The sequence below is a fragment of the Strongylocentrotus purpuratus genome, unplaced genomic scaffold (genome assembly GCF_000002235.5).
Source record: "Strongylocentrotus purpuratus isolate Spur 01 unplaced genomic scaffold, Spur_5.0 spur5_contig_846, whole genome shotgun sequence".
NCBI classification, from domain to species: Eukaryota; Metazoa; Echinodermata; class Echinoidea; order Camarodonta; family Strongylocentrotidae; genus Strongylocentrotus; species Strongylocentrotus purpuratus.
Window position 1 is genome coordinate 90,134 of NW_022145553.1, and position 112,664 is coordinate 202,797.

Here is a 112,664-nt window from a genome sequence, read left to right on the forward strand (position 1 = left end):
AAAGAAGCAGCGTAGGATTGTCTGAGGGACAACCAGAAGAAAAGCGGGAGTTGTTACTGAGACGACAAGGCCTGTTCTCCAAGGGATCCATGGACTTGGGACAGACAAGCATAGTCGCACACAAGGTAGAGACGGGTGATGCTGAACCTAGTTTACCCCTAGCTAAGAGGGAGGAGGCTGTCAGAGCTATTGATGAGATGAAGTCTGAAGGAGTGATAGAGCCAGCATCAGGAGAATGGGGTTCAATGATTGTACTCGTTAAGAAAGATGGCAGTATGCGTTTTTGCGTGGAATATCGATGTTTGAATCGGGTGACAAAGGAAGATTCTTACCCGCTTCCTCGTATTGACGACATCTTAGATGCATTGACGGGCTCCCAGTGGTTTTGCGCCCTTGACCTGTATTCCGGATATTGGCATCCTCGAAGGAAGAAAGGTGTATCACCTAAATTGATGTCAGACTTGTGAGACCCTTACTCTGTTCTAAAGAAGATGAACGATGTAGTCTACAGGATCCAGTTGACGAAAAGGAGTAAACCAAGAGTGGTTCACAGAGAACGTCTTTGCAAGTACAAGGGACAGAAGGAGCCCTGGCTCCATGTAAGTGATGATAATTGTTCTTTCATTACCGTAGCAACACAAATTAGTACTGAGGAGCATTCCAAGCTCAGCGAGAGACATCAAGTGTGACAACCTGATGATGCTCTGGATGAAGAACCCTCGAGAGAAAACAGTCACGACCATCAGCATCGTCAAAGGAAGTCTCCCAATAGATATGGTTGGGATTAGCTGGTAACTTTGACAGCTGTGTATCACGGTTATCACATTGTCTATAATTGTAGTGGATTACATTTACACATAGTTATGGATTATTATTTTAAATCAAGGATATTGTTATGGTTAAGGACTTGGTTTTCATTAAATTCCTTGTTTGTTAGGTTTTAATGGTTATGCTTACGACTAGCTGGTTCTTTTCACATTAGCAGAGCTAGAGTGCTTGAAAGTCAGTACCTGTTTCCAGCAGGGATACAGCACAGTTCTGTGTGGGAAGTTTTCAGTGAAGTTGCTGTGTAACTGCTTATAAAACAAATATGGCAGAATTCTGTTTTTTTGGTATATTGAGATTATAATAAGTTTTTATAATAATATTGCCACAACCTAGTTAGTTGCATTTTCTCTTATTACGGCTATTTATATGAAAGCCAATTTTCTGCATGTGTATACCTAATATACGCATATATGGTTGTACCACTCTGGTACACCTTTTTCTGCAAAAGATGTTATTTTGTTGCAGAAATATCTACTTGGAAGCCAGAATTGGATGGCAGATTTTCTCCATCACGTAGCTGAGGCCTGACGTGCAGATAGTGAGGTACCTTACCGAGGAAGCTTCAAGCCAGGACGCGAGATGCCAGTACCGCAAGACGCCGGGATGACGTCCCAAAGTATCTTCACGCGTGTTGGATGAGCGAATCTGGTCTCCATGGCAACGCGTGTCGGATGAGCGTATCTGGTCTCTATGGCAACACGTGTCGGATGAGCAAATCTGGTCTTCATAGCAACACGTGTCGGATGAGCGTATCTGGTCTCCATGGCAACGCGGTTCGTGTTTATAATGGTGAACAATTTTGATAATGCCATGCAATTTTATGCAGCCTTACGAAATCCATCAAACTTTGAAAACTTTTATAGTGAACACTTGCATGGACTATAAGTGGAATTTCATCTATTGCATTGATCAGAGGAACAAATAATTGGTGACAGGACTTCATTTAGCTGAAGCAACTTTGGAGACGCAAATGAACTTAAGAGTCAAACACTTATTCCATTGTGCTGCTGAACTTTACGAATGAACCAGTTGAATGTAGAACTGAGGGACCAACATTTTGGTGTTATTAGCATTCCTCGATATCGAACTTGTGAAGAGAAGCACAAATATTGTTAAGTGTTCTTATACAGGAGGATTTGTAGGAATCACATTACTATGATGTATCAAAGAGAGTAGAAAGAATGAGAAAACTGAAGTGGCTTTCTCGCATTAGGTGTAATCACAGATGAGCGATTAACTCATCTGAACTCGAAATGTGGAATTGATTTGTGCCGTTCTGTAATAACAGATAATAGCAAATGGACGCTTTGCCTTTTTTTCTTCTAATGACTTAAAGTCATTTTGAAATCTATGGACAATCATGCATGATCATGTTTTTACAAGATCAGGTTATTTTGTAAAAACAATTTTGTTTTGTATAAATTCTTCTATATTGGCAGTTGAAATGAGCGTTTCCGCTTTGGCATATAAATTCAGAGTATTGTTATGTTTTTTTCCAGGGTTGTACTTATGTGTTGTTGGCAACTCTAATTTTGCTAACCAAACCAGTTTAAAATGAACCGAGATATCCCATTTGTTGTTACCAAAGAGGACGAATACCAAACTTGATGGTTATACCAGAATAACCTTTAACTTTTGCCATATTTAAAGGTGATATTGAAAAGGGAAAAAAAAAAAAAATGTTTTTGTTTATATCCAGTTTTTTTGGTTCTATAGTGATTATTACTTAAGTGTGCAACAGGCTGAACATGTTGACCAGAGTCACCAGACTGATGTGGAACAACAATTATATTCATGTATGATGTATTTTGTTCTGGTATACTGAGAGTTGAAGTCCAGTTTATTGTATTGATATTTGAAATTTACGATCAATGATATCAGGTAAGATGCATATGCTGCATGCTTTGTCTCATTTTGCAAGTGCTTTTATGTATGCATTCGCCACAACCTAAGAATTGTTTTGTGAGGCTGAAACAAAGGTAATTTATGTATGTTTATAAATGACTGTGCCATGCTAATGTGCTACTTTAGAAATTATGATGATTTCTTTCAGGTTTTCCTATTCTGTGTTTTCCATGCTTCACATTTTTAATGATGTTGTTTTTTTTAGATTTAGTATTTTACATTTCTTGTTATCTTTATTGTTGTTTTACTGACAGGTTCCTGTTTTGAAGTTCCTAGTGTTGAACGAGACGTTCAAAGTTAAGGAGGGGGCAGTGTTACAGAAATTGGATGCTCGAACGATTAAAAAGGGAGGTCTGAATTGGAGACTAGCTTTAACTTGGGCGAGGTTTGGGAGTGTGTAAAAGTTTGGAGCTGAGGCCGAGGCAGTTGTGAGACAGACAGATTTTGGGAGAACTTAGAGTTAGGAGCTGGGAGGATGTTGCTCGGGAGCATCATCAATTAGCCAAAGGGCAAGAACTAGTATAAATGTGAGTTAAGTGTAACTGTTATTAGGTTGTGGCAAGTAAATATATTGGATATCACCACCATGTTTCTTGTGAATAAACATCAGTTACTTAAAAATCATTGTTCGATAACTCCTTTCTCTCAGAGACTGTAATTGTATGTGTGTATGACTTGGCCCTGGCCTTGCGTGGGCATTAATTTAGGCTAGACTAAACATCTAGAGAGTCTACCCCTGCAGTCTTTAAATTCCCCATTTTCTTATAAAAGAATTCCCAAAAGTTATTACAATATATATATATATTGCTAATTTATGATTCATTGTCAGTAAAATACTTAATGTACTTTATATTTTTGTTATCGAAAAACTATGAAACTTACACGAATGCAGAAAAAAATGAAATAAAATCAAATCAAAAACTTTATCTTCTTTGGCATCAATAACCAATTAAGAAAATGAAAGTTTGTGAAATTTTCTGTCCAGAGAGAAAAAAAGGAGTGGACCTCTTGAATACGTCACAATTTGATTGATCGCAACTTCAGAAAATTCATAGCTCTCATTTTTTTATCTTTAATGTGGATTTTGCTCAAACTTTCCCTGTTCCTCTCATTTTTTTGGTTCTATCAAAATAATCTTAAAATCAGGGTGGACTTCCTTTTTAAAAAGTCAGGAAAACCCCTCTCCTTCATAATATTAATAATAATAATGATAATAATAATTCTTGGAAAACCTGGGTGGAGAGTGTCAAATGTGGATTAATGTCTTTCCAAAGGTCGTTGGTGCGTGGTTGGGATTCGAACCGTCAACCCTTTGATTGAGAGTAAAGTGAGTTAACCACTATACCTGTCGTATAGTGTTTGTTGAACTGAACGAAGGCTTGACTTTCCTATAATGTTTTTTATTCAAGATGGCAGCAAACAGATTTTCTCTTAAATCATAGTTTATGATACGTTTCCAAATTTAACGAAGTTTTTCCAAAACTTCAGGTTAAAATAAGATTTGGACAAAATCAGAACAAGAAAGTGAGCAGATGAGGGGAAAGGAAGAAGTGGGGTGGGAGGAGGGAGAGATAAAAAGAAAGAAGAGAAATCCGGTAGGCGTTATTGAAAGACAAAATAATTTTATTTTTAGGAAGTTTTCAATTTCACGACAGGACGATTTTTTTTAAATCCTCAAATTTAAGAAAGTTTAAAACGATTAAAACAAGTTTTTATACTTTTCAAATGAAATACTATAAATTTAAGCCAAAAATAATGAAAATATATTTAATATATCAATACCTTCACCCACACACGTGATGATCCTTTGCTATGGCCACGCCCCTCCGTTAAAAACTCAGAGCTTGGAACTTTGGGATGACGGGGGATTCACTACTCATGCCGGAGGATGAATATATGAGAGAGAGAGAGAGAGAGAGACAGAGAGAGAGAGGGGGAAAAGGGGGGGGGGGGGGGAGGGGGCTTGGCTTCCACGAGGCAGATGGGTTCCCGAAAAGCTATCGGCCAGTTTAATCCCATCCGCCCCCAATTCAGAAAAAGGGATCATCCCAGAATTGTCTAGACTTTTATTGTACGGAAATAATTAAGTTCATGTACGTCATTTCTGAGTTGTCCCCCTTCAAGCATAAATTGTTTCGTGCCATGGGAAATTTAAGGTCTAAAAGTTATGTTCTCATTTTGTTGAAGCCCTTTTCACTAGGTGTTTTGATGAATCAAACCAAACATACCTCAAGTGCTCAACCCTGAAAAAAAAACAAAAAACGAAACAGTACAAAACAAAGCGAAATAACGGATAAAAGTGCACCATTTGTTGATTAAAGTATTGCTCTTGCATTGGTGTGTGTAGTGTCGATCTTAATATTGAAGGGCGCATGTCACAGTTAAGCTGAGGAACGGGCACCATCTTATTCAGTACTGGATTAAATGCATCAATTTGTGGATCGAGCCTAGGGTGTAAGAGTGTTTTTTTATTTTATTTTTTTATTTGTGTGTTTTATTAAAACAAACCATGAGAATCATATATTTACAAAATTCGATGAAGTGAAAACAACCTAAAATACAAATTCTAAATACAAAAATAAATGAAAGAATAAAAAAAAAAAGGTGTACGAGTGTTTATAGTTCACCTTCCCTTTTCCATTCTCACTTTTCTCTCCCTTTATCTCCTTCACCTTTTTTTGCCAACAGCGGATATGGAAACATGCAACATAATGTATAATGTATAATGTATACCTCAAGAGGTATTGTTCATTTTGTACTCTACTCTTATTTTATTTTATCATATATTAATTATGGTATGTTGGCATGGGGCAAATCATCCAAAACTCAAATCCACAGGCTTTTTGTTGTGCAGAAGCGGGTTATTAGAATAATTTGTAAAGCAAATTATCGTGCACATACAAATCTACTTTATTATGAAAACAGTATTCTAAAACTAGAAGATCTCTATTCAATGCAACTTGGAATGCTCATGTTTAGCATTCACTCTGGAGACCTCCCTCCTGCCCTTGCTCAAATCTTTAGAAGAAATAACCAAATTCACAGCTATAATACTAGACAGGCTTCTGCTCTCCATTTACCATATGCAAGGACAACCTTCACTTTGAATACACTAATGTCCACTGGCCCCAGGTTCTGGAATTCACTTGATACTACCATAACAAATGCTTCAAGTATCTCAGTTTTTGTTATCAAGCTTTATTGTTAGTGTACTGTAGCATATTTAACTCTACTCTTGATCTTTTTTTCGTTAATTCTTGACTTTGACATATAACCCCCTTTATCCCTTTTCTTTTTTCTTCTTCTTTCTCATCTGTACATACTACATATACCATATATTCCTACTTGACCTCTGCACTCAGAGAGCAATAACTCATTGATGTCTCGACTTGGTGTCGGCTTGGGTTTGTCCATATTAGATCATATTAGATGCAACGTTGGGTAGTTGTTCTCTGAGAGTATTTTGTAAATAGTTTTATATATTCCATATTTGTTGTTGTATTCATAAATAAGTTATCTTTGTCACATCATATGAGGGGGCCTTAACTTAACAAGCTGTGCTTCAACCAAGGTCTCCTCGTCTTCCTTTGTTCTACATTGTACTGTTATGATTATACTCTATTATATTTTGTCACATGTGTTTTCTGGAAGACAAATAAACGTGATACTTGATACTTGATACTTGATACTTTAATCCGGTTACGTCTGTTACGTCTCTACATTACGTAGAAATGAACACAGATGGTGTTCCATAGAATTGCGGAAGCTAAAATATTGTATGAACTTCTTTCAAAGTGCGATTGATTGTTCAGCCACGTAGTCGAAGGACAGTCATACACGTAAACCAAGTGATTTTCAGGTGAGTGTTCGTCTTAATTGGAAGTTCATGGGCATGGTTATTTATTTGAGAGTGATATGTGAACATGTGATAGGATGTGATAATCAATGGACGATCCAATTGTGGAATATATATGTCCAGGCTCGGCGCTGCTGCTACTAACGCACTGCTACAGTACGGTACCGTACCGGTACACTGATGCACTGCCATACTGAGCCGTGAGTATCCCGGGCGCGCGTTTCCGTTTTACACCCTGCCCTAGGCTTTTCTCCAATAAAATTTTACAAACCGACTGGTATTCGGAGTCTAGTCGTCCACATCTTGCCTCGGCGCTCTGCACACCACCAGAACTCTGAAAACGTCACGTAGCGCTAGCTAACTCTCTATACTAGTTGATCTTCCTAGTCGTATCATTTATTTTTATCCATTAATACGCAATACTCTAAGAGCGTGAGGATGCGTGATCAGCTCGCAAAATTTAGCCCAGCGATAACAAAACAATAATATATCGGGAAAACCGTCTTGAACAAGAAGACCCTCGCATCCCCAATTGAAATTGTATAAGCTTTGGCTTCGCTATTCTTGACGTCGATATAAACAAACTTAGACTTCGGATACAGCATGTTTCGTGTAATTTCTTGCCGAAAAGCCTAGGGCAGGGTGTAAAACGGAAACGCGCATCCCGGGCCGCGCACTCATTGCACTGAGCTGACTGTAGCTGTAGTCTATGGTGTGTGACCGCGTAGACTAGTTCGCGTTCACTAGATATATCTCAAAAAAATTGGTAAGATTTCGAAAATCTGTTATTACCAATGGAAAGAAGAACATGAAAATCCTCAGAGTCAGAATTTTCTCTGGAATTGGATTTGAAATTATGAAAATATTTACAAAAGATCAGCAAATTTTGCAGTCATTTGCATCCGTTCCGAAAAATAAAGGTCTCGCAATCTTCATTTTGAGAGCAGATATCCTCCAAATTGTAAGTAAAAAGTGATACCAACTGATCGTATGATATCTTGTCTTGCAAATTATGAAATTACCTTATTTTTGATGGATCTCATTTTTGTATAAAAATCAGCTGTAAACTCCTGTGCGCGGAGTAAGGTCTCGTTGTATTAATTTCATGACTTATTTAGTTGCAGCGATCGGACATCAAATTTTTGGATCGCGATCTCTTGCGTTTCTTGCGCAGAGACCAGACTTCATCAGGTACACCGTACGCTATTTGTCTGGAAAGTGTGCGTTGTGTGCGGAAATGCATGCCATGTGAATGAAAGGTGAACATTATAGGACAGAAACATTTGATTAGGGTGTCTGATCGCGCACCCGATGTTGTGTGCTAAAACCCTTCCCATAGAGATTGTATGCATCCCTATGTGGTCTACGTGCATTGCGCGACCATGCAAAATTGGTCAATGATTTTATGAAAAAATTTGAAATTCAAACCTTTATAACAAATGATCCTGAAGGTGAAACTCAACAAATGAGGTGTCATATGAAAGAGCAGGTTTTTCTCCATATTCCCCATAGGGGGCCACCCCCAGAATTCTAAAAATATCTTGGTCAAAACAGCGATTGAAATGTTGTTTGTATCCTAGCTCCAAAATTTGCCACTTTCCTGAGCTGCGCCCCCCGCGGCTTAAGTAGGGCTAGACGTGAGGATAATATCCAGGTGCTTTTTTTTTCGCTAGCCCCAAAGGATCATTTGGCCTAACAGTTTGAAAATACCCTTCCCACATTTTTGAAGCATGTACCTGAAAACCCCAGAAAATAAGGAAAATAGCAGTATTTTAAAGTCCTGTAAAAAGTCAGTAGATACTGATATTTTGTAATCAACTGAAAAGAAAATGGATGTTGGGAGAGTTGTGCAGTAAGACCACTATACTGGTGTGTTTCTACAGAAGCATGTTCCTGAAAACCCCAGAAAATAAGGAAAATAGCAATATTTTAAAGTCCTGTAAAAAGTCAGTAGATACTGATATTTTGTAATCAACTGAAAAGAAAATGGATGTTGGGAGAGTTGTGCAGTAAGACCACTATACTGTGCATGTTCTAGTTGATGGACATGAATATATTATGAACTCTGTAGAAAAATAAGAGGAGATATATCTAAAGTTCTGAAGAGAGGAAGGTGCAAGAGAGAGAGAGAGAGAGAAAGAGAGAGATACTTCAGATGGAGAGAGACAGACTGACAGAAAGAGAGAGAGAGAGTGAGAGAGAGTTGGAGATTGTAAATTGCAATTAGTATTTAATGTTAGATTTCTTTACTGTTTTGAAAAAGTTTTACTCCCTGCCTGTTACTTAGACCTAGGAATTTTGAGGTAAAATTTTCTGCAAAATTATATTTTCTGCATTCTATCCAGAAATATGAAAAAATACACTACTTAGGGAGTGCATATTATTTTTGACTGTCTGCCAGCTTAATGAGGACATGGATACCAGATACAAATCTCATATTACAATTGACATACATTACATGTAGAGCTCAATGAAAACGTGTTGCGCAGGTTTGCCATGAGTGCATGCCAAACGGGAGAGTTGTCCATGATTATGTCATAATCCACAGACTAAAATTGCCAATTTGAGATTCACATAGATTTAGTTATCCCATTATACAACCATTCGTAAAGTTTCTCTTATTACTTGTCTGATTTATGTCAAATGTTTGCTTTTCTGTTTCTCTTATTTTTCTGTCCATACAAATGAACTTATAATATACAAAAGTTTGATTGCCCTTTAAACACTGTATTAAGCGTAAATACTTGGTGATTTACATATTTTAAAGATGAAGTTGAGTTCTGGTCATGCGATTGCATTGTGAAAGAAACGGTGTGGAATCGACCAGAAAAGGTGATCATCTAGCATATAAGAATTTGTGTGTATTGCAAGGTTCTGGAATCATCAAAATGATAAGAAATTTGGCCAAGTCCTGGTAAAGTTACAAACACTGTACACAGAAAGATGTATATGGGACTACACGAACACGTGGCGTAAAAATCCTACCCCCGAGTTTTACGATGTTACATGACATATTTAGAATATAAAGGCATTTGAAGAGCCATACTTTTCAGGGAACATGTCTTATCTGATGTTCTTCCACACTTGCATAATAAGAATGATAACGCTCACAAATTATTTTTCACCTCTTCCCAGAACTCAACCTTCTCTTTAAGAAGGAAGTCGTCATTGGTTATCTTGAGGTCTCAATACCCTGTGAAATGTGAAAGCTCTCAGCTACAAGGAACTTAAATGAATGAAAGATGTTAGAATGTACAATGTACATGTAGTCAGGTGTCTGGTACATGAACTTGCATTTAGTCTGGGACTCTGGGTGACTGAAACTTTATGCACACGTTATAACCGTCCTTATAAATGAGAGAGGGGAAGAAAAATAAAGAGCTGCAACAAAATAAAAACGTTTAACACATTGTACATGCATAGCTGCCAACTGTTACGAAAATTTTTTTTGTAATTGTTACGAATTTCCCAACTCCCACCCTCATTACGAAATTAATAAATACCCCTTCTAAGTTCTATTATTACGATTTAAAAAAAAATTTATTATTTTATAATTAAATTTTGTGTGTGTGTGTGTATGTGCCATTTTCAATGACAAATGCCCATTCAGTCCTGTAAAGTATCCTACAAGCATCTCACATTGGCAATTTGGGGATGTTCATTGGTTCATCGAACATACCAGTAATGACCAAATCATGCATATTCAACCAATGATCCATACAAAAAAATTCTTCCTGTATACTTTAGGAACTGTAAGAGCCAACTGTTGAGAATAAAGAATATAGTTTTTGAACTCCAGAGATTGGCAGGTCTGACATATACATGTATACATGTACATGTATGTGCGCACATGATATTCAGTTTGACTTGAAGATAAATTTGAGTTCTGGTCATGCGATTGCATTGTGAAAGAAACAATGTGGATCATCATGATCATCTAGCATATACATGTAAGTATTGGTGTGTACTGCAAGGTTCTGGAATCATCAAAATGATAAGACATTTGGCCCAGTCTTGGTAAAGTTACAAGCATTGTACACAGAAAGATGTTTATGTGACTACACAAACATGTGGCGAAAAAAATCTGTCCCAATATTTATGCTGTTACCTGCCATATTTAGAATATTGAGGCATTTGAAGAGTCATACTTTTCAGGGAACATTGTTAATCTGATGTACTGTACTTCCACACTTGCATAATAACAATGATAACGCTCACAAATTATTTGTTCACCTCTTCCCAGAACTCAACCTTTTCTTTAAATGTTACTCATTGAAAATTTCAAAATGTTGGCAGCTACATGTATGCATATGTATAAGAGAGAAGTGAAAAGGTATTGGGGTGTACAAAAGGATGCCTTACGTTTTTATACAGCAATCCAACCTTTTTAATAATTCCATTTAATGAAAGCAGAAAATAAGAGAAACAAATTGGCAAAAGTTTGAAATAAATAGTACCAATAATGAGAAAGTTATGAGTGTTTGAAATATGAGATCCCTAAGACCTTGCCAATCTCAAAACAGCAAACTGGATTGTGACTTGGTGGTTGCAGGTACAGTAACTCTCCTGTTTGTTGTGTACTTACAATGTACATTGTAAATATTATAATATCTTCATTTCTCTACCAAGTCTCCCCAGGGGCACTTCTCAAATTATATTTTGGATGGCATTTTATTAAATTGCGAGTTTCCTGTCACCTTTTGTTCAGCTGATAATGAGAAAACTATTTCATTATTCATTATTTGCAAGATTTCTTTATGTTAACCTTTTTACAAACACTTAATTTACTTTTGTTGGTTCAACTTATTTCCAGTTTATTAACTTTATTGCATGTATGAACATCTCACTACTACACATTGTAGTATATCTTGGTAATTTTCATTAAAACATGTACAAACATCAAATATTGTAAAAATAAACTACACTTACACTACATGCTATAAATCCAAAAAGAACAGTACTTTTAATAGCTAGCGTAATTAACGGTGTTTAAACCGCCCTCGTGTATTACCGTAACCGCACCCCTCTTTTTCGCCCTAAAAAAAAGAAAATATATAAAAAATTCCTGACTTTGTCGGCAGCAAGCCAGTTTCGCGTTTAAAAACCCATGCGGGAAGGCCTTTCAATAAACTGCGAGGTGCAGCTGAATGTGTAAGATCATTAATGTAAATTAAAAAACAGTAGAGGACCTAGGATAGAACCTTTTGGTACGCCGTGTAATAGAAGAAAAATTGGAGGAATTATTATTTTATTATAAACTACATATTGAGATCAGAAAGATTACTTTTAAACCAAGATTACAGACAAATTTGAGTGTTGTTCTAGTTTCCGAGTGGTGAGTCAACACATCGATTACTGAGCTGGGAGGCATTGCCAGGCATAACACCAGGTGGAGGGGCATAAATCTAAACCTTAAAAAAAAAAAAAATTGTGTGTACCGAGTATAAGACGCACGCCCCGACTTTGATTTTTTTTCGGCGGCAAAAAAGTGTGGTTAATACACCGTTAATTACGGTACTTTTATTCTTGAATATAATCTGTATATATTATGGCTCACAGTTACTGCTTGCGTAAACACTGAACTGAAACCTCATGGGATCAAGGAAACACTTGAAGCGATACAATGTTTTCTTTATTGTTTTTGAAAAAACAAATCGACTGAAAGTGTGATAAAAACAATGTTTTATGGAATTTTTTCAAAATAATGAATTATTTTTAGATTTTCTAACGCAAATGCAGGTAAAAAATCATAACGGGCAACGGGGAACTTAATATTGAGTTACCGATATAAGGGCCTTATGGTCGCAGAAAAGGAGGATGTTTATCATGATAATGGATAGACTACTTGCCTTGTACCATGCATACAGTATACATGTACTGTACATTACCAGTACCTATTTAGTGTCCATCAGAGGCAAGTGCTCACTAACCAATTACAAATTGTAAGTGCATTTCTGGAAATGTTGGTCTCATTTTACTTAGTAAGGCAGGAAGCCGCCATATGATGTCCACCAGTTTAATGTAGAGTCCAATAATTGGCTTTCAAGCGATAGCATGACAACCTGAGCCCTGGATTCTTAATAACTGATGTCAATAACAAGTTACAATAACTGTTAATAAGCTACTGAAATCTTGGCATTTGATTGGCTGAGAGCAAATTTGTCATAGAACTTTAAATAATTTGCATAATTTGTTATGGATAAAAAGTTTCATGAAACAGGACCCTGATGAATATTAATTATTTTGACAGTGCTTGTTATGTTACTGGTGAAAATCATTTAAAAGAAGCAAGTCCAAGGTATTTGGTCATCCAATTTGTTTAAAGGTACTATGTCCCATTTGCAGGCCAAAAAAATGAAAAAGTTAAATTCCAACTGCATTTAAAAGATAATACTAATTTAGAACTTCCCTAAAAAAGGTGGGGCTTGAAAATGTCTTCAAGTGGGAAAATAACGACTATTAGTTGTCAAATCGACTTTAGGGCTATAGAGCCCAAAAGTAATAGTCTTGATTTTCAGACAATTGTACCGAATGGTCATACGTTTTATGCTGCACAAAGATTCAATCAGTTTAATCTTGGCCATCACAAGAAGTGGGTTATTGATGTAGACAAGTGCTCATGTACCCTTTACAACTCTTTTCATGTATGTTATTACCAAAGAAGAAAAAAAGCCAGCCAGTTACTCAATAGTGTCTGACAGTGAAGTCTAGCAAGTAAACAGGTTTCCTTGCATAATTTGAATATGAGGACACTGCTAACGTTTAAATTTCACAGATAGGACATACATGTACATGACATATTCATAATTCCTGCAAAGTTCTACAGAATTTGAAGTTGGCTGCAAAAATAGTACCTTTAAAGTATCCAACCTGTACATTTAGTATTCGTATTACGTCTATGGTTATACCATGCTGTGTACTAGTACTAGTAATATGAACATTGTGGTATTTTATACTTTGTAAATACATGTACAGTATAGATTGTATGTTTTAAGGTTTGTACTAGATGGTGCATCTGGTCCATCTCTAGAAGGGCCTGCAATTGTTATCGTATGCTCCTTTGTATACTGAATATTTAGATGTGCAATTACATGTTAGACAAACCCCCTGTCCACACAACATTTTCCGTGATTAGGCGTGATTAGCTATACCGTTTCGTCGTATAAGAGATCTGGTCTCCTTTCGCTCGAGGTCACGTTAAGCCCCGTCCAGTTAGTTACCCTAGTTACACTCCCCCTGTCCACACACAACATTTTCCGTGATTAGGCGTGATTAGTTATACCGTTTCGCGATAGTTTTACGATGAAATTGTGTGTGTGGACGCTCACTAACGATAGGTCGTATAACGAAACTAGTCTAACGAAACGCAGGTTTGGGTATCGTTTCGAACTGAAACTCTTATAAAGAATCACGCCTAATCACGCCTAATCACATAAAATGTTGTGTGTGGACAGGGGGAGTGTAACTAGTGTAACTAACTGGACGGGGCTTAACGTGACCTCGAGCGAAAGGAGACCAGACCTCTTATACGACGTATCGTTAGTGAGCGTCCACACACACAATTTCATCGTAAAACTATCGCGAAACGGTATCACTATCGCGAAACGGTATAACTAATCACGGAAAATGTTGTGTGTGGACAGGGGGTATGTAGCTTGGAGTTTGAAAGTACACCAATCACCAAAACATATGATGCTTATAATTTTAGAGGTGCTGTAATGGTATTCGAGTGGTTTAGCAATGACTAGAAACACAAAGGTCATGGGTTCAATTCCTGACACAGCACTTACATGTACATATAAATTATGTCCTATGGCAAGGGAATGGGGACCTGGTAGGATGATGAAAGCCTTGTGTTAGTAATTGCCAAATGCCCTCACGGTGACCATACTGTACATTGTACATGGTCATGATAACCACTTCCAATGAAATGGAAATGGTGCACATTGTGCGTGACCGAATTTCATGAACCGTGATAAAAATACTGGTAATAATATCTGTAACGCATTTAGAGACGGTATTTCGTATTAAGCGCGATATAAATCCAGATTAATATTTTTTGTTTCTTCGATGTTGCTAATCTTCAAATTAACTACTTCAAATATTACTTCTACTCAAGAATCATGAAAGCAACATTGGATTTAAAAAGTCAATGCACCTGTACAGAATGACTCAGTATACAGTAGAACCTACATGTAGCTGGCCTGCATGAAATCAGACTTGGGTTCTGTGAGCAGGGTTTTATGTTTGGCTGGTACCTCAATGTTATTACCAACAGTCCTTTTCAGGACTCCCCAATCCTCCCCCCTCTCTCCTCTCTCTCACATTGTGCAACCGTAAGCCTACTGTATATCAATGTTTTATGTAGCACATAATAATGCCAGGTGAGTTTGAGGTTGATATGTACACCACATGTACAGTCTACATGTACATGTACCTGCACACAAATTACTTTATTAAATGACTGGTAACCTTTAAAATTATTGTGATCAACTCTACTGACCACTGAAATTTGATTTTGGTTATGTTTGTACTTACACCTGTACATACACCAATAAAGATCATCATCATGGTAATGCAAAAGCTTCTGTATGGTGTGTCTTATGAACTTTGGTCCGTCTAGGCTGTTCTGTGTACATTGTACAAATTGTACAATGTCGTTATTTGAACAAACAACCACCAATTCTTTGAAAATTGTCTTCAAATTGTAATAAGTTTCAGTTTCACATTTGTGGTTGAGCCAAGAAGCATTTTCAAGTATGTTTGCTGTTTACATCACATTTGCTCATAAGGTAAAAATGAAAATTTAGCAATTCATGTGCATTATGTGCATTTTATGGGTACAGGCTTGGACTACCGGTAGTCAGATTTGAGGCAAACACATTCAAGAGAATTGAAATTAAATGCAATTTATATGATTTTTGACTCGCCTGCGTAGCAAAAAGCTAGACATACTGTACAGTAGGCGCCGATTTTCCAGTGATGGCGGCGGCGTCAACATCAATAAGTTTCTATTCAATGAAACTTGAACTAAAGGGTTATCTACATTTAGTATCCCCAATCAAGTGAGTAGAATCTCAGGTCACAAAGTCAAGGTCAAAGGTCATTTCAGGTCAACAAACTTAGACTATGTTGTGGCATCAGAAAACCAACTTTATCAGGGTGGACTTCCCCTTTAAAATGTTCAGTCTCCAGGCAGAACAGGATGTAGATGTGTACATAACTGTAGGTGATTACCAGTTTAACAAGATTGAGAATGTTAAAGGATACAAGTACAGTATATATTGCTATGTGTATACATGCACAGTGCAGTGACCCAGATGCCAGTTATGAATGGAAATAATATTCTTTTTATTCTGTGTGCTCTGAAGTTGAATGATTGAACTTTAAAGAACCTGTAGAATAGCTTCGTGGGGAGAAGTGAAAGAAATGGATCTCCATGTACACTGTAGGTCTACGTGGTCTACATGGTCTCCATGGTCTTCATGTAGCAACATGCAAATTGCAAAGCAAGAAAATTCTTCACATTAAACATGTACATGTATACTTGTTGAAGGTTTCGATTCTAATATTTTAGGAATCACATTTAAACAAAATCAAGATAACCAATGTACTGTCTCAAAGCATTTTTATCACAAAATATGAATTTGATATCATAAAGTTATACATTTGTCATACACTGTATTGCCTTACCAGCTGCAATGTATAAGGGAATGCGCTTATCGGTACAGTACATGTAGGTCTGCTACATGTACATGTATTCATGACATGCATTTCCCCTTCAAACCATCATGCTATCTGAACAAGTTTTAAATACATGTACTGTACATGTGGAGCAGAGCAATTTTGTATGAAGAGAAACAATTTAACATTTTATGTTAGATGTACTTTAGTGTACACATTATGTGATTGTTACAATTTCCTGGTATCGAATGTACAGTATGTGTACTTTTAAAAGGAAAAGGGAGGATATTGTTAGTTGTTGAAAGGAAGGGGGGGGTAGAGGTAGGAAAAGACGGGGAGAGCGAGGAATTGAGAGCACCAAAGAGAGAGAGAGAGAAAGAGAGAAAGGGGGGGGGGGGGTCAAAGGAAGGGAATGGGTGATGCAGTATGGAGAAAAAGAGAAAGAGACAGAGAAGGATAGAAAGATAGAGAAAGGTTGACAGACAAAGAAAGAGAAGAGCAAACGAAAGAGAGAGAGAGAGAGAGAGAGAGAGAGAGAGAAAGAGAGAAGGGGGGGGTCAAAGGAAGGGAATGAGAGATTCAGTACATGTATGGAGAAAAAGAGAAAGAGAGAGAGAAGGATAGAAAGATAGAGAAAGGTTGACATACAAAGATAGAGAAGAGCAAACGAAAGAGAGAGAGAAAGAGAGAGAGAGAGAGAAGGGGGGGGGGGGGTCAAAGGAAGGGAATGAGAGATTCAGTATGGAGAAAAAGAGGAAAAGAGAAAGATAGAAAGATACAGAAGAGCTTACAAAAGAGAGGAAGAGAGAGAGAGAGTATAACAAAAGAAGTGGGAGGACTAGAGAGAAAAAGAGAGGTAGGGAGAGATAGAGGAAGAGGGCCTCGCTCAACATCGAACAATCCATGTCATGTCATGTACATGCAAGAATGTGATGGGTGTGCGCAGACGAGGAATTAGTGCAAACCCCACCAAGTCTCCAGTATTTCACGACCAAGTTTGTTTCTCTTCTCGTCTTCCCTCTCAAACACAGGTGCAGCTGACGGACTCTGGACTCCGAAGACAAGAAAGAGAGAGAGGGGTATCCCGTCTAGGCATGATCTCAGAAACATGACTCTAATCTACGGAGGATTCCCTTGATCATGTGACCACCATCTGGCCAATGGGAGATGATGACCCCGTCCCACCTTGTGTAGAGGGAGCCCCACCAGTACTCTTAAGTATCCTCGTAACCTCAAGTTCATTGTCTCTGTCAATACTCCAGCCAAGTACTGTAACACCGTCTGCCTGCATGCAGTAGCTCCCAAACCAGAAGCAGTGCTAGCTAGCGGGATTAGGGCAGAGCGTGGCGCCGCAATTAGCGTGAGTCACATCAAGCACATTACCTCATTCATCAGCTACTGGGTGTACGAAACACTTCCTCACACTAATTACTGTGTTAAAGCTCTGTAGGATAAATAGAGTACTATCAAAATTCAAAAGTACTAGCTTTTAATGGATTTTCTACATCAAATTTGATTGATTATCCAAAAAGGTTGGGTCTTATGTAATTTTTTGTTTACAACACTCCAGTTTAAAGCCTTGTAGACAGTGATGAATTTTTCATGACGTTATTAGGCTGCTACTTGTAGATTGGATTAGTGATATGTCTAGGAATTAAGCTACAACCCATATCCTGCTGAATAAAAGATAGAGGTAGGAAAGGAAAAGAGCCTAGATACATCAAACTCCTGAGATCATTAAATAGTGATTGATGGTGCCAGCGGAAATCCCTGTTGGATATTAAGGAATACATCCCCGCAGATACAAAGCTCTGTAGATCCCACGATCGTCCTCCTCCCCCGCGAAGAACATCCTGGAATCTGCAATCTTAGTGACTTCTTAGCATATTCAGTGGAAGTGTCATATGAACAAAGCAGCAAATAAGAGTTGGAAATACTCCCCCGTCAAATAGAGCCAAGGGCTAAAGCTCGCTGGATCCCTCAATCGTTTCCTCATCCACAAAGAACATCCTGGAATATGCCATTCTAGTGACACTTTCGTGTCGTTGCTCAAAGTGTTGTTTAAACAAGGATATCAATTAAAGCAGGGAGCAAGCTGATACAAAGGAATAATTCTCAAAAAATACAGAAAGGACTCAAAGGAGCATACTTGATCACTGTCCTCCCCCCGTAAAGAACATCCTGGAATATGCAATCCTAGCGACGTCTTCGCGTCATCCTAGGAAGTGTCATCTGAAGCAGCTTGAACGACCTGACAGCGTGAGTGATCATCTGTTGAGGAACCATGGCTAGGAGGCTTGTGTATTGTAAGGTGGTGCTGGCCACCTCCATGGTCTGGTTTCTATTGGATGTCATGCTGATTATGTACTATAGTGAATGCAATGGTGATGCAAGGTGTAACAACCAGGCCTTAGACCACGGTGTGCCCAGAGAAATAGAGGGTGAGTAGAGACCTGCGGGTCCCATCTATTTCCAAGCTCATTGATGTACAGTTAGATATGTAACAACTGAATTATTCATACCCCTTTAATATTATTTGATACTTTTTAAAATATTTTTTGTTACTCAAGAATGAAAGGTGGACTGGTTAAACTAGGCCTTTGCTTCATTCTCAAGAATCATCAATCTGGAAAGAAAAAAAAAGAAAAAAAAAAGAAGAAAAAAAAAAAAAAAAAAAAAAAAATCAATTTTTTACATACTTTGAAGTTTTCAATACTTGGGAAGGGTATGAATGAATTACAGGTAGTAGTTATCAACTGTATTTGGGTAAGTTCAAGCTATAGTGTCTTATACATATATTGTTCAAGTAAATATCTTACTGATCATACATCTACATGTAGTTAAATTTTAGATATCAGTATCTGAGGATTGTAGTGATACAAAACATGTGTACTGTAAACCATACTACATGTAGAGTTTGGATTAGGCACAATAATGTTTTGGTGTCGATTTGTACTTTTTGAGATACCAAAATATACACTGAATGACCAAATACAGAGGACTTGCCTCTTTGCAATCAGTTTCTTTTATTTATAGTGATGAATGTGAAGATTATACTAAACTTGTTTTGAAATGGGATGAATTCCAGGCTTCCATTCTGAAAGGCTGTGATTGAAAGGTTGATTGTGGTTCTATCGATCCCTCTTTTCAAATGTGTTTTCAAAAACATGTGCAGGCCTTTACATGTCCATGAATACAATGCACACATCTGTGCAATTCATTTATTAACTGGCAAATAGCTTTCAGTCCAATTTACTAAGTGCTTTGTCATTTTCCCACGTGTATCACCACCAGCAAAGATCTATTCATGATTAATATACATGTAGGTGAAAATGAAAGTCAGACATTGTGGGTTACAGGGTTACAGAGTTATTTTTCTCAGAAATGTCCCCCACCGCAGGGACATGAAATAGAAAGCTACAAAGCCAAATAAATTACATTATGTTTGTGACAGAACTGTGTAGGCGATACAAAGTTTCCCAAGGAGGGCAATATTGATTAAGATCTCAATTCAAATTTGGGATACATTGTGGATGACGTGAATGAATAAATCCAGCATAAAATTGATAAATTAGAGAGCAATTTGCATTTGTACAAATGTACAGTGTACATATTTACTTGTAACTCTGGATTCTGGAAACTTTGTTTAAAATTAGCTCTAGAAAATTAAAGATATGCTCCATAATATGAGGAAATATCATTTGACAATGACACACCTCTCAAGATCTGATACAAGGTGAAAAAATATATGTATACCAATTCTAATTTGCACCCTTCTGCAAGGCATTGTTATGATTTTCTTACTTCATTGGCCAGTAATCACTGCCTCTGTTTTTCTTCTCATTTACTCCAGGAGGGCATGAACACGCCCCTCCCAAGCACCCACCTGCCAAGCCCCGGCACGACCCCAATGGGCCGGGAGAGATGGGTAAAGCTGTCATCATACCCCAGGACAAGGAATCGCTCAAAAACGAGATGTTTAGGATCAATCAGTTCAATTTGTTAGCCAGTGATATGATCTCAATCAACCGAACACTGCCTGATGTACGCATGGATGGGTGAGTAATGTTTGCAAACATTATCCTTGAGGCTGTTCACACCGCAATGAGCGCGGTCTATCGTAGAACCCCCTTTTATGTAGCGCGCTAGACCGTGCTATCTCTCGTGGACCACCCCCAAGAGGTGCTCCAGTGGCACGCCGTTTTGGCTTGCCGTGGCTCGCTGTTGGGCGGACTGAAACGACGTTGTACCTTCCAAACCGCAGAGATAGCGCAGTCTAGCGCGCGCTATCTCTGCCGGTGTGAACAGCCTCCTTGTCAGTTACAAATGTCACATACATACATGTATGTAATGCCTCAGTGGCATTACCATAGCGACTGCATATCAACTGAACCTTGGCCATAACGGGTAACTTGGTCTGTCTGGCGTCAGTGTGATGGCAGTCTCATCAATTTGACTGAAACATTAATGAATGAACATGTATTTTCATGTCCATCAGACATGTTTCCCAGTCATTGTGTTTAATTGTTTACTAGGCTCCCAGCATTAAATTGCTCAGAGGCTTGAGCATGAAGAGCTTGTAGTCTCCACAAATTTCTTATTTTAAGTGTGTTAGAAAAGGCTAGTTAATCTTGTTTTTTAATAGATTAGTGATACATAAAGATGGGAGTTGTTGCTACATTGTTTGGCGTTCAACAATAAGGGATAGAGCAACGTCGATCTGGCGCTGCTCAGTGGCTGCCGGGCTCACGATCAATTGGGCAAAAAGATTTTCCGTTTCGGTTTAATAAAATTTGGAGTGGACTATTAGGCTATTATTATTATTATTATTATTATTATTATAACATCATCTGAGCAGCAGCGAAAGCAATTTGATTGGATTTTTTGGGGCTCTCCTTGAAAGGACTGCTGGTCACATTGTTTGCAATGGCAAAATACTGTACATACAACAACAAAAAATCATTATCATCATCATATCATCTTCATCACCATAATCACACCCCAAGCCCCTGTGTATTTTCCCCCCTGTCAAGATTATCATCATCACCATCAGCAACATCATAATCATTATCATCATCATCATTATTTCATTTTTATTAACTAATACTTAATACAGGTATTTTATTATTGGTGTCAGTTTTTTAAATTTCTTGTAATAATAATCATGTTTAGTCTTTTGTTTTGGTCCAAAGAAGATATGATCATTTAATTGAATAGTCCTATTAAATTATTATGACTACTGTCAGTCTGTCATACAAAAATATAGATATTGAGCATTATACAATTGACGCATCCTCAATAGCTGGTGCAAACTTGAGCTTTAGATGTTAAAACTGATGAGCATTAAAAAAGAATGGACCAAGCCCTTCTTCTCCATGTGGGCAAATCCATCAACCCCTGCCCGCTTGGGCTACATGTACATGTACGTACAGTACATGTAGTTTGAGTATAGATCTGACTCGCAACCCAAGTGCATCTTTACTGGCAAATTAGTCTGCTAATTGGCCAAATAGCGGCTCTTTTAGGAATTAGCTGTAGTTTTAAACTTGGGATATTTGCTTGAGTTTAATACCCCATTAGCTTAATGGTAAATGTAGCCCACTGTTTGCTTAGGACTTCACAATGTAGTAGTTCTTGTGAAAGCTAATTGTGAGCACACTAATATCGCTGTATTACAATTAGAGAGATAGATTGAATAAAAACTTTAACCAACGGAAACATGCCTGATACATGTACAATGTTTGTTTGGAGCCAGAAGGGCATTTACATTGTACTTACAGTATGTCATTTTTTTACCTACCTGAGTTAACGCCCTTCTGTTTCTAACAGATGATTACTGAGGTGCAAACGAAATGAATGAAACAGGAACTGAGCCAGTCATCATCTGTTGCCATTCATCAACACTAATACTATTAAAGCTAATGCACATCATGGTGCTATTAGACACAGTAATGTATCTAAAAGACAGATGTGGATGCAGGATTTTTTAATTAAAAAAAAACGGGGGGGGGGGGGGGGGAATGCAATATTTCTAAAATTTTCAGACAAAAATTAATAAAAATAAAAGGGTCACAAAAGGTCATCATGAGGCGCATTTATACTGTCAAATACCTCATTTTGAAAAGTCGCGGTGTTTCGTGCACCCGGTTACACTTGTGCTGAAACATCACCGACGGAGCTGTTCAGCGATGTTTTGGCGTGTTTCGGTTGGTAATGCGCATGTGCAGTCTTCCCGACCTTTGACCCCGGCCTGCTATAAGATTTTTAGCGCGCGCAATTTCCAGCTAGCGCTATAGCTAGCTAAATAGCGATTCATCCCATGCGCATGCATGCGATATGTTTTGTTTATCTCGCGTGTAGTATTTGAGGCAAGAGTGGATAAGTTACGAAGTACGGCTTACGGCTGCTGATTCAGTTTTCCCAAATTCAATCGAAATCTAGTAGTAAAAACGATATGGGAAGGTTAAGAAAATCATCGTTGTTAATTGGAATTATGAGAATTCGCCGACGTCGATTAATTAATTAATCTAACAAAACACTCAAATACTACTACTAGACAGATATGGCCAGACGGGAATAACGAAGATTGAATAAAGGATGAGTTAACGGAATTGGAACAAACGGAGCTGAATGAACGGATAACACGCGCGACGATGGAAATGCTATAAATATCACACGGGAAGAACGTGGTTTAAAAGAGCGCGGGTAACAATCCGGAAGTGCCGGAAGACACGTGCCTAACATCGCGATGTTACAACTGCGAGCGGTTATACTTGCCAAACACGCCAAAACACGCCAAAACACGCCAAAAGATCACACTTCGTTTTGGAATGTTTGGGGCTTGGCATGTCTGCCGGTAAAGCGTAGTTGCCCTTGGTAACATCGCGGCCAGGCTCCGGTTTGGCATTTTTTGGCGTGTTTGGATGACAGTGTAACTGCCCCTAATGCGGAGGAGGTGGGGGAGGACTTGTAACATTCTTGGAGCTGTGTATTGGGTTTCAAAAGGGGGCGGGGCACAGGCCAGATCCCTACCCCATAGTTTAATATCTGCCAGTGCTCAAAGATGCATGAAGACTCTGGATTATTCCTGCGCATACTCTGTATAAACATAATGTTCTGAAAAACCAGACACTTTCGCAAAGATCAATCTGTACCGACTTGTTAATGGTGGACCTTTATCTGCTGGAATTGGCAAGGAACATTGAAAAATGTATATGGCGAGTTGATTTCACTGTCTACTCGTATTACGTCAAAGCCTGATACAGGTTTCTTTCAAAGCATCACTGTACACAAGATTTGTTTTCGCATGTACTATAATTGCAGTGCTGTGTATAATCAATCGTTGTGGTTTACTGCAGCCCCCACCCCCCTATCCACCCCCCCCCCCTTTTTACTTGCTTGTTGTTTATTGTTTAATCTGCTTTAATGATATTCTCCTGCAGCAGAAGTACAATATTATTATCTTTTTTTACCAGAGCTCTTCTTTTAGTTTTCTCTAGGCTATAGCTCCTTGCCTCCTTTGTACATATTTTGACAAAGCAATGACTCATTCTATACTAGCCTCCACCCACGGTGTAGATAGAAATGTTCAATTTAGGCAATGCCTTTGTCAGCGTCACTGCCCCACTGATTGATATTAATGTTGGGATAATCTTGGTTAAATGTAGCAGGGAACTCCCACTGTGCGACCCGCTTCATACATAATCCCTCTCCATTAGATCTTAAGGGTAATGTATTCACTGGTAGTATGTGAAAAGACATTATTCATGGATGTCTGGGACTATGTTGTGCAGTACATACTATACAATGTCCATGTTATATAAAATGCATAAGAAAGTGCATTCATGCTTTTTGCAACTACATACATGTACAGTACATGTACATTATGTATTGTACAATGGTCCCATTCATGAGACCTGTTGTTACATTTTGTTCCCATACAAAAAATAAGGTTTGTTCTGACCAGGGTTAAGACAGACAGACAGACAGACAGACAATACAAAAATGGAAATGAAAATCGATAATGATTATGATTATGATTTCTATGTTTGGATGATTCAAATCACTATTTTTATGGGCAAACAGTAAGATTTACATAGATTCATGATATTTCAACTGTTTGATTGCTGATTCGTAACTTTGAAAACATTACAATAAAAATCACCAGCCTTTTTCTTCACCACATTATTTACTTGTACTGGGTTCATTCATGTAGGGTAAATAAATATTTCCTTGATTATCTACAGTACATACTGGACATGCAGGGGCGTCGGTAAAATTGCGCTGCCGTCGGGAAAAAATAGAAAAGGGGGAGGGAAAAAAAGAGAGGGAAAGGGAAAGAAAGGAAAAAAGAAAAGGAAAAGAAAAGAAAGAAAGGAAAAGAAAGGAAAGAAGGAAAAGAAAGGAAAGAAAAGAGAAGAAAGAGAGAGAGAGAAGAGGAAAAAAACGAAAAGGAAAAAAAAGAAGAAAAAAGAGTAAAAGGGAAACAAAAGAAACGGAGGAGAGAGAGGGGAGGTAAGAGCCTGAGAGAGGAGGAGTGGGAGTAAAAGAGAGAAGGGGGTTGTTGGGTGGAGTCGTCTCGTCGAGGGAGCAAGAAAGACACGGTCAAATATGTTGCTGTGTCGGGTCAGCTGTGTCGGTGTTCTTGCTCGATCCTCGTTTACTAATATCAATGCAGAAGTTTGAAGTCGGTGAGATGTATATTGTCGGTCGGTCGGCTGACAAGTTTTTTTCCCTACGAACTGTGACTTTTTATTCGCTGTGACGACTTCGAGAGTGACTACAACTACAATACTTGTATTTTTTCTCAAAGTTTCACTTTCCTATAATATCAGCTAAAGAAATCAGAGGTTTAACATTTTCGGGGAAACTAAATTCAAACAAAGTTTAAAAGTCAACAACGGTACGACGAATCGTTTTCCTTTCTCTATATTGTGATGAAACGCCAAAGATTCCGCGCTTCGCGCGGAAGGGGAAGATTTAATTTAGACGAGTCGAGAACGGTACAACGAATCGTCTTCTTTCTCTAATAATTTAAGGAAACGTCAAAGCTTCCGCGCTTCGCGCGAGAGGGGGAAACTGAATTCAGAAAAATATGGCTTATTAAGAGTCAAAAACGGTACGACAAATCGTCTTCCTTTCTCTATATTGTGTTGAAACGCCAAAAATTTTGCGCTTCGCGCGCGCTTCGCGCGGGAGGGGAAAACTTCATGTAGACGAGTGGAGACAGTACTATCGTCTTATTTCTCTAATAATTAAAGGAAACGTCAAAAATTCCGCGCTTTGCGCGGGAGGGGGAGAACTGAATTCGGATAAGGATTAAGAGTCGAAAACTGTACACCGAATCGTCTGCTTTTTTCTCATAATTTAATGAAACGTCAAAGTATTAAGAGTCGAGCACGGTTCAACGAATTGTCTACTTTCTCTAAAAATTTAATGAAACGCCAAAACTTCCGCGCTTCGCGCGGGAGGGAGAACTGAATTCAGATAAGGATTAAGAGTCGAAAACAGTACACCGAATCGTCTGCTTTTTTCTCATAATTTAATGAAACGTCAAAGGATTAAGAGTCGAGCACGGTTCAACGAATCGTCTACTTTCTCTAATAATTTAATGAAACGCCAAAACTTCCGCACTTCGCGCGGGAGGGGGAGAACTGAATTCAGATAAGGATTAAGAGTCGAGAACAGTACACCGAATCGTCTGCTTTTCTCATAATTTAATGAAACGTCAAAGCTTTCGAGCTTCGCGCGGGAGGGGGGGGGGACTTCATTAAGACAAGGATTAACAGTCGAGAATGGTACAATAAATCGTCTTCCTTTCTCTATATTGTGTTGAAATGCCAAAACTTCCGCGCTTCGCGCGGGAGGCCTATCACCCCCCCTAATGAGCGCGTTTCGCGCGCTCTTTAAGTGATTCGCTTGCTCTCTTCCGCCCCTCCCTAAAATAAGATCCTAGCTCCGCGCCTGCATTAAAATATAGCTATGCTGACTAAGTTGACGAAATAATTCATGTATTTATGTCGTCGAGGAAAATAACCATTAATTTTGCGCATACGCAAGTACTATATATAGATAGTCCATAGGAAAAATAATTTAATTTTGTCGGTAATTGGTGGCTAGTTTTGTCGGTAATCGTTGGCCTCTACACCCCCCCACTGAAAAAAGTCTAGCGACGCCCCTGTGGACATGTACATGTAAGGCATACTGCTATAACTGTAAACTTTGTCAGGTAACATCATTGATCCTGTACGTACAGTACACAATACATTTTGAGTTGTTGGGATTCCATCAATTACCATCCAGCAGTCTTTTTCAATCTACCATCCATTAAAACATTCTCCAATCTAATGGTTCATTTCCTAGCTACACAATTAAAGTACCATCACATACCAGCACCAGAATGACATGTCGTTCATCTACAAGTACGATAGAACATTTCCCCCTCAAAATATAAACATTACTGTCAAGGGCTCATTGCTGCAATTTTGCTGAAATTGTTTGTCTGGCTTCGACCGTTATGACTGAGTTGCATGCGGCTGATCCGGTAGAATCGCCAAGCCTATCCGGGTTAATTTGATGGTGCGAAAAATGAGCAGAGTCACGTCTTGCCTCACCTTTATGGATGCCCATAGTCCTCTATTAAAGGCTACACTTCTTGCAGACACCAAGCAGTGAGTGATAGTGGGAAAATATGTGTCATCCACTGAGTGCCAGAAGGGCATTGATTAGGTCTGTGTGAAGGGTTGTGTGTCTTATGAGTTAAAATCCTTCTTGTTCCCAGCAGACAAGATCATTATTCACATCTTGTACAGTTCTGAAATGCACTATTCATTCACTTTATAAATTGTTTAAATTGTTTTGACACATAAGTAACCAATGGAAATAGGCTCTTGCTTTAAAGGTACTACATGTATGTCCCATTTGCAGGCCCAAAAAATGAAAAAGTTAAATTCCAACTGCATTTGAAAGATAATACTAATTTAGAACTTCCCTAAAAAAGGTGGGGCTTGAAAATGTCTTCAAGTGGGAAAATAACGACTATTAGTTGTCGAATCGACTTTAGGGCTATAGAGCCCAAAAGTAATAGTCTTGATTTTCAGACAATTGTACCGAATGGTCATATGTTTTATGCTGCGCAAAGATTCAATCAGTTTAATCCTGGCCATCACAAGAAGTGGGTTATTGATGTAGACAAATGCTCATGTACCCTTTACAACTCTTTTCATGTATGTTATTACCAAAGAAGAAAAAAAGCCAGTCAGTCTTTCAATAGTGTCTGACAGTGAAGTTTAGCAAGTAAACGGGTTTCCTTGCATAATTTGAATATGAGGACACTGCTAACGTTTAAATTTCACAGATAGGACATACATGACATATTCATAATTCCTGCAAAGTTATACAGAATTTGAGGTTGGCTGCAAAAGGGACATAGTACCTTAAATATTTGAAGAGACGTTTATCACTTCATGTACATATTTAAGAATGACAAACAAATTGTTTTTCTTTCTAAAGCTACATGTAGAGGATGAAGCTTAAGACTCTAGGTCCATTTTGTTTTTAAATCATCAATTTTTTTGACTGCCATTTACACTAATGGAAAACCCCATAACAACCCGTCAGTGTTTGCTCATTCCAATATTTTGATGAGTAGTGTGTAACTGTGTATGCATGATTTGTCTCTGCTCTGCATGCTATCACACAGAAGCGAGGAGAGTCGCATGACCAATAACCAGAAGCATTCAAAAATGTTTCAAGAGTGGGCATTTTAACTGCAAAAATCAGTGAAATTTCTGTCAGTGTTCCATAAAACCACCCTCCAGAGGTAGATTTTTTAATTTTTTAATTTTGTTTTGTTTGCCTGAAGTTGCTTAGCAACTGCGACGAAACATTTCCCTCCCAACAAAGCAAGTATAAATTAGATCTAATTCCTTAGCAACCAAAATCGCTTTCATAGCAACAGATGCAGTCTCTGAGTAATTATAGTGACTCCTAATTATCTGTGTTTGCATTAGCAGTGATTAGATATTTGTAAGTGGGATTACATTGTGGCATTGAGCTGAAGACACACAGTAGCTTGCATGCTCTTTGGCTTGGTAAATAACCATCTTTGCTGCCTCACGTTGAGAGGTGAACAGTAGTAGCATAGTAGTGACTGTTGTCATACTTAATGATAAAATTGACATCAGATTATTACTTCATGTTGGTCTGATTATACATGTAGTACAAGCCTTACAAGGCCATTAGCAGTACAATCATCACATACAGACCATGTACATGTAACTTTTACTAAGAAGTTTAACCACAGCGAGCTTTTATGATAGTTGTGGTTTATACAAATGTACATTATGGTACATGAATTATGTTTGGGGGGGGGGGGGGGTTAGGTCAAATCTACATGTACATGTATTTTAAGATTTGTATCCCATTTGCTACTAGCCACACCTGAAATTTCATTTTATGTGATGGCTATATTCACAGTATATCAAGCTGATAGCTCTCCTCAAGCTTGAATCAGGCAAAATACAAAACATTAAAGGTAAAGACCAGTATTGGAAACGCCCCAATTTCAAAAAATGAAATGGAAGCTCTCATTACCAATCATGTGAAAGAATATGTTTCGACTAATACATGATGATAAAAAATTTGCCGGGAAACCGCCTACTAATTCATATATTTGGTAAATTTGTTTCTCTCTTGGTCTGTGAGAGATATAGGGTAGTCCCATGTACATCTTTCTGTGTATAGTGCTTGTAACTTTACGAAGAATGGGCCAAATTTCTTATCATTTTGATGATTCCAGAACCTTGCAGATGCTACATAGATGCTAGATGATCAACCTACCACGACGTTTCTTTCACAATGCAATCGCATGACCATAACTGGTCTTTACCTTTAAAAAAAATTGTATTTTTATGTCAATTTTCATGTCTGTTCGAATTCCGTAGCTCAGTAATACGTGGTAATACATGTATACCTGTACATAAATTAGACATCTATGTACATGTATGTGGATTTACCCGGGAACAAGACAGCATGGACTTGCCCATGTACATTGTACATTGTACAGGTTCCTCTTTAGGAAAGTTTAGACCTTGGCTTGGTTTTATGATGAGCACATCTTGAGTCTGATGATGAGCGGTATGGATGACATGATCTGAAGCCTCAAGAACATCTGAGATAGGAAGGGACCCTGGTTAGATTGGTCGTAAATCTTACCAAGCTCTGCGGTGATGATGTTTCTGTATGTGACAAACCTACGATTGCTTGCCTTCACTTGAGGAAAGAGGGAGGGAGGGATAGAGCATTGAGAGGGGGGGGGGGGGCAGACAGACAGACAATGAAAAGGGAAAAGGGTGGAGACAGAGCAGGGTTCTTAAACAGGGAGATGACAGAAAGAGAGAAAGACAGACAGAGAAAAGGGGTTGATACAGGTGAGAGGGGAGATGAAAACGTAGAGAGAGAATAGATGAAGACAGAAGATGTAGAAATATGGGGCATAACATGTATACAATGAAGAAAGATAGAGAGAGAGAGAGAGAGAGAGAGAGAGGTGGGGGGGGGGGGTTGGGGTTGGGAGGTTGAGAGAGGGGGAAGGTGGGGGTGAGAGAGAGAGGGAGGGGTTGGGGGGTGGTGAGATCAAGAAGGAGGAGAGAGAGAACAGAAAATGAAAAACATGAAAGTTAATAATAATAAGTATACCGTACATCAGACAAGATGCAAGGAAACTTGTGATACACCATCAAAATGGGTATGAGGATGCAAGTTGATCTCATTTTTTTGTTATTAATTTGCATTTGTTAATGGGTTTTACAGCAAACACAAAACTTGTTCTTGAATTATTCAAGAAAACAACTGATGCAAGGAACATTGAAGAATGATGAAGGAGGTGAGAGAGATAATGTGGTAAACCAAAGAAAGAGAAACGGATAGGAAAGAAAAGAGGAGAGTGAGCTGAGGGGGTAGCTAGAGAGATAGTTACCAGGATTTGATGAGCAAGCTGACAAGGTGTAGTCATAAATCTGTTATGATGGATGTATTATTGGTGTGTAGTGACATCTATTGCTGGTGCTCCATACAAAGACAGACTTTACCTCGTACCTTAGGCAGCCTGGTACAATGTACTGTACAGTGTACATGTACATGTAGATTCCTATGATTCCCAGGGAATTCTTCAAAGATATCTTCATAATTTTCAAGCAAAAACAAAAGTGGTTGAAACTTTAATTTTGTGAATAGTATGATAATTGCTTTGACAACCATCAAGGTTTCAATTATTTTGTTTTAAATGAATGAAAAGACAACACTACTACACCTGGGCCCTGTAACACTGAAGTTGCAATCAGTTGCAAAAATGGCAATGGCCAATCGATATCATTGATGCATGCATGCACATATTCTTCAAAAGGCTGACTATTAACCAATTAAAATCAATGTTTCCAATTGCAATTGATTGCAAACCTTAATGTTATGGGGACCATATACCAGTAATTTTATTTCACATCTAGAGTTTACATGCATGTAATTGTCAGCAGATGGTTTGATAAATGTAAACAAGACAAAAATAGATACAATATTTTAACAATTATTTGGAGATCCAATATTTTTGAAAATAAATTTTAGATACTGTATTTGGTTCAATTAAATCTTTCATTCAACATCCATGTACCAGTATCAAAAACCCATACTATAGACTCACAATTATAGATCTTTGTTTTCAGTTCTGTTGTCCAGTTTTGTTGTCATTGCCTATCAGCTGTTTACAGCTGTTTGTACACATACTGGTAAACATAAACTACAATCAACTGTACTGCAGTACAGTACAGTGTATATTGTATCATCTACCAGCATGTACATGTACATATGTATGTCTCAGGGCATAGATTGGCTAGACACTTATTATCATTGTGGAGGAGTACTAAGTGGTCATTGAAAGAGAGCGAATGACAGTGACCTGATGAGGAGGGCTCCTGACTTGAGTCAACCGTTTCTCTGCCACTGGCAAGGCTAGACAATCATTCAGCTCTTCATGTAAAGTTCTGTACACACTTGAACATGTACAATGTACCGTAATTAACGGTGTATAAACCGCACCTTTTCCAGACTTTAGGTTTAGGGTGCCCATGTGTCCAGGGCACCTGTTAGTGTTGAGCATTGCATACATGTACATGTAAGTGAAATGTAAGTGAAATGTACATTTAAGTTCTATTCATACATGTATGTGGTGTAGCAGACTGGTGAGCCAAAGAGAGATCTAAAGTAGATAGCAAAAGAGTGAGAGAGAAAAGAGGGAAGAGAGGAACATAATGAAGAGCATGGGTAGAATACCAAGTGATTTGGATACAAGGAGAACAACACAAGACTACATGTACATGTATATTCAACATGTTTCTCACCAGTTTCTCTTTTGCTACTAAAAGTACATAAAGCACTTGAATTTGTACTGGTCCTGCAATTATATTAAGAAAGGGGCTGTCTGGAAGCTAATTGGGAAACGTTGATTATGTACATATTACATTAAATAAAAATTGAGTTATATTGTGAGTTTTTTTAGTGATACAAATGAAGTTAGTTACGCAGCCTTGCTTAAAATGATATGCACTTCACACATGAACACATTTGGCATGAAAGTTTGGTCTAAACTTTGTAGCTACAGTAGGTACTTACAATGTATATTCTTGTCATATGTTGGCATTTTAAAGTGCATTTGTTGTCAGGTAACACTTTTTATTACCATAATTTTCTTCAGAAACAAAGCAAAGCTTCACAATTTTTTTGTTTAGTTTTTGGAATGTAACCTTCTCTTTCTGGCCCTGCTGGCTCTAAACAGTGTATGGTGGTTTATGAAGGATAATTTGTTGTGATACCTAATGCCATTCCTGTCTTGTCAATGGTGATTGATAACTTGAAATGTGCAATTTGTTTGACATCCAATTTTTTTAGGTCATGATTGATTGAAGCCAAGTACAAGGGTAAACTGGAGGAAAAAATACACATCAAATACTTTTTCTTAAAAGGGCGGTTTGATATTTGCAATTTAAGATGCTGGCGACATAGTGGTACATGTACGTGGGTAATAACCAAAATTGATTTGGATTTAATAAACATTGACAGGTTTCTGGAAAAATGAAGTGTGTATGTGTGTGTGTTTGAAATAATTAGGTGGTCTGTCGTTTTCGACAGATCACCTATTGTTTTTGTTCAAATTTTCTTTCTTTCTTTATTTATTTATTCTTTATCAGGTGGGCTGTATCTATACAGACCACCTTATAATTTTGTTAAAATTGCCTTTATTATTATTTATTTATTTTATTTCTAACCACTTTTTTGTTAACAAGATAACTTGAAAATGGCTAAATCAAATAACTTGAAATTTGGCACACATATGTATAGGCATATGGAGAAAACACGGTAAGGTTTAAAACCTTGACCTTGACTGATGACGTCATCTAGGCGCCATTTTGTGAAATTTTCTGAAAATTTACTCATGATCATATTTTCATAACGGTAAATCATTTCTCATTCATATTTATCATGATCAAGGTCAATATCAGTCCGGTCAATTTCATGTCAAAAAACGCGCGCGTGCGCGTACGTCCGCGCGTTAGTGCGCGCGCAAAATTTTATAATGCTGAGAATCGTTTCAAGTTTATTTTGCATACGTTTAAGGCCATTTTAAGCATTTTATAAAAAATCGCGCACACGTGCGTGCGCGCGCGTTTTCGCGCGTAACACCATTACAAAACATAGAATCGCCATTTTTTTCTTTCAAGATATTTTCCATATTTTTACAAACAAATTGATACCATGTTTATCTCTTTATGACTATTATTAACGGAATGAGCGTTCGCTTAACATAAATGTCCGTGCGCGCGAGCTCTTGTAATACATAACATACATGGGCAAAAACATGCCTATACACAATTCATTATAGCTCTTTGGGATGCACCTGGACCCCAATTCTGTTTTGATATTTGAAAAGAGTATGAGTCGGAGATATGATTTCATGTCTCATTTGGCCATTAAGTGTATCGTGACATCATCTTAATGGCCTTGGAACTCAAAATACGAATTTGCATATTATGACGTCAGCATATTTATGGAAAATTTATTGTATCTCTGTATATATTGATCGATTTTCTTCCAAATTTTGATACGTTGTAGCTTATACAATTCTCTACAAGCTAATTTACCACCATTTTTAAATTTGATCACGTCATCATAGTAAAAATTTCGATTAAAGAGCACAAGTCATGTCAAAAAAAATTAATTGATTTATTTTATTTCTAACCACTTTTTGTTAGCAAGATAGCTAAAAAATGGCTCAAGTAAATGCCTTAACATTTTGCTCACATATATATAAGTGTATGGACAAAGCACAGTAAAGTTTTCAACCTAGACCATGTCTGATGACGTCATCTAGGCGCCATTTTGTGAAATTTTCTGAAAACCAACTGATATATTTATCAGGTGGGCTGTATAACGTACAGACCACCTTATAATTTCGTTAGAATTGCCTTTATTTATTTATTTATTAAATATTTTTCTTATTTCTAACCACTTTTTTGTTAGCAAGATAACTTGAAAATAGCTCGATCAAATGCCTTGAAATTTGACACACATATGTATAGGCATATGTACAAAGCACAATAACGTTTTCAACATTGACCTTCACTGATGACGTCATCTAGGCGCCATTTTGTAAAAATCAACTCATGATCATATCTTCATAACCAAAAGCTATTTCTCATTCATATTTATCATGATCGAGGTCAATATCCGTCCGGTCAATTTCAGGTCAAATAACGCGCACTTGCGCGTACGTCCGCGCGTCAATGCGCGCGCAAAATTTTAAAATGCTCAAAATCGTCTCAAAATCATTTTGCATACGTTTTAGGCCATTCTAAGCATTTTATAAAAAAATCGCGCACGCGCGCATGCGCGCGCGCATGCGCGCGCATTTTCGCGCGTTAAAATAATACACAACATAGAATCGCCATTTCTTTACTTTCATAATATTGCACATATTTTTACAAACAAATTGATACCATGTTTACTATTAATAACGGAATGATCACCCGTTTAACATAAATTTCCGTGCGCGCGAGCTCTTGTAATACATATCCTAAATGGGCAAAAAGATGCCTATACAAAATCCATTGTAGCTCTTTAGGATGCAAGGTGACCCGAATTTTGTTCTTCTTATTGTGATAGAATATGAATTGGAGATATGATTTCAAGTCTCATTTGACCCTTACTTTTCTCATGACGTCATCATAATGGCATCCGAACTCATAATTTCAATTTGCATATTATGATGTCAGCATATTTTTCAAAAATTGATTGCATCGCTGTAAATATTGATCGATTTTCTTCCAAATTTCGATATGTTCTAGCTGAGACAATTCATTACAAATGTAGTTAACAACATTTTTCATTTTTGACAAAGGAATCATGGCGTATTTTTGCGATTAAAGGAGGCATGTCAATTTTTCACTTTTTGCGTGTATTCTCTATGGGACATGACTTTTTCTCAAAACTGGATTCTACATTCCCGTCTTTCGCGAGCAATATCTCCGTCGTTTTAGCTTCGTTTACGCTGAACTTTGAGTATGATGTAGCTGAGACAATTAGCTATCTCAAATGTGCTCTTCATTTTGTCTAAAATTTTAGTTGGACCAGCCCACCTATACTTGTTCCAAACAAGTATTACAAATCTAGTTTTTATTTATTGTTCCCACTTTTTTGTTAACAGGATAACTCAAGATCAGTTTAGTCAATTTCGTTCAATTTTGGCACAGTCATAGGTCATTGTCATGAGACGTTAGAGTAACATTTTCAAGGTCATGAAGTCTTCATGACGTCATCCAGGCGCCATTTTGTGTTATTTTTGGTACTTTTTACTCATGATCATATCTTCATAACGGAAAGGCATTTCTCATTCATATTAATCATGATTAAGGTCAATATCCGTCCGGTCAATTTCGAGTCAGAAAACGCGCGCGCATGCGTATGTCCGCGCGTTAGCGCGCGCAAAAAATTAAAATGCTCAAAATCGTCTTAAATTCATTTTGCATACGTTTCAGGCCATTTTAAGCATTTTGCAAAAAAACGCGCGTAATGGCATTTTCCAACATAGAATCGCCAAATTTTCTCTGTCATCATATTTGGCACATTTTTCCAAGCATTTTGATACCTTGTTCACCTTTTTCTGCCCATTAATAACGGAATGAGCGTCCGTTTAAGATATTTACCGTGCGTGCGAGCTCTTGTAATACATAGCATACATGGGCAAAAACATGCCTATACAAAATCCATTTTAGCGCTTTAGGATGCAAGGTGACCCCAAGTTTTTTTTCATATTTTGATAGAGTATGAATCGGAGATATGATTTCATGTCTCATTTGACCCTCAATTAAATCATGATGTCATCATAATGGCCTCCCAACTCAAAATTTCAATTTGCATATTATGACATCAGCATATTTCTGGAAAATTGATTGTATCTCTGTAAATATTGATCGATTTTCTTCCAAATTTTGATTTGATCTAGCTTAGACAATTCTGTACAAATGCAGTAGCCACAATAATTCATTTTGACAAAGGCATCATGGCGTAGTTTTGCGATTAAAGGTGGCATGTCAATTTTTCACATTTTGCATGTATTCTCTATGGGACATGACTTTTTTTCAAAACTGGATTTTACATCATGTCTTTTGCGAGCAATATCTCCGTCGTTTTGGCTTAGTTTTCGCTGAGCTTTGAGTATGTTGTAGCTGAGACAATAAGCTATCACAAGTGTGCCCTTTATTTTTCGATCAGATGCCGAGATCATGCTCATATCTCACTTGCAAAGTGGGATTTTAGAATTTCATTTTCCGTTTACGTGTAATCGCTATGGGAAATGTTTTGGTATATCGGTAACGCACTTGACTTCCGACCTTGAGGTCCCTGGTTCGAGTCCGGGCGTCTCAAACAATTTTTTTCTTCACTTTTTTTTCTTTTTGACCATTCACTATACCATCTCCTTTGAATATTAAAACACGTAGAATCGCAAATAATGTACTAAACAACTATATTTACTTTATTATTACCCTATTATCACTTGATCCATTACTTTTTGCGTGGAGTTCCTATGGGAGATTACTTTTTCTCAAATCTGGATTCTACATTCCTGTCTTTTGCGAGCAATATCGCCGTTATTTCAGCTTGATTTTTGTTGATTTTTGAGTATGTTGTAGCTGAGACTATACGCTATCTAAATGTCCCCTCATTTTTTCAATTAGATGTCATCATGGTCTGTTGATGATGATCATCAACATCACCATAATCATCATCATCGTCATCACCATTACTATCAAGATCCTCATCATCATGATCATCATCATGATCATCATTGTTTACAGGTCTATATAACTTCTCCCTTTTTCAATATAGTAAATATTATAATCTATCATAAGACTTGAAGACAGACCACCTTATTCGTCCTCGTGACAAATTAAATTCTAGTTTCAATTCATTTTATTCATTTCCATTTTCAATAAAAACAATACAAAGGTATATACAATTATAGGCTTTTGCAATATATAAGAAAATGAAAATAGGGAACTAAAAAATATAGCCAAATGGCCTTGCTACATGCTCTTTGTTAAAATATAATGAAAATATGGGGAACATGGGAAGTCAGATCTTAGTCCTGTCAGTACAGGATTTATTCTAATGGCTAAATTGATCACTTACAATTCTTCAAATTGGCAACAATATTATTTTTGTTATTTTATCACTACATGCACATTGTTAAAATAAAATGTATGTCTCTGAATACAATGTACATGGGTAGGAATGTTGTCAAAAAGTTTTTTTTTAATTTCCATTTTTGATTTAAAACCAGTGATTTTAATCTCTAAACATGTTGCCAACTTAGGGATTTTAAAGCTTATTTTCCTTTTTTGTTTTCCTCTTTTGATTTCCTTGAAGCAAGTGTGTTTGTTTATGTTTGAATGTGTTACTGCAATGAACACCGAGTATGTACAGAAGAAGCGACGTACCGGCTGACAAATATGACAGACGATAAGGCGCTTGGCTATTAAAAGCACGAGAAGCATATGTGTGTTGATGCTGTCTGGTCCAATTATATTCATATCTGCGTCCCTTTTCCACGGGAGATGTGGCTAGTGCTGATTAGAAGCGTCGTCAGTCATCACACTAAAGTCGTTACTCGCCTGTGAAATGCATTAACTTCATTTTTGTTGTCAAGAGTCGTTCCATCTCTGTATATACCTCTCTTATTCTTGCTATTTTAATCTTCCTCATTTTATCTTCCTTGTTTGGTAGCCTTGTTTGTATTGATCAAGCCCTCTCTCTCATTTCCTCTGCTCTTGTTGTCATTATGTTCCTTCTTCTTGGTTTCTACCACCTTGCATCAATATCAATTTACAGAAGTATCCTTGCATTTTCTCTATAGACTAACTGTTTGTCTGTTTGTAGCAAAGGGGCATTAAATCATACCATTATACACAGAGTTAATAAACCTCTGGCTCCAAACATTATTGGATGTTATACTTCTCTTTCTATTTCAACATTTTTCTCTTCTTTTTCCTCCTTCTTCTTTCCTTCCCTCTCTCTCTTCTACATTGTACATGTATGTCTTCATCATCTCTTCTCAACATGTACATGTACACAGCATGTAGATGTAATATGTCTCACACAGATTGGTAACATACCCTTTTCCCCCTTTTCCAACAACATGTTTTGCGCTATGAAATCGATTAAAAGGCATTCCAATCTCAAGTTCATGAGTACGCTCTGAATACGCAATGATATCAATACGCTATTCACACTCCAAGTGTGTGCGCATTTCAACATTCAGACAATGTTTTATAGTGCCTATATATAGAGTCAATTTACATGCATACTCCGGCGGTGTGGTCATAAGATGGCTCATACACTAGTGATGCAAATGAAAACAAATTGGTCATCAATTTTCTCTGGGCCAAGGGAATTGAAATCGATTATTTGGAATACGGCATTTGGGTGTCTTGATCAATCAGCCTTCTCACTTGAATTCATTTTATACATGTTTTTGTAAGTTGGATATTCACACCAGTTTATGCAGGCTACTACAGTACATCCATAGATACAATGTACATGTATGTTCGTCCTGCCTTTTAGAAACATTGGATACTCCAGGTACCGCTGTGAAACAGCCATTTCAATGCTTTGGAAACGAAAACAAATTGATCATCAATTTTCCATCGCCCAAGGGAATTGCAATCAATACTTGGAATACAGCATTAGGGTGTTTTGATCAATCAATCTTTCCATATGAATTGGTTTGTCAATTGGATATATTCCCACTCAAAGTCTATGCACATTACTCCATGTACATGTATCTGAGGTTTTCTTGCCTTGTCAAAACATTCAATACTTTGACATTTCCTTGTGATACGGCCATTACAAGGTGTTGCAAATGAAAACAAATTGATCAGCAACATCCTATCGGCCTGGGGAATTCAATCAATCTTTTGGAATACAACATTACTCTTAATAAAGTGTGTGCATTTTACTACATTTCATATGATGTTCCTTGTGCCTTGTCAAAACATTAGGCTGTACATTACAATGTGATGAAAATGAAAACGAATTGATCAGCAACATTCTATTGGCCTGGAGAATCAAAATCAATCTTTTGGAATACAGCTTTACTCTTATAAAAGTATGCATTCAAATGATGTTCCTTGTCAAAACATTTGATACTCTGGCAGTACGTTACAGTGTGTTTGCAAATGAAAACAAATTGATCAGCAATGTTCTTTCGGCCCAGGGAATTGAAATTGATCTTTCGGAATACAACATTAGGGTGTTATGATCAATCAAACATCCCATACGAAGTGGTTGCTGAATTGGATAGTTACACTTGAAGTACAGTGTAATATGCACATTACTCTATTCTTATATACATGTATATGTTACATATATATCAGTGTACATGTACATGTGTGGTCCTTACCTTGTGATAATGATACAGCCATTACAATGTGCTGCAGATGAAAACAAAGAGATCAGCATATTTCATTTAGCCCTGAGAATAGAAACCAAATTATAGATTTATTGGTTGTACAATCATTCATGTCTTGAATCTTTCCTGTCAGCTGTGAAAGGAAATGTCATCATGATGTCAGATCATGGTCACACAATAAATTCCTGCTTCTTAATGAATAAAAAACAAAGGTTATCCATGTATCCTCATGAGGCCTGTCCTCATCAGCTCGAGTTTGCCAAATAGCCCGCTATTTCTGATTGAGGGAATTAGCCCGAAGGTACAAATCGCGTTGTCATCAGCTCAAAACTCGAGCTCAAGAAATTAGCTTGAGATATCTTGCTCAGTGTTCACGCACAGTGCGAGTCTGCGGCTGCTGAAGACAGACCGAACAAATAGCGGGCTATTTTGCATACTAACCCAATAGATTTTAGGAAAATTTTCTGAGCAAATACCTACCAAATAGCCTGATTGTGATCTATTTCCAGAATGAGAAATACATGTACTGTAGCAGGCTATTTGGCAAACTCGAGCTGATGAGGACAGGCCTATATTTTCACCAAACTGAATGCCCTTTAATATCATTTAAGGGCCATGTGTTTACACCAGTAGACAGTACGCCCATTAATTTACACATCCCAAACAACATTTTGAAAAAGCGTCAATTTTTGGGACTACCATTTACACAACATTAAAAAACATAAAAGTTTGCTCATATCAATTTGTTGGTGAGTATAGTGCGCATGCGCCACTTGTCGATCTCTCGTGAGCTAAAATTGGTGTCTTATCAAAGTTTGCATAAATTTGCACTGCAAAATTCAGTGAAACTTCGGTAGGCATTTAAAAAAAAACATGCCTCGTCCTTTATGCCTGTATGTAGTTGCTATATTATGCAACTTTGAGAAAAATCAATGATTTTTGTTGTTGCAGTGTACATGTAAATGCCGCTATTGTCTGTAGTCTTGGTGTTTTGCGATCAGAATCTGTTAATGATTGATCAAGTAAGTAAGTTTTGTCAGGCAGCCTCCGTCTCTCTGTATAACATACGACAAATGAAGTTAATGAACCATTATTCAGATGAGAAATTGACAAAAAGACTACAGTTAGTTCATACATTTTAGCCTTGTAATTTGCTAATTGAAATGCTCTTTTACCACAGTCTGCCCGATCACATTCGATACAAAAAACAAGTCGATCATTAATGTTCCATCAGCCCCAGGAATTGAAATCAATCTTTTGAATACAGCATTATAGACTGTTTTGATCAATCAGACTTTCTAATTCTATTTAAAAAGACTTCCAGGTAGAGTTCCGTCTGGGAATTGTTTGCCGAGAGCCAAAACGGATTTAACTCTACATTTGTTGTAAACACATTAGTGAATTCTTATCTAGCTCTCAACACATGATATTATGCTTTTTTAGGTACATGTACATGTATGTACAGTGTATGTTACATTGTGTTGACTATGCATGTGGCATTTGAGAAAGGAAATTGAAGCTATCCATTTCAATTAAAACAGAAATGCATATCATACCACAATCTCTATGATGAATTAGAACAGTAGAGCGTAACTATTAAAGATTTGTAAAGCGCAATATCCACTTGACAATTAAATGCTCAAGGCGCAACTTGCGCAAAAGATGAAATACATGATAAGAAAACAAAAGTACAATTGGATAGGTACAGACATGAAAGGTAATAGTAATCAATTATAGGCTAAATTAAACATACTTAACTATGCAATATACATATATCAAGAAGTGAAGGGTTTCTTTAATGTTCCGAAACCCCAATGCATTGGCAATACATTGAGTTTGCTTTACCATTTTTACTCATAATGTGAAACAAGATGAAAATCGAAAGATTTATCATCACCGCCCTTCCCCTTATCTGAAGGAAAAGAAATAGAAAGGGAAGCATTATAAGAAAGTGGGAGAGCAAAGATTGAGAAGATGAAGGAGGATAAAAGGAAGCAGGAGACTTTGCATAATTAAGTATTTTTTCTTAGAAATGTTTTTGTGATTTCCTTATTGTTCAATATTCGTACATTGCCCCTTTTTATGATGCACCTGCTATGAAAGTTATACTTCCGTTTTGCTCATTTGTATTATTCCGCTTTGCTCATATATCATTTGATGAATAAAGATTCCTTTTAGTAGACTCTATTATAAAATCGCTGATGATTTATTGGTGGATATAATGTTAAAGTTAACTGTAACTAAATATTCCTTTTAAGTCTGGTTCACTTATGGTGCATTTAACGCAATGGCAGAATATATAAACTACTTTTTGTTTGTACTTTGTATGTAAATGAATGGCAAGTGTGGCCGGAAAAAGGTGTCTGAGTATAACAATGGCATCTCATCGTACTTAGATTGATGTATCTATCTTCAAAGAAGCTAAAGTGTGAGGCAAAATGGTATCTGGGCATAACAATGGCCTCTCATCGTACTTACATGTATGCATCTATCTATCTTCAAAGATGCAGAAATGTGAGGCGAACTACACCTTTGCTGCAAGTTTTTTTTAAAGGCAGTTGTTTTACGGCGTCATACTTATCCGTAGGGGAACAAGGCTGTAAGATTCTTGTACATGTACAGCGTATGCACTCCTCCAGTAGGCCGGCCATAGGAAATCAGATAGGTATCTCATTACATAGTCAGAACAGAGGAGTCTCACCCCATTTTCGTGCTGAAAAGTTCAAGTGGAATATTGGTTATTGAAGGAGACTTCATCCTCCTTCTCCAATGGCTACACTACATGGAATATCAAAATGCTGCTTTTAACCACACAGAACACTATATTATTTCAATTTTAATACCCTGTCACACTGCCAGACTGACTGTAAACTAGTGGCGGATTCAAGGTGTCCAAGGGAACATTCCTCCTCCCCTCTCCCCCCCCCCCAAAAAAAAGGGGGGGGGGGTAAAGGGAGGGAGGAAAGGAGAATCATGCCCTGATTACTTTTTTTTTTGTTTTTGTCAGAGAATTTTGTAGCCAAAACTGCACACCAAATGTTAATGACCATTTTGGGGGCTCTTCTGCGCCCCCCCCCCCCCCCTGCGGCAGAGAATCCTGGTTCTGCCGCTGCCAAACTAACCAACAACCGATCAAATATTTGCCATTTAAGATAACAATTGTTTGCCCTGTCTGTTGTAGAGATGTATTCTATCTTGCTGGTATGACATATATACATGTATGCATGCATGGAGGTACTTCTTTAAGAAAGTCCAAGAGGCACATTGTATCTATCCATACTGAACTTTCCCCCTTTTCTTCCCTCTTTTCTTTTGATTGTGTAGGTGTAAGCGAAAGAGCTACCCTCCCGTCTCAGAGCTACCCAGTACCAGCATCGTCATCGTCTTTCACAACGAAGCGTGGAGCACCCTATTACGGAGCATCCACAGTATCATCAACCGCTCGCCGAGGGAACTCCTCACCGAGATAATACTTGTTGACGACGCCAGCGAAAGAGGTGCGTAAGAAACTTGAGTCGGGCTATCAAGTCGTCACCGAAAAAAGCATTCAAGAGTGACGTTGGCCAATGGAGCCGGGCGGAGGATGAAGATTTCCCTTGGGTGGGAGAGAGAGAAAGAGATTGAGAGAGTATCATACCTTGTTAGGCAATCATGGAATGTATTTATTTTAGAAACCATCAGGGAACTTATCCCATTAGTAAGTGATTTGTGTTCGAGCGGCCTGTGGTTATTGTAGGAGACTATTGTAGGAGCATTGGAAGGATACTTGAGTTCAGATAGCTTGTGTTAGAAGTGAAACAGCCAAGTGGCAATCAATGGATCAAACATTTTCCCCCATACTGTACATGTACATGTTGGAGAGTCTTGTTATTTAAGTTTCTCTCTCTCTCTCGCTCTCTCTCTCTCTCTTTCTGTGTGTGTATGTGTGTGTGTGTGTGTGTCTCTCTCTCACTCTGTCCCTGTTTCTCTCTTTCTCTCCCCCTCTCTCTCTCTCTCTCTCTCTCTAGTGTTTTTAGATAGTCTAATTAAGTTTCCTTGCTCTCTCTCTCCACCTCACCCTCTCCCAGTCTTCCTCTCTTTATATTCAATGGAAATGGATACAAAATAAAATAAAATTCAAGAGTTTTAATTTGCCAGTACAAAATGCAAGGGTTAGGAGGAGAAGAAGTTTTAGATCAAGGGGAACTAGCAGGAGAAGAATAAAACAAATCAGAATAGTGCAATAAAATGAGCAGAAGAAGAAGAAGGAAGTTGGAAGAATCAAAGGGGAATGGGGAAAGAAAGTGAAGGAAGTACAAGGCTGAGGAGTGGGATGATGGATGTTTTGAAAGGACTCACTATTTGCGGTTGATGAGAGCTCATTTTAGACTCTTTAGGGTGGTTTATATCATGAATAATCAATTGCTGAAAATGTCAAGAGACATCTAACCAGAAAGCAGTACAAGCATGCTGTAGGTATTATGGTTCTTGAAAGGCATGCAGGCAAATTCCTCGCATGGGCAGATCTGCCAACTAGTACGGATTTCCCGTAATTGGTACTGAAATTAACGACCATTACGGAATGTTGTCTCAATTACAGATTTAAAAAAAATGATTTGTTTATTTATTTTTTTATATTTATTTTTTTTTTTAATTTTAAAAATATGATTTATCGTAGCGAGTGCTGTGAAGTATGGCGGCCATCCAACAGAGACGGAAAAGTATCAAGTATTTTCTTAATAGAAGCCATTTTTCATTGAAAACTGTTTTGTGATGACCTGAAAGTTAATATTTAACAACTTTGTGTGAGTAAAATCACCACAAATTTCAGATAATCATGCGCCTATGCGTCCGTGCAGTGTTGGCGTGCCTTTTTTTTTTATAGATTCATAGCGCCGCATAGGAAATTACTGATTTATACCCCCAAATTACTGATTTTGAGCCTTGTGATTGCTAATTTCTGTTCTGGAAGTTGGCAGCTCTGCATGGGAATACAAAACTGTGCTTGTTTATTGATTTGATTTGATTTTTGATATGGTTTGTTATATTCAAAGGTTGTGGTTTGATCCCTGACGCAGCACTAATGCCCTTTGGCAAGGCATTAATCTACATTTGCCACTCAGTACCCAAGAGAGAAATTGGGGCCCTGTAGGCTGAAAAACGCAATTGTGTTTGTTCATTTAATTGCCTATGCCCTCACGGTGACCATGCAGTAGGAATACTCCCCAGGGCAAGTGGAGATGGTTCATGAATGAATCCGATGACCTGGGTAATAATATCTATAAAGCGCTTTATAGAGACGGTATTCCCTATCAAGCGCTATATAAATCCAGATTATCATTATTATTATATGCTCTACATTCTACAAAGAGGAAATACTTTTCTCAATGTTGTCTATTTCCTCTTCTCAACTACAGATTTTCTTGGGCAACAGCTAGATGATTATGTCAAGAGGTTACAGGTTCCCGTCCACGTGGAGCGGATGGGAACGAGGAGTGGTCTGATCAGGGCGCGGCTGAGAGGGGCGTCGGTAGCCAAGGGTCAAGTGTTGACATTTCTGGACGCCCATATAGAATGCACGGAGGGATGGTTAGAACCACTCATGACCAGGATAAAGGATGACAAGTAAGTGGAAACTTTGGTTTTGTTTAAGGTGTGATTATTTTAGATTGATTTTAATTGTTGTTTATTTAAGAATTAATGGTAAAAAGATTTAGCAAAGTTGAGTGTCTTTTCTCCTTTTAAGCTGTTGATTGTTTAAGCACTTGTGATGAAATAGAGAATACGAGTCAGTCAGATTGGCAATGAGAGAGAGAGAGAGAGGGAGAGACAGATAGAGACAGAGAGAGAGGCAAAGTAGAGGAGGAGGGAGAGAGAGAGAGAGAGAAGGGGGGGGGGGGGCTGAGACAGACAGACACACAGACACACAGATACCTAGACAGGGAAACGAGTGAGACATACATTTTTAAACACAAATGTTGGCCTTTCTTTGTAAGAGGGCAAGAAACTGAATACCAATTACACCTGTAGTGATGTTTTTAAAGACAACCTTCGTGCCCCAATAATGCTTTGTGTTGCAACTATTTTAAAACATTAATTTGTGAGGGGAGAGAAAAAATATGCCAAAAAGAAGGATAGAAAGAAAAAATACCTCATCCATATTTTACACTGTGAAAAACCCACCCTCCAAACCTTTTATATCAAATAACAGCAGAAGTATGTACAGTGCGTGCCAGAAAAAACAAAAACCCCAAATAAACAAATATTATGAACAAACTATGAGCTGTATAAATATGATTTTTTGCTCTTCGTAAATTAGAAGTCACATGCTTTCAAAAATACATTTGTGACATGACCTGAAGGAAACCTATACTTTCAAGGCAATAGAGATGATTGTTTTCATGTGCTATTTTAGATAATGAGTGCAAGGTTATTGCCATTATAAAATTAAGGACAATTGTGAGGGTGAAAAGGGCAATATAAATTTGTACATTAAATGTTTATGCATGGTTTTAGTACTTTTCAGAACTGCAACTTTTTAAAAGGACGAAACAGACAGTTGGGTGATATACAGTATCCACAGGAATCAAAGTAAGAGGCATAATACATTTTGATGATGGAGAAAAGTAGGGCCCGATGGACACATAAAGCAGAATTGAAATATCAGAATATGTAATTTTTCTCTCAGGATGGGCACCATTTTCAAGTTTAAAAATGACATCTTTTTAGTGCTTGAAAGTTATTGTTTAAGGGAAACCTGTGGTTGTATGCCTGTGTCATCCTGGAACTGGGTATTTCCCCTATTTTACTAACTGCTTATCTAGATGCATGTTAGCACACTATGGAAATTTGGCATGCATGTAATCATCTTTTAAGGCTTACATTTCCCTAAACATTATGTTTGCATGTGATACTAACGTTTTCACTGTGTTACCAAAATCTGGCACAAATCGATTTTGACATGCCATTTTCAAAACAATGTTGCTCTGTGAAACATGTATGGATTAATGGAATCACTGTTTCATTTGAAAGAATATTACTACTACATACGTCATGAAAAGCAAGATAATATCTTTTAGCTCATAGTTTTCTCACAAATACCGATTGTTTTTGTGTCTTTTCAATTTTCTGGGATGCACTGTATGTATAATATATTGATCCCACACTATGTGAAGTTGTTGAGCACCACGAGGCCATAATTTGTGGTGAAATCCGAGAACATGTTTGTTTGGTTCTTACATGAAACCTGATATCACCCTCTCCAGAGGTTTAAGAGCAAATCTCCTGATTCAAGTTCACAATTTGTTTATATTTCAAATAAACAAAGAAGAAACCAGCAACAATTCACTTGTACTGGTATTGGGATATGGTTTAAACTATATGTGTATTTTAAAGCAGTTTTAGATTAAATTGCAAACACTTTAGTAGGGATAATTAATGTGCATTTTAGTGATTTCTATTATTACTTTAATCACTAATGTAAAGACTCTGTTTGCATTTTTGTTTATAGTCTTTAGAGTATTAGAATAATTGTATACATGTTCATGTACAGTATTCATAGGCCTCCTTCTATAAAGGGGAAGTCTACCCTGATATTAAGTTCATTTTGAAAGAATGATGTAATAATATCTTTGCAATTTTTGTGGAAAGAGAGGGAAAAGACCCACAGTATTTCATTACAATTTGATACAGATTTTAAGTATCATATGCCTCATTGTTTGGAGTATGGCCTTATCATGATGACAATGTTATAGCTTTAGTAACAAAGGGTCATCAACTTCATTATATTTCCTCCTGCATCACAATTTGCTAAAAATAGGTAAAGTGCTCCAAAATATCTCATAATGAACTTAGACTTTCTTTCCATCTCTCTCTCTCTCAATATATATATATATATATATATATATATATCTCCCCCCCCCTCTCTCTCTCTCTCTCTCTCTCTCTCACTCTCTATCTATCTCTTACAAACACACCGGGGTAGGCAGACCTTTTGCATACCGTCCTCCACACCTATTTTATTAAGAGCAAATCTGACTGTTGAAGGCTAATTGCTAATCAGGGCTGAGAGAATAATTATCTCATGATATTAGATGATCCATACTGGATATTCTCATCTGTGTAGAGACCACCATTAGGTATACCTATATTACATATCGTCCCCTCTCCCCTCCCCTATCAATACAGTTTAATTTGAGATTCCTAGAGCTATATGTATTCCCATTTATAACATTAAAGGAAACCAAAACCTTCATACTGTAAAATTACTTTTATTGTAAAGTTTAAGATATTTGAAAAATATCAGTGAAAATTTGAACAAAATCGGGCAGGGAATAAGGAAGTAAGAGCTTTTTGAAATGACTAGTCAATAGAGGGCGGTATTCAATTTGATGACATCATCTGTGGACAACTCTCCATGCCTTTTGTACATCAAATTTCATGTTTTTCCTTCTTTCTTGTGATTGCGATAATGTACTCCCCCGAAAACAAGATATAGAATGCAAAATGATATTCTACTTCACATGTTATGAAGTCTGATCAAGAACACAAATAAATACGAAGAAAACAAAAAAATGGTGACATTTTTTGTACAAAAGGCATGGAGAGTTGTTCACAGATGATGTCATCAAATTGAATACCGCCCTCTAGTGACTAGTCGTTTCAAAAAGCTCTTACTTCCTTATTCCTTGCCCGATTTTGTTCAAATTTTCATTGATTTTATTTAAATCTTTTAAACTTTACAATAAAAGTAACTTAGTATGAAGGTTTTGGTTTCCTTTAATAGACCTCTCTATTAATTATGTTTGCCAGTCTGAAATGAGAGACTTGCCTACCGGTAATTATAAAGTAGAAATCATCACAGCCCTTACTCAATGCTTATTTCACAGGCCCCAAATATATCTGGATAGAAATGTTGGGATTTTAGATTTGAAGAGGCCTTTGATTTAAGAGTAATCTTTTTATTTAGGTTATTGATTATAGGCCTATTTCTCTTCATTTAGGGCATATTAGTATTTCTTTCTCTCTGTATCTCTCTCACTCCTCTCTTTCCCTTCATTTCTGTATCTCTCTCACTCTCTTTTCTCTCTCCTAAATCTCCTTTGTCTCCCCCCTCTCTCTATTTCTCCTCCTTCCCTTCCTTTACCCCACTCTCTGTGTATCCCCGGCTCTCTCTCCCCTCCCCCTCTCTCCCTATCTCCTCCCTTCCATTTATCTCTCTCTCCATTTTCCCTACATCTCTCTCTCTCTCTCTCTCTCTCTCTCTCTCTCTCTCTCTCTCTTTCCTCCCTATCTCTTTCTTCCTCCCTCCATCTCTCTATCCCTTCCTCTTTATGTCAATCTCTCTCTCTCTCTCTCTCTCCCTCCCTACTTCCCTCCACCTCTGTCTCCCTCCCTCTCCACATATCCCTTTCTCTCTCTCTTTCTCTTCATCTCTCCAAGAGTCTCCATCCCTCTACTTCTCCCCATCCTTCTCTTCATCCCACTCTCCTGTCTCCCTTCATTCCCCCCCCCCCCCTCTCTCTCTCTCTCTCTCTTTCCCTCTCTCTCTCTCTCCACCTCAAATTTTTCAATTTAGATGCACAGAAGTAATTAATAAAGGCTAGGAAGATAATTAACCTGCTCAAGAAATCTCCCAACCCATTTTGGGGCAGACAAGATTAGATGTGGGCGTGTTCACACTCCAAGGCCCGAATTCACAAAGGAGGAGGTTTGTCGACAAACCTCCTTTTGTTTCGCCAAACCTCCTTTTGTTCTTTACAAACCAGGTTTGTAAAAAAACGCGTAAAAACGCGTCATATGACGTACAAAAACCAAGGTTTGTTGACAAACCTCCTTTGTGAATTCGGGTCCAAAGGTTTCAACCCACAGGAAGGAGAAATCATAGCATTTTACAGTGTTTATTTGGGCTATTTCTTGTAGAAAGTTTGAGAAATTGTATACATTTTTCCCTTTAAAAGCTGATCAAGTGTTTTGGTACTTCTTCATTTGAAGCCATGCAAGACAGCTCCAGACTAGATACCATGTTCTAAAGATTTATTTCTTGTTTTGAGTGTCTAAACAGTGTTTCCAAATAAACATGGCAGAGGCCACAGTAACATGTAAAAAGGGTTTATGAGAGATACCTTACATGAGATGTACATGTAGATGCAGAAAGTAGAAGAATACAAGAGAGAGAGAGAGAGAGAGACAAAATATGTGCAGTTGGGAAAAGAGAAAATGTACTCAGAGAAAAATTGTTGTTTTGGGGTCAAAGTCATCTTCACTTTGTGATTCTTTCTGTTTTCACCATATTTCATGTGTAGTTACCATATATTGTAACAGCAGTTACAATTTTGGGAAGAATCTTATAAGAAATACTTTGTATCATGAAATGGAGAAGAGAACAAAAGTGAAAAAACTCTGAAGAAAATGTTGTTTTTGACCAGAAACCATGTTGTGTACTGTGGGTAGCTTTCTCTTTGCACAACTGCACATGTTTTGTCATCCTTTCACATTAAACCGGTTGTACAAACTTGTTAGTCGAGTTCACCTGTGCGTTTGGGCGATACCAGGCTCCCCAATCGTTCCGAGTGGAAACTGGGCCCGCTAGGTGTGTAATTGGAGCTCCTTGCCGGCTGAGTAGCAATTGCACGGGCAGTTAACTCAATTTCAGCGCCGGCACAAAGTGGGTAAATTGGATCACTTTGTGCCTGGCTGAAAGGATGCGATCCAAATCGCATTGGACATGGGGCAAGCGAGATGCTTTCCTCCTGCTCATTGCCAGTGCTTCAAGTCTGGCTCAAGTGATGTATCGCAAGGTCTGAATGATATTTGCAGGAGACTAATTTAACCGGTACTGAAAGCCTTAACAGATTGACATACACAGTACAATTTACCATGCACACGCAATAGTTTAGTTGGTAGAGCAGTGGTCTCGTAATCCGTTGGCGCGGGTTCAAAACCAAGTCAGGTTGCTTACTTACAAGCATTTATGCTTTCTTAGCAGTCAGGTAAAATAACCACCACAACTACATGTACATGTACACCTATGGTCAGAACTATTGAGGCTGTAGACAACATTTATAATGCATTTATTAGTACTGGTCATGACAAAGTTGCTATAGCTTGACTATATACTATGATTTAGAATCATAACGCAATGACTTGATCTTTCTTAAAATCACAGACATGTACAACAAAAGGCACTGCTTACACAGATATTGGTATTTGGGACTACACACACACATGCAGCCTCAAAACTCAACCCAAATTTTGACATACCAGGGCATTTTAAGGCCATAACTTTTGCAGGGGATTGCTACCAAAATAGCAAGAGAGAGCTCCAAAACTTCTCCCCCCCCCCTCCCCCTCCCCCTCACCATCACCATCACCATATGGAAATTGCCCTTCTCCTCAAACCCTGGCTGCACCTGATGAAATGTGATTTATTTTAAATAGATGCACCTACATGTACTTTTAAGTAGATAAATTATAAGCTAGAAATGACCATTACCTATACCGGTTCACTGCTGTAAGTTTCAGATTTGAAATTCATGCATGACTTGTATTGAAGTTGCCAGAAAGCCACCTCATTTGAAATATGCATTGATTTTCTACCCACAAATATCCTAGAATATGAATTTGAAGTGCCCCTCAACTGAATCGATTCACCTGACGTTTCTATGTCCTGTCTTCTAATGGAAATCACGCATCCATCAAAGGATACAATTAATTCTGCATATGGGAAGAATACAAGATGTTTCACACTGCCCCTCAAAGTATAATCTATAAATCTGTTCACATTGCCTCTTGAAACCAGATCCCCCCCCCCCCAAAAAAAAAAATAAAATAAAAAAATAAAAAAATAAAATAAAAAAAATAAAATAAGGGTAGGGGAAGAAAAAAGAAAACCCTTCAGACTAGAGAACGATAAATATAACATTTTCATTTTTAGTTCATTTCATTTTTATTTTTTCATTTCCAACAAAATACAATACATAATAACAAATACAATGTAAAATGTATACAAAAAATAGTTACATTTGTAATAAACAAATCTTAATAGTAATTCATACATTTGACAAAGACAAAAAAATTGAATTATAAACTTAACTGCATTTATATTTTGATCCCATGATCCCATCTACTTTTGAAAAAGCAACTTAAGGCAAATTCATTAGCCTTGCACGTCCCCTATTGAGCATGAAGATGACATATTATGTTATCCAGACATGATTTCTATGGGAAGTACAATATGGTATTGAACAATCATACAAAACTGTGGAATGTTGGGAGAAATAATGCACCAACATAATATGCAAATTGTTGTCATAAACACAAAGACTAGTTGCACAGAGAGAAGAGAGATCAATTTCAAATTAACTAGCCCATCAACCACAATTTTACATGGACTTTCCAATAAAGCACTAGGAGACAATTTTGTACTCAGTTACATTGCATTTCAAAGAACAGTGCTTTTCAATCTGATATTTCTGGAGTGAACCTGAACTGTAGAGAATAGAATTGCACAATAAATGCATAAGACGATTTTGTATACCTGTACATGTAGTTGCCAAGGGGATAATAAGAAAAGAGTATTTCATGTTTCTTTGCAAAATTTGTGGAATATAATGGCATTGTGTAATTTGTATGAGGTTTCCTTATTTTCAACTTAAGCAAATATCATTCATAAAACTTGAAAATAATTTATTTGGGGAATGTTTGTTTGTTTTGAGAAAAAATAAAATGGTGGCTGACGTTCTACCGCTGGCGTCATGCCTCTTTGGCCAATCGGCCTGTCGCGAGTGATCGAGCCCATTACACCTACTGTAGTATAGAGTTTAGTGATTAAAATGCCCCTGTAAGACTCTAATTTTGTCAGAAAATTCCTAGAAAGCTCCTTTGAAGGGTAGAAGATATTCCTTTTACTTCATCAGTCTCCCCCCTCCCCCCCTCCCCCCACACACTTGCCGCTTTACAAGCACCTACATGTAGGAGCTTGACACACACTGCCTATTGCATACAACTTCAAGTTTGCTTCAAAGCTGCCGTGAGCACTTAACTATCGTAGAAAAAGACTCCACTTTTCCCTAGAAAATCCATAGTAAATCAATAGAAGCATGCTCATTGAATTTCAAGTAAGTCCCACACTGCAACAGACTTCTCACATTGCCCATTCAAAGCAATTTTACACGCTACTAATTGAATGCAACAACATGATTTTTCCAGAAAGTTCTTGGCAGACATTGTCTGATTTTCATGTACTCTTCATGAGTGGCCTTGTTAAAGAACATGTTCTGAGTTTCTGTTCATGTTTAGAAAAGGTGAAGAAGAAGAGAAGAAAATGAAGAAATGAAGAAAAGAAGAAAGGAAGGAAAGAAGGAGGAGGAGGAGGGTAAAAAGAAGAAGGACAATTGTGTATTATAAAACCTTCAGGACAATTTTGATTAAATACTATGTATACAGGGACAGGGTTAGAGAAAGAAAGAGGAGAGAGAGAGAGAGTAGAGACGAACAAAATAGAGGGGATGAGATTAGGGAGGGAGAGGGAGAGAGAGAGAGGGAGAGAGAGGGAGGGGGTGGAATGTGTATTCATATCTAAAGTAGATAGCACAGTTCAATTTTCATCAAACATTTCAACTGTACACCTAAATGTAATTCTGGATGTTTCTTTTAACACCTTGAATGTGCATCATAGACATACATGTTTAAGCATATGAAATACATTTATTATTCCATTCATCGTCATATTTATGGAAAGAGGTAACTATTTAATATTCCACTATTTTCTCAACTATTCAGGATCCTCCTGGCATTATTGTTGATTTTTGTTAAATTGGGGAACAAAGTCCATATCAAGTATAAGAGAGGATGAGAAAGAAAGAGAGAGAGAGGGGGGGGGGGGGGGGGGCTACTAGTTGTCTTTCATCTCTCATAATGTTCAAAACTTGCATTTTCTGGCTTGCTTTCCGTTTCTTTAGTACATCATTGGAATCAAGATTCTCTGCAATTGTAATTTTGTAACAAATTGGATGCCTCTAATTAGTAGAAAACAATACTTTTGAAGTTGACTTTCAGCGGACATCCTAATTGAAAATATGACACTTGGATGTTCATGCAACTTCAGGCTAATGCATTTGAGAAAGCAATGCAAATCATCTTCGATTCTAGCCTCAAAAGCCTTGGGGATTTGGGCAGGCTGCAGAATCAATCCCCAAATGCTTCCTTTTTTTTCTGAAAGATGATGAGAAGCAACATGGGGAAGATATGAATCACCACTCGGGCCAGAGAGACAGTAGACATTGCATCCACATGGATATCACACCTCAGTAGGTTTTCTCATTACCGCCATGCCGCATGCAGCCGAGCAAGAAACGAGCTTGTAGCAGCTCATTAACGTTCCCTTGATTGGTGCGTAGCGTGGAGGTGACAGATATAACGAGAATGGAGCTAAACAAATTGTAGACACACTCTGTCTCTATTCATTCGTCCATGTGTGTGAACTTGGTTGTCTGCTTGGCCAGAAGGGCGCGAAGACGAATCATGGTCACATTTTAAATATTTATGTTTGGAACGACTAAACAAAAGGGGACCCTGCTGCGTGGTGCAGTTGTTAATACAGATCTAACAGGATTTGGAATGAATAAATTATGGACACATGCTATCTGTTTTCATTTCTCCAGGTGTGAATGAACTTAGTTGGTGTTCTGTAGATGGGTGCTAGTACAATTTTTTGTCATGTTTTAAAATCTGTTTTCATAGACAGCTCCTGGCTTTTGCAGAGAACTCTTGGATGATTTATAACCATGCATTTATTTATTAATATTCCCCAGGGCCCCGTCTTATAAAGAGTTGCGATTGATTGCAACTTATCTGCGATTGATATTAATCGTAACTATGTACATAAGAGATAGGGGATTGAAAACTTGCGATCGATTAGAGGACTTTTTTTACTAAAAAGGGCCCTGAAGTACCTGCAAAACTTTCTTACTCTGTTCCTTCATATGTGGCCTACTTTATCGTCAACCTTTCTGTTGAAGCACTTTCAACCCTCTTCTTCCGTCGCCTCTACCATACTCTTCAAGGTTTATTCTGCCAAGCTGTGGAATGCATTACTCATAGATCTGATTGTTACACAGACTGTATCAATCAGAATAATACATTGTATCAAGAGAAATATTATTTTCTTGTAAAATGTTTTTTTTTTTTGTCGGGATCAATTTGTTTGATTTTTCCTCCTTCACTGACAAAAAAAATGATTGTTTTTTTGTTCAGACATTTTTTTTGTTAAGACATCAGATATTTACATTATTTTCTCCTTCTTTTCTTTTTTTCTTTTTTTTTTTTCTTTTTTCTTTCTCTCTTCTCTCTTTCTGCTCTTATTCTCATTATCACTTACTGTCCATGGGACTCAGTATGAAAATTCCATTTTGTTTCTTGAAGGATATTGCCTTTTGCTTTTTGATCTTCTCTCTCTTAATCTTTACCCTCAATTTGTATCCCTTTTTGTCAATCTGTACAACACTTATCCCATCCATCTCCCCCCCCCCATCTCTCTCTCTCTCTCTCTCTCTCTCTCTGTGTTTTGCTTCTATCATACATATCTCTTGCTCTCCCTCGTTCTTGTGACTCTTTCTCTCTTTTTAATGTAAAGTTTTGTTTTTAAAATCTGTGGTCAGTCTGGATTTGGTCTCCCGATGTTGGTGGGATTTTGTGCATACATTCACCTTTTCCGTCACATGTCGTCTCCACTTCTCGCTTCCGGCTGCAGCCTGCCCCTACCCTAACCCCAGTACCGGATCTCCACTGCTTGCTTCCGGCTTCAGCCTGCCCCTACCCTAACCCCAGTACCGGATGAAGGGTCTACTGCCCACAGGAAACATTCAAATTAAGATCATGTCTCTTCTTGCAGGAAAAAAGTCAAATATTTGTTCAATATGCTTCATGCACAAGCTTGGTCTGTTCAGTTCAAAAGATATCATCCATCTATTTTGTTATCTTCCTTCTTTCCTCATCATTTCTCATCATTTCATCTTCCTTGTGAAGGTACTTTGATGTAAATTTCCAAATCCTATCCTCATTCTCCTTTCCCTTTTTAATCTAGAAAGCTTTGCATCATTTAAAGAGAAGGCTGAGTTACAGGGAAGGTGACAAATAATTCATGAGCATCCTTATTGTTTGTCAGTTTAGTAGAACATTGTCCCTGATTTATAAGCAGCATTGCCCTTCAAATGCCCTTCAAATGCCCTCGTATTTAAAATACAACAACCTATAGCTGAATGATTTGGGGTTACCAAACTTTCATGCTACATGTGTGTGTAGTCCTATGTACACATTTCTATGTGCATTGTCTGCAACTTTAAGCAAAATTGAATGAATTCTTATTATTTTTATGGTTCAGATACCTCACATTATGCACCAATTATATCATATAACCAACCTGTCCTAATTGCTTCCCCTTTCTTCCGGTTCTTCCCCAATGTAATTGTCAGACCAGTGTTCAACTTTATATGTAACACTCAGACATCGGCCATCAACCATCACCCCCTCCCCCCCCCCTCCCTGCTTCTAGTGTTATGCAACCTCTGACCCCTTCCCCCTTTGTAAGCCTAGAGTCATTCATTCTTTGAATGTTCACCAGAAAATCATCAAGAGAACACCAAGGCCATCATGTATAATTTCTCTCCATCCTCTTCCATCTAAAGCTCTCAAACAAGCAGCACCTTATACCCTGTTCAGACTCAAGCAAAAATATGAAGTATGAAGAATCAATATTTAGCAAAAGGAGCATACAGACTAGACAAAACATTATATAACAGAAAAGTTTTAGAACGCAACTCATTTTATAGAGGTCATTTTAACATGACAGCTGGCCAATCATCAGTGAGCTCTCATGATAAGCCGCGCCTATTTTTAAACATGATTTTTGCATGATATGATGTTCAGACCAAAGCAGGACACTGATTCTTTATCAAGTTTTTGATCGAAACGATGCTCAAACATGTTCCGTTATACAATGCTTCGTGGCATGACATTTCTCTATACGATGTTCAGACTAGGCAAAAGATGATAACTTATCATGGAGTTATATATATGATTCATGTGTAGCCATACAATGATTTATGGCAGTGTGAACACATGGCCACATCCCCCCTCTCCTGGTCCTCCTCTCAACCACTGTCGAGCACAGCGTGGAGTAGACGCTCTGAGGGTAGTTTTTAGAATATATTGATGGAAGGAAAACAAGGTCCTTCTTTCGTCCTCTCGTGTGTTTGTCTGTTTCCTTTACATCCTTCAGAGGAACACATTTCCTCGCCGCCCCGGGGGAATCGGCGGAAAGTGAGAAGATGCAGATTGGCCGAGTGGTAGACATTGCCCTCTAAGGGACGTCTTGGATGAAAATGTACGTGGTCAACACAAAGATTGCTTGAGCACTGGTCATCCATTAGACAATATGCTTATTAAGATGTATTGCTTGGATGAAAATAAGTAATCTTATCTTTGCCATCTAATTTTCAGACACATTGATAATTATGGGATGATACGCAAAGCTGTTGAGACTATCACCTTTAAGTTGATATCAATAGAATCACTGGGATTGGGTTACTCCCCATCTAGCTGCCGGAGATATTACATTTAAATTATGAAACACCATGTTGTATTGTTCCAAAACTTTCAGAATGTGAAATGCAAAGGATGCTGAAATTGCCCTTAGCTTCATTCCAGGAAAATCTTTTTGGTTGTGTTTTTTGCCATTCTGGCTTTCCATCACAGAATAATTTACATTTGGATTACGTAATATTCTAATGTGTTATTCACACATTTCAATAGGTGATACACAAGGCTGTTAAAATTGCCTTACCGGTAGTTTGATTTCAAGATACAGTTTGTGTGATTATTGCCATTCAGCTCGCAGCTGATGATTATTTCAGCGTATCTAATTGGTTACTTTTGACCAAAGAGCAGCCCACATTATACAGTTGTTATCGGCCTTGTTGTCATATTTTACAAGAATGTTGAGTTTGATTAAAAATAATAAATAATATGTGAGCCATCTCACTTTTTAGGACAATTTGGAAGAATATCACATTAGAAAAGTCCCCCGAATATAATAGCTCTTTAAATGACGTCACGTTCGAAACATAACAAGAAATGGCTAAAAAAATAAGTCCAGACTTCATGCCGCATGTATCTGTAGTCCCATCTACAGATTGCTATGTGTAGTGCATGTGAATTTCAGCAAACCTGAGTCAATTTCTTATCATTTTGATGATTAAAAAACCTCACACTATACACCAATTCTTATAAGCTACATAATCAACCTTTTCCAGTGGCTGCCATTTTATCTTCTTCACAATTCAATCATTTGACTAGTCTGTATAGCACTCTACAAGTACCTTGACAACCAGGGATATTAGAGAGCGTTGCGTCTCTATTGTGTCTTTATTCATCCTATGTCAAGGTGAGGAGTACCTCGTAATTGCCTTGTTCACACACGTAGAGGTAAACCACCTTAAAAGGAAAAGCACCTCAATTTGTGTTTGTTTTTGTTGTTGTTAACAATGTGTGATTGAATGGTAAGAGGGGGTAGAAATATAGGGCCTCTCTGCATGCAACAAAGGTCCCATATACATGTATGTGTATGTGCCCTAATGTGTATTCTTTGATTCGTTTATAAATCGTGCCTTGAAATATGATATATTCACATGCACATATTTTCATAAATGACAGAGAAACCAGCTGCATGTTGATGTTTTTTTAGTGACAATTTACAAAGCTTGTTTTTATGTGTTCATTTTTAATAGTGTGTTGTTACACTGTATATATGCAACCATACAACAAATATGAAATATATGAAATTACATACGTTTGTGACATGGACTATGCTCGTTTTTATATTTTGCCATGGCAGTTTTTTATGCAGTTCTGGCGTGTGTGAACAAGGGTTCAGTGACTGTGTATAATATACCCAGGCTTTTGTCTTCCTGTTTCCATGGTGATTCTCTCCCTCTCACATCTTAAAATTTGGATAATTCCAAGCCTGGGGAATAGTTCGATATCTACCTAAGATTGTGTACATATATATATACCATGATCGTCATATTGAGATATATTGCACTGCCTGCCCTGGCAATGGCATTTATGTAGTGTGAAACGTGGTTGGGGTTAGAGCATTGAAATGTACCAATCCCATGGGAGCTCTTCAATATTTCATTTATACTGCCAAGCGAAGGAAGGACATGATGAAAAGAGTCTTGCATTATTGTTCAGATACTAACTACACAAAAGATAGATTGGGGTAGAAAAATTGACAAAACAAATTTACACAGAATTTGTCAGGTGATTGAAAGGTCACAGAATATTAAACGCTGACAGAGAGAGGAGGAGAAGAGAGAAAAGAAGAAGAAGAGAGAGAGGAAGAAGTAGAAGGTGGGGGATGGGAAGGAGACAGAGACATAATAGTGTTTTTGATAGAAGTAAATGATTGTCAGAAAGAGAGTTCATGGTAGCAATAAATGACATACAACAGTATAAAAAGAAATAACAAAAATGAGAGAGATAGAGGAAGAGGTTCTAGAGAATGTAGAGTAGAGAGAGAAAGAGAGATAAAGGGGTGGAGGAAGAGGATAGAGAGAGAGAGAGAGATGAAGATGATGATGGTGATGATGGTGATGATGATGATGATGACGACAACGATGACGACGACGACGATGATGATGATGATGATGATGATGATGATGATGATGATGATGATGATGATACTTGAATGATTTCCTAAAGAAATGCACACTTGGCACAGATAAAAGAGAGAGAGAGAGAGAGTTGAGAAAAATTAGGAGAGGGAAAGAGAGTCAGAGAAAGTAGGAGAGAGAGAGAGAGAGAGAGTCAGAGATTAAAATGTTCTTACTTCATAGAGAAACGTTTGCAGAAAAAAAGAGAAATGTAAGAAATGTGAGACGGACAGAGAAGAAAGAGAAAGAGCCAGAGAGAGAGAGAGAGAGAGAGAGGAGAGAGAGAGAGAGAGAGAGAGAGTCAGAGAAAGAAGGAGAGAGAGAGAGAGAGATAGTGAGCGTGAGAGCAGGAAATGTGTATCTAAAGAAAAGACAAATTTGTATATAAAGAAATAGATTCAGAAGAAGCTTTAGAAAGACTAAAATAACACCAATGTACATCTCCATGTAAATTGCCAACTGAGTGGTGGCTGAAGCAGAAACCAATAAAGGATAATTTTATATTTGTTTAGAAATGGTGTGGTATAAGATTTGAAAATGAGAAAATGATTGTTTCACCATAGATGTTCTCTTCAGAGATCCTAAGTAAATATAAGGAAACATCCATGGGCATTAAATGCACTGTATTAACCTTGGAAATTGTTTTTTTTATTGAAAATGAAATTAGAGGGAGAAGAGTCCCATTTATGTCCATATATGGCTGAGCTTAAAATAGAAATCGACAAACCAAAATGGAAAACTTTAATAGTCATCATGCACAATCTGAGAGAATGATGTTGACAATAAATGCTTCAACTTTTCTCACAACTCTCTCAAGGGGATCAAAAGCTGACTTGATGATATTGTATTGTGTTGTGTCAAAATTGATGTTTTATTGTGTATCAGAAGTGGAAATATGTATGGAAAGCTGTAGAGTAAAGATTGAAGTAAAATGTGTCGAGGAATTCACTGTATTTTGCGTCAAAACTTCACCCTGACAAAACATGTTCTTCAAAATTGCAAGTATCTGGATAGAATTCAAATAAAAGGGGAGTATAAAGAAGACATATCACCCACACGATGTAGAAGCAGGATTTCATGTACTCAGATCACTAAACAGTAGTTTCAGAATTTTGCCACTTCTGTGAATGCAGTTTTGGAGATGAATGTCTTGAATCATTCAAATAGTATGTTAAAGACACCAGGGTCAAGTCTTATAAAGAGTTGATATTAATTGCAACTTATTTGCGATTGATATCAATCACAACTGTGTACACAAGAGAAAGGGACCTGCGATTGATTGGAGGTCTTGCAATTGATTTGGGTCAGTCACAATTCTTTATAATAAAGGGCCCAGAATTTCTCAAATTTTGTTGTCATTTGATTTCATAGAAATGTGAGATCTGTAGGAGAAAGAAATTTAGATTCAGGTAACCCTCATATGACTGACACAAACTCTCAGTTAACAGTGTGCCGGCTTGAATCTATCACTGTTCCTGTAACTTCATGTTCTCTATAAAAATGAGATAATTTCTTTGTGTATTATTTGCTGAGAGGCAGAAGGTCTTCTTTACCATATATCCTGTAAGTAGGCTGTAACACACAGAGCTAACATCCATCTTGCTCTTAACAGACGATACATCATTGTGTTTGTTAGCCTATACTCTTCTGTCGATGGCATTGACATTTTAGCATGCTCCCAACTGCCTTTTGTTCAAATAAGACACGCTCTCTGATGGGAAAACGTGAATATGTGTAATGAAGCAATAGGCAGTAGAAATGAGTTGCCCTCCAAAGCCGCATTCACATTTATCGATCATGTAAAGATCTTGTGAAATACCTTCTTAATCGGCATCCACCAAATATTCTCTTTGAAAGGTCAAAACTCATGTGAAAATGTGTACACAACCTAAGCTAGAAAAAATGTATTCAGTAACTTTGCCTCTGATTCTAAACAAAATCCTGGATTTAGCTCATGCTGCAATCATAATTATAAACCTTTAGGTCAGAAATGAATCCCTGACTTTTACAGACCAATCACATGTTTGATTATCATGATATTTTTGAATAGAATTCAAAATTTCAAAAACTGGTTCCCAAGTAACAAGTACAGTCTATTGGGGAATATGAGTATGGTAAAACAAAGATTTTTACTTTTTTAAAGCACTTCATGATCATTTTGAAGCAAAATTTATTTAGGGCTTCAATATTTCACCATATCACAGACACTGATAATATGTAGGGCCATGTATCTCAGATTCGTAAAACTGGAATCATTGTTAAACAATGCCTTTAAGTGCTATTTAGCAAAATGAATTTGAGTTGGCTTGGACAGCAAATCACTCCCCCATACAGCACATTTTGAAGCACTTGTAAATTCAATATGTAAATGATTATGGCTATTTTGGTAAGTGCGTGTTTGCAAAAGGATTGAAAGAAAAGCAGCGAATGGAGAAAACGAGGAAACACACATTTTTTTCTATTTATACACCACACAATGATTATATTACTTTGAAAATTCTTATTCACTGTATGATCAAACTTCCAATCATTTCAAGATTGATTGACAGTGGCGCCTCTTACATTTTTACTTGAGAATATTAAATTGTAGTCTTATTTCTTAAATTGCTTTCATGCACATGTCAATTTTATATAATGGCAATAATGTTCTTCACCAGTCACGGGGGAAAAAAGGCGGGTTCTTGTACAGCACTCGTGTCTGTCAGTCTCGACACTCCTGGCACTCCTCAACGTCCTGATGTTGAAAATTTCACTCAAACACAGATTACCAAGACTTGCAAAATTCATCCTCTTGCCACTCCAATAGTCTTATGCATCTTGTGTTTAATATGCAAACATAATCATTGAAGACTTAGTGTGAACATGATATTGATAAGGATTGCAATTGTCCTTCAATCAGTTTCTTAAAGTAGTCACCCGAAGAATCAGAAGTGTTTTGAATTGATGCAAAGTTCTTATCATTGCGAAGGGGAAGCCTTACTGATCAAATATAACAACTTTCCTTTTCAAAACATGTCTGGGGCATGCAGTAATCATCTCTCAAAAATGTTAATTTTGACATCCAGATTTTCTGCCTTCAGCATTCTTCCGTAAAGCGTTTAGATTCATGAGATTCATGACATCACATGCGAGACACCGCTAGCCACAACATTGCACTTTACGCCTTTCCATTATATCTATATGATTATCCATCAAATTATTCATGTTTTTTAAAGAGAAAATCTTTCCATCCGTATATAATTTGTCCATAATTATCAGTTGTCATGAATTTTCTTTGGGTGACTACTTTAAATGTCTTTGTGATCATTTTTCTATTAAATGTAATTTCAAAGGATATCTTCTGGAAATTTATGTTGAAGGAGGTATACCTTAGTTTCAGTCTGAATAGTCTGTATTAAGGTTCCTCAAAATCGCAATAAAGCGAAAATGGACTATAGAGGTGTTCCACAAAGAGCCGTGGCGATTAATCAAAGATGAGATATGGCAGAGCATATTGGTTTTGGCCAGAATTTGTAGGTTCTCCAAATATCACCGACCACCATGCGACCCAGTAATGCTGCATCTATGAATCGTTAACGCTCGGCAGCTCGGAGTTTCAACTTACGTTCGTTCGTGCGCTGCTCGTATTTCAAATTGATTTCCACGGAAAGCCTTATCCATCAAACAATCACTCCCTGGTGTACTCAAAATTCAAATCCTAGGATCAAAATTTATGATGTCTGCAGGCTGCATCACTGTGCTTTGCTAAAGGGCTGGTCATACCTCGCCAATAACATTAACTAATAACTATAACAGTATTAAATCGTTCCCAAATTGTTGGATTTCTGAATGATTTAGAACAGAAAATGACAAAGGAAAACAAAGGCATGAAAAACATGGAAATTTTCTTCATAATTATATTATTCTACATAACAATGCAGCCCTATTGTTGATTGCAATGTTTCTGTATTAAATGTATTTCAGAGAACTTTATTAGAATCTTATTCTCTTCGCCGTTTATTTTTTCTTGCCCTCTGTCTGTCTCTCTACATGTATCTCTATACTTTCTCTCTCTCCCCCCCCCCCCTCTCTCTCTCTGTGAGAAGTTTATGTTTTACTTTATGAAGCATCCCAAAGTATATTCTTTTAATTCTGTATGTAAATTAGTATTTGAACTGACAATCTGACAAGTTAATGTACCGAAATCACAATATCAAAAAGAATAGCAGTTCATGTTCATCATCATCATACCTTTTTTCAAATAAGCAAAACAGAAGACACATTGCTACAGGGGCCAGGTCCAATTTCATGCTTTTGACAGCACATCCATTATTGTTGTCAGCAAATTCAATTTGTCACGCAAAGATTATTATCATTATTACTTTTTTGTATACAGTTTCAAATCGCTGAGTGATTTTGTATACATAACTTTTGAAATTTAAGACCTATTGCCACTTTTTAATATAAAGGCAATTTTTTTTAGTGCTTTATTCATCTGTGCAACCCCCATGATTCAATGCTGAATGAATTAAATATTCTGCTATCTCTCCGACAATTTACATCACGTTTCAAAACACGCTAAAAGTAAGTTCATTTCAACAGCACTATAAATGAACTTCCGGAGATGGATACTGTTGAAGAGCAGATAAAAATCTTGTATGTTAACATGTCACACTTGCAATATATTATGTATGCTATTTTAAGAGAATTTCTCTTGATTTACAAAAAAGAACACATACAATAGAGGTACTTTAGAGTTATGGGCTATCATATTACCAATTCAATTGTCAATTGAAATGCACGAGGTATACTTGTACCTCGAGCGCTTTATACTTGATGTGAATTTCATCTGATGTTAACGTAATAACACCTTGTCTAAGTACTCTCATTTACTGCATGATTTACAATTCAGGGTAATTTAGAAACAATTCCATGGAGTCTGGAAAAAATGTAATGCATGAGCCAACATTGAGCACATAATTACCACACCCCTGGAATACAAGACGCTGTAAATCTCAGTAATAAAGTTAACCTACATGTAGTATAAACACGTCTATGTACAATTCTGAAGCCCTTTTCTAAGACTGTTTAACCCTTCTCCTCCAAAACAATGAAAAAATAAAAGGGCTCACTACGGAAGATAATATTGATGTTTAACAATTAATTTCTGTTAAACAAAATTAGATCCTACATGTGATAACTGTGTTTATAGCCTGAATCTTTGGCGAGTGGAAGTGTGGAGAGATTGTTGAGTGAGAGCTCCTGCGAAGCTAGATTAATGGCTGGCAATATCTTCCTGAAGATAGTCAAATCCCATAATTTTCTTGTTCTCTGGAGGAAATTTCACCAATGGTGAAGATTAAAGCAATTAAGTTGCCTTGCCTTACAAGTCTCAAAATGTACTAAACATTTCATATTTAGCTCTATGGAGGCTACCATTTTTGCTGTGAAAGGTAAATCAGCATCTCTGCTTGGTCAATGTTGGTCAGCGTATTTAGTTCATTTTAGGAGAACTTCGCTCAAATTTTTGTTCAAGTGTCTTAAATTTTAAGCTAATGTGCAACATGTAGAAGTTGGAACAAGTCTACCGTACATGTAATTTTCATATTTTTATTGTAATTTTAAGATCAATAAATCTTCTTCCTGAAAAAGTGGAACATAACTCGAAAACTAAGGCACATTTGTTCCAGTGCTTAAGACTCTGATACAAAAATGGAATTTACTTCATCTCCATATTCAGTCAAAGAAGGCTCTTTTTGGATTAGATAATGGATGGTGGAGGCGGGTATCGCGTCAATCGTGTTACTCCTGCAGCATTTTATTCTTCCCATACATGTACTTCCCTGTTTTAGCTCTGACATATCCCTTCTATCTCCTGCAGCATTTTTATTCTTTCTTTTTACATATGCCCTGTTTCTTGCCTTTTTCATCCTTTACTTGCCTTTTTTATCATTTACATTTTATTCTTTTATTTTTCATATTCATGCATAAAAAATGTAGCTCAATGGTATAACCAATGGAGGTCTTAGAATGATAATATCCTGAGATGGAGGCTGGATACACCATTCTGTTATGCATGGGAGCGGTATGATTCATTGCTGTAATATTTCTTCCTTTCTTTTTCACATAACTTTATTAGTGTATAAAAGATGCTACTCTCCCCAGTAGCTCAATAGAATAACGAACAGTGAATCTTAGAATTATAATATCATCAGTGCTGATTTGGGTCAGGAATAATTCTTCCATTACTGTGTTAAGCCAAACAAGAGATCCCCGGAGTGCTTAGTTTTTATCCCAGATTTATGCTAGATGCGAATTGAAATCAAGGATGCTTGTCATTACATGAAAAGGAGGGGAAATATGCAAATGTCTTTTCCATTACAGAAGATTTTTTGTTTTATAATGAATAAAAACACGAAGAGTGATATTAGAGGATCTCCTAGCACTAGCAGTGCCATGTATGCAGTTGCTCTGTACCAGTTTTTATTAGCACATTGGGACTACAAGATTTACATGTACATCAACTTGAGGAAAGGATAAAGTATTTATAGAAGTTTGAAAAATGATATTAACAATATCGTCGCTGTTTTCACAAAGTGACGGTAGTGAAAAAAAATTGCATTCACTTTGCGTTACGATTTTCCTCACTACCGTCACTTCGTGAAAACAAGGACGATATGATCATTATATGCAATCTTCACAATTTCTTGCACAGGAAAAGAGTATTGTTGAAGAAAGTACCCATGCATAGGCCCATATTTTTTATTTTTTTTTTTTTAACAATGGCACATTACATGTAGCTTTAAACAGAGCCGTGAAATATAATGACTCATTCAAGGATTCATTATCTGTTAAATATGTTCAGAAATATTCACTCAGTCCAAAGGCATTCATAGATTAAGTGTCATATTTATATGCGTAACATCACACAATTCAAACAGCTGTTGCACATACACCTTCCCTTTTGATCAAATAAATTGTAGACATAGTAGTATACATACAAGCCAAATACACACACAAGGGGGTCTAACTCCATCTTTCCGATGCCTTTCCCATTGATTTGATTACTTTTTACCCAGAGCAGGTGTTGTCAACAAACACCGTGAGAGGCGTGGGCCGCCCTCGTCTGCCAGGGCAGGGATAGTGAGATACATGATCCTAATGAGTTTTCTCGACACCTTCCCTCAGCCCGACCCAAATTAATTGATTTTTTTATCTTACGCTGTCCTTTCTCTTTCTTGTGTCCCTCTGTCATGCTAGATTCTTCCCCTAAACATGCATATTTTGTGCTTCTTAAAGAGAAAGTTGAGTTCTGGTAAAAAAGAAAATATATTTTTGAGTATTCTCACTCTTTGTAATATGTCATTTTGGAAGGATTTCATAGCAGAAATGGCTTCTCAAGAAGGTCGCTACTGATGAGAAATAATTTATTTGTAAGTTGTTGTGTCCTTCCCATTGCCTGTGTTTCTCTTTCATTCCGGTTTCTTCCCCAAAACAGACATATTTTATTCTTATTTTTAATTTAAACTTAACTTAAAGAGAAGATTGAGTTCTGCTTTATAGTGAACAAATTATAATGCAACTTTGTCATTCTTCATTTATCAGTTTGAAGTGATACCGTTGTAGAAATGTCCCCTGAAAAGGCTTCTGATTCAAATGCCCTCATAATGGAAATCGATGAGAATGAATTGACATTTACATTCTTGTGTCTTACCCCTTGCCAGTGTCTCTCCATCATGCCAGATTCTCCCCAAAATATGAGTCTCATATTCTAAAAATTAAAGAGATGATATACTTCTAGACATGGCGAACATATTATGATGTGAGTTTCCTCATTGTTTGTAGATGCGTTTGGAACTATACCAGAGTAGAAATTTCCTGTTAATTAAAATGCCTTTCAAATGCCCTTCAAATGCCCTCATATTCAAATATGATTAGAAATAGCTGAAATATTGGAACCAACATTTAATGCCTCACATAAGTGTGGTCCCATATACCCATTTCTAAGTGCAGGTGATATAATTTTCAGAAAGACTGAATCATTTTCTTATCACTCTGATGATTGCAAAATATCAATTAAGTATACACCAATTCACATGTTCTACATAACCAACGTTTTTTCAGTTGATTCAAGACAGTTTGTTTCACAGTGTGATCACATGACCAATGCTCGGCTTCTTCTTTAAGACCTGTTTATCTCGAGGCTTCGCGCCGTCATGTGCAACATTCTCTCTAAAAAATCAATAATATTCATCTCACGTTCTTCCAATATTGAAAAGTGAAAGGTTGCTGCCTTTGAAGTCTAAAAGAATAAAAGCCAAATAAAAGCTAAAATTAAAATGACTGTGCATGCTTTGCATCCAGAGGTGAATAAATGCAAATGTTATTTGCACCTTTTTTATGAATGCGCATTTGTTATTTGCTGCTAATCTTGCTTCATGGAACGCACATGAAGGTTCATGAGTTCTGATTTCTGAATTCTAAGGATAGTATTGGTATTGGCCTTTTAGTGGGTGTTATAAGCTTAAGCTTCCAGCTACATCAATTTGAGCTGGCTCAGTAATATTTATTCCATAGATCATTAAAACAATTAAAAGAAAAACCTATGTATTTCATTAAAACAATTGTTCAATGCAGTATTTATGAATGATTTCTTGTAAAGTCCTAATACACATTAAAATATCAATAAATGAGGGAAAGAGAAAGGGTGAATTCCAGATGTTTGAAGTGGAGTTAAACCAATATGTGCCGATAGCACACAGGAAGTCTTGTTTTACATGAAGAAAAGATTTTGCTTTGTATTTGAAATTCCTGCCTTGGAGAACATATTCTGGGTTATAAATAATAAATTTGATAGCACCTTAGGTAGGGATAGAGCAAAAACATTTAGTGATATTTCAGAGTAACAAAAATAGCTCTACACAGCCTAGAAAGGTGATGATTTCTGCATTAAGGCAGTCATGCATTGCTTGATGTGGCGGTTGAATTCACCTGCATGCTGAAAGATAAATCAAGGGGTGTCCCTCAGGGCGAGATTTGTGGTACTCTATTGCTCTTCAATCTCAACCGCTAATATGTTCCCACCTGAAGTTTGCTCTTTCGTACTCATGGTATACATTATTGATGGCATTCCCATGGTATGTTCCCTCTTGCATTGTGCTCTCCTAGCTGTTTAACACCTACGCTACTGTCTCTACATGGTTGTAGCTGTTTCACATTCATGATTCCCTTGTTCCTTATAGATAGCATTTGTCATGAAATTCTAGTTTCAACACATTTTTTTAGACTAACCTCCATTAAACAGGCATCAGAAAGTTAATCCATGACCTTTCACAGATTCCCTCTTTCCTGATTAAAACAGTCTTCATTTTCTACCCTCAATTTCATTATGAATTTTGTAGCACATATATTTAGCTCAATATGGTTTTGCTTTAAAAGTTGGTTTGTTGCAATATCAAGCATGTTAAACAAAATGTGCCCCCCCCCCCAAAAAAAAAAAATAAAAAATAAAAAAAATGAGCAGGCACAGTGTGTTACAATATTCTGAATATCCGGTATCTGTGTTAATTGAATAAATAACATGTCTATCATAACAAACCAGTGTTTGACTCTCTATTATCCTGAGTTATCTACCATTACTATTAAAGACCCTCAAACTCATCATGGTGGGTGGCAGTGGTGGGATACAAACCCACGCCGCTGTCAATCTTTCTAGTAAAAATCTTATTTTTAGAAAAGTATTAGAGAAAATGCTCTAATATGAAAAGGTCCATCTATCTTCTATTATCACATTTCCTCCTATCCTGTCCCTCATGGCAATGAGATGCATTTGTGATGAGAATTACACTTTACTCCTCCAGAACGGATGTTCATGGCTTTGTGATAAATCTTTACCCGAGAGAAAAATCCACATTTGGTAGCAAGGTGATGTTTTCCATGTAATTCTTGCAGTGCCTTTCAGTCAGGTTTCTTTATTTGACATTTCTGCCTTCCTTTAGGGCAATTTGGTTTATGCCAATGTAATTTCTGCGTTAGAATATTGATTGTACCATTAATCCTGCTTAAGATTGTTGAAGTGGTTATTTCTAGTTTTTGTTTGCATATCTTCAGAAGAAAAAATATCTTTGGAAACCATAAGTTGGCTTCTATAAAAAGAAATAATGGAATGACGTGTTTCTTGATGGTGTATAGCTGTCCGTTGTACATCTTCTTTTAGGAGGATGATGGTGTTGGTGTGGGAGGGGTTCAAGTAACAAAGGAAAAAGTATTACTCTTAGCTCATGGCTTCAATTAACGTCTATTTTTGGTAGTCCTACGTCTACAGCATGTATAATGTATTCAATATTGACAGACTCTTCTGTGCATGCATGCATGCATTCTGAGCAATTATTCACAATAAAGTATAGAGAAGTAAGTGCGTATTTAACTTGTCATTTCTCATTACTAGTAGAGGCTTATAAACTCTCTTTCTCTTCCTCCATCTCGATACCATGCCAACCATCCTGTATTACACAACGACAATTGATTTTTATTCACTGTGCAATTGAGAATGCCTTTTTCCTGTTTACTCGCCACATTTAGCCCATTGTCGTGGTATTCGATTCATTTGTAGTTGTGAAAAACCTGTTTTGTGGTCAGTTTATCTAACCTAGATATGAAGTGACTGATGTATCGCCTTCTACTTGGAAGAAGGGAGTTAAAGAGAAGGTTGAGTTCTGGGAAGAGATGAAAAATAATTTGTGAGCGTGATCATTGTTATTATGCAAGTGTGGAAGAACATTCGATAAAAAATGTTCCCTGAAAAGCATGGCTCTTCAAATACCTTGATATTATAAATATGGCATGTAACATCAATAAAATCAGGACAGATTTTTATGCCACATGTTTATGTAGTGCCATATCTTTCTGTGTACAGTGCTTGTAACTTTAACAAGACTCGGCCAAATTTCTTATCACGTTGATGATTCTAGAACCTTACAGTACACACCAATACTTATATGCTACATGTAGATGATCAACCTTTTCTGATCGATCTCACAACATTTCTTTCACCATGCAATCGCATGACCAGAACTGGTCTATGCCTTTAAGTGTCATCTTTTATTGTTAGGAAGGAGGGAGTTAAATCTATGTAAAAGAGTAGGAGTTATCTCTTTTCTAGCCTTCAGCAGGCAGTATGATCTGTCTTTGTGATTGAGAATGAAGAATGATATCAAAAGGATAAACTTGAGCATGTATTTACAGATTAGTTGAGAGCAAGAAGGGTGTAAACTCTCTTGAATTATAGGACTGAATTCCCTTTTAGCTCTTAAAGGTAAAGGCCAGTTATGGTCATGCGATTGCATTGTGAAAGAAAAGTTGTGGAATCGATCAGAAAAGGTTGATCATCTAGCATCTAGCATCTGCAAGGTTCTGGAATCATCAAAATGATAAGAAATTTGGCCCATTCTTCGTAAAGTTACAAGCACTATACACAGAAAGATGTATATGGGACTACCCTATATCTCTCACAGACCATGAGAGAAACAAATTTACCAAATATATGAATTAGAATTAGAATATGAATTGCCGGTTTCCCGGCAAATTTTTTATCATCATGTATTAGTCAAAACATATTCTTTCACATGATTGGTAATGAGAGCTTCCATTTCATTTTTTGAAATTGGGGCGTTTCCAATACTGGTCTTTACCTTTAACAGTTGGTATTGTCCGTTTGGGGCCAGAACGGCGTTAACTCATATACTTGAACACAGAATTAACATCCTTATGGCTCTGAACAGATGATTTGAGGGCTGTGTGTGATGGAGGGTGAAGGGTAAACTTGAGAAAGAATTGTATGAACGAAGTGAAAACCTTACACAATAAAGAAATGCAGACAGGTTTAAATAATTCCAGAATGAGAGTGGCAAGTATAGACCGATATGTGAAGAATAGTTACCACTACATTTGTAATGGTAAAACTATTCCTATTTTTCAGTCTTTCAAAAATCATACTCTTAATCTTTATTTTAGTGAAATAAATGTTGATTGTTATGATATTTCTTTTTAATTGCAATTTCCATTTGGTGTTTGTGCAGATGAAGGCTGCATAAATTGCCACCTATGTGCAGTCATAATCCAGCAGTGGGCCTATATATTTGTTATGATTATTAAAATGTTTGTCCCTTAAGTAAAGATAAAATAACTGGCAGAAAATCCCTGTGTTTTTTCAGTCTGTAGAGATCAAGGTTGAATTTGAGCAAATTTGATTTATTTGTGTTGCAAGATATGTGGTATGCGGGATATAACAGAATTATCACATTTGAGAAAATGTGCGTAAGAGATTTTGTGTTATAATAGTATTAAAAAATGTTGATGTTGTTGCTGTTTTTTCTTTACATTAGAAACATGTACATGTAAGTTTTGACTAAATATCTGTGTCTTTTTTTCTTTCTTTATAGGAGAAACGTAGTCTGTCCAATCATCGATGTAATTAGTGATGATAACTTTGCCTTCCATACTGGTTCTGATATGACGTACGGTGGTTTCAATTGGAAGCTACAGTTCCGCTGGTATCCTGTGCCACAGAGAGAGGCTGATAGAAGAGGAGGTGACAGGACAATCCCTCTCAGGTGAGAGTCTTTCACAAAATATCTGTAATATTTCCTCAAATATCCTTAGTAGAACTTTGCTCAAATATCCTTAGTGTTTCCTCAAATATCCTCAGTATTTCCTCAAATATCCATAGTATTTCTGAAATGTTGTTTGTATATCCAAAGATAGCCTCAGTATTTCCTGAAATATCTTTTGTATTTCCTGAAATATTTTTTTTTTTACTAAAAATATCCTAAGTATTTCCTTAAATATCCTTTGTATTATCTCAAATATTCTAAGTTTTTCCTAAATGTCTTTCCTAATTTTCTTTAAGATATCCTCAGTATTTCCTGAAATATTGTTTGAATTTCCTAAAAAATATCCTCTTTAGTATTTCCTAAAATAGCCTCACTATTTCCTGAAATATTCATAGTATTTCCTAAAATATCATTTGTATTTCCTAAATTATCCTCAGAATTTACTCAAATATCCTTTGTATTTCCCAAAATATCCTTTGTAATTACTAAGGCATCCTTTTGTCTGTAAGGTAGCTCTAATTCTAGTATACCAACAGCCCTGGAGCCCGATTTCCTACAAGACTGACAATGTAATAATAGTCTGTTGAATCCTCTAAAGAGTTGTTATTGTCAGAGGGTAACCTCATGAGTATCATTAATGCCCCTTCTTTGGGCTCTGCAAGTATTAGCTCAGCATTGCCAGGTACACTTTCATTCTCTGGGTTAAGATGGAGAAACATGGGCTAAAAAAAACACACCTTGTCCAAGGATGTATTATGCACTGAGTGGAGGATTGAACCCTGGACCTCTTGTATGAGAGCCTTCTACCATGAATATACCACAGTGCTTCATTCCATAAATCTTGTAATATACGTCTTGTAATATATGTCTTGTAATATACGTCTTGTAATATGTGTCTTGTAATAAACGTCTTGTAATATACGTTTGAATTAGATCACATCTTGTAAGCATGATCGTACATGTACCTTGGCTGTATGTATATACATGAAAGCACTGGCTGAGATGCCATTCCTACTCTCCATGTTCACATACCAACATGATTGAGGGGAAGACCTGTATTCATTCAGGTCGGCAGAGTTCACTTTGGGGCGCATGACGGCTCGCAATCATCCTATAAATATCTCACGGCAGTCGTGCATTAGTCTTAACAACACAGATTCTGATTTGACACTCTAGGATAGATGATGGCAGCTTATGCCGGGCATACATCAGTCTGCTGGCAAAGACTCAAAATTGATATATTGGGCTGCATGAATGGAAAGCTGGCAATCAACCTATCATTAGGGACTTAATTAGTCATGTGTTAGTCTAAATGCACAGATTTTAATTTTACACTCTATAGGCTGGCTGCATTTAGCTTGCAATCAGCCATCAGAAGTTGTACATTAGTCTGCAAGTGCAGACTCTAACTTTATATTCAAACAAATGCATCAAGCTCAAACCAATTTAGCCAGCTAAGTGAAATACTACTAATAATATTGGATATTTATATAGCACACATATCCACCATGCATGGTGCTCACGGCGCTCCAACATTACCCCGGCTCTGCTAGGCAATGGCATTCAAGGAATTCCTTCCTACCGGTACCCATTTAACACCTGGGTGGAGAGTGGTAAATGTTAAAGTCATGACAATTCATAAGCTGCAATACTTCATAGGTCATTTTTGTGCATTTTTTCCCTTCAGTATACTAAGCTTCCTATGAAAAGTCATTACCCAATGTTGTGCTATAATTTCAGCTTTGCTGTGTAATGCTATCTGTGTCGAATATTACTTGTATGGTAAAATAATTTTCAGAATACTAACCCAGATATGCCATACCAGGCATAATGCATCAAGACTTGGAGGTGATTGTGCCTGTATAAACTATAGATAACCAGTGTCTGAACTGCAAGACTATATAGATTGCATTTCATAGGCCCTGTAATGTACAGCTTCTTTTGACACAAGCGCTAGTGCCCTTAGGTAAGGCATTAATTCTCATTACCAGGTCCCTCGGAGAGGACCTAAAGCCGTCAGTCCTCTGGTTCCTTACTAACAAGCATTTATGCTTTCTTAGCAGTCAGGTAAAATAACCACCACTTAAACAAAAACAGAGACTGACACAGTTTGACTAGACTCAAGGCCCTATGGAATTGTATGTACGTGTCTGAATAAGAGTCTGCATCTTCATACTAGTCATGCACCTGTGCATGGGGGTGCGTTTGGTTTGTGTGTCCAGAGAACGTCTGGAGAGGAGCGCAGAGAGTACATCCCCCAGTCGTAAGCTGATACGTGCCCCCTCCACTCTTTGACAATGGTATTTGGATTCAAAACATCCTTTTTCACCTGCCCCGATGCAGCTCTGATTCTCGCAGTATCTAGAGACACCGCCGGCAGCCCTTTGCACTTTCGCAGCAGTCAAGTCTATGGGTCTCCTATTAAAGGCAGTGCATACATTTTTAGCTGCCCAAGAATATATATTGCCTCACCCATAGCAGTTCAGAGTTATCTACAATATAACTTAGTGTAAATGAAACAGCTTGTCTTCAAATTGGCAACACTGATGTGTATTTTCCACTTATCTACATGTAGTTTTAATACAAACTAAAAGTGTATATTGAATGAAATACATGTAGTGTGAATGAAAAGTACAAACAAATTGGAGAGAGTCTCACGCCACCACGCTCATACTCCTGCCACCACGCCCTTCCTCCCGCTCTCCCGCTTCGATGTAAAATCTCCCAGTTTATGTAAAAATCTCATGCCAAACATGGTAACTACAATTTCATCTTCTTTTTTGTTTTTGCTGAAGGAGAGGTGGGGGGGGGGGATGTTAAGTAAAAATATATATATATATATATATATATTTAGTGCTCACTATTATTATTATTATCAAATTCTGCTAGTAGTGTTAGACTGTTAGTTCATGATGATGATGGTGATCCAAAGCATTTGTATGGCGCCATTTACTGTATCTGTTTCAAAAACTCAATGTTCAACTGCTAAGAGCCATGCAGAAGGAGGTTGAGTCTGTATTCAAGTGTACATGGAGGAATCAATGCCCTTTTGGCTCTCAACAGATAAGATATTCCTTTGAGGGTTTTCGCCCGTAATAAATTTGTGAAAGACGATAGCCCTTGAAATTAAGCGTTCCCCTCAATTTGTTACCCAAATTAAACTTCCTAACAAGACCTGATTTGCAACATCAAGATTGTGTTAAAGAGAAATCCAACCTTGATAGTGAACTGCTCTAGAAGAAAACAGAGAACCATTTGTTTCAACACACAAACTTGCTAAAATTTCAAATTTTCAAAAATTTATGAATCAGGAGGGTCTTTTCTCTTTGGAGGACCTATAATAACATGCTGTTCATAATATATTTTTAATAGTGTCCCAAGGGAGAAGGCATGTACAAGAAAAAGAAAATTAGTGATGTTTTTTTACACAAGAAATGGGAGAGTTGTTTGTGTCTACTCCATAATCCATGGACCTAATTGCTAATCTAAGATTTGCGATAATAGTGATTTCAAACTTTCACGTCTGATTTATTTCAAAGCTTCATCATCTTTTTTATCTTATTTTCCTGCTTTCATGCAAATGAACTTATTACAGGGGTTGGATTGCCCTTTAAGGAGACTTCAGAGACTCTGCATATTTTGTCTGACCATGTTTACACTTGGGAAATCATTGCGTTCTTCTTTACGTCCCGTCGGGAGTGATAGGAATCGTGCGGTAATCAAAAGTGCAGGCAAAACTGAACAGGGAGCGTGAGGGGTCTGCGGTGTTCCCGAGTAATTGCGCTATATCTTGTGCAGTCAGGCCCGTAATGCAATTATTCACGAAGCACATGAATGTCATTCTCGCATAGTATTGCAAGGTCCTTGTGTGATATTTTATACACTGGGCGTGAGCCGCTCAGAATGATGTATAATAAGTTGTCTTTTGAAAATATTTTTGTTGTAGACCTGGTACGTGTGTCTACATTAATGTGTGGAAGTAGTCAAATTACATTAGCTAGGCCTCAGTCTGCATGTAGTCATTCTAAATGATGCCTTTCTAATTATGGATGATAGTGAGATATTGTACTGCTTATCACCAAAGAGCTTCATTGAAAATTAAATTCCTTTTAATTTTGAGTATCAGAAAGCACCTGTTTAGCTTTTGGCAATGCATGGAAGAATTAATCCCAAATAAGTTTTAGTTTTAAATGAGCTTTTTAAAGTATATTTGTAAGTCTTTACATAAATCTCTCCTCATGATAATTATTTCAAAAACATTTGTATACATGTAATTCATCTATCTTGCCTCACCCTTGAAACAAACAAGCAAAAAACACAACAAACGTACAAAAAGGCTTCCAAGGCATTTCATGCACAGTGTATATTAGTGTAACACTTTGATTACCGTAAATTGCCTTTTAAGTTGAGGTTTGTTTGATTTTTTTAATACTGATCTTCAACTTTCCAAATCCAAATTGCTCTGTGTCAATATTCCACGTTTTGAAAGCAATGTGAAAGAGAATTTCATGTTATCGAGACATTTGCTCTCTATTTATACTGCGTGAAGAAATGCTCATTGATATGCATAGCTTTGTAAATCCGATTCTTAACGGCTTGTAGCTCCTAATTGTGATAGCTTTCTGAAGCATTAAAGGTACATTATAGTGTCAGTCATCATTTCAGATAAGTGAAAGGGATTCTTCTTAAGATATTGTGAAAATATTGTCTGCTGAGAGCCAGGAGGGTGAATTGTCCTGGAAAGTTATATATATATATTTACTGTAGGCCTATTTATAAATTGTTTTTTGAAAAAATTACAAACAATTATGTTTTTCAATTAAAATTGTGATTTTAATTAACCACAATTGCATTGAAATTTATATCAAAATGTGGATAAGTAAATTTGGTTTCATATGACACCAAACTCAAGGTGGTTCAAGGTTTCCTTAAAACATTATTTACAAAATACTATTTTTTATCAAAAGGGCCCTTTTATGGATGCTCCCTCCGATTTAGGGGCGACCACTACAATTTTTTTTAAAATATTGTATATTATGATAATTTTTTGTTAATAAACAAGTTCTGTATAGTTTGTGAAGTTATGACAACCAAACTACTCTTTTCTGACATCGGCCCTCTGAGTAGTATTTCTTAAATAATTTTGATTTTATACGTTGAAACTTGAAGAACTAGAGGAACAAGTTTGAATGCCTCAGATGAACGTTCAGATCTTTTGAAACCTTATGAAATATGGGATGTTTTTCGAAAAGATAAGGTAACATAAAAAATAGCCTTCCTTGATTTTTTTGAAAAAAATCACTCATAGTTTGTGGTTGAATGATTATTTTGCTCTCATTCCCTCCATCAGAGATGTATTAAAGAAGAAGCTCAGGTTATTTTCCTAGCTCTTCTCAAATTCTAAATCATTCTGCCTTTAAAAATGCAATTTGTGAAATCCCTTCCACATGAAAATCATGCAATCTGCTAAGCTATGTGTGGACCTTTTTAAGCCCTGAAAGCTACAAATAACACCTTCTTAATGGCAAGACTCTAACTCTAAGCCCTATGTTGAATGATTATTTCATGAATATATTTAAAGTCAATGAAATGCTGCCACATTTCCAACTTGATGCCATGCCATAATTGTTACTAGTAGCAATATGAATTCCAAAACATTCCTTCGGTGTGTGTAGTGAGAAGACTTGGAATCTCTTGTGACTGAAAAGTTTTGATTGTAGTATAAGCAGTCATAGGGGAATATTGAAAGGAACAGATTTAGGCATAGTGAATAGTTTTTGCCTCCAGTGTGATTTCAAAAAGGATATTTCCTCTGAATGAATGAATGAATGAATGAAGCTGCTTTGTGTAAATATTCTCCAAAATACTCATATTGGTCCCTCGTTAAAAGCCATCAGCCTCGAGGTATAGTTTGTTATTTCATGAATGGATATTTTTTAATAAGTAAGATTTGCATTGTTGCACCACCACCAAAATGAAAACAAACTGAGTATCGGCAATGCAATTCTTTTTGAAGAAAGAAAACTTTAAAAATAGAAATTTGATAGCCTAGATTTGTTTTTTAATACCAGGCTCTGTACTTGCATCTTAAAAAGTGATATTTCACACAATACAATCTTACATGTTGTGTATTATGGGGAGGAAAGGAATTCTTTGGGGGGGGGGTTCATTTTGGGGTATTTTGGGGGTATTTTGCTAGCAAGAAAATTATTAGGATGTTTTTGCATACTTGGGTTTTGTAATTTTTATCTATTGTTTCTTTTAAGGCTTCATAAATCCTTTTAAATTTCGAAGGTTCACTTGCATGTAATCACCACAGATTTGAAAGCCTGACGACATAGAAAAAAAATCAAGAAAATTTATTTGTTTCTAAATTTTAAAAAAAAACAATATCCTAAGTTGATTTGTTAGTATATATACTATTTGGTTTTAATCTTGATTGTACCCTTCATATGTGCTCTTATTTGCTTTTAGTTACTTAACCACTTTCTTGATCACTCTTTGTATGTAAGAACATTTGAGATTTATAGTCAAGTAGAACAATGGGTAGTCCCTAAGATCGATATAAATTGAATTTCTAAAAATTTTCTTTTTTACTCACTTTAAAAAAAAACTCACTATCACCCCTGCTACTTCAAAAAATCATACCTTTCTTATTTTTGATAGGATTTTCCTTAAACTGTCACTAATTTGTTTCTCTCATTTTTCTACTTTTATTAAAACCAACTTTATATCAGGGTGGACTTCCTCTTTGATACAAAGATCAGATATACAAAATCATAGCTGTGGTATGTGATGTACAGTGTATGGGACAAAATCCCCCCCCCCCCCCCCCCACTCAGAGGTCGGAATGACCGCATGCGTGTTGCCAAAATGTCCGGTAAAGGGGTACTTTTCGTGCGACAAAGTCCGGCCCGAGAATTGTAAAAAAAGGGGTGTATTTGACTTTTCACCCGGAGATTTCTTTAAAAAGGGGGTGTTTTTTCTTTTTTTCTCTCATCTCTTTGGACTCCTGAGAAATTATTCCGAATTTAGGGGAGTACACTGAGCATTTTTCCTGATTTAGGGGGGTCTCCAAGGCAGGAAAAGCACGCGAAAAGCCCGCGAAAGGGGGGTTCGGAAATGTTGGCAGTCCTCAGATAGGGGGTGCTTTCAAAAAAAGGGTACGAGCATATGCGTACCCTAAATAACACTGAGTGGGGGGGCCGGGGACAAAATAGATTGGATTTGTCCCCATCTCCCGAAACCTTGCGGGCACCTTTCAACCGAAATGTCCAATATTTCTCCTCTTTCTCCTTGGATTCAAGGCATGCATCCTCTATTGATCTCTAGCATGGCTGAGTGGAACTTGGTAAATATCTGATAATGGTTCCAAGTCGGTAGAGATAGAAGGGTTTCATGAAGCGTGGGATTCATGCCCATGACCGTCTATTAGCCTGTTCACACCAGGAGAAGCTTGTGGAGCTGCAGTGGTTTGTGGGTCATTCACATTACTCTCAATCTCAGGGATAAGTTTTAAAATCTCAGTTTGGCAATAATAACAATATTACATTTATAAAACACATTTTTATTAGATGCAAAGTGCATAAACAAGGAATACTTACAAACAAGCCAAGAGAGATAACATTAACTTACATTAATTTCAAACAGAGAGGAATATTACAACAAATTTGAAATGATCAGTATTACCATCTTTAGACTAGACATACAATTTAATTATTTCATATAACGGTACATGTAGTTTAGCTGTGCAGTTTTTGTCTGCTGTACAATGAAAGTCCAGTAGGCTGAATGGGGGTATATCAGTGCTAATACAACCTGCAATATGCATGGCTTGAAGGGGTAATTACTCCTGGAAAGTTGTATTCTCTAGAGATACCGGTAGGAAAAATTAATTTTGCTCTAATTTGATGCAAAAAGGGTTTAGGGCACTTGCAATTGCTCAAGTAGTTATATTGATTAACAGAAAATATGCCTCTTGCTTTCCTATTCTTTGGATTCAGCAATTTCTTTTACATTGAAAACAAGCAAACAAAACAAAACAATAACTCCCTATTATATCTATTATCTTTATACTGGAGGTGAAATAAAAATGTGCATAATTATGCTTTTAAATGTCGAAACATTTGTTATCAATTATCTTCAACAATGTAGACCTACATAATTATGTAGAAAAGTAGAAATGATCCCATTTATTTGTGCACATAAAATCAAATTGTTGCTCTTTTCATCAGCTACCGTATGGAAAGAGCTGACACAACGGTGGTTTCAACTAATCAGTTTCTGTTCACAAAGATAAAGTAGAACAATGGATAGTGAAATTGTATCCACAACTTATATACAATGCCCCTCATTTGTAGCAATGCGTAATAAAAGAAGGAAAAAACGAACAAAAAACTTTTTATTGTGCTAATTTGTACGTTAGCACACTATCTACATCATCTGTTCATTGCTGTATTTCAACATCTGCTGTTAATGGTTGTAATTCTAGAGTGTTTTTGGAGTGTGAAACTGAAAATATTGATTTGCCCATTGATTGCAGGTAAAATGAGTTACCCATAATTGGTAAATCAATTTTGCAGACACGTGGAACAAATGGAAACCTGTGAAAAGCCTGCAATATCCCATGGAAATTTGGCAGCTGTATTTAGCTTCGCAATGCATAGTGAAGTCGAAATAGGCTTGTCATTTCAAATACGTACTGTATGTGCACTGGAATTTCAGAACAAGTGTTGAAGAGTTTTATAGGGGCAATTGAATGATACTCGATCTTCACTATTACACATAACGTTGAAATGACTTTCTTTTTACTTCTCTCTATGAAAGTATGTTTGTGATATGGTTTATTCTTTATAGATAAAGTGTACCTCTTCTCCGAGCTTTATTGATCAACCATTTCATGGACAAAGGGTAAACAAACATTATTCCAACTTTTTGGGCAACAGTTTACCACTCTCAATCCTACACTCCACATTTGCTCTGTACTGAAATAATCCAAAATTTCTATCATTGGCCTTAAGAATATTTCCATTTATATAAATCTATTATATTCATTAAAAGGTGAGCAAATAAGAGTTTATGAAATTTTCTGTACAGAGGAAATGGGACGGGATCTCGCAAGAAATGTCACAGTGTTGCTAACCTGTGTTTGATTGATCGCAACTTAAAAATTCATGAATTTCTCATGTACATTTGCGCAAACTTTCGCTGTCCCGTTCCTCTCATTTTTCAGCTTCGTTCAAAACCAACCTAATTTCAGAATGGACTTCACCTTTAAAAACTCACAGATACTTGATTGATTTCTGAATCCTGAGAGCCACCTTTGTTTTTATGTGTAGTTGAGTCCTGGTTTCTATACATTGTTCATTTGTTATTATCTGAACTTTGATAATAAAATGTCTGTCTTACTCTTTTGTTAGCCATTAAGCTATTACAAGGAACTATAAACTACTTTGATTGTCTGCATCAAAGAAGATAGTAATTGAAACTCGTAATAGTAATTTCATTGTGAAAGTCTTGTGCTTCATAAAAAGTATTGTGGTTCTTGCTTATTATTTGTTTAAATATTATTTAAAGAGAATAAATATGTATTCTTTCCTACATAAAAAGGCAGATATTTCAGATTTATCTAAGTTCTAGCCTCTATTCAAGTTGACACTGAAGTTCTTCATGGAGGTGATCCAACATTTGCTCCTGTGACGATTGCTTCAGGCTTTATTTCATCAAAATTATATGGCTGCGGTTAGGACTATGAAAAGGGTTGCAATTGGTTTTTAGGTTAGGTTTAGAGTTAAGGTCATGGTTAAGATAATGATTATGGTTGCAATTGGTTTTTAGGTTAGGTTTAGAGTTAGGGTTATGATTATGGTTGCAATTGGTTTTGGGGTTAGGTTTAGGGTTAAGATTAGGATTAGGGTTGTAATTGTTTTTAGGTTAGGTTAAGAGTAAGGGTTAGGGTTAGGGTTAGGTTTGCTGTTGGATCCGGGATTGAAGAGATGTAGGAAATGGACAATTGTCTCACAGCATGTATCATAAAACCATCATGAACGGTGCTTCAAAATATTCATAATAATAATAATTCTAGAAAATGAATTGTCGTCAAGAAAATGTGTCCATGAAAGATATCTAGATCTATAATGTGAGACCATCAAAGCAAGATATTTTTAATGTGAGGAAGGGAAGCATATCGTCCTTGTTTTCACGAAGTGACGGTAGAGAGGAAAATCGTAACGCAAAGTGAATGCAATTTTTTTTCACTACCGTCACTTCGTGAAAACAGCGACGATATTTTCTCCCTCCCCTGGCCCTCGATATGTGAAGGAAATTCAATAATAAGATACGTGAAGGGTATTTGTTCAGGTTTGTTGGTTGGCCGTGACCATTTTACTCCTATTTTTCTCATATTTTTCTCGTATTTTTTGTGAGCTCTTCCTATCTGTCTCTGTACCTGTCCCTCTGTCTGTCTGTCTGTATGTTTCTCTCTGTATCTTTATATATCTCCCCTCTCAATTTCCTCTCTCTGTTGTTAATTCTTCTTCTTCTCTAACTCCCCCCCCCCCTCTCTCTCTCGCTCTCTCCCCTCTCTCCCCCTCTCTCTCATCTCTCCTCTCTTTCTCTCATTTCCCTCCTCTCTCTCTCTCTCTCTCTCTCTCTCTCCACTCTCCCTCTCTCTCTCTTCCTTTCTTTCATTCTATCTCTTTCTCTCTCAACCACCATTGAATGGCCGATATTAGTGATGTTGAGACTGAGAGTATGAGTAGCAGAAAAGAAAAGACAGTTACCAAGGGTGAAAGAAAGTTGTCCTACATTTACAAATATCAGCCCTCATTCCAATAATATTTTATTTCTTTTCAAATAGCTTTCTATATATGCTCTCCCTATATTAGTTTGTTTCAGCTCTTCTAAAAGCTGTCTATGTAGTTAGAAGACTGTTGTGTTTTCTACATTTATCCACTACAAACCTCATAGACTTCTAAGTTCTAATTCCCTCCCCCAAATTTGACTTGACATTTGGAGAGTGTATTCAACTGGTTAATTAGTTAGTCTTGTTCAGTACAATCGAGCTAATTAAATTTGTAATTCTGTTCATTAAATCGTAACCTAGTTAGATCTCTTCATTCATCACAGCTCACAATCTAATAAGCATTGTATTCTAACTCAGTACATGTAGCTCAAAAGCTGCGTTTTCACTGTACTTGTATTCTGGAAAACTTGTGTGTCGGAGAAGCTGTCTTCTGAAAAATCTGTCTTCTGGAGAAAAAAAATGTACTGACATACTAGCCAGAAAGTCTTCCGCTCATTAAGGGTTGGTAAATTTTACCAGTGGGCCAGTTCCATGTACCTTTCATGCTGCAAAATGAAACATTGAAGCAATGAAGCATTGAATATTTGCAATTGGTGAAAGCCATAAATGTTTGGTTTATTAACTTATCCCAGGGCACTGCACATTTGTTTTCAATTTTCTAGCCCAATTAAGGCCGTCTGTCCGACTCATATCAACAAAATTGAATTGTGATATTATAAACTAGTTCCATCTGACTGAATTCTAGAACAACATGCAGCTCAATCTAGTTCATCCATTGAATTTGTTAAGTCATTGATTCATCTTATTTGTCATGGTTCTAATTCATATCGCAGGCTTTTCTCTCGTTGATCGCTCCTGTGCAGCACATTTGTCCAGTTTCCAGCTAGTACAATATCAGCAGTATCGACTTGTGTCTTTATGAACTAGATCCATATATTAATTCCCTGATATCGAAGGGAATTCATTATTTGTATCAACTTCATTTGTTTGATCTTTCAGTCATTCATGTTGATTGTATTGCACCTGAAAGTTTATCTTCTTCCTTCCTTCTCTCATATATCTTTCATATCATCCATTGTGGCAGCAAAATGTTCAAATTTCTAAGCTGAAATATTTGCAATATTGCCTTGTGTTTTAAGAACCTATGAATTCCCTTGTCCTAAGAAATTGGGATTCATTTTGTTTTTAGCAGGTAATTTTTTTTTTTAATTTTTTTTATTTATTCATTCAATCATTGATTCATGTTTTCAGTCTTGCTTGTGAACATTTATCTTCTTTCTCTCTCTATATCCCTTCAATTGCCCATGAGGGCAGCACATTTTTGCAGTTTTTTAGCCATTACACATCGGCTGTATCGATTCATGCTATTATGAACTAGATCTGTCTACCTGTATAAACTCCTGGATACCAAACAGAATTCATTGCTTTAGCCAATATCTACTTGTACTTCAGTACATTTGATTCAACTGTTCAACTGCTCATTCGCTCTTTTATTCATGTGGGTGTCTTGCTCTTAAACATTTATCTTTACCTTTTTTCTCTCTCTCATGCTTCTCAGATCGCTTTTTGTGACAGCGACTGTTTTTTCAAATTTCCTATTTATTACATCTGCAATATTGAGGGTTTTTTCTATGACCTGGTTTCACCTATTAATACATGGTAGGATTTATTATATATATCTGTAAACGATATCCATTCAATCATTCATGCCGTCATGGCTCTGTACATATCCAGATCCTTTTGTCATCTATCCTTCAGAGTGCCCACGATGGCACAACATTTTTCCAATATTCTATCCATTAGAGTATTGAGTCGGGTTTCTATGAACTAGTCCAATCTATGAATTCACAGCTAATGAAAAGGATTTATTATTCATATGTAGCAGGTCTGTCGTTTATTCCCTCATTCAATTATTCATGTTGTCATGGCTCTAAACATCAAATGTACAACTCATCCCCCTTCCTATTCCTTTTCTTTCCTCTCCCTCTATTTATATCCTCTTCTCTCCTTTACCTCCTCCACCATGTGCACCTTTCGTTCCTATCTCTCTCTCTCTCTCTCTCTCTCTCCTTCTCTCTCTCTCTCTCTCTCTCTCTCTCCCTCTCTCTCTCTCTATCTCTCCCCTCCCTCTCTGTCTCTCTCCCCCTCTCCCCTCTCTCTCTCTTATTACTATTTTTGCTCCTCAATGTAGTCTCGTTACAACATTTTTCTATCTTCTCAATCTTTAAATGTTGACTTCTTTCTTAAGTTTTCCCTATTACTACCGGGTATGTAATTTATACTTGTGCTTTTTTGTTAATGTCATGATCTCGTGTGAATTTATGTACATTATGTGACGTACACACCTAAGCGTTTATCAATTATTTTGTAACTACTTTGTATTTTGTTTTATGTGCTGCCAGTGGAGACCAATTTTCTATGTTTTGAATATGGACCAATAAATTATCTATCTATCTATCAATCCCTTCTTTTATTTTCTATCCCTTAGATCGCCCACAATGGCAGGAGGCTTGTTCTCCATCGACAAAACCTATTTTGAGGAGATTGGAACATACGATGCAGGAATGGATGTCTGGGGTGGCGAAAACCTTGAAATTTCATTTAGGGTAAGCTTGACGCCAAATTAAATGTGAACATTTACAACAACCATTAATACATGGATAGGATGAATTACATTTTGCCTATATATGCGAGCCAAAGATTCATCAATGTCTTATGCCCTTTCAAGTTGACTAGTGTCAAATTTGGAGGAGTAGTTTCAATCAGCAAATTTATTTTGGCGGTTACACAAGCAATGTTAATTGATGCAATTTGATATATAATGATTTTTTAGAAACTTGTGATGTGATTTAACCTTTTTTCATTGGAACTCGTTTTACTTTTGATATTTTTTTTAATGCAAGTGGGCATCAGAAAATGATTACAGTAAACAAAAAATGGGATGCAGATCATATATAAAAGAAAAATCAGTTAAAAATGAATACTAATTTGTGTCTTTCTGAACGATCCTAATAAGAATAAGGATTGATTACACGTCTAGCGTCCAGCCAATAAATCAATGCAATTAATTTCACGAGTACCTATCAGACTCTGGGATAAATTGAATTAAAAAAATGAAATGCTGATCAGTCAATCAGATAAGTTTTTAAAGGAAAACATCATTGATAGCTCCTTGTTTGTATGACCCTAATGAAAACACCCTGATCGATTACACATAGATAGAAGCAGGCCAATAAATCAATGTAAATTGATATGATGAGAAGGTATGAGATCCCGGGATTAATTGATTAGGTGCCGCTCCTTCCAAATTGCGTTACCTTGGTAGGTAGCGTTGGGTTACTGTTCTCATTATCCTCGGTCAATTAGAGAAGTAGATCACAGACGAGGGAGGGGTTCACGAAAGAGACGATGAGCATCTAGGGGTGCGTTTATCATCCCTTTTCCGGCCGAGAATCAGCGTTTTCAAATGTGTTTCATGCAAATTTGCATGGTGATAAACGCAAGTACATTTGAAACGTCTTTAGACATGGGTATATTGAAATCCTGAAAAAGTGTGTTTTGAATGTGAGAATGAGCCAGAATCTCGTTTCTGAGAGATGATAAACGCAAAGCTGTTTTGAAAGACACAAACATATTGGACCTTCCCAGGCTAATTTCCGGTGTGCCCTAGTTGACCTCCGAGCAACTCTCTACTTCCCGGGTCAAACGGCGCAAAGCAGTTGCGGAGAGACAAGGCCTTTATTTCAAATCATGACGATCTGAAGGTGGGTTAGATATGTATGTATAGAAACGCTGTTTCTGAGTGGCAAATTATGATAAACGCACCATAGGAAAGGAAATGGGAGCAATCTTACTATGTGGTACAGTGAAACTTGCTTTAGCGGCCACCTGTATAGAAAGACAGTGTCTTCTGTTTTCAGCCACAAGGGTGGTAACTTGTATACTTTACCACAGAGTTAATGCCCTTCTAGCTCTGAACAGATGCTGTGTGTATACAAATCTGCTTTTAATGTTTCTCTTTTTCTAGATAGTACATTCCAGTATGAAAGCAACCTGTTCATAAAGACCACCTGCTGGTGAAGACCACATTTCTTGGATCCCCTGAGCATTCTTTATATACAGATTAATTCCTTGGATAAAATCGAATTGCAAGTCCCTCAGGGAGAGCAGTGTTTAAATAAAACTGATATTGTGATGGGCTATAATATACTGTGGGCAAATATTTTTTGAAAGGTAATGTGAAGAAAGGAATTTTCCCCAAAACAAGGAAGATGTACAGTATTCTGGTATCAATGTGGTATCAATATGGTGACAAGAAATTGCATTATGTTATATACTATGTGAGATTACAAAATACACATTCAGTAATAGGACATTACATAGATGTATATCATATGATATGATACTTATTTTTTCTACTTGTTTTTACACTCTGAAATATAATAATACTGGCAACTGAACATCAAAACTCATCTTTATGCCATTCCTTCTGAAGTTGATAGCAAAGTCTTTATTTTATATTAGGATGGAAAGCAGTTTAGCTCTGGACACAAAAAGAGAAGAAAACACCAATGCTCATGATTAAATGAAAAGGGTGGCATATTGGATTGCCTTCGTGATGGGAGAAAAGTGCCCTCCATAGCGCAGACAGCAAACAAGAAATGCAACCGAATCTTGTTTGAGGATGCTGTTGAACGTGACAGTCTTCTAAAGCTCGCGAACAGCCCACGACCGAGGCGAGCAGTCGAGTCGAAGCGCGGATATTGTGTATCAAGAGCAGCGGTTGCGCTCGATTGGCACGGAGGCTCCAGGGAAAGTAATAGGGCATCCTGGAGGGAAAAAATGGGTTTGTTTGCGATCAAGTGTCAAATAGTGTTTGCGCAGAACGTATGAACTTTCCTGCCTTGAGCCTTGTTCAAGCTTGATACAGGAAACCACGTTTAGAAATGCCACAGCAAGAAATCAAATGACATCTTGTGTAGTGAGCTTCATATTTCTGTATCTAATGTAACGTATGTGCCCTATGGGGGCGTTTGTTTCTCACAGCTCCCTTTTTACATCCTCTGTGACCCTCACCTACACATCAAATGGTTTTCATTTTGTTACAGGATTTGTTTTTTTGTAGGGAGTTTAAGGGGTGGTGTAGTTTACTGTGTGATGTTAGAACAAGGCCTGAGAGAGTGAAAAGTAATTTTGAAAGTGATGAAATTGGCAAGGCTTCTGTTACTTCTCATGTGATACGGTGACGCAAGTGTTGACTAGATACACATGTACAGAAGTATATAAACAAATTAAAAAATATAAGCCAGGGCAGGTCATCTGTAGACAGAAAGAGAAAATGGAGAAAAGTGATGCCGATCAAGAGTAAGAAATCAGAGGTGAACAACAAACAGATTTGTAAATGCAAAATTGTTATAAAGTCTTTTGAAAAGTCAATCAGATTTATTTGTAATAATTACGTAGAGAAAGAGAGAGGGGGGGGGGAGAGGGGTCGTGTACATGTGTGTGGGAGAGGTAGCCCTGAAAATCCATTTATTCCTTACTGCCGCATTTGTGTAATCATGTGATCTTGGTGAATGAGAGAGGGAGAGAGACAGACAGCCACAGACAGACAGACAGAAAGAAAGAAAGAAACATTCTCAGTAAATCTTTCCATACAATACATCCCTGAAGAACAATAAGGTGTAACAGATCTGACACAAGAGAAGCAAACATTTGTTGTAGAGAAAACCAACCCCAAGTAGGTCAAGACTATGTTGCCATGGATACAAAGCCTTAAGATGCTGAAGCTTCGGCAAAGAGCATGGTGATATTCCCTTGTCAGAGGGAGTAATAGAGAGCATAAGGGAAGCAAGGAGAAGTTTAAATAAACCAAACGCAAGGATTAATGACTGTGGTTCCGAAAGCTACTTTTTCTGATTATTTGAAAATGTAACACAAAACTGGATTTTTCCCTGGTGCTCTCATGGAAAGTCACTCAGAGATAAAAGTTTGTTCAAACATTTCTTCAAGATGTTAACTTTGAAAAACGCTCGGAGAGGTTTACAATTTCAATTCTTTTTCAACCTTAAAAACAATTGCCATCCTTTATCTTTTGATACTGTAGTTGTTGTTATTGGCTGCTTCATTTACTATCAAAACTTTTTGTTGTGATTAACAGTTTCTATGATTGACATACGGGGTGTGGGTGGGGATAAGGGGAGGGCATGACTTTAATAAATAGCTAATATATTATTGGTACAAATAGATGAGTTATATGAAATTTCCACTACAGTATTTGTAACTATTACATTTTAAATGTAGGAATGATTTTCATTAAATTTCAATTTAAAAGATATTAATACAGAAATCAGCTTACCATGCATTTCATGTAAAATAAAATCGTAATTATTTAATTATTCATTTTTATCATGGAGTGCAGCAGCATTCACATCAGATCTATAACAAAAAAATCACTGAAATAAACTCCAGTTTGCCAGTTATATATGGTTTTCACTATGAGAAGCAAAATCTCATCAATTCCTGACAGGAATTAATCCCGTGAAATGCTAGAGCGTCGTAATGGCAGCCATGCTAAAGCTGGGTAATCATTTCCAAAGCTCTTTGGAAGCGCATAGATGCGTTAGAATGTGATATGTCCTATACAAGAACCAAATATTAATATTAGTATCAATTTTTTGTCTTGTGGACATCTACTTGTACTTAGAATGAATTACATGTGTGTTGTGTTGTGAAAATGCCTCGTTGATATTAGTTTATTTTCTTTTTTCCCCTCAGGACAAATCCACACTCATTTGTGTTATTTTATTTTGCTACAGGGTCGTTTACATATGACACAGTTAACCTTAGTAAAAAAAAAAAATCATAGTAACATAAGTTCACATTTCTGTATCTTCTAAGTCACATACTTAGTATATGTAGGTCCTTTGTTCTGCACAGCTACTTTTTACATATAAGAAGAAAACAAAAACAGTGGCAGTGTCCTACAATATATGTGAACAAACCTTTAATGATTTTTATTCTTTCTTTTCTTTTTGTCTTAGATATGGATGTGTGGAGGAACCTTAGAGATCGTCACTTGCTCACATGTTGGTCATGTCTTCAGAAAGTCCACACCATACACGTTCCCGGGCGGGACGGGGCGGATCATCAATCGGAATAACCAGAGATTAGCTGAAGTCTGGATGGATGATTTTAGACATTTCTATTACAGAATATCACCAGGTAAATATCCTACATTTCAGATGCAGTCTGTTAAAGCCCCACTGTCCTACTTGTAGCTACTTGCTCCCTCTATATAGAAAACTTCCCCAATCAGTGCCTGTTGGTCCCCCATGATCCTCTTTTTCTTACGTTAGTTGAGAGCTGAGTTAATGAGATAGCCACCTGTCAGTGACCTCACTGTGTGGTCTAATCCCTTGTGGCCCAGTAGTATTGACAGTCTTTAAGAGCCAGAAGGGTATTAATTAAATACTTAATTAATTAATTACTGCTCAACAAATTATTTTCTCTTTGTCATTAGTTTACAAACTGTTATTTTTCTGTTAGCATTTTGAGTGTCACACACACAGAACTTTACTAATACAATGTCATGTAAATGTTGTCTTTTTATGAATAGAGCTTTTGTAATGGAGAAAAGCTTAATTAAAGTCATTAAAACAGATTATAAAAACATCTGCAATCAGGCTTCAACCTAAAAAAAATCATCCAGAAAAGAAAGGATTGTGAATGCTGTCAGTTGCAAGCCGTTTAGGGCCTAGAGTCACTCGACAATTGGAGTTGACACGAGTGATGTCGTCTAAGGTTGCATGTCCATTTGTCAGAGCGAGGGATGTTGTTTCGAGAGACATCATTACCAGGCACTTTGCATGATTTGATTGTGCATTTGTGGTGGTTTGGGAGGCGATTTGAGGCGGATGAGGTTTCACATCTATTTGCGTGTTTGCATTTTACTCTTTATCTCCGACTCTGTCTCAATCTCACTCCTTTTCTATCTCAAGCTTTGTTGTCTAACTCTCTCTCTCTCTCTCTCTCTCTCTCTTTCTATATGTTTACCCCTCTGTCTGTCATTCTCTCTCTCTCTTTCTCTACACTAACCTCTCCCAAAGTAAACTTTCTCCTGCCAACTTTTAATTTCTCCACCTCTGCAGTTTACATCACTCTAATCAGTTGGTGGCATAAGTTCTTCTGTGATTCATTTATTTTCCTATCCCATTCACTCTCACTCATTATCTCTCTCTCTCTCTCTCCCCCCCTCCCCCCCCCCTCTCTCTCTCTCTCTCTCTCTCTCTCTCTCTCTCTCTCTCATTCTCTCTCCCTATCTGTCTATCTCTTTCTCTCTCCCTATCTGTCTATCTATCTGTCTGTTCCATTCGCAATCTTCATCTCTTCATGTCTCTCCTATCCACAGACATTTCTTGGTTCTTCTGTTCTTCCCTTCTCTGTCTTTCTTTTATCTCAATCTTCTTGATTCCACCCCCTCTCACTACATACACCCTCTTGTATCTCTGTCAATCTCAGTCTTGCCCTACATCGATGTTTCTTATCAAACACTCTTTCTCTGTCATTCTCGATCTGCATCTTCATGTCTCCCCTCTCTCCCTCTCGGTGTCCTTGTGTCTTTATTTTTCTCTCTCTCTCTCTCTCTCTCTCTCTTTTTCTCTCTTAGTCACTGCCTCTGTCTGTCTCTCATTCTTCATCTTCATGCCTCGTCTCTCTCTTTCTGTGTCCTTGTGTTTTTATATTTCTTCCATTTTCTCTCTCTCTCTCTCTCTCTCTGTCAGTCTGTTTCTCTCTCCCCCCCCCCCCCCCACCGGACCCCCCTCTCTCTCTCTCTCTCTCTCTGTCAGTCTGTTTCTCTCCCCCCCCCCCCCCCACCGACTCCCCCCTATCTCTCTCTTTTCATCCTTCTCTCCCCCCCCCCACCGACTCCCCCCCCCCCTCTCTCTCTCTCTCTCTGTCAGTCTGTTTCTCTCCCCCCCCCCCTCTCTCTCTCTCTCTCTCTTTTCATCCTTCTCCCCCCCCCCCCCCCCCGACTCCCCCCCCCCCCTCTCTCTCTCTCTCTGTCAGTCTGTTTCTCTCCCCCCCCCCTCTCTCTCTCTGTCAGTCTGTTTCGCTCTCCCCGGCCCCCCCCCCCCCCCCCCCCCCCCCCCCCCCCCCCCCCTCTCTCTCTCTCTCTCTCTCTCTCTCTCTCTCTTTTTCATCCTTCTCTCCCCCTGTTTGTCTCTACTTTCCACTGTCATTCTCAATTTGAAAGTGTCCTTACGTCTCCTCTCCTGGAGTAAGAGCTACTATCAAAAGTGTTATGAAGAGATAGGTAACGCACTTCACACAGTGTAAAAATCATTCAATGTCGTGACCAATTGTCAGTGCCCATTATTCTCCCAATGGCACTGCTTGTATGAAGCCAGCTAGACTGGAAGGTAAAATTGTCATACCCTCGCTGTCTGTGCCTAGGCATGTATTCATGGTTGAGCCTCATTCACACATAGATGGAGAACCAACTTTATCCAAATCAAATGACATTGGCGTAGTGCACTGGGCTTCACATTTGTGTATCTTCAAATACATACATATGGATGCTACCTGTAACATAGTCAATGCTATGGGGGTCTTGGTTTCGCACAGTTACACATACACAGGGCTTCACACTCGCTTTCTAATGTTTATCTGACATTTCCCCGGGTGACTATATTGCCTCGGGCCTTGTTTTACTAATAAACATACGGTTTGGGTTAAAATGCAATTTCTTTTTAGGTCAAATTTAAGGTTATGTTTAGGTATAGGGTTTAAGTTGGAACATTTTCCTGGGAGCATTTGTTGCCAGGGCATGTGTCATAGAACTATTTTCACAGGAGATCCATTGGACATTTGTAGGGTCTGTATGCATTGACCCCAGGCTTGCTTAAATTTTGAAAAAAATTGGGTTCGGATATAAAAGGGGAGAGGGGCATGGGCACTGATAGTGTCAAGCCCTGAATGACACATAAGAGAGTTTGTTTGTTTTTTGGTGCAGGTGGTTATTTGAGGGGATTATGTGAACGAGGCATCAGCGAACATTGAAAATCAGAAGGAGCACATACCCTGAGAATTCCTACACCGCAAGAGAGCTCACCGTTAGCTCTTAATTACCGCAAAATGAAATTAGATTGAAGTAGATTGCTTCTCTACAAGCCCAAATAGCTCCCTATTTTGCCTCAGTAGCAAAGGAACGTGCCTCTGCATATTTCACATGAAGTAAATTACAAGGCTTGAGCATGGATGGAGTGCACATGTAGGTCTCTACTTGAAGCTGATTAGGCGGTGTGTTCATACATATTAAAACTTAAACTTGATCTAAGCTATGATGAAGATGCCAATTTTGAGTCGCTTGCTTTTCATGTGACTCTGAATGACGGTCTACTTGGACATGGTAGCCAGGGAGCGTGTGTTTGCATTCACATGAAGCATGTTAAAAGGCCTGAGCATGGACGGAGTGCAGCAGGTCTCTTCTTGAAGCCGATTGGGCGGTGTGTTCATACTTGCACCTGATCTAAACTACAGTTTGAAGTATCTTGCTCTTTATGTGACTCTGTCTATTTGGACAAAGTTGCCAGGGAGCGTGTGTTTGCACATTTCACATGAAGAACATTATGAGCTCTGAGTATGGACATAGGATAAATAGAGCCTTGCTCAAGATGAAGCTTGTTCAGGTGCCTGCTCTTAATTAAATTTAAGCTTGATCGAAGCAACAATTTAGATTGAAGTTAAATGTTTATTCAATTGTTCATTGTTTATCAATGGAAAAAAAATGATATTTGAATGAACAATTTTTAATTTTCAGACTTGCACGCAATGTAACACAGCCTTATTCACACCCAAGTTGATGTGTAAACTCAGGTTTATTAATCAGTGAAAAAAATACACGGGGGCTCGGGCGAATTAGCCCCCAAAATGCATAAAAGAGCCCCGCAATATCAGAAAAGAGCCCCTGTAAATTTGCATAGATTTCAATCCAAAACAAATGTTAGAATGTTATTTCCATGCAGGCAAGCTTGAAAAGTAGCCTCCGAAAAATAAATATGAATTTTTTCCCTGTTATTAATAGTATATCTGCCTGATGTGAACGGAGCGTTATGTTAACATTCAAGGGTGCCGCTCAGAGGAGTCGACCATCCCCAACCCCAGATACTTGGAATTGAAAGCTAGCCTGACGGCAATGACAGCTCTAAGAAGTGTGCTCTTTGGTGTTACCTTCCCCTTCAATCGTCCGAATCAATTTGATTGTGGAAAACAGATAGGAGGAAGACAGAAGATTGCACTCTTGACTCTCCTATAAATAGATAGAAGTAGGGTCAGGTGAGGTGGCGGCTCAGGTCGACGGTTATGGTGTCCTTAAAGCTTGAAATTCGTGTTCACACACCTTCTCAAAACTCATACCACAATTGTGCTTTCAAACACGTTGTGTGCTTATAGATAAGTCACAAAAAGTTAGTCATGAATATAACATAGCTGTTAATCATTCCTACTTTGGAGGAATGATTCCTATGTTTGGTCCCCAAGCTATTGTTATGACACCTAGAATCCTCTCTTCTTCTGAAAACTTCTGTGTATAAATTATACAAAATAGAAAGTCACTATACCGGTATTCTTAATTTTTCTGTGAGAGATACCCAATTTTTGCTAAGAAAGGCTGGCAGGTATGATATAACGGACCAATTACCAACATATATTCTGCTCCATAGTTTTGGGGTTCCATCCCATTACACAACGTTAAAAATACCAGCTGCTAATAAACGTGGCTTCTGTAAAAAAAATTATTGCAAGTTTACAATACTGAAATTCACTCCAAATAAAGGCAACTAATGTGGGAATAGATGCACTTGTGCTCATTTGCACAGAAATTAACTTTGACTTAGCCTCCAAAATCGAAGTAAACTACGACGGACACCTTATTTTGAAGTACACTCTCCCCTTAATTTTTTTGACCTTTGACCATTTTAACATCTCATTAGTTTGGGGGATGACTACTTTTAACATTATACAATTTTACTTTTTTGTGGTCTGCATCTTTAAAGGCAGGCTTTACTACTTCAGCCAGAAGGGATTAGACCACCAAGCGAGCCAGCGAAGTCACTGTGACAGGTGGCTATCTCATTAACTCAGCTCTCATTTAACATAAGAAAAATAGGATCATGGGGGACCAACAGGCACCGATTTGGGAAGTTTTCTATTTAGAGGGAGCAAGTAGCTACAAGTAGGACAGTGTGCCTTTAAGATTAATGGCTTTTATTTTCAAAAAATTGAGAAAGACTTTCAAGTAAACAATAACAAACATGTCTGTAGGATGCATTAACCTATACAAAAAATAATGTCATTTTGAATATTACATTTTTACAATAATACAAAGGGACAAGGGACGTGTAAGCCTTGAAATGAATGCTTTATTTAGCATACCACTTCAATGGAACATCCAACCTTGTTTATTTTCCCAGTACAGTCCAAAAGGACCCTTGAATCTGTTTCTCAACTGAGGTTCTTGATTGATTTCACTGCAGCCGATACCTGAGAAGTGTTTTTCAGCTCGTTTATTTTGATGGATCTTTTCTTGCGGTTGTCTCCCGGACTCTCCCCCCTTGCTCATTCAGACTACCAAAATTCATCTATACATGCCACAAGACGAAAAGCGTATGAATAGCTATGTGATAGAGGTGTTGTGGTCTAGTGGATACGTCACTGGACGGTGGATTACATGGTTCCCGGTTCAAGTCCCGCTGTGGCATTCATGTCCTTTCGCAAGAAATAAATCTACATTTGCCATTCTCCACCCAGGTAGGAAGAAATTCCTTGAATGCTTGAGCACCTTTTCATGGTAGCTTGGTTAAAGCCGGGGTAATGACGTGATTTCAGGGCCCTAAGGGAGAACATTATGAATACTGATGAGGCTACCCTGGGAAAACAAGACATATTATTATTATTATTAATTTTTAGATTATCAATGTTTCTTGTCTGAACATCAAATAACAAAACATTGGTAAAGTGTAACAGCAGTTTCAGTATCGATTAGAACAAAGTCGATAACAAATCAGGGTCCCATTCTCATCTGAATGTTGTATTGTACGAAAATCGTAAAACTGGGCGAAGATTATTGTCAGCGTGTATTGATGATTGACCAGTGGTCATGTTGACTGACCCCTACCTTAAAAAACTAGTTTCTTTGCACAATGAGTATGTAATGTTATACCCATTTTCATGTTTGTATGCCCCTTCTGCTATTCAATGATACCTTACATGACATTCCTTTATAAAAGTTTTGTATACAATTTTCTTTAGTCTAAAAGGACTATTAGTCTTTGAAGTCCAAAGAACGAACAACCAGGGCACTCTTGAACAGCTTGGGCATTGGGTTTCAAAATCGATTGGAAATGAGATGTGTATGTCCTTGTTTGTGCTGTGAAGAAGAAAGATGTGTTCCAACTTCGACCGATGCTTCATCATTTGTTGAAGTCCAATGAATTAATGACCGCTCTTGAAACTTTGTGATCAAATGTAAACGAGATGTGTATGTTGAGAGTGGCATTGTTCTTGTTTGTGCTGTGAAGAATAGTGTGTTTTGACTTTCAACTGCTTTATATCATTTATTACATTCATGGTTATGTTCAAGGCACTTTATCTATAGTCTACAGATATAGACTTGTTTAATTGTCCTTGATGGGGTAAAGTTGTTAGGGAGAGGTGTGTTTTGGGATGAAATACCCAGGGTACATGTAGTTGTCATAGTACGGTATATCCTGCATCAGGAACAGCACCTTGTACAGCCCAGTTTATGAATTATTCAGACCCCTTGTAAATGTATTTTTGTGGGTGTTTTTTAGTAACTAAAGAATGAAAGGTGGACTGGTTAAAAGGCCTTTGAAAAATATTTATAGATGTCACATTCTAAAGAAACACAAATTAGGACAAATCTTTTTTTCACATACTTAAAAATTACAAAACTTGGTAAGAGTATGAATAATATAGTTGTTAACTGTATGTCATTATTGATTTTACTGCATTCAATGTGATTTCCACTTTACATATGATGGTTTGTGTTAAGCCTCGGTCACAAATGCCATTACGAACTGCTACGAACGCCGTACCAACGATTTTCAGACAATGGAAATTTGGGAAGACAATGGAAAAACAGGGAGATTCGTACAAAATTATCGTTCATACGAACCGTTGTGACCGTAGCATTAGGGGAGGTGCATGCTTCTAAGTGATGTTTAAAAATCAACTTTATTTTCTCCTGTTCAAATTGACATATTCTCATTCAATTTCATGTTTTTCTCAAGGGCTTTTGACTATAACTCACAAATTAATCTAAGACAATCCAAGCTTCGAGAGTTGGAACAGTCGCGCACCCTAAGAGCGTCCCGTTAGATCTACATGTTCAAGTGTGTCAATATGTACTCATCATCTGTCAACTTTAAATAGATTTGGAAGGGAAAGCAAGTGTGCCGTGTTCAGGCATGTAGTGCATGGAGATGTATCCTATGTGCATTAGGGTTTAAAGGCAAGGATGGAGTTCTAGTTTTGGTGAAAACGTTTTTTTTCAAGCTTTCTCCTTAATATTCCTTTAATAGTGGAAGAATATCGCCTGTTCAGAGCCAGAAGGGGGCTAACTGTATAAAATTGTATGAGTTGATGGCTCCAAACAGACAATATCATAGTAGCAATGCCACATGAATGAGAATGTCCTTTATTTCAAATATCATTGTATTCTTATTGGAACTAGTACTAGTTTAAAGCTTTACATCGACAAATCTAATTACCGGTAATATAGTAGTTTTTTCTTTCTAAATAAAGTCTTATCGATGATTTTGAAATGATTTGGTAAGGTTGGTAAATCAGCAAAAATTAATAACATGGAACCCTTCCCTATTAAAGAAAAAATATAAGACATGAAAATAATTGTTTATTTGTGACATATTACAAACTGACATGTGGCACTCTCGGTAGACAGTATTCAATAACCCAGCTGAACTTCTATTAAATTTTAACTGTTTTGTTTTCTGTGTGAAAGTCATTTTTCAATTCCTACATCTTTTTATTACTTTTTAAACTATTACATTCATACAATTATATATTTTTAGACTTAAAAAAGAGAGAGTATCTTTAAGGACGCTTCGCATGAAATAACCAACTCCAGACAGAGTTATATTTGAAATGTAGATCATGTCAGTACAAGGGTGAAATTTGATGATTAGTATTGAAGACATGTTACCAAGGTAGTGACATGTCTGTCTATATGCTCAGGCAATTGCAAACTGAATCATGGACTGAGCAAGTATTACAGAGATGAAATGTACCATTGAAGGCAATTGTTCACATTAGGCGCGTCTTCATCATCTCGAGATTGCCAAATAGCCCGCTATTTCTGATTTGGGAAATAATCCCAAAGTTACAAATCGCGTCTTCATCAGCTCGAGATTCCACCTCGATACTTGAAACTCGACCTTGAGAAATTAACTCGAAATATTTTGCTCAGCGTTCGCGCATAGTGCGAGTCTTCGGTCCGGTGAAGACGTACCTGACAAATAGCTGGATATTTTGCAAACTATCCCAAGATATCTAGGGATGACAATCCCAACCAAATATCCCGCTAATTGCAACTTCGGGCTGATGAAGACGCAAATTAGCTGGATAGTTTGCGATCGGAATAGTTCAAATAGCGGGATATTTGGCAATCTCGAGCTAGTGAAGACAGGCCTATTGTTGCCTGGTCAACATGCACTAGTCTACAAGCACAGTCTCTAATTTGACATTTCAACACAATTCCTATATAGTACAGAGCCATATGTAGTCTCATAGTGCAGACACTGATACACAGAGAAACTGACAAATCTACACATGCACAGGCAGGGTCTTGTGCACAGCCTGATTTGATGTATGGAAAGCCACATGTGTACATTTTGTTCCACTACATATTATGGGGGTTTCGTATTTCCCCTGGAACTTTCCATTTCCACTAACTGTTTTAGTACATCTTAATCTATATATAGATATACACTGATGAGGGGATAAATGTATTATTAGATGATATGTGCATTTCTTAATCTTTATTAGTTTATTCGGTCTAATCAACTCTGATTTTACTTGCCATGTGTTTGTTTGGCTTAGCTTTGAATTTAATTGAATTGAATTGAAATCTGATAAAGTTTATTTGGTTTTTTTCTTCTTTTTCTTTTAGGTGTGAGGAAAACAGAATTTGGTGACGTTAGCCAAAGGAAAAAGCTCCGAGATAGATTAAAGTGTCACACGTTTGAGTGGTACCTAGAAAATATATATCCAGAGTCCCAGTTCAGATTGGACTTTAAAACTATAGGAGAGGTATGTATTTGTGTGCAGAGTGAGTAGAATAACCATATCATTCATTTATACATCTCTTTAAGCCAAACAGCATTAATTCCTTGTTTCTTTCCCCCCCCCCCCCCCTCCCCTCTTTTTGTTGGTCCTTTGGCTAAATTTCTATTTCTAAAATTTACATTTCTTTCCCATCATATGCTTATGTGTTCATTAAACCATATTTAGATTCAAACAAGAGAATGTGTTGAAATACATTAAAATGGTCTGAACACCATGAGCAAAACAAACAGCTTTTTTTTTTAAATCTAGAATTTATCTCTTTCCCCATCATCTCCATATTTTCAAATTTCATTTTGTCTACATATTCCGTAGTTTTGCTTTTAACAAGAATTGAAAATACATGTGACACCATAAAACAGACAAAATCACCATGTACACTGTACTTCTTGGCCTATAAACTTCAACAAGGTTTTTGTGTAGGTTTTCTTGTTCTTATGTTTCTTGCCTGTTTTCTCATCTGGCTCTTCTCTCCCTCCCCCCCCCCCCCCCCCCCCCACTCTCTGTGTTGTTGGCGGTGCTGTTTTTAGTCCCCTCATTATCTTGTTTTCTCCTTTAGTTTTTACATTTGTATTTTCCCCCTATCATATCCATATTTTAAAATTCATTTTGTCTATATATTCTTTTCATGATTTAGATTTGTTTTTAAAAAGGATTGAAAACACATGTGCTTTACAACATTTTAACAACTTGACCTTCAAAAGCACCATGTACACATGTACCTCGAGGTCTATAAAACGTCAACATGGGTTTTTGAAGTACCCTAGAGCTTCAGCGCATAAAGGGAGTAGGTAGAATCGGTCTTTGACTGTTTGAGTGGGGATAGTGTTTCATTGCTCCAGTGCGAGATGTCACTGAGGTTAGTGTCTGTGTGAGGCACTTGATGATTGCTGGGGGCTCGTATATACGGACGGTTTTATGGGGTAGTGGATCGTTATTGGACGGTACGTGCAAGGTTTAAAGGGACTTGGTAACATTGTTCAGATGAGAGAAAATGTGGCTAAGGAAGTGACTTCAATGTTATATGTACAATTAAAGATAATCTGACAGTTTGGGTGAAAACAGACCATTGTTAACGATACAAATTGGGGAAAAAATGACCTGATCGATTACTTGATTTTCCCAACTGTATTATTACAATTTATTAATTACATTTTAGGTGAATGAAAATCGTCTCAAAGCAATGAATTGGCTCTATATACCATTTCAGACATTTAAGTGTTGAAAGATTTTTTAAAGCCTGCTTTAAGTCTTATTTTCATGGAAAATATTTTGGAAAATTCAAAAATGGTTGGGAGAATTTACTGTAAGAGGGTGTCGCACAGTGACGCCTTCAAATAGAACCATAAATATCTTTGTGGTTTGATAATTTTTTCCGAAAATTTTTGCATGTTAGAGGGTGATCAGTAGAAGGAATATAAAGAGTAACATTTCATTAAAAAATTACAGTTTTTTCATCAACCTTCAAAATTTTGTTACCGAGTCACAAAAGAGAGAGAGAGAGAGGTAGGGTTGTAAAATACTCATAACTTGTATATACTTGGATATAGAGTCAGGAGGGCAGAGGGGTGAAGGGAGGGGGGGGGGGGCGATTCCTGGAGTTACATAGATGTGGTTTTTTGAAGCTCATAGGGTCCAGGTATGTGGTAGGCATAGGAGAGAGTTTAGAGCCAGACGTGCACTTATTGTGTAAAACGGTTATAACAAAATAAAAATAAACTACAAACTAGAAACTAAATTGACAATTAAAAACAAATTTGAAATGAAAAAACATCGAAAAGATGGGTAATTCAGGATTTTAGGCAGTTTACTACTTATGTGAATGAGGCTTTAGGGTAGGCAATGGTCAACACGAAAATCAAATCGTAAATAAAGGCATTTCTGGTTCAAGTATGAACAGGACCTTTGAAGTAGCTTGCGGTAATGATCTTATTTCAAGATCGGCGTTCCATCAAAACACAAAGAAATGTAATCGAGAATGTCAATCTCCCAATGAAGGAGAATAGTCTAGTTAAGATAATGGTAATAGGTAACTGAGCTTCTCTGGCAGCAGCAGCCAGGTTTGGTGTAAAGTGTTGCCAATTTAAAGCTATTTAAGATGCTGAAGAGTGTAAATCAAGACCGGAAGAGATGTAGTTATACGGCTCTTTGTGTATCGGTCGCATTCTTGACATAAATCCCAAGACTTTTCAAGGTTCCACAAGAAAGGCAATAGATTCATACTGTGCGAACAAATTTTTGTGATGTTATAATTCTCCTCCCCCTTATATTTATTTCTGTGCAGATTGATGATGTAGCTAATTATACTAACATTGGTTACATGTTCAATATGATATCACTTTTTGTAATATTTCTCATCCTTTTCATCTTTTCTCCTCTGCAGATTCGTAATATAGAGACTCACAAGTGCCTAGATAATATGGGGAGGAAGGAGAACGAGAAAGTGGGCATCTTTTCTTGCCACGGCCAAGGCGGCAACCAGGTTAGTAACAGAAGGTTGCTAAGGGATACACACCCAGCAGGTGTACATTTTCTGAGAATATGCAGTTTCAAGTTTAGACTTTTCTTTGACTCTATTTCACTTTAGATTTTAGTCCTTACTTAATGCATATTAACAATCACACATGTAGGATATCAATTCTAGATATGACTTTTGTTTAATCCTTTCATTATGAGACTAATAGACTGGAGGATTTAACCGAAATGTCCTGTGCCCAGCAGAAGGACGGCTAGCAGATGCACACATCTTGAAACCTTCATTCAGAAGAAGAATCAAAATTCTTTGGCTACATCTACATTATACACAAACCATAAAAAGGGTGTATCTTACTGAGCGGCGAATGCTTACGAACGTTGCGAATTTGGATTTGCCAATTTTTTTGATGAATGTTGGTGAAAATCATGGTTAGTCTCGGCGACATTTAATGACAATTAGCAACATTTGAGCGAATGTTTGCGAAAATATTTGCGAAAGGCAGTTGGCGACTATAAGCCACTGTAAGCAAATGTTAGTGACAGTTTTTGCAAAGATTAGCACTTATTTACCAATCCTTTGCCACTGTTTGTGAATGTTTGGGACCTTTTGCTAACTCCTGGTACTCAATGGGTCGATATTATATAGGAACCATATGGTCACGTGGCTGCTAGCATTGGCTAATCAAAAAGAACTTACAGCAACACCGTCTTACAACAATTTGCAAAGGCTTACAACTGTTTTGCAAACGCTTGCAACTGTTTGTGGAAAATTCGCAAAGAAATTGTCAACATGTTAAAAATTTCTTTGCGACAATGAAACTGTTTGCGAACTTTCATGCAACCTTTTACGAACCCTGGGGAAACCCCAAATTTGCTACGTTCGCAAGCATTCACTTCTCAGTGAGATCATACACCCTTTAAATAGTCTAAATTGTCAACAATGGTAGATTATTACTTCTGTATATTGTCTCCTTGTCCCTTTGCTACAAAAAAAACCCCAGAATGTTACTAAATGAAGTGATCATTCCCTTATGATGATATGATATTCTTGTGGGTGGGCCAGGATAAAACAAAATAATACAAAACTGGGATAAATCAGAGCAATTTCAATTTTGTGGTCTTGTTTCCAGGTACAATCTCTTTGCTCGTAGCTCTCACCCAAAAAGACATTGAGTGCATGGTTAAGATATTAAAGTCTGGTCCAATTATCTTCCTGCCTGAAAAAAAAAAGATGTTGGATCCCTTTCTGTCATTTTATGAGGAGGGATACTGTCTGCTCCTTGATTTTTATGGGTACAGTTATTGTATTTTGTTTGTGTCTAGGACCTTCATTTTATGTCCCCAACCGACAGATGTTTCCCAGCCCCAAACCGTTAACTTCTGAACTCTCAATCTTTAATTCAAAGGGTTTTAAAAGCACTTGTAAACTAATAATGAACACACATTGATTTAGGGGCAGTATGTCAAATCTAAATGGTAGTCTTGTAAAACCAGATTTACCTGACGTTGCAGTAACTATCCTTGTCTTCGAAAACTACGAACATTAGGACATATGTAATTCATATATGATTTCTCATATTTTTTAGATTACCCGACAAAGTTGAGGCTCGTTCAGATATCTTGGCAAATTTTTACAACGTATATGAATTCCATTTGTGCGTAACAATGGTCCAGGCTTATTCACTGAGCTCTGAGTTATTACATACAGAAACGTAAAGCGCATTACACTTACGTCTTCATTTTTGAATGAGGCTTTCCTTGCCAATAACCATGCTAGTATCTGAATGCTCATGTATCTAGTAGTTTTGTATGATTATGTCTCATTGTGTTTCATTAATGTACTTTTGTGTATTACAGTTGATATGCTTTGTACTCATGTTGTTTATATTTGCCTGCAGCCAGTTACAGTACCCATGGAGCTAATACGCTTCTATAATACAGCGGTAAACAAATATACCTGCAACGAAAGACTCTTCTGAAATGAATGAATAGTAGCGCATGTTTAGTTGCATAGAAAGAAGTGCATGAGGTCTGTTTGGAGCCAGAAGGGCATTAACCCCTATAATGAAACAGGAAGCTAATGCCCTGAATCAATGATGTAATGAAATAGTACAGGAACTGAATGTGATGAAAAAAAATGGGCATATATTCAGGTGAAATGTATATGGTAGCATGCATGACTAATTTACTCTCATTTTAAAATGGCAATTTCTGTAAATTTGCGGGCACGTAGCATGAAAACTTGGAATGATCTGGTGGTAATTAAAAAATAATTCTGAATGTCATCAGGCAGATAATTGTAGTTGTTATATCTCCCTGTTGCTGATGTGGAATAATTTTTGTTATAGCATCGGATCATGCAGTTTGATCCCTTTGGAAAATTGTTTGAATCTACATGAAGGTGTGTTTTTTTAATAAAAAAAGAGAAAATTAAAAATTTTATGGAAAATGTTCTTGCAATATATGCTACTATCGACCAAAATACAGAGCAAAAGTTTTCAGCATTATAATGTCTTGTTTAGCTAAGAATGAAACGGGCAATGGTGATGGGCTGCCAGTAGTCTTATTCTCACAGATGTTTAAGTGAATTTCTGAAGAGATACAGTGTATGGATGATCAATTTTGTTACATCTGTCTTTCTATTAGTAATCCAAAAATATTCCAGCAACTGTAGCTGTTTAAGTGATGCATCTTTCAACACTAGTGCAACGTGCAAGTGAATCCTGGAAAAGTGTTTTTCCGCATAGGGAAGAGATACATGAAATGATAAATCTGCTACATACCGTAGATGTACACTGTAAAGTGCATGTAACATCAACAGTGCATCGACCATCTTTGAAACTTTAGCATTTTCTGGCTTGGTTGTCTGCATGTCTTCTCCGAAATTCCTTATTTTTCTTAATGCATCATTTCTACTATTTCCTGGTGACTTTACAAAGTTCTGAGAAATTAAATAAGAGTAAAATCATGTATGGATTTTAAAAATTACTCATAGGCTAGTTTGCAAAGTATGTTTACAATATGCTGGAGTTTGACTGTGACTAGCAGTAATGTCAATTTTGAGTTACATAGTTGCATGTTTCCCATGGGACATTGACCTTGTTCAGCTAGAACTCTGTTACATAACTGCTAAAACTTTCACATTAGCTGAACTTACACAATTTTGACTTTGACTTTGAATTTGAATTTGTAATCTTTTTTATCAGCAGAACTTTGCCCTTGACCAGCTTTATGAAACATGAATGTCAAGATAATGTAATTTCATTCAATCATTTTGATAAGGACCTCTACTGATATTACCATTCCCAGAACTTTGAATTCTCTCTACATCAACCCAAAAAAAGGTTGAATGAGGATTCAGGTTTACCACACAGTTATACAATAACATCACCAAGATTCTACCCCTCTATTTACACTAATAATAATACCCGCTGTTTTTAGCTATTGTAAGGAGGGAGGGGCATATAAAAGGGGAAGAAAAGTAAGAGATGTACATGTATGTATAACCATGATTTTTTTTTGTCTTTCCCAATGTTTCTCTCCAGATATTTGCCCTCACCAAACAGAATGAGATCAAGCACGATGATCTATGTCTAGATGCCTCAGCTAACTCTCATTATAAAGACGTTGTGATGATTAAATGTCATGGAAAACATGGCAACCAGGAGTGGCTTTACAAAGAAGATGTAAGTTGTTTATTACCAGAAACTGATGAACAGCAAAATATTTGATTATGCCAGTGCAAAAATGATTGTAAATAAATGAAAATTGTAATTTTACGTCAGGTAAAACGTAGTCAATTTCTTAGACAGGCATTCAACAGGGATAAACAACCAGTTTATATAGCAATGAAAAGTCCAATTACATTAGTCCAGTCCTAAGAGGCATCAGCCACACAAGAAATCATCCATTAACTGATTTTTTTTTCCTTCAAAAAAGACAAAAACTTCAGCATATAATGATCTTAATACAATCTGAAAATGGAGAAATAAAATTATTACAAGTATGGGCTGTACATCTTGTGCCTTTTCTGTTTCCAAGAAGCAAATATAGGGATTCTCCCTTTTTATTTCCTAAGATGAAATCCATACGTACTGTAGACCTATGGGTGTTGAACTGCATCTCAACTCATGATTGATTTCATGTACAGAGTATTGTGCTTACATAGGAACATTCATTAGAAATGAATGTCACATGCAAATCCTTTTTTGCTCAGGGTTCATGAAAAATGTAGAAAATGGAATTGAATATCTGGGATTAACATAGTGTGCTGTAGTAGGCATTAATGGAATGGGTATGGTTTATTCCAAAATCTACTTCCCTTTTTGATTGTTTTTCAAATTTGCTGCAAACTCATGCAATATACAACACAAGCAAGTACACCCGTAACAACAAATTAAATATTTCAACTTTTACAAAGTTATGCAAAAATTGCAAGTCTTAAAGCAGTAACAGAGTTGGCAATGGAGTTGGCATTCTGTGATAATTTATTGATATGTACTAAAGGAGTTAGAATATTTCAGTGATTTTTCGAAAGGATGTACATGTAATCAAATTTGTTGGGTACTGTATTAAATGCAGTAACTGCATATGCATTCATTTTATAGCTGCTGAACATCACTTAAAGGGATAATTTCAAACTTCTCTCAAAATGCGTGGAAAAAATCCATTACATTACAAGCTTTTTATTGTTGAAGGTTAGCAGGTATGCACTTATATTTGTGGTTCTTTTTATGATAAAGTTGTAAGAATTTTGTTAACAAACTTTTCATCTTCTTTTTTTCTCACAGGCCAAAACTTTTGTCCACAGTCCCAGTGGTCTGTGTTTAGAGAAAGCTAGCGGCGGCAAGGACACGCCTACCGTAGCCAAATGCAACGGGTCATCAGGGCAAAAGTGGGACTTGATTGACATCTCCATGACATCAGGACGGTAGCCAGGCCCACTTTCAGCTCCTGGAATGAGTTGAACGAACTCTCTTGCCTTCGAGGAACAATCTAATGTCTGATTACTCCAATGACTACAGAAACCAAGTGATGTTTGTACTAAGCCTATGGAAATAAGAGAACACAGTGGTCCATAGGTTAATATGATTCCTATCGATAAAATCCGCCCACCCAAATCTCGAGGAGATGTTGTTTTTTTTTCTTCTTTCTTTCTCAGGTTAGATTTGAGGAAAGTAAGAGAGAGTAACTAAAAAATCTACCATGTAGATTACTGAAGCTCAGTTACTACATGTACATCAGATGGTAAATGAAATGAAGGGAGAGTCTTGAAATGTTAGCTTTAATCGCTGGTTATGTCAGCTCTCTGAATGGTTCGATTATCTATCACTGTCCATGGTTTTTTTATGCCAATTTCATTACCGTCTTTAGCTCTTCAATATTTTAATGATCATTGTCTTCACAACCATGTTTGATTACTTTTCGGCCTATTTTCATCATCATCATTATCAATTTTGATCATTGCCAACATCAGTGACATACCAATGTTATGTTTTCCAACGTTGTTTGTCATGAGCAACATCGTTCCACCGCCACTATCATCATCCTCTTGCTTTATCATCTGAATACCACTACTTGGAAATGGGGAAGCTGAATCTTAGAGAATGATGGTGAAAAGGCAATGAAAATCTGCAACATATGCAGTTGAAGTATCTCTGTTTGATTCAGCAAAGATGGCATCGATGGTATCTTCATCTCTTAAGGGCCCTGCTTCATCTACCGGTAACCTGTTATCAATATAGAAGATATAATGATTTATGTCATCTTCTGGAATCATTGCATTTCATTGGCCATTGGTTGAATATGTTTTAGAATTGTCGCAGCTGTCATTGATGAAACTGATGAAACGGACCAGAAGTAGAGCAAGTGACAGAATCTAAGACGACGAGCACTGCATCAGCACTATCACACTAGATGATGTGTCAAGCAAACTTGTCAACTTGCATCATGCATCATGAATGTCAAACATTGCAAATGAGCAACTCCATTCTATTAATAGTCTGTTACTTGTATTTTATGATTCAGCAAAGACATTAAGGATGGCATTGACACTCAAGAAACAAGCAACAGAATCTTAAAGAGAAGGTTGAGTTCTGGGAAGAGGTGAAAAATTATTTGTGAGCGTTATCATTGTTATTATGCAAGGGTGGAAGAACATCAGATAAAACATGTTCCCTGAAAAGCATGACTCTTCAAATGCCTTCATATTCTAAATATGTCATGTAACATCGTAAAAATCAGGACGGATTTTTACGCCACGTGTTCGTGTAGTCCCATATACATCCTTCTGTGTACGGTGCTTGTAACTTTACCAAGACTTGGCCAAATTTCTTATCATTTTGATGATTCTAGAACCTTGCAATACACACGCATACTTGTATATGACAGATGATCAACCTTTTCTGATCGATTCCACACCGTTTCCTTCACAATGCAATCGCATGGCCGGAACTCAACTTTCTCTTTAAGACAGCAAGCACTGCATCAAGCTATCACGCCCGATGACAAGCCTCCCTTTGCGAGATACCAAGATGGGTTTATAAAGAGCAGCAAAGCAAACACAGGCCATCTTAATTGGACCATTGGAGTGTGCCCACCGAGTCTGAAGTCAAAATCAAATATTAACCATCTCTTTTCCCTCCAACACTTCTCTCCTCTCCATTCAACGTAAGGAATGGAAAAGTCAATTAACGCCAAAGCAATCATCATCTTTGACGTCCGTAGAATGATCCGTCGATGGAAAACAGGAGAAATTATTCAATATTGGACGAAGGTATCGATACAGTCATAAGTCACTAGAAGTGGGAAATGTATTTTTGTCTGCATTATTAACATTTTACCTAGGATGGATGATGACCAGTAAAACGTACTCCAATAAAATTCCCCTCCTTTTTTATTGAAGGGGGGGGGGGGGATGATGGGGAATGAGTTGTACCAATTGCCTTGTTGGAAAGACACCAATTAGAAATACAGAGCAGGATATTATTGAGAGTCGACTGAAATGGATGTATGAAATCACCATCACCATAGCAGGAAATGAAAGTCTAGTACACGTCATGGAGGGCTCGTTTGCGGATTCCATATTATAGGATTTTATGTATAGTCGTGTGTGTGATTTTGAAAGAGGAAAAGTGATGATCCAAATGATTACCACTTAATGTACCTATGCAGCAGCAATCATAAATGTGATTTTTAAAATTTGAAAAAAAAGTTAAAGGATTTCATCTTATTTTTATGTTTAATTTATGTTACTAGGTTCTTTCGTTAGGTTAGCCAATTTAATTATGACTTCGCGTGAGATTTGTGTTGTTCGTGGTTTAAAGGTAATACAAAGTTTTGGTATGGGGTCATGAATTTGGTTCAAATGAACATATTGGAAGCATATGCAATCCCACAATATTCAGTGATCGTTGTCACAGTTGAAATTGAGTCTAAAGTTGTGAAACTGTAAATAATAAACTCTTTATACTGTTAGCTCCCTCTCCAGGTCAATATATTAATTAAGCCATAAAACAATGTTTCTTAACTAAAGTCGGCCGATTGGCTATTTCCGTTTGAAAATTATATTTCACAACTACATATTCCGAGATTTTCATGGTCGCAGCTACAGTTGTATGGGTGTATAAAGCGCTATTTGAAATTTTTCAAAATTTACCAGGAGCACCGGTAAATTTTTATATTCAATTTTACTTGAAAGCAGAATTGTTTTAGGGGCTAAATTTTTCTAGTGCTTATAATACATCTACAGGGGCATCCTAATATATAAAAATTGTAAAGAATCACTATCCAGCCAATTTTCAAAATTTCCCAAAACTTTGTATTACCTTTAAGGTGTAAGAGACTATTCTTTGAATGATTTATTTGTTGATAGTAGTGGACTTGATTTACAGGTTGAAGACAGTTCTTTATGCTTTAATGAAGAGAGCTTTAGACACTGTTAACTTTTGTTTTCATGTTTTGTTATTGTAGCCATAGGCAATCTGAAGTGTTTTAGTTTTAGTTCATATAGTCGTGTTTCTACTGTAAGCAAAATCAATCTGCAACACTTTACAAAACTAGAGGAAATTTCAACGAAACTTCAAAACACCAATGTAAATGTACCCCTTATATTTTTTATTAGGACATTATGTACAAAATTATAAAACATATACACTATGTACGTATGACACCGTTTTGTTGTTTTTTGTTTGCTTGTTTCATTTATGTTTAATGATTTTATGGAGAATATGCCTTTGTCTGTCTTAGGTTGTAAAAAAGAAAAAGGAAATTGTCTTATCTGAGTCTGCATATGTTTTTGTTTAAAGGAAACTTTTTTTTTTGTAGCAAAAGCTGGTTATTAAAGTTGCCTTCATTAAATGAGGTAATATAATTATTGTGTCAGTGGTGAAAGGGAATTTTGCAATGAGCTTAAAATGTATTTGCTGCACATAGAATGGGCATCCCAATTTAGCGGTTGAAAGCTTTAGGCTACAACAAGGTGCAGTGAAATACAGAGTGTTTACTCATCTCACCTACCAGTAGATTGGTATAGATTAGATAGATGGGAGAGCTCTTCAGAAATATATTGGCATAAAATGTTTAAAAATTTACTAATTGACCCTGTGTGTGGTAAAGGTATGACTTTGGGTTTTTTTCAGACCAACAGATATGTTTCAAATCAGATTATTTACATAATCATTGAGAAATATATTGGCATATACTGTTAAAAAAAAAAATACTGATTGACCATGTGTGTGGTAAATGGATGACTTTGGGTTTTTACCGACCAACAGGTTTGTTTCAAATCAGATTATTTACGTCCCCAGGGACCGAACTTTGAGGTCACGATCTGAAAGTGGCAACTCAGCTTCAAATTTGGTTCCCTCCAAGTGAAAGTGTTGGTGAAGACAGAAAGCTGAGCATACCACTGAAAGTCCCCTACACCAACCCACATCTCATACACATCCTCAGGCTTAACCTTGTTCAAATCTGATATAATTATACCCATGCAACTATATGACAACCTGTACTTGAAACTATGTATTGAGACACTATTCATATAGTGCCAAGATACAGGTTTATGTAAAAAAGCCTTGAAGTAAAATCAAGTACTGCAGTATCCCTTGTAAAGAGGAGAAATTATGATTCCATGTTAAACTTAAGCCTTGTGATATTGCATCTCTTCTTTTACTAAAGGTACTTTACTCTCTTTAATTAAAGTAAGTGTTGAATATATTAAGGTCAAGCTACACTTATATCTCTTTTTATTTTCGAACATGAGCCTTGTAAGATTATATATTTCTTCTTTGCTTCTGGTACTTTACTCTTTATTTAATAATGAGCTCAAGATATATTGTTACTTGGGATTAAATCCTTAAGGTCTAGTTTACATTTTGTGTGTTAAAAAACTGCTGTAAAATGCTAATGCTAAACAAAATGATGTGATTGGCAAGTGAAGTGAAAAGTGGAAGTAGCTACTCTTTAAAAAGGCCCTGTGTGTATTGATACAGAAAAATGGAGTGCGCTAGGTTTGTATCATTTTACTTTCCCTGCCACTTAATTTAAAGCAGATTATCGCATCATCTGTGAACATGTCTTAATATGTGCATGCTTTATGCAAATGAAATCGTTGCCAATGAGTTTAACACAAAGAAATCCTGATTATCCCGCCTGTTTGAAGTAGAGAACGTCAATGATACATCAAATACCTCATATTTGTAGAACTCACAATTTTCATGTAGAAACCTCAATATGTCAACTTTTGTAGTGAACTATCACCAAACTATCACCAAAGTTACAGAGTAAATTTTGTTATGAAATTAAATCAGGTAACATCTAATTGATAATAATTACTGGTTAAGTTATACATATATGTTCCTGTTTCATAGTGTGCTGATTTGAGTTCTCTGATTTGAGCGGTTTTATGTTATTCTGTATTTTCTTGATACTCTTTGTCTGTTAGCCTATTGAAAGCCAAGAAGAAAAAAATTGGGGGTAGTTTTATACATTCTAGCTGTCCATGGTACACAAATCAATTTTAGATGATGGATACACTTTAATGGCACAAATCTAAGAAGGAATATCGTCCCTAAGAAAATGTAGAAGTCTTAGAGAAAATGGGCAATCTGGTTTGCGCTGAATGTGTTATCGTAAATTTAACATGGTGTGCCTTGTAGTACAAATCTATAATTCATAAAATATTAGGCAAAAATTAGTAGAGCTTAGATAAATTAAAAGTACAGAGAATAGTGTATTAAACCACATATGTTTTATATAGTTATAACCTACTGCTAGCTTTCAGATATATGGTTTTTGTAATTTAATTGTAAAAGTTGCTGAGAAATATTTCACACATCATTCTCGTGTAAAAAATTTGTAACAAATAACATTTTCTTGATTGGAAGTTCTGTGATTATGGAAGGGCCCCTACGCAAATTAATCGTACATATACATTGGGTGATAGGCAAATCTCACTGCTTGTGTTTATATAGGCAGTGGGCAGAAGGTACAGGGCGGGTGGGTTTGGGGGCTGAGCCCGCATTCCTTAATTCGCTATGCCGTGAACATGAACCCATGTAAAATAATTCTAAATAATAATAATAATAACTCTGGGCATCCTATTAAGTGGCAGGTGCTAATGTAAAGAACCCACCACCATGTAGTAAAGCTTAGTGCTATAACAATTAGGTTAGGACTGTGTCATTACATTTTTTGTTAAATGCTCTTTTCCTTTTCAAAAATGAAACATTTTTGCGTGGCTTTATTTTTTGAAATAATGTAAACAAAAATGCAGTCAAGTATTATCAGGTGCTTATGAGATTAAAAATAATTAGGTACCCACAAAAACAATGGAATATAGTCTTTCACATATACTTGTTGAATTTTGATATTTTTCTTCTTGTTTCATTTCTTCACACTTCAACATGAATATTACAATAATTTTGTTATTGTGCTTAGTAAAGAATGAATGTAGGAATATCTATGGTGAGAAAACAATTCTTATCATGAAGGATAAATCTATTCGAGGGAGTATGATACGAGGAGGAACTGCCCCACCATATTTAGGTTTGACTGCACAATGTTGTGTTAATACAGATAGCTGTCATGTGGTGTTCATACTTTGTAGTCACTGCTATGTAGGGCAACCGTCCTATATGTGAATATAAGCTAAATGTGTTTTGGTCATGGCATGCAAACGGATTACCCTAACTAAAATGAGGTCGTTGGCGTTCACACCCCCCTTGTCAAACACATTCCATCCATAAGGATCAATGTCGTCCAGAGGAAAGTACCAGTAATGCTTTATGTGAACGGCGCTATCGAACTACAAGGGCACATATTTTTTCAAGAAATTAACATATATGTCAGTGTTTTGTGAGTGCGTGTGTGTGTGTGTGGGTGTGTTTGTTTATGGTAAATGGTATATAAACAATTCTTAAAGAGCGCCAAAGGG

General features: G+C 37.1%; 1 protein-coding gene across 2 annotated transcripts; it reads left to right on the forward strand.

The window, feature by feature from the left end:
- Positions 1-6,460: 6,460 nt before the first annotated feature.
- Positions 6,461-106,459, forward strand: LOC574835 (polypeptide N-acetylgalactosaminyltransferase 13). 2 transcript variants are annotated; one of them, XM_030992100.1, is made up of 12 exons: positions 6,461-6,592; positions 17,305-18,714; positions 20,127-20,331; positions 42,612-42,784; positions 44,684-44,891; positions 71,398-71,568; positions 84,861-84,978; positions 89,416-89,596; positions 98,583-98,722; positions 101,139-101,237; positions 104,776-104,916; positions 106,021-106,459. In XM_030992100.1, the coding sequence occupies exons 2-12, from the start codon at positions 18,558-18,560 to the stop codon at positions 106,162-106,164; spliced, it is 1,737 nt and encodes a 578-aa protein (XP_030847960.1). In that variant the 5' UTR covers positions 6,461-6,592; positions 17,305-18,557; the 3' UTR covers positions 106,165-106,459. The 2 variants fall into 2 exon arrangements, with proteins under 2 accessions (XP_030847960.1, XP_030847969.1); XM_030992109.1 differs by lacking the exons at positions 104,776-104,916; positions 106,021-106,459 and adding an exon at positions 103,129-103,224.
- The last annotated feature ends 6,205 nt before the right edge of the window (positions 106,460-112,664 follow it).

Coding starts and splice junctions, on each gene's coding strand:
- LOC574835 (XM_030992100.1), top strand. CDS start 18,558: ATGGCTAGGAGGCTTGTGTATTGTAAGGTGGTGCTGGCCACCTCCATG. Junction 71,569..84,860: donor GACAGGACAATCCCTCTCAG/GTGAGAGTCTTT, acceptor TCTATCCCTTAG/ATCGCCCACAATGGCAGGAG. Junction 104,917..106,020: donor AGTGGCTTTACAAAGAAGAT/GTAAGTTGTTTA, acceptor TTTTTCTCACAG/GCCAAAACTTTTGTCCACAG.